The sequence below is a fragment of the Orcinus orca genome, chromosome 3 (genome assembly GCF_937001465.1).
Source record: "Orcinus orca chromosome 3, mOrcOrc1.1, whole genome shotgun sequence".
NCBI lineage: Eukaryota > Metazoa > Chordata > Mammalia > Artiodactyla > Delphinidae > Orcinus > Orcinus orca.
The window spans coordinates 84236678-84380856 of NC_064561.1; the positions used below are offsets into that span (position 1 = coordinate 84236678).

A 144179-nucleotide genomic window follows, 5' to 3' on the forward strand; every position below is an offset into this window, starting at 1 on the left:
GGAGAACAGTATGGAGGTTCCTTAAAAAACTACAAATAGAACTACCATATGACCCAGCAATCCCACTACTGGGCATATACCCTGAGAAAACCATAATTCAAAAAGAGTCATGTACCAAAATGTTCATTGCAGCTCTATTTACAATAGCCCAGAGATGGAAATAACCTAAGTGTCCATCATCAGATGAATGGATAAAGAAGATGTGCACATATATACAATGGAATATTACTCAGCCATAAAAAGAAACGAAATTGAGTTATTTGTAATGAGGTGGATAGACCTAGAGTCTGTCATACAGAGTGAAGTAAGTCAGAAAGAGAAAGACAAATACCGTATGCTAACACACATATATGGAATTTAAGAAAAAAAAATGTCATGAAGAACCTAGGGGTAAGACAGGAATAAAGACACAGACCTACTAGAGAATGGACTTGAGGATATGGGGAGGGGGAAGGGTAAGCTGTGACAAAGCGAGAGAGAGGCATGGACATATATACACTAACAAACGTAAGGTAGATAGCTAGTGGGAAGCAGCCGCATAGCACAGGGAGATCAGCTCGGTGCTTTGTGACTGCCTGGATGGGTGGAATAGGGAGGGTGGGAGGGAGGGAGACGCAAGAGGGAAGAGATATGGGAACATATGTATATGTATAACTGATTCACTTTGTTATAAAGCAGAAACTAACACACCATTGTAAAGCAATTATACTCCAATAAAGATGTAAAAAAAAAAAAGAGAGAATGAAATCTTGTCAAGTGAGACAACATGGATGGACCTCGAGGGCATTATGAAATAAGACAGAGAAAGACAAATACCATATAATCTCACTTATATGTGGAATCTAAAGCAAACAAACAAAAACCAAGCTCACAGATACAGAAAACAAATTAGTGGTTGCTGGACATGGGGGCAAAATGGGTTAGGGAAGTCAAAAGGTACAAACTTCCAGTTACAAAATAAATGTTATGCAGACGTATAATTGTTAACAATATAGTTAATAATACTGTATTGCAAATTTGAAAGTTGCTTAGAGAATAGATCTTAAAAGTTCTCATTGGAAGAAAAAAAAGTTTTGTAACTATATATGGTGACTGATGGTGATAATCATTTCACAATATATACAAATGTAGAATCATTATATTGTAGATGTGAAACTAATACAATCTTATATGTCAATTATACCTCAATAAAAAAAATTTTTAAAAAAATGAAAAATAGAACTGCCATATGACCGAGCAATCCCACATCTGGGTATATATCTGAGTAAAAATTTTAAAAAGCCCATTAATTTGAAAAGATACATGCATTCCTATGTTCATTGTAGCATTACTACAATAGTCAAGGTATGGAAGCAACCTAAGTGTCTATCAATAGATTAATGAATAAAGATGTCATATATGTATATATATGTGTGTGTATATATGTATACATATACATACATACGATGCAATAATACTCAGCCATAAAAAGCAATGAAATCTTGACATTTGTGACAACATGTATGACCCTGGTGGGCATTATGCTAAGTGAAAATAAAGTAAGACAGAGAAAGACAAACACTGTATGATATCACTTATATGTGGAATCTAAAAAAGAAAACAAATGAACAAATATAACAATACAATAAAAGACTCACAGGTACAGAGAACAAACTCATGGTTACCAGAGGGGATGGGGATGCGGAGATGAAAAAAAAAAGGTAACTATGTGAGGTAATAAATGCTAATTAGTTTGATTGTGGTGATCATTTCACAATGTATATTTATATGAAACCATCACATTCACCTTTAATGTATATAATTTTTGTCAATTAGACCTCAACAAAGCTGGACATTTTTTTTTAGTTTGACAGAGCTTCCAATCAGCTTTCAGTTCCCACTGCTAATGTTGAGAAGATATCCAAGGAGTAACAAATAGCTGAGCAAAGCATCTAACATGGGAGAGAAATAAAAATAGAAAAATAATTTTGAGAAAACAGAAACAAGGAGTAAAAAACTTTAAAAAAGTAAACTATCACTAATATCCTCAGAGAGATACAGGAAGACATTGCATCTATGAAACAAGAACAGAAAGCTACTTAATAGGATCAGAAAATAAGAGTACACTCAGAGAGTAGAACAAAGTTCAGAGAGTAGAACAAAATAACAGATGCAAAATAAGAAAGAACAATAACATCATCAGTCAAGGACATCCAATATTCAAATAATGAGTCTTCCAGAATGAGAAGAGAGAATATAGAAGGGAGGAAATCATGAGTGAAATAACTCAAGAAAACGTCCAGAACTGAATATCGTGTTTGCAGACTGAAAGCACCCACACATGATGAAAACAGATATATACTATAGCAAATCAGTATGAGATTTAGAACATTGGAGATAAAAGAGATCCTATATTCTGGAAAGGGGTGGTGGTGAGGGGACAATTCATATACAAAAGATCAGAAAACAGAATGGCTTTGGAATTCTCAACAGCAACACTGGAAGGTACAAGACAATGGAGCAATGTCTTCAAAATTCTAAAGAAAATGATTTCAAACATATAATGAGTTAATTTTCCTTAATCCTTGATAATTTAAGTCTTGAGTATAGTTTCTATGCATCATTTTCAGGAACCTACTCTGTATATCTACCAAAATGAAAGAATAAATCAAGAAGGAGGAAAATGTGGGGTATACAGAACAGGAAATACAACCCTGGGGAGAAGCAAAGGGAATCTTCAGGATTGTCTGTGCAACAGGCATAAAAAGGTAACCAGTCCAGACCGGAGCAAACTGACTCAAGAGGCAGACATTCTGAGGGCTACTTTCACAATGCTTTCTGCCATATCTTCTTTTTAACCTAAGAAACTACTAGAGAATATACTATTCCAACACAAGAGAATAAACCAAGAAGGAGGAAGGCATGAAACCCAGGATATAGGGAATGGATCCCAGGAGAAATGTAAGGTCAATTCCACAGCTGAGAGCAAGGCAAATCCAGAGACACAACAGACCCAGAGCACCAGTTCAGAGAAAGCAGAAGTCCTCAGTAGAGAGAGTCCTAAGGAAAGCAATTGGAATTGTTAAATTACCTGATCTGAGTGATCTTGTGGGAAATGTACTAAGAGACTGTAGGAAGACATGGAAAAACTTAGCAAGATTAAAAAAAAAAAGCACCAACCAAATGAAAAAAATCAAGGCATGTTCTACCTCAGGGAAAAAAAATAGGAAAGTCATTGAAAAAAAGGAAACTCTGAGAAACTGTTACAACCAAGAGGAGCAGGAGACATGACAACTAAATATAATGTGGTCTTTTGGATGGAATCCTGGAAGAGAAAAAGGACATTAGGCAAAAACAAAGGAAATCTGAATTAACTATGGACTCTAGCTAATAATAATGTAACCGTATTGGTTCATTAATTATATAACAAATGTACTATACTAATATGTTAATAATAAGGGAAACCAGGTATAGAGTATATGGTAACTCTGTATGTACTACCTTCACAATTTTTCTGTAAATTTAATATTGTTCTAAAAATAAAGTTTATTTTTTAAAAAAGGAAGAAAATCACAATTAAATATACTATCACTCTCAGCAGTGAACAATATTTGTAAAGGCATAAAAATGCAAATATTGATTTAACCAAAAATTTTGACTGCACTGAAGTGGGAGATGAGTGTATGAAGCAGATGGATGGCAGACTAAGAGAAATAAACTCTCATTTCCCATAAAAAAGATAAGTGGATGATGTCTAAAATTGGTGATTCAAATGATAGCAGGATATGTATTTTACTTAGAAATGTGAAGTATTTAAATGGCAGAAGAAACAGCTAAGAGTAGAAAGAGGTTATCTTTGAGGAAAAGGACTGGGGAAATTGCAGTTTGTGGGGCACAGAAACACTGTATTTTATTAATTAGCCTTTCCAATGCTAGTTCAGTTTTCAGACTATGTCCATGTAGTGATTTGATGAGATAAACAATCTAAAAATCAGAAGATTAAAGTCGAGTTTTATCTGCTAATATGCAAAAAGCTTTCAATACTTTAGCAAATCAAAAAGTAAATTAAAGGAATCCGCAGAAATTAGCTTCATTGCACTACAAAAGAGCTCTACGCAGTTGTCATATTGATAGTTATTCTTTTAAAAAAGTGGCAATACACTAAATATTAATGTCATTTCTGAAACTTAGGTTTCCTCCTTTGACCACTTTCTTCATTCTTATTTCCTCATTACCAGAAAAACGATTCTTTCACCTCACCACATCTACATTCCCCAATTTGTGCCTGTCACCTCATTTGCCTTCATCTCCTTTTAGTCATTTAAATTATTTCAAAATCCCTTCCCCCTTGACTTTTCTCACACACACCAACAATCCCTAATCTTGAATGAATCCAACAATCTGTTTTAAGTCCTGCTTTTTCATGGCTGAAAAAAAATGATACTTTGTTTGGCTTCATTTTATTTATTTTAAAGTATTTATTTATTTGGCTGTGCTGGGTCTTAGTTGTGGCACACAGGATCTTCATTGCCGCATGTGGGATCTTTTTTAGTTGTGGCATGTGGGATCTAGTTCCCTGATCAGGGATCGAACCCAGGCCCCTGCATTGGGAGTGTGGAGTCTTAACCACTGGACCACCACAGAAGTCCCTTGGTTGGCTTCATTTTATTATTTAAAATATTTATTTATTTTTGGCGGCACCAAGTCTTAGTTACAGCACATGGGATCTTTAGTTGTGGCATGCAGACTTCTTAGTTGTGGCATGCAGACTTCTTAGTTGTGGCATGTGGACTCTTAGTTGCAGCATGAGGGATCTAGCTCCCCAACCAGGGATCCAACCTGGACCCCCTGCATTGAGGGCGCAGTGTCTTACCCCTTGGACCACCAGGGAAATCCCTTGGCTTCATTTTAAATTCCTGATTTCCAAACTTATTTGAAAGTCAGTACTCATCCATAGCCCTCTTACCCTTCTCGATTTGTTTTCAAACATCTACCATTTTTCTTTGTGTTTTCTAAACATCTACCATTTTTCTTTGGCCCCCAATCTCTTCTTTGGCTTTTTTGCTGATATCATTCCCTGATGATGGCTTAATTTCCTATTTCACTAATAAATTAAAAGCATTCAGGCATTGTTTCCAAATATATCTTTCTTTCCCTTCCTTTTTGTTTGGAGGAAGAAACATCCATAGTTTTTTCCTGAGGCTCCTTCCATCTACCTGACTTCTTCACTTCCATTCTTCCCTTAGATGTTAGTTGTACGTGGAATTTTGTCCTCAGTAGGCTGATCACATTCTATTTGTTCTCTGAGAAGGCATTCATTAACAATCATGGTTTTAAGGGATCAAGCATGTTCACATTTCTAAGTTGATGGTGCAATACCTAGCCCTGCCTATGTTTTCATACATTTTCATCTTGAATGTCCAAAGGTACATCAAAAACAACATGGGGGGAGGCTGGGATTAGCAGATGCAAACTATTACATACGGAATTGATAAACAACAAGGTCCTACTGTATAGCACAAGGAACTATATTCCTGTGATATATCCTGTGATATATCCTGTGATAAACCATAATGGAAAAGAATACAAAAGACTATATATAACTGAATCACTTTGCTGTACAGCAGAAACTAACACAACATTGTAAATCAACTATACTTCAATTAAAACTACAACATGCCTGTATAACTTTCTGCAAATCTGTACCTCCTATATTATCTCAGTTAATCAAAGCAGCAGTACCCTAAGTCATCAAAGCCAGAAATCGGGGCATTACTGTTCTTTCCTGATACCCAATCCATTGCTTCAGTGCCTGACACAGTTGAGACTGAACAAATATCTACTGAATGAGTGAATGAAGGAATGACACTTGTCCATTCTTATTTCCATCTCCCTAAATATCTTTTCCTACTTCCACTGCAGTGTCAGGCCCTCACCATCAGTTGGCTGTATGATTGCTGTTCCATCAATTGCTGTCATGATCTTTTTATTCTCCATGTTTTTTCTTCATTGATTACTACTTCCCTTAGTCTGCAGCATATTCAAGCTTCTTACATGTGTTTGTGTGTGGAAAGAAACTTCCTTCCCTAAGCAATTGCTACATTTCTATCTCACCCTTCTTTCCTTTGTCCCCAGGCTTCTTTAAAGGTCTCTAGGTTTCTGACAAGGCTCATTTAACTAGAGTATCTTTGTAGTGGGGGGTAGTTCTAAACTTTTGCTGGCTGAATAAAAACGGATTTTGACTGCAAGCATTCTTCCTCTCCACCTCCGATCCTCAGCCTCAGGGCTCTAAGAGCAGGTCTCAGGGGCAGACTGTTCTTAGAAGGAACCCTTCTGGTAAGCCCAACTAGACCCCAGTCAAATATACACCCATTGCTTTGAAGAAGCCATAAAGACTGGTAAAATAATCAAAATGCAGGTACTTTGTTCAGACTAAGTATTCAGTAAACACTTACTGGATGCATAATAGCTAATATTTATTAAGCACATGCTACTGCTGAGAAATTCACATCAATCAGCTTAATCCCCTGAAGGAGCACCTGAACAGTACTATTATTACTTTCCATTTTACAAATAAGGAAACTAAGTTTTAGAGAAAAATAACTTGCTCAAAGTCAATGATGTAGATCCTTGAGCCAGGGTTCAAACTGTCAGGCAGATGCATAACTGTATTTTTAATCACCCCATTACACTCTCTTGGCTGTACCATACTAGGTTTTACAAGAAGTAACAAGGGCATAGTCATTCCTCAAGAAGCATACAGACTCCTCAAAGCAGAAAGACAGCTATAATGCAAGGTAGACATTGGTAAGCCCAATCTGAAAGGTGCCAAGTACTAGAGTCCAGCTGAGAAACCCACAGGTTCCTTGCTTCCTTCTAGTTAGGAGACTAAAAAGGATATATGGAAGATGTGGACTTTAAAGACTGGATAGGATTTAACCAATTGCTGGTAAAGGGGAAAAAGATAACTCAGACAAGGTAACATCAACAGCACTGAGCCAGAAAAGGACAGAGCATGCTCACAAGACAGGGGCATCATCTGATTAGAGCCAAGGGTGGGTGAAGGCAAGGGGGTAGGATCAAGACAGGAAAAGTGGTTTGAAACCAGATTCTGGATAATTTGGACTTTATCACGATCACAAGATCTTGTGGAGAGAAAAAGTAGAAATGAAAAGGGAACAGATTTCAGAAACATAACCAACTCAAGTTGGTCTTGGCAAAAAAATGACACCTAAGCAATGTAACTGAAAACATAAGCATTTTGCTTTGTCCCAGTTACAAGAGGCTGAGAAACATTTTTAACTGAAATTTAGAAAATAAGGTTGGTTAAAAAGCCTCCTGTCATGCATAAACATGCACATTTATGTACACACATAAATCCACACACACTTATACACACATATAGTGAGAAGAGTTGAAATAAAGATCTAGGAAATAAATACAGGTTAAAATCAAGATAACTCGAGACTTGACTATGGAAGCAATAAGGTAGCAATTTATTGTTCAGTTTTGTTAAACTTTGTCTGATTTTAGTTTATTAAACAGTTACATATATATAAATTTTAAATAGAACTTTTTCTCAAAGTAGTCCCTTAAGGCAGTTTATCCCATTAACTGGTCTTAAAAAAAATAGTTTTCTGTTTATTAACATGGGGGCAGCTTCACCTGAATTGTCCTTAATTACAAAGTTTCCATTTGACCCAGTTAAGAAAAATACTTTAAAATATTCAATTTTTTGAGAATTAAAAAAAGACTATGTGACAAGAGAAAGGAAGATGAGGATTTTTAATTTCTTCATGTGCATTAAAAGATGAGAGCAAGCCATAACTTTCCTGTTTTGTATAATCTTCTATTCTTAGCCACTTCTGAAGTAACAGTTTGAAGAAATAAATTCTCTGTATACCAAAGGACTTCCTAGAATTCTATGTTAATGATTAGAAGAGGAATCTCAAAAAGTTTATCATACATTTTCAAGGAAGAATGTTCACAGACGATTAACAGATTTAAGAGGAAAAATCAGATCATAATGACTTAAGCTCTGAATTTGCTTATCTGTAAAATAAGGAAGTTGTACTACAGTCTCTATGTTTCCATCAGGCAATAAAGCGCTACCACTTGTTCACAGTAGATACTGAGTGACCACTGCTTGCAGAGCACTGTGCTATAAAGTCTTGCACCTGAATTGTACTTGCTTTTGAGAGCAACACCTACTAGTCCCTTTTATTTAGTTTTGAATTCTTCACAGGATTTGGGATGGTAAATAACAAACAGCTGTTGGATTCACTCCCCATTTCCAGTTCCACGGCATTGTCTACATCTGCACTGTCCAAAATCATAGCCAGTAGCCACATGTGACAACTGATCACTTAAAATGTGGCTAGTCCGAACACATATATGATGAAAGTGTAAAATACACACTGGATATTGAAGACTTAGTACAAAAAAGACTAAAATATCACAGTAATTTTTAATATATTGGATTACATGTTAAAATATTTTGGAGCTACTGGGTTAAAAATTAAAATTAATTTTACCTGTTTCTTTTACTCTTTAAAATCTGGCTATAGAAAAATTTTATATTATGTATGTGGCTCATGTTATATTTCCATTGGTCTAAACTCTAAGGACCACATCCACAGATCGCCATAACATCTCTTCATGGCCTTGATTACAAAGGCAGAGTAAGCAACAACTTTAATACTACTCTTTTAATTCCCCTCTTCTTGCTGTTTCTGTGTCTGGCCAACCATTTACCTTCATTATTACTTGAAACTACATCCTTCACTATGAGGATTAGAAATGAAACTTATTTGATTCCGGATTTTGGATAAGTGATGGTGATTCTATTCTTTTTTTCAATACTTTGAAAGAGACTCCATCACAAAGAGAGATAGTGTAACGTATACATTTCCTGCTAGTGGATATGGAAATGCAACCAAAGATCTCAAGCTAGTGACTGCACTTCCTTTTTCGCAGCTGTTATCTTCTCTCCTACCAGCGACCTTCGACCTTCCTTCCTTTAAAACAGGATGAATTTTGCTCATCCTATATAGTTCTGACTCTTGTTAATCACATGACTATCCATGCAGGGAGCCATAACAAGAAAGTGAAGTAGACATTTAGCTTTATAACTAGTCACATGCTTTAGGGAAAAAAAAAGAGTCTTTATAATTCCCTTAGACATCAAGAAATATTTTTTAAAGGGATATAATCATCTTCTTTACTCATCTGATTTCCTTCCTTTAAAGAAACCTGATTTATTAAGAGGCTTATTTATTTTATATTTAAAAACCACTTATGAAACAATTTGTACAAGGAATTTGTAAAACTTTGCTATATCTGAATAATAAAATAAAAAGGCTTAAAGAATAGCAACAATGAAACCAGGGTATTTTGACACTAGTATAAATATATATATGTATAAAACAAGATGGATAGTTGAAAATACCTCATCAAAAAATACAATAAAAAAACTTACTTTACATTTTAGAAATCATCTTTTTACACACATTTATTTTGCTTTAGCCTTGTTTTACTTTATTAATAGAAGGTGGTTTTGATTAGGATTTGATTCTCTAATAGAATATTTATACTGAAGTTTGATATTTTAAACAACATATTTTAAAGTAGAAAGGCACTTCAGGAATCAGTTTTATATTGTTTTATAGATGTGTCACACAGCTACTGAGTGATAAGAGACTGAACACAAGTATGTTGACTCCAAGTTCAGCTTGTTCCACTGTACTATGCTGCCTTAGTCCTTCTTTAACTTTTATCCGGTTAAAGAAAAAAAAAAATTAAAATTCAGACCTTTGTAACTAAAAGATTATGTTATCAGCACTATTAATGCTCTTGTTGTTCTATTTATTTGGAATGAAAGTATTCTAGTAAGATGAATAAGAGATGTGAAGGTTGATGGGTGGAGATAGGTGTAGTGTTGAAGAAAGTAAATCCTGTTAAAATGTACATAGGTATCAGAAGTTCATATAATATACTTGAAATTTCCAACAGCCTCTTTATCTTTTAGTAAAGGTTGTTAAGGGGAATGAAATCTGGAATGGATTCAGGTCTGTTACTCTCTTCAGCTTGATCAAGTCTGAAAATATTTATTATTTTATTTGGAGGTACTGACTGTTATTACACATGTACCACAGCAGAATGCACGATTTGGGCTTGAATAACTAAATTATCCTATGTGTAAGCGTAACCTATGTACCTAATACTAGCTCATCTTCCCAGTAAGCCTATATTTTGCTCAGTATTAACAGGACAACAAGATAGGATCTGATACATATTAATAGGAATTACTCATTTCTTAAACGTATCTAAGTTACCTCCAACAGAAGCAACAACAGAAGACTATACTATTTCTGCTTCAATTTCTCCTTCTTCTCAAGACAGCAAACATTATTTTGCATCACCCAGGATTTTTTTTTTTCCTGTTCAATTCATCAAGTCTTTATTATTCCCTATTATGTATCAAGCATTTTTCTGGGTACCAGGATCATAAATATGAACAACACCTACAGTAGGCCTAAAATTTCAACTAAAATAAGTGGAAGCAAACATATCCTGAGGATACTCTGATATATTAATTGTATCCAGTGCGCTGCTAGAAAGGACTCTGTTACACATACAACATCCTACTCTTCTGGAAGGGAGATACAGTTGTTAAGCCTGAGAAGAGGGGCATCTTTAAGAATACTTTTTAAAAAATGGAAATAACTCTGATCCCAGTTACAACTAAACTTTCATCAACATTAAGGGTTATATAATTGCCATCTAAACAGGATACAGAAATAGGTGAGATGGCTGCCAAAGACAAATTTCATTTTACTTCAAATTTCCTTTGCACTATCCTTGGTTATTCATCAAATCACAGGGTATTTTAGCATGGCACTATTCTTTGTCAATGATGACCACAGATGATCTACTTTTAGTTTAAAACGAAAAACAAAGGAAAGGCAAGGAATAAATTAAATATATGCAAAGTCTTGGACTTTGAAGATAATAGAAAATGAGCAAAATCCACAGGACCTGTAACAGAAACACCTACTTTTTCCTAATTCTTAAGTTGGGCACTTATAATAGGAATGGATAAAAACAAGCAAACACAATTATTTACTCCCTTACTCAAGACAAGAGCACTCCCCAAAGTTGAACCAAGAGATAAAAAAACTTAATTAACCTTCCTTCATTGAGTCATTTAATAATGAAAGAGTTCAGTTTTTTTGTGAATTAAAAAAATTAGTGATCATAGCATCACCTATATACATCTAAAAGAAAAAGTTTCTTCCTATTAAAATGCTTTTAAAAGATCCCTAATATGTTTACATACCCAAATAATCTGTTACTAATACTTCACAAGGAATATCATTTTATTACTGTAATCACAAAATCATCATTTCCGTACAGGAATGTATAAGTGAACATTAATCAATGCACTGATAATTCACTTCATAAAGAGGGCGAACACACTACAGAACATATTGTAAAGAAAAAAATATTGTAAAATTTTCTGGCCTTGCAGTGCACTTTTTAGTGCAAGTATTTAAGACACAATAGTGTTCAATTCAGCAAAGTATTGCAGAACGTCATGCCACAGTCCACTTAATTCAAAGAGGGTCAGGACATGCAGCTTGTAATAAAATGTCAGAATATATATTTATAAAAAACCACATGTAATTCATAAAATATATAGTGGTTTATTTAGATGGTTTTAGATGATTTCACTATGGAATTCTGCATAACTGGAACAAGCATCCAAGATCTTCTTAACAGGAATAACCTTCTTGCTAGGCAATGGCTTTGGCCTCAGGTAGAAATGCCTCCCAGTATTTTATCAGCTGTGGATGATAACAGAAAATAAAAGACATTCTCATAATCTTTTTGTCGTTTATAATAATATATCCTGTGAAGCATTTAAAAAAAATCTATACAAATAGCTAACAATGATTAACATTTACTAAAGTCTGGTTCTTAAAGGGATCATCTAAATTCCCTTATATTACGTCTGTCAATATAATTCATATATAAATTATTTTAAAATATTAATTACTCCTGGGTAATTTTAGTTTTCGATGTAAGAAAAAAAATTTTTTAATACTGAAAAACTTAAAGATTTCTTTATGAATTGTATATATAGGAACAGTTTGTTAGTATAAGTTAAATAAGATTACCTTAAATAATAAAACTGCAATGAGCTTTTCCAATATAAAGTGATAACATCTCCTAATTCAGAGGATATTCACATTTTGTTATTGCTAGCCAAAAACAATGAGAAAAGGAGGAAGAAAAGAAAATATCCAAGCAAATGTAAAAGAGACTGGAAGGAATTAGCTGCCAGTCTTTCCTGGATAGTCCAGAGTCCAGAGAACAGAATAGAACAGAATAGACTGACATATAAACTAACATGAAGTTTAACATTAAGTTTAAAACAATTCCTTTAAAAACAAGCTTATATAACCTTTTTTTTTTTTTTTTTACAGATAGCTGCTTTATTTATTCATTTAAAAAATTTTTTTTAAATTTATTTTTGGATGAGTTGGGTCTTTGCTCTGTGCGTGGGCCGTCTCCAGTTGCAGCGAGTGGGGCCACTCTTTGTTGCAGTGCGTGGGCCTCTCATTGCCGTGGTTTCTCTTGTTGCGGAGCACGGGCTCTAGGTGCACAGGGTTCAGCAGCTGTGGCTCGCGGGCCCCAGAGCGCAGGCTCAGCAGCTGTGGTGCACAGGCCCAGTTGCTACCGCAGCATGTGGGATCTTTCCGGACCAGGGCTCGAACCCACGCCCCCTGCACTGGCAGGTGGATTCTTAACCACTGCATCACCAGGGAAGCCCCTGATTTCTTTTTATATTTAAAGAATCTGACTTTATGAACTAAGTATTTAAAATAAAAAACAAATATAATTTGAAGATATAATATTATCACCTAATTTAAAAATTTAATCTATTGATATTATATAGTTTAAAAAGAATTGGAGGAAGAAATCCTTCTATTCAAGATATTAAATAATTTGATCTATTACTCAAATTTATATTAAAATACACAGGAACAAACCTCTGATATTATCTTGTTACAGACTTTTCTTTAATATAACATTAAAATCCATGGTTTTCTCTATTTAAGGAGACAAATGCCACTTGCGGTATACAATCAACACCAAACCCACACAAACTAAAGGAAAAATCAAGACAACATTTTTTAAAAAACCTTTAAAATTTAGTTTTTAGTTTAAGTTCTAGCTGGTATGGAAGAGAAGAACTTACTACAAGAATGTACTCAAACAGCTATGATCAATAGGGAAGTAAAACTGGGACGACTGAGAAAAAGGGAAAAGTAGTCCAGAGTGTTTCTCATATTCTAAAACTGGGAAAAGTGTATCTTTCCTAGAGGTTAGCAGTAGGGGCAAAAAGGACCCGAGAATTTCCAATTACTTTTACTACCATTCTTCCTTTGCTGTCTTTGGTTTTCTCTACTCCATTTATTACTTCTTAAGTAAAGCTCATTTCATTGATTATCATCTTTAAAATAAAAAAGCATATCAAAAACAAATTCTAGAAGTTTTTAAGTTATAAAAAATTACCTTACCTGTTGCTGTGTTTGTACTAATGATTCTAAGTACTTGATAATAACAGTTTTAAAATCTTTCACTCGTTGTTTCTGTTAAAGTACAATACATGGGAAAAAAAAGGTCCATTAGTACAAAACCAAACTTGATTTTACCATGATATTGTGGCAAAATGTGACCAAGTTGTTAAGAAAAGTGTGAAATTATTATACTTGCCTCAAATCTTCCCACTTCTTTTCGAATTGTTTTAGAGATCTGTTCAAAATCTCTTTCTCCTTGTTGCACTTTTGCCTCCCACTGACAAAAACAAACAAAAAGGTACAAATTTTTTAATCTTGTCTGGGAAAAATTTATAGAACTAGCTGTCATGACCACTCATTTGATTTATAATGCAGTGCCTAAAAATCCTGAAAGCTCAATATTGGCAAAGCCCAGTTTGGCATCATTCAAACTTGTATGTAACTTTTCAGTAGTGGAAATGCATATCAGCTTAATTTCCATTAATATTTTACTGTCAGACTTACGATTAGGATATTCTAGTGCTTAATGAACTACAGTCTCCACACCTTAATTTAGATGAAAAGATTTTGAGTATAAAATTCACCATCAAATAATTTAGCAGTGTTAGAGTGTAATTTTCTCATTTCTTTATATGCCTTTAAATTATTTCAAAATATATCAATACTACTGGCTAATTTCAAGAATACATGTTCATCACAATTTATATGCCCATGGAAATAATTAATTAGAAAAATTATATGACAAACATTTAAAAAACATTTTTGTAATGGTGAAATGTACAGATTAAAAAAAAATTGTGCAATTATGGTCTACTGAACACCTATCGGTAAACATTAAATTCACTACAGAAACAATGAACGTTGTGATTAGTGACCAATGGAACAGCTAAAATAAAATAAATGAAGACTTAAGCAATGAAATGATATTTTCCCACTATGTAACCAAAACACTGGTACATACTCTTCAAAGAGCAGGTACATTTACTTTAAGTAATATAAAGGTTGTCCTACCTCTTCAATTTCCTTATTGAAGCATGGCAAAAAAAGTGTATAAATTATAATAAACTTATACAAATTTACTAAAATACCATATATAATACATATATATGGGGGATAATGTCGCCTGGACAGCTACATGTGGGACAAGTCTATCTCTAAAACCAGTTTTAGACACAAAATAAGTAATTATCTGAAATCAAATTAACCATCTCAAAAGAAATGTGTGATCATTAATTCAAAGTTAATTTAAATCTTTTCCTTGTATGTTTCTTTATCCATTCCATACTTATGTGAAAGTAACAAAGGGATCTGGAGATTTTAATGATGATCAAAATGTTAAAGTAATTATAAAACAGTTCATAAGTTATGAAAAAATAGCTAAGTGTTGAATGGTTCAGAAAAAAATTTATGAAAAATTATGCATATATGAATGAGTCATGGAAAATTTGGGTAAAGAGATAAATAAAGCATTTTGTATTAATCACCTCTCTTATTTCATTTTTAGCTTGCTGTATTTTATCTGGTTTGTTAGCAACCATCATTTTTGCTTCAGTTTCACGTTTTTTGAGCAAAGTAATTTGAGCGTCTTCCCATTTCTGCCAGCACTTCATTCGATGGTCAAATACACCCTATAAGTGAATGACATAATATTACTACTGGGAATTAACACTGAAATACTTCCAAAATACTAGAAGTGCTATAGTACGAAAAACAATAAAACCAAGTACTTATATACTACTCTAATATAATGAGATATTGAAAATAAACACGCCAATATCAAAGAAAATAGAGGTCCATATTCATTTGCTTAAAAACAAAAACCTGGTAATTGGATGAAATGTAAGAGCTCAGAATAAAAAAACAAAAAACAAAACTACATATAAAATCTATTTCACTAGCCTTTAGGGTTTTTTTCTTTTTCTTAGTTCCCATACCAGGGGGATCAAACCCATGCCCCCTGCACTGAGAGTGCAGAGTCTTAACCAATGGACCACCAGGGAAGTCCCACCTTTAGGGTTTAAAATGTGGCTTATAATAAGATTCCTAACAGAGTTTTATGCTTTGAAGAAAGATTTAATAGGAAAATGCTGGTGTCATATTTACAATTGAAAGTTTTCCTACTAAAATATCAAAAGCAGATTTAAGTGTTGGAAATACGCCAAAAAATTAAAAATAGGAAATGTGAAAAGCCATAAGATAACAGAAAGTAAAGTAAAAATGTGGTGGAAGAGATTACCAATAGCAAATAAAAGAAAAGGCAAAACAATGTAAAGATATAACAAAATGCCGGGGGCGGGGGTAGAGAGAGTCCTATACAAGGTAAAAAGCGCAAATGGATATATGTATCTAGTATGCAGAATTAAATGAAGAAATAGACAAAAAGATCGTAACAGAACAATTCAACCAACTCCATGACTTCTTTCAAGGGGTTTGGTAGAGCAAGAGCAAGTGAATGGAGGAAAAAAATGAAATATGAATGTAAGACACTAATTAGAAATTTCATTAAAAAAAAACTGATGGACAGACTGGAATACAACAATAATCCCTTTTCTAGCTTGATGTTGGGGATATATTCACTTTTTTTAGTATTTATTAATTGAACAAATGAAGCAAGCATTAATAACATGGGTGAAACAGTGTTATTTTCATTTATTCCAAATAGAGAGCTTTTGGATCAAGAAACAGTAAATTAATACATGCTGTTATAGGAACCTGATGAAGAAGAAAGCACGTAGATAGTGTATTTTCAAGGTGTAGGCTTTGGAACAAATCAAATTTGGATTCAAATACTAGTTTTGTCACTGTATGATCTTGGGGAAATTCATTTAATTTCTATAACCCACAGTTCTTCCAAATATAAAACAGTGAAATGAGATCTAGATTTATGGACTAGGAATAAAATGAAAAGTATATAGCATGCATGGTGACTTAACCTAGAGGATGTTTAATAATTAGTAAGTACTATTATGGATTACTTCTAGATAACATACACATATAAACGTAGTTGATTAACTCTTAGATTTCTACCAGAAGTGCAAATAATAATAACTTAAGTAATAGAAAAAAACCATAATCGGACTGTATTTACAGCATACAGCATATTTTGAAAATGTGGGCAAGAATATTAAAAACTCCAAATCCAGAGTTCTTAAAGACCGTACACATTTTAATTAGCCAGGACGAGACATCCCAGGCAAACTGGTAAGTTAAACGCACTCTATAGGCATTTAAATACATTTTACTAGATTTGTCATCTCATATAATTTCTCTTCTCTCAGTAGTCTTACTGTTCTCTGTTTGCTTTTTTTATGTTTAAAAGACTACATTCTCCTTAAAACATTTCTCATTATGAACTGATTTTGCTTCAGCCAAATTAATTTGGGCCAAAATCACAAAAGTAATACATCTAACACAAATACATTCAAAAAGTCACTATTATTTACAACAAACAAACAATCCCTGTGCCTCACCCCCTACACATACACAAATTTTAAAAGTAATTTAAGACTTTAGGCCTAGTTTTCCTTTAAAGGAACACGGCCATATCAGCTCTTCATTTATAAATTCCTCTGTTCAATAACAATTTGATTATTTAAAATATGTACCAATACAGTGCAACAGCGAACCAAAATGCCCTTTAATTTCAATATTTGCTTAAGTTCTTAGTATATATCAACTGGCCTTTTCAGTGATACACCAACTTAAACTAATTTGGTCTCTGCCCGGTTTATTATCTCATAATATTCCAAAAATCACATGTTCACTGTGGTATAGATATAGGAGCTATGGTAAAGGCAAAGCTACTAAAGTCAGGTTATTTTAGATAAAAAAATTAATCTCAACTCCATAAGAATTAACTTTTTCTTCACTTGGTTTCCTACCCTTGTAACACCAGAATATAAAAGAAAAAAAGAATCAGAACCATACCTGATCTTCTAAAAATGCTATCTTTTTTTCTTTCCCATTGGGGTATAGCTGTTTTACAATGTTGTGCTAGTTTCTACTGTACAGCGAAGTGGAGTTCCCTGAGCTATACAGCAGGTTCTCATTATTTATCTATTTTATACATATTAGTGTATATATGTCAATCCCCAAATATCAAATCATAACTTAATGTATGCCTCTGCATGTCAAGATACTAATCCACTGTGGTACAACCAGCTTCTTCTACAAGAGGGATACATTTACACTGATGATTGACTTTAGACATCCCCCACCCCCCGCCAATTTATGGTACGCAATTGTATGCAAGTTCATCTAGGTTAGACAAGGTTGCAGTTGTGGAGTTTTCCTGGCCAATCAGGAAATTTAAGGCTGCAATTTTAATTTAATTAATACCATATTCTAATTCAGTGAATCTGAAAGTATGCTGCCTAGATTCCTGGAGTCCTGAAAGGATGCTGATTACTTACAGCCAAACGATGAAGATGTTAACTCCTTGGGGAATCCATCTACTGGTTTTTAAAAAAATTATTTCATGTATTTTATAGATCTGCATTCCCTGTAAGAATTCCTTATGAAGATTCTAGTGCTAAAAACATTCAAAGCTATTACCCTCAATCCCTGACCCTCCTCTAGTGGCTCACAGAAGGCCAATACATGAAAATGCATCTAACGAGTTTACCACTTAATACACGTGAGCTAACTAACCGTATTATCCAAAATATAGAGTCCCAGATGTCAGAGCCTATACAAAAGAGGGAAACAGGAGTTCCCTGGCTACAAGGCCAGGCCTGGGCAGTATTCTGAGTGGATGAACTTCATCACTTTCTTTAAGGCCCCAATTTCTCATGTTCTCAGTACCCCTACTTTGGCCCTAAATTCTAATTCCCAAAGTACTCCTAGTTTCAAAATTACCATCATTTTAAAAAGTACTCTCAATACGGATAAAAGAAAGAGCTAAGTATTAAATAGTATTAAACAGGTATTAGAAATCAGTAAGACAAAAAATAAAACTGGGCATAAACATAAACAATTCGTAGAAGTGCAAATGGCTTATCATTTGTAAACATGCTTAAATTCACAATAACTAAAGAAATTAAAACTTACACACACACAAAAAAACCACCACTGGGTGGGAGAAGAAGCAACACATATATTGGTGTGAGAGTATAAAGAGGTATAACCTCTTCAGACAGTAATATGGCAACGTTTATTGAAATTTAAACTTCATATACCCTTTGGCCAAGTAATTCTACTTCTAGGAATTTTATGCCCAAAGAATTATTATCAAAATACTTAATATTTAATATTGGACTCATCAAATAATACAAGGTCCATCTATATACTAAATGATGGAATATGATACAACCATTTAAAAGAATGCAACATATATTTACGTAAGGTGATAAAGAGACCTTTTTAAAATAGAGTGGGTTAAAAAGCAGGCAAAGAATCATGATATAATATGTGCCTTTTTGAAGAAGGAAGGAAGAGATGAAGGGAAGGAGAAGGGGGCTGAGACAAAGAAACAGAAAGAAAGAAGGAAAGAAAAACAAAGAGAAAATTAGCTTCATAAATGTGCACAGCTAATTCTGTAAAGACATCTAACAGAATTTCACCAAGGGAAGAGAAACTAGAGGTTTTAGTAAAAAGAAATTTTCCCTTTTAGGGCTGTTAGAATTATTCTGTGCATGTATTACTCTTTCAAATACAAATGAATTAGTTTAAAATAAAAAACAAACAAAAAATAAAGACCATAAAAAATGCCTTGTCATCTTACTCCATAATTTCTCAACTCCTTTATGAAGTTGACCTGGGCTAGGTTTCAGTAGAAAATCAATCTGAAAGAGCTTAATTCATCTTAAGGTATAACTTGACCATAGCTCTTTAACTCTCCTTTTAGTCAATGAATCACTAATTCAGTATTTCCCAAAGTGTGTTGCATATATGTAAAAATATATTAAGTGGAAAAGAATTCCTGTTCATATGAATTTGGAAGCCTCTGGATTAAATAAAGTTAAATGTCTTTTTTTACTGCTAGACAGTCCTGAGCTTTTTAAATGCACTCTGAATCTGCAAGACAGGGATACTGCATACATTATCTCCAAAACTCAGCTGACTGTGGCACATCTTTCGGTGTCAGTGTTATGTAGAAAACATTCCGGGAAACACTGATATAACTGTAATTTCATGGAATGTAAAAAAACAGTAAGAAGGCAGAGGCAGTATGAGAAAAGCTGTTTTTGAGGGATAAGCATCCAACACACAGGGAGGCCAACCCTGTCAGGGAGTCTTGTCCCAGGTTAGCTCTTCTCAGCAGGTACTACTTCTCACAGACAGTGCCTAGTGTCCCTTTCTGAACCCACAGGTTTTTTGCAGGTGTTATACTTTTTAATAATAGCTCTCATGCTAGTGGGAGCTCTGGAATGAGGTGAGAGCAGGTGAGAAACAGGAACCATTATCTGTAAACTGAATTTCTGTATATCACAAGTTGCCTATATAAAATGAACTGATAACTATCTATATTAATATATTTAAATAGGTGAAAAGAAAAATTAACCGCCAGGAATATAAAGAGTAACATCTAACAACATAAATGTCCATCAACAGAGGAACAGATAAAGAAGATGTGGAATATTACTCAGCCATAAAATAATGCTATTTGCAGCAACATGGATGGACCTAGAGATTGTCATTCTGAGTGAAGTAAGTCAGACACAGAAAGACAAATATCATATGATATTGCTTATACGTGGAATCTAAAAAAAAGGGTACAAATGAACTTATTTACAAAACAGCAGTAGAGTCATGGATGTAGCAAACAAACTTACAGTTACCAGGGGATAAGGGAGTGGAGGGATAATCTGGGAGATTGGGACTGACATATACACACTACTATATATAAAATAGATAAGTAGTAAGACCTGCTGTATAGTACAGGGAACTCTACTCAATACTCTGTAATGGCCTATATGGGAAAAGAATCTAAAGAAGAAAAGAGTGGATATAAGTATATGTATAACGGATTCACTTTGCTGTTCACCTGAAACTAACACAACATTGTAAATCAACTACACTCCAATAAAAACTGAAAGAGTAACACCTAAGAATAAATACAAACAAAATTGGTAATGTAGACAAACCTAAACCTAAGAAAGTACCACTCTGAAATGCTAAGAACCCTCTAGTAATAACTGTCATCATTAGCCTGAGAACAGAATCGTCTATAATATGCAATGCATCAATGTTCTGATTATAAATACTAATTTAACTTTCTAGATGTTTGAATCCAATGTAAACTTCCAGTTCCCCCGGACGCCATGAGAACTAACGTTCCTAACAGTAATTCAAAGACACCGTAAGATCTTAAAAAGTATATTCCAAAACATGTAACATAAAATAAGTCAGTTCAGTTTCATTATCTGAATATTGGAGTTATCTATAAAATACTAATTTTCATTAGTTAATGGGATTACTTTCTTAACTATTCAGAAACTTAAGACTGTTCATCCTTAAACATTACCACTAGGTAACACAATTTTTTATCTAATCTAGTCCCATCTTGTCTATAATTAGATGGTGACATATACACAGAATGTCTGCTTATAGTCCAAATTCATGCCAAAGCCACCGTTAAACATATTCATGCAATAATCAGTTCTGGTTTTTTCCTGCTTCTTCTTATAACTTTACTAATGATAACAGAATCCACTGGGTAGTTTCAGCTTATGCTAGAAGGAGTAAACAAATGCTATCAGTTGGCTGCAAACTTCTATATATAAATACATAAGTAAGTGTGTAATGGTTTTATTTTATTTGGCATCCTTAGATCTCTTAAAAACATCAATTCTGCCTATTGTACTGTCTAAGTCATAGGGGAAGAGAATATTAAGCTATGAATAATCATCTTGAAGCCATTTTATACTTACTAGTATGTAATTTACACACTTAAATGCATGCCTAATAGGATACCATATTCTTCTTATAAGCAAAACACTGAAGTATGAAGAATTCAAGGAAGATTACAAAATAAGGCTTACTTTCACTGCAGCAATAAGACGAATGTAGTCACTAAGTAGTTCTGAAAACATATAAAAGTCAGCAAAAGCTTGTTCTTGATGTAACTGGTCTATCTTCTCCTCAACCTCTGCAAGCTGAGACAAAGCTCTAGACAGTGCAGTATGATCTTCAGAATTACCTAACATGGCAGCACTTTTAGCAAAGGCAGCTGTGTTGGCTGAAAGTTCTGAAATTAAAAAGTATGCACTTTTAGTGTTCACTAGTGAAATTTTTTAATATTGCATTGATTTTTTACTGTCGTTCTAAATTTTATCTATTCACAAACTGCTCAAATATTTTAAAATAATTAACATGCAACAATCAGTCATTAAAATGCCTTGGGCAGATAAATGTTAACTGCTCAGAGCTCTACTGAAAATTTAAAAGAACCACTGCCTATATTCCCAGGGGATGAACTATGTTTAATAATATAATAATCTCCCTTCCCTTTCTCCCCTAAAGTGCTCACTGTTTCTCTGTCTAGTCCTAAAAAAGACAAAAAATATATTTTTCATACGGAAAGCACTGGGAACGCTCACAATTGATTTATACTACATTATTTGGCCTTTAAACATTTATTGAAAATAATGTCTATAATTTTTGATAAGAATATTATTTAGCTCACAGGAGGAAAGCAAAGTAAAATTGTACATGCAATTCACATAAATCTTATTCTTTTCTTCTTTGTGTGCAACAACAATGCGTAGTGAAATATTAAGAATTTCTGAAAAGATTTTTCAATGTGATTATTTCAGATACATCAAATAAAGAAAAACAGATGTCAAGGACTAACTATTATATTGCTTGGATTGCTCTGTTGCTCTGCATTATGTAAAGTTCTCTTAAAGAACCATAAAATGTTCCCTAAGAGAGAGAATACAAATAGCAAAAACTGTTATAAGTTACTTTCAATAATAAATGTACCAGTAGATTTTCTGTAATTATTTTTTGCAATGTATTGCTGGGAATGGCACATACTAAATTATTTATTGTTTTAGAAAGATGATTGTAAAAGCCATGTATTCTTCAAAAATAAAACCAAAAACCTCACCATGGAATCAAAAAATTACAACTAAAATTTTCTATGAATTTTTAACACCCCCTCCAGGTTTTTAAATATGGTATTTGAAAAATGAAGAAAATACTCCAGAGTTCTCTATGAAATATAGGTACAAAACTAACATTTTAAAGAAAAATTTCATCATTCATTTTTGAATTTCATTCCTTAATTATATAAGAGTTATCAATAAGACATCTTCATTCATTCATTAAACATGTTTAACAAAGAGTTAATCAGTTTTAATCCAAAATTCAAAATATACTTTTACAAGTTCAAGATTTTTCTCCTTCTAAACTAGAAGTTACATAAAATGGAACAGAAAACATTAAATAACAAAGTTGAAACAGAAAACATCCTCTTTAAAATATTCATAACTTTAAAATGTTCATTTTTAATAAAATTTAAATAAAATATCTGAATTAACTTACAGCGTTAAACATATAAATAACAAGACAAACAAACCTTTTCTATGACAGACCAAGGCTTCAACACTGGCATGAAGTTTCCTAAGTTGCTGATCCAGATTTTCAAATTGCTGCTGCTTTTCTTCGAACCACTAAGAAAAAAATGAAAAATGGAGCTAATTTAGCCAGAACAAACCACTGTAAATTAGGTTACCAATAAATAGCAAGCTACATTCCTTGTTTTAAAGCAACAAATTAACCATGTATAACCATGGTGGTCAACTGATGTGCTGAGAACTAAACTCAATAAGCAAATTAATATCCTATTTTCTACTTGTACAGCTTTAAAATGCAACTGTTGGGCTCATTAATTCATCTCATTATTCAAGTCAAAAAATCAGCTCTTACGGCATCCGATTCATTCATCTTGATTGTCATTTTGTTGACAGCGTCGGCAGCCTTGTTCACCATCCTCAATATTCCTGCTCCACTCAGAGCCTGTGTATTAACTGCTCTAGGCAGCTGGAATTGAATGACAAATAAGGGCAAACAAACCGGTTAAAAGCCTGGAGGTTTAACTGGCCACAGAAGGGACTGCCCCCACACACAGCCCCGAAAAAAAAGAAAAAAGAAAAAAAGGAGGTTGTATTTTCTTCACTCTCATACATTTCAATAGTGAGATGTAATTTCTCAAATACACTACTTCTCAAAGGAAAACTTAAAAAATAGACTTTCCATTTGTTTTTCTTCTGCACGTTTACATTTAGATGGAACAACACTCTGTTTGTCAAAATATATTAAGAAATTGCCAAGCACTTTAACACTGGCCACCTGTTTGCTAGCAGAAATAAACTGTTTATAAGGAAAAAAGAAGAAAGTCTTGAGAAAAATCTCCTTATGTTTAGTTAGGACTGTGTGATTTTGAATTTTTTAACAATTCTGGGGTTCAAGTAAATTTAAAAACAAATCTCAAACGGTAACAATTAGAGGATAAAATGTGCCAAATATAAAGAGCAGCATGGTTATAATTAAAGCTCTTTCAAATCATAAATTTGCACCTCAAAACCTTAATAAGACGATTAGAATGTAGACACACAAACACACATTATTCAACTATCTCTAAAATGAGGTCTGAATAAACTTATTTCAACACAATGCCTAAGCAACAACTTAGGGAATTCAGAATTAGACTATTTATAAGCCATTCTTTTAAATCTGGTTTTAATTTTTCAAGAAAGGGAATGATCATTCTACAATTATCAACGCAAAGAAGATATTTTGTTAGTAATTTAAAGTAATTAAAGCTAATTAAAGCATTAAGCAAAAAAAAAATCTTTGCTTTATTCCATCTATTAATGCAACTGTTTACTGAACACCTATTCTTATACAAATTATTACACTGATAATCATAAATGAGAACATTTACATATAAAAATTTAAAGTAGAAATAATACCTCTGAACTTTCCAAGAACTGCCTTAAATCAGGATCCTGTAGTAAAGTCGGATGCTTTACTGTTCTTTGAAGATACCTAGATTTAAGAATAAAATGCTCCTTTATTTATCAGTACCACCTTATTTTAAATCTTATTTCAACAAAATAAAAATTAAAAAATAAAAAAAAAGATGTCCTCTGTTTGCCTCCTATCATATCAGTTTGCCTTCACTCTAATTATGTAGAATCTTATAGCAATTTAATGATTAAAAAGCTTTTCGTTCATCTTTTGAAAATTCATAATTATGTAAAAAGAGACATGGTGGGGGTGGGGGTAGGAATGGGGAGAGGTTAAATAACTTATCAAACTTCTCACTGCAAAGTATTAGAGTTATAAAAGGGTATATAGGTAAATTTATCAAATAATGCTATCTTTCGGTGGGTCATTATATTTCCAGTTATTACTATACATATTCTAGTAATATATATATTACTATGTAGTCCAGTTAAACTTTTTTTTTTAAATTGTCATCATTACCAAAATGGAGAGCAGCCTACCAATTTCTTTTTTCTTGGCAGCAGATTTTAATTATCAAGTAAGTTTTGGTCCTTATTTGACAAGGACTAAATTTTCTTCAATATTTTTATTTTTAAGGTTCTGCTATTTTTGATAAATGTCTTCCTTATATGACATCACATAAAATAAAAAGTAAAGAGAAACATCATTATTAAATCACTATTAGCCTAACTTTAGTAATTTTCCTTTACTAGAAAAGGTATAGCCCTGACATTCATAATAAATTACCAATCTTTCATAAAAAAAAAGGTTCACTATTTGATGATCATTGATTACTTAACTAATCCCATTTTTAAAAAATTGCTCTTTCCCCAGATTAGTAACATGCAATAATATTTCAATTATAATATTTTACCTAACAGTTAATATACCTTTATTTCTGCAGCATAAATGTAGTCAGTGATGACTTCTATCTCTTTACAAGATTATAAAGTATGCCTAAAATAGTTTCTAAAAAAAGTGATAATCTTTTCTAAAGTCAAACACTATATATAATGGTTAAAATGACTAATCGCTGCTTAAATGTTAACTTCTGTTTTTGTATATTTAAATAAAATACACACCATATTAAACTTCACTTTAAGTCAACAGCCCACACAAGAAGTCATTATAACAGAAACAGAGCATTTAATAGATATGTACAATGCAATCTACACTGTGGTTTTAAAAAGTATTTGAGGCTTACTTTATAAAGGTATAAAAGAGATGCAGTAGAACACTAATCCTGTAAGTTTAAGAAATGTTGGTATTTTCCCACTGGAATTTTACTTACAATTTTAACACTGAAGTTCTCCAGTACTACTCTAGGTGAGTTATTTAGTTACTTAGACTGTGCACTGCTTAAAGCAGTCTGTGTAAGTTGTTCATCTGAGTGCACACAACAGCTGATAAATAGCAAGCACTCAGATGTTTGTAAAATGAACAAGCAGGAAGACAAAACATCTAGTACCCAAACCTTTAAGAAATATTCTAATATTTCTACCTAAATGGAAATACCTAATACTATTTATATTCTAAAATAGCTTTTTAAAGTGAGTTCTGCAGAATACTAGTCTCATACAATATTCCATGAAAACGACTGGTTCTACAATCAAGAAATATATTACATACATATTCCTTTCTTTAAGACCTATAATGAACAGCAGCATATTAAATGCTGTGAGAAGTACTGCAGGAAAAAAACCTGGTTTAACTTTGCTACACTCTACATTTATAAACCTCAACTGACAACAGATTTCCTTTTTTCACCCTACCACATACTAGCAATCTGAGGAATCCATTTTGGAAAATGATATTCTAGAAAAAGAGATGGTAAAACTTTTCTTCTTAAGGGTTACATGAAAATAAAGAGCAATTAACCATTAAAAAAAGTATTTGTAAATAGTCATCAATTCAGAATTAAGGTCAGAGAGGGTTGTAGATATATAAAGGAAGGATACAGAACAAAAAGGAAAAGAATGTGAGAAAAGTACACGAAAAGAGGTATGGAGAGAAGCAGAGACACTGAAGGAAGACAGAAGTTGGAAGATGCAATGGAACTGATGAAAAATAAGTATCAGATTCAACAAGAGGTGGTCAGTAGTTGTTCTTGAGAATTGTGCTAAGGAAAAGTTATTGGTACATTTAGAATCACTTAGGGCTTTCAAATTCCTACTTACTTACCAAAACAAAATAAAGCAGGTTATACAAAATGCTTGAGAGGAACAGAGTTAAAGATATTTCTCTCGCTTAAGACTCAGACATGTGTGCTAAGAATGAGAGAATAGACAGGTAGAAAGAGCCTGGGTCTTTGATGACATTCATTTGTTCATTCAACATTTATTGAGCATTTACTACACATCAGTTACCGTTCTGAGTACTCAGAATGTACCAGTGAACAAGAGAACAGGATTCCTTCTCTAGTAGACCTTTAATTAATTTATTTTTTAAGTAATTTATTTACTATTTATTTATTTTTGGCTGCATCGGGTCTTAGTTGCGGCACGCAGGTTCTTTGTTGAGGCATGCAGGATCCTTCCCTGCGGCGCGTGGGCTTCTGTCTAGTTGTGGCGCGCAGGCTGCAGGGCACGTGGGCTTGGTAGTTGTGGCTTGTGGGTTCCAGAGCACGTGGGCTCTGTAGTTTGTGGCATGTGGGCTCTCTCTAGTTGAGGCGCATGAGCTCAGTAGTTGTGGCATGTGGGCTTAGTTGCCCTGTGGCATGTGGGACCTCAGTTCCCTGACCAGGGATTGAACTCACGTCCCCTGCATTATAAGGTGGATTCTTTACCACTGGACCACCAGGGAAGTCCCTGGAGCTTTAATTTTAGTTAACAGAAGACGGACAATAAATCATAAACATAAAAATTATGTAGTATGTGATAAGGTGGCAAATGCTGTGGAAAAATGAAAGGACAAGTGGAGAAAGGACAAGTAAATGGGATCAAGTGTGTAAGGTGTGGTTGATGGCGATGTAAACAGAATAGGTCAGAATGAAACCAATAATCAAAATAGGCTTCACTGGCAAGGTGACATCTGAATGTTTGAATCTGAAAGAGGTAAGGGAATTAGGTACACAGATACCTGGGAACAAAAGCTTTCTAGGCAGTGGGGACAGGGTAGGGGGTAGAACCCTAAGGTGGGAAGATGCCTGGGATCTTTGAGGAGCAGCAAAAAGGTGAGTGTGGCCTAGAGCAAAGTGATCAAGGAGGATAGGAGATCAAGTAGGTAACAGAGTGAGCAGTGCAAGTCATGTAAGAATTTATAGGTCATTATGAGGACTCTGGCTTTATTGACTGAAACTGGGTGGGTGGACGAACAGGAGTGGGAAGATGATCTGACTCATGTTTTAAAAGGATGACCCTGGCTGCTATATTAGAAAAAAGAGTAGAGGTACAAGGATGGAAACAAGGAGACCAATGAGGAGTCTACCGCAGTTAATTCAGACATTTGGACTAGTAGTGGATGGGTGAAAAAATGGTTGTCCAGATATCAGAAGGAAGCAATAGGATTTCCTGATGGATTTGATAATACTAAACATCTGCCTACCTCCAAACTTCCTGATATGAACGAATGGATTAATCAACCGACACTAACTGTTTAGGCTTTGCCAGTTGGGTTTTCAGGTGCTTGTTATGATACACTTACACTTTAGAGAAAAGGAACAATGAATTTAAGTTAAATAACTTGTCCAAGGCCTCACAGATAGTGTGTAGTGTGTAATGGAGTGCAGGCTTCAACAGAGAAAGGATTCTAAAACCCTACACACTGTATAATGCTACTTTACATTTTTTAGTTTATATTTACAGAAGTGTATCCTTACTATAAAATAAATTCAATATGCTTGTAGGTAAGATATGAAGCACTCTTAAGAAAATCAAGTGAGTGATCTTCGGGATACTTAGAAGTAATGCTTACTTTACTGAGTGTGGCACAGGGAAATTACTTGGGTTCTTAACCACTCCCTTTCTCTTCCCATATTTCAATACCAGATGTTTATCCTTTTGTTCAAGATAGTTATCTGGATTCTCTAAGTTGTACAAACAAATAAATATGTAAATGAATACCAGAGTGTAAACAAAGAAATACTTCCTTGACCCGCCAGATCCAACTAGGTTATATATCCACAAATATGCCTATTCTAATGTTTAAATTTTAAGAAATGCCACAGAAAAATCACTTGAGAAAAATCATTCCAGCTCCTTTCCTTCTGTATCTTTACACCTATATTTTCTTTAGTTATCTTTTCTAATACAAAATGAACTCACAGTACACTGTTTCCTTTCCCCCCCCACCCACTACTGCAAATTCCACTAAGGTAGTATTTAACAAGTAACGTTTATCAGTAAGAAACTATCTTCACATATGCACTAGGTCAAGCTTCAATATTTCCTTAAAACTCTCCTCAGTGTTACACAGTGAATGAAGATATGGTTTAAGTACTATGCAATGCATTCAAGTTAAAAGAAAGGTGAATGTAGAATCAAATTATATGCCCCTGGTACAATAAATCTTCATTAACTTCCTTATCAAGAATGCCATCCAAAATATTTCAAATTTACTCACAGAAAAATAGGACTGGAAAGGCTTCTCAAAAGGTCATGGTTATACTTTCAGGAAGGACTAAGCAAAAGCAAGGCAGCACATTATCTACCTTTACTCTTAAAAACACTCATTCTATGACCTCTTTCACAAGAGAATCAATTTTAATGCCTAAATTAAACTTCTTTCAATGCAATTTAAATCCTTTTCCTGAGTAACTGCTGAGTCTCATAGACATAATCTCATCTTTTAAGTCTTTAAGATTTTAAGCTGCACACTAGCTTTTCTTATTGCAAATTGTTCAAACCTGACTTTACTGTGGTATTTTCTTACAATTGAAACAATTTATTACTAAAACCCAGAAATACACTGCCTCAAAAAGAGTTTTACAAAATAATTTGTACCCTATAGATATATATACTATTTCCTAAAATCTGTCCTATCTATGCCAACCACTAATTTTAAGCCAAGAGAGAAAATAAGACAGAGAACAAATAAGCACATTCAATTAAAATAACAAACAAAAACTATGAAATTAGAAAATGTATTAAGTGCAGGTAATTACCAACTTATGTACTACAAATTGGGCTTTAAGATAGTTTTGAACTTGTTTTCTCACATTTTCAGCATAGCAAGGAAGAAATGTTAAGATTCTGGGAGTGGGATTCCTCCCATCCATTTCCCGTTTAGTCGGCCACAATGAACACAAGTCTTCAAAGCCATAGGAAATGTGTCAGGTCAAGAAGTCTAAAGCAAGGCACAGCATATATATCTATCAGCCTTTAACTATACAGTCAACTCGAGCAATGACTAATACTTCTGTACACTCAAGTCAAAATCAATTATAAAGAGTTGAAGGAGGGAGCACAAACCTAATTTTTCATTGTATTTAATAACATTTCAGTATTATTTGAAGTAATAATTCAAAGGAAATAATTCAGATGAAAATAGGTATTACTTTGTTAGACTATAATGAGAATAAAAATGGAACAAGTATACAGTACTGTGTTTCTGAATGAATCAATTTTCTTAATAAAAGCTTATAGCACTTAATAAGAGTAATCAAGTGGTACTTTGAGAATTTTAATACTTAAAATATACTTGTGCCATTTAATGGAATTAGACTTATACTACTGAAGTAAAAACATTAGAGTAATAAAACACAGCTGATTAGAATTACCTTTCAAGAGCTGCTCTTCGTTTTTCTACAAATTCTGTGGATGATGAATCTTCTTTACCCACTTTGACCTTGGTCATGCCTTTGAACAAATTGAAAGACTCATGATTTTCTATGACTGAGAAACATTCTTTTATAATCATTTCTGCATAATTTAAAATATATTTTAAATTTGAACTTGACAAAAAAGCTAAAATTATAACTAGTATCATAGTTTTGAGAAATTAACATCTGTACTTGGCAAGCACTTATAAGGTAAGTTTTAAAAGAGTACAGCTAAAGCAGAGGTTGAGCTGTGTCTGTAGTTTTCTAACCTATAACTGTTTGGACTCTATCTGATATACATTAAACTCTTGGTAAGTTAAAATGTGCTTGCATTTCAATATGCATAATGGAGTTCAAATTAGTAAATTTAAGCACATTTGATATGTTCATCTCATATGAGCAATAATTAACGTTCTTTACTTTGGGGACTAGAAAAATAAAAATAAGTGTAATCCATTAATATGCTAAGTATTTCCTCTGTTGCAGATTCTAAGAACATGTTTATTTATCATAGCTGGTTTTATAACAGTTTGAAATAATGAGCTCTTTCATAGAGATATTTAGAACTCTTCAAATTTAGAGAATAAAAATCATGCTAATCATTTCTGTATTAGCAATTTCAATTTTAACACTACTATCAGATTGCAGATTTTTCTTCTTTCCCTGTTCTTTTTACTCTCAAAATTCGATTCTGTAGAAATGAAGTAATGACATATGTACAACATGAATGAACCTTAAAAATATTATGCTACGTTGACAGAAGCTTGTCACAAAGGACCATGTATTATATGGTTCCCTGTTTTTTGAAATGTCCAGAATTGGAAAATCTATAGAGAAAGAAAGTAAATTAGTGATTGCCTAGGACTGGGGGTGGATGAGGAAATTAGAGGATGATGGCTAAGGGGTAATAGAAATATTCTAAAACTGACTGTGGTGAGGTATGCACAAGTCTGAATACATGAAAAGCTAATAATGAATTATACAATTTAAATGGATGAATTGTATGGCATGTGAATTATATCTCAATAAAGCCATTTAAAAATAGATCATGTAAAACCATGTAATTCTTATTCAGGTTGGTACACCTGGTGAAAAACGATATATCACCTATGAATGTTTTAACATAATTCCTCTGAAATACAATAGTTTGAAAAAGAAAACTCATTCAAACACTTAAAATTACCTACCTTGAGTGGACTACTAGGTGTGGGACATTATTTCACATATTATGTTTTTGTGAAAAAAAACCTTACCACTATATAATTTTTTGCTTTTTTAAATTCTGTGATCTTCTGCTCATGCTACTTCCTAGAGGTAAGTAACAATTATGCGCCACTGCGGTAAATAAAAACTAACTGTAAGCAGTTACTCCTTAATACTTTTCAACTTCTTTGTTGCTCTTTTTTAAAGGCTTCACAAAAATAGTGCTTTTTAGTCAACTAAGGTTCTATAAAAGCAGTAACAGTTATATGCTAATGAAAAGACCCCTCTTCCTTCAGTGGCAGTTACAGCTTCCCAGGAAAGAGAAGTTAGTATTCTTATTACACCACTGTGTTTGTTACTTGAAAACCACTGGGTATATAATTAAAAGGGCCTCTCATATTTAAAATTTTTCTTAGACAATATATTCATTTTTGTTTTTAAAAATTGATGGACAATATGAAATTTTTTTAATGACTGCTTCTCTACTTGATTTTCTGCCAGGAACTTCACAGAACAACTTGTTACCCACCTTCAATAACTGAAGTTCAGACTTTATGCACACGTTTAGAGGAAACTGTTTAACTTGGCTTCATCTTTTATTTAACTACAATTATTTTTCCTGCTAATTTCTTTATTTATGTCTTTTTTTTAAACTGCATTTTATGTGGTTGCCTCAAATTCTTTCAATCTCCTTTTAATTCAATAATTTGTGGAAGGCTGAAGATTATTAGGGCAAAATATTAGTTTGAAACAGAACAAACTTGGGCATAAAAATTTAGTTAAAAAAATTTTATTTTCTGGCTCAATGTTTAAGGCCTAAACTAGTGCATCTAGCCATCAAAATGAGAAAAACTATTTTTTGTTTTTTTCTCTTTTGATATATAAAAATAGCTGTACAACTTAAAGAAAAAAGGATATTAATAACAAATAATTTATGATAAATGAAACTCAAGCTCACTACATAGATAACGGGAGGCCAAAAGATACCACTGCAACAGTTTAGAGGACAGAGAAGTAACATTATTAACTAGACTAGCAGTTCTCAGAGTATGGGTAGCATATTCGTAAGGTTTCTGAGACCCTTTGGGCTGATGGGGGATATATACAAAAATCGACCTTCATAATACTAAGCTGCTATTTGTGTCTTTTTTGCTCCCATTCTTTCATGAGAGCTCAGTGGAGTTTTCCAAAAGTTATATGATGTGTTGTATCACAACAGGGAGAGTGTAGAAACAGATACGAAAATACAGCTATTTTCTATTAAACCACAATTTAAAGAGATTTTGCAAAAATGTAAAAAACAAAAGCAAGCCACTCAATAAATTTTTTTGTCTTATAAAAATTATTTTTCACAAAAATTTTTTAATTTGTTAACAGGTAATGAGTTTATTATTATTATTATTTTTTTTTTTTTGCAGTACACGGGCCTCTCACTGTTGTGGCCTCTCCCGTTGCAGAGCACAGGCTCTGGACACACAGGCTCAGTGGCCATGGCTCATGGGCCCAGCCGCTCCGCGGCATGTGGGATCTTCCCGGACCGGGGCACGAACCTGTGTCCCCTGCATTGGCAGGCAGACTCTCAACCACTGCGCCACCAGGGAAGCCCCGAGTTTATTATTTTTAAGTGCATTAATAAATACAATTTTAAAATTCTCATATAATAGGGACTTCCCTGGTGGTGCAGTGGTTAAGAATCCGCCTGCCAATGCAGGGGACACGGGTTCGAGCCCTGGTCTGGGAAGATCCCACATGCCGTGGAGCAACTAAGCCTGTGCGCCACAACTACTGAGGCTGCGCTCTAGAGCCCACAAGCCACAACTACTGAGCCCACATGTCACAACTACTGAAGCCTGAGTGCCTAGAGCCTGTGCTCTACAACTAGAAGCCACCACAATGAGAAGCCAACGCACTGCAATGAAGAGTAACCCCTGCTCGCTGCAACTAGAGAAAGCCCACGCACAGCAACAGAGACCCAAAGCTGTCAGAAATAAATAAATAAAATAAATTTATAAAAAAAAAAAATTAAAAAAGAGAAAGAATATAATAAATACATTTAAATATATCAGGTTTCAAAAATCATAAAAGATATGGATAAAACTGCTTTTCAAATCAAATGTTTAAAAAAGTAAAAACAATAACTTAAAGATAAGTAAAATTCATTTTGAATACTTTTCAGAATAATAATCATGTATATAAAAAAATAGAGATAAATAAAAACCTATGACTGAAAAGCTTGGAAAATATACTACAAAATTTTAAGACATGACAGATGTTTTTTAATGGTGGGAAAATGGAGGTTCTCCTCCTCTTTTGTAATATTCTGCATATTCTTAACTAAGTAAGCCTTTATTACCTGTAAAAGTAGAAATGTTTTTAAATGTTAAATTGAAGTACGTAATAAACTAAGATGAGTTTAAATAGCTCCTGTGTGAGCAAGGCTAGATCAAATCTTTTTGTACAATGTATAGCTAAGCACAAAACACCTCCAAACCCTTAGAAAAATGTTAATATACTAATAATATTGAATATTCTCTAAGTGTTACTCAATAATAAGATACTCTAATGACTCTAAAAGGGTTTTTAGTTGCTTTCACCTTGTCAAATATTTAACAACATTATATAAATCAAATCCTCAAATGTTAGAAAATAAAACTTAGCTATACATTCTTCAGTTGATGAATGACTATCAAAAACAATACTTAAATCCAGTATTTCTAGATATTGAGATGTCATGATAGTGAATGATCATGGAATAGACACATCTATACAGTTAAAACTGAACTAGTAAGAGTAACAACAATAAATTTTTAAAAATTCATACTTACCTACTATACTTTTTTCTGGAGCTGGTGGCACAATGTAACCAACATGTAAATACTTGCTTGCTAACTTGCTATGCAAACCGAGAAAGTCACTAAATCTTCTTTTAACTGAAAATTCACTCTTACTGAACATGGAAAGAGAAGTCTACAAGTGAAGAAGAGGTATTTCAAATTTTGAAAACTAAACAATTTTTTAGAAGTTAATGTAATACATAATTGTGAACATGCATATATACATATCACACACACTGATCTACTCTGAAAAAAATGCAGAGTAGCTAACTAATGTGATGTAAAGATTTCTAACAACTGAAAAACACCCAAATCATAGAATTTTTTTTTTTTTTTTTTACAGAAACTTAAGAGGACAGAAAATGTTTGCTTTATTCTACCCTTAACTCATCTCATTGACTCTACCTGTATTTATGCTAATGATTCTTAAATCTTTACCTCTGGCCCAGATCTCCTCTGAGCTTCAGTCCAATAATACATAGCCCAAGGGAAACCTCCACTTAAATCTCACTGCCACCTCAATTTCACCATATTTTCCCCTGCTCCAACATAAGTTCCATGAGTGAAGGGCATTTCTACTATACTGTAGTCCTTGGAAAAGAGCCTGACCCCAAGGTATTTAATAAATAAGTATCTGTTCAATGAATTAACAAATCTGACTCCATACTGTGCTCCTCTCCTTGTGTTGCCTCTTCTCCAGGATCACTCCAACAACCACAAGGTTCCTCTAGACAAAATCTCAGGGGCTTCCCTGGTGGCGCAGTGGTTGGGAGTCTGCCTGCCGATGCAGGGGACACGGGTTTGTGCCCCGGTCCGGGAAGATCCCACATGCCGCGGAGCGGCTGGGCCCGTGAGCCATGGCCGCTGAGCCTGCGCGTCCGGAGCCTGTGCTCCGCAACGGGAGAGGCCACGACAGTGAGAGGTCCGCGTACCGCGGGGGGGGGGGGGGGGGGGGGGGGGGACGGGGACAAAAAAACTCAGGCATGGGAGGGAGGCTCAAGAGGGAGGGAATATGGGGATATATGTATACTTACAGCTGATTCACTTTGTTGTACAACAGAAACTAACACAACATTGTAAAGCAATTATACTCCAATAAAGATTAAAAAAAAAACACACACACTTAGGCATCCCCCCTTCCTCACTCCTTACATCCAAGCTCTACTGATTCTACCTCCTATACATCACAAGAAGCCATTTATTTCACTCATCCCTAGAACTAATTCCTTAGTATTAAGAATCGCTTCTCACAGCTAGGACTGTTTCAGATCCTCTCTCTTTAAGATTTGAAGGCCTACAATCCCTTTAAGGATTGCAACCGCCTCTTAACTCGAAATCCTGACCTTTACTTTGATCCTCCCAATCCATACTGAGTCAGAGAAAGCTTTCTAGAACAAAGATCAATTGTACCACATTCTTGTTTGAACCTCTTCAATGGCTCTCCATTATATATACTAAGGATGAAGGCTGAATTCCTAATGTGGCTGTTCATAATATAGGAAGGCTTACTGCCAAACAATTTAATCTGGCATCACTTCCTGCAGATCCTAGAAAGAACAATGCTTTCTTGATTTCTGGCTTTTACGCAAGCAAATCCCTTTGTCCCTCTCCCACCCAAATCACTTCTCCTACCTTTGCCTAGATTAGATCCCTTCCCGCATACTCTCCCGGAATACTTTACCTACCAAACCACTCAGAACTCATTGTAGCTATTTATATGCAACTTTTACTGGATGATAACCTTTGTAAAGACAGTGATCACTTACACCTTAATCACTGTAGTATCCTCATACTACACATGGTGAAGGCTCAATATTTTTTTAAAGGAGCAAAAGACTTACCTTTGTTGTTACTCTATAAGCCATGTAAGCATTCATGCCATCACCTACAAGAAAAGTCAAACTATTAAAAATCATAAGCTTAACCACATGCACACACACAAGGTAACTATATGAGGTAATACATTAACTTGATTGTAGTAATCATTTTATAACATATATTAAATCATCACACTGTACATCCTAAATACACACAATTTTTATTTGTCAATTATACCTCAATAAAGCTGGGGAAAAAAACAAAACAAGCTGCCACGAGTTTAAAAATAAAAGCACCATTTTAATATTGTAATAATGCATTTAGTTAAGAAAAATAGCACATTAACAACCAAGCTAATTATCAAAAAGAAGCAAGTACAAAATATAATAAATATTAACTTACCAACTTTCTCTGGATCTGATACACCAATTTCTATATCAAAAACATCTCCATTTGCTTCTTCTTCAATCTAGAAAAATTTTTTTTGTTATTAAAGATTCCAGTTTATATTACTGTCATAATACTAATAACTATAATTTTTACCATCTATCTTTTATTAGGGTCACTGTCACATCAATTTGAAAAGTCACTCAGCACTCCATTTATGAAAAACAATAAAAGCTTTCACATTTCCTGACTATGTAAAAGATACACACACACACAAAGACAACAGGAAAAGCATCACTGGGAGAAGGAACAGAAAATCTTGTTTTCCTCCAACTCCTCAGATATATAGAAAACATTGTAGTCTTCTGTAGGAATATTGTGGAATGTTTTTGTTCTATATACTCAATCTTCAGATTCAGATTATGAAAATAATTAATTCCTTGATTTTTTTTAACATTAGTATTTTTCAAGGTTGTATCTCTCCTCTTTAAAAACCAGGAGGTAGCCATTACTTTTGCCAGTAGAATCCTATATACTTGCAGGAATTATAAGCAACTTGAGCACCATGATTTCACCAATTACCTAGTAAACACATGTTCTTCTTGAAGCCAATGAAAGCACTATAAAGCTCACTGAAAAAAGAAGTAGGAAAAATGATAAACCTACGGGACTACAGAGAAGCACTTTTCATCCATTGTAAATAAGCAATCCTTATTAATAGCAGTTCTGAGGGAAATTTTTGTTACTTTCAAGAAGAAAACACAGAAACTTAAATCTTACAAATTTTAAAAGCAATATTAATAGTCTAAAGCTACCAAAAATAAAGGGATGTTTTTCTAATGATAATTTTTTTCAAAGTTGCCCTCCTGTACAGATTTTTTAAAAGTAAGACTTATTTGAACTGTAACACACATAAAGTATATAAATCCTAGGTAAAGAGCTCAATGATTTTTACAAAGTAAACACATCTTCGTAACCAGAATGTAGATTAAGAAAAAACACCATCATTACACCTTAGAAGGTCCTCATGCTTCCTCTCCACTCACAACACATCTCTTACTCTGCCGACATCACCCATTAACATTTATTATACTTTTATCAAATAAAATTACTCAAGATACCACTTTATTGTGATTAAGTTTTCAAAGCACTTTCAGACATTACCTTATTTGACCAAGAGAGGAACACTGAGAGGCACACATTACCATCATGAGATCACAAATGACAAACTGCTTGACTTGAGAAGGACAGTGATGTGCCCAAGTTACTGGATGAAAAAGGGGTGGGATAAAATTAGAAGCCAAATCACCTGACCTCTTTAGTTCAGTGTTCTTTTCCAAACATTACTAAAAGGCTTTGATTACAAATGACTAACAGTAAAGAAATGTTGGGTGGGGGACAAAAAATGTATTATTTACATATTAACTTAGAATATAAACATTTTTCCATACCTCCTCCCTGGATCTGTCAAAGATCACAGGAGCAGACATACTCTTTGATTCAATTCTGGGAGCAATGAGTGTCGTGGGGGTCACAGGTGTGACTGCAGGAGAAGGTTCTGAGGAGAGTATAGGTTCCCTTTCTGGACTGTCCAGAGAAACTTCTTCTGTAGCTTCTAGATAAAAATTAAACAAGTTAGTTGAGGACACTGGTAACAAACTCCCAATAGTCTACAGAGCAGTCAATAAATTATGAAAAATATTTTTATATGATCCACAATATCAAAATATTATTTTAAAATAACTGTTATAAATAATTTATGAATCCTTCCTTAATTGTTTATCAAAACTTTAAAACCAACAGTGACTTTGTTGATTTTAGGAAGAATCCCAGTAAGTCAGCATAACTGTCTATACTAGTGGTAGGGATAAAGCCAGTAGGAAAGCAATGACGTGGATAATTCCACATTCATTTGTGTTTGGATCTGTAATATATCTAATACTTGTGGTAACTTACCTTCCAAAATCTTGTATTCAGGCTAACATTACTATTCTTTTATACATATGAACACAAATTTCATGGCAGAAAACTGCCCAGAACTATCCCAACTGGGATTAAAACTTTGTTATGGAAAGTCCACAATGTTAGTAATCTAAAGCAATTAACCACTAAAGATTACTGGATATTAGCTGAATACACAAATACGACGCAAAACAAACAGGTGCTTAGGTTTTCATTTAAAGTGTTCGTTCATTTGAAAAATCTAAAATTAAATATATTTAAAAACAAATCAAATCGATAAACTGAATGTCTACAAGCTATGTAACATGTGCTAAATGCAATGGAGAACCATAAAGAAATGTAAAATATCATACCTGCCCTCAGGGAGTTTATAATCTAGTTGGGAAAACAAGACATAAGCATGTGGAATATTAAATAATAATAAAAGAAAAATAACAGCCAAGAGAAAAAGAAAATTACAAGACATTTAATTGCTGTATGAACTAAAGAATAAACGCTATAATTTGAGTTAAGTGGGACAGAATAATTTAGGCTGGGGAAAATGAGGAATATTTTATGAAACTGAATTGAGAAGATCTGAATGAGTTTAGAGAAAAAATGAGGGAAGCATTCCACGAAAATGAAATACAGTTGACCCTTGAACAACGCGGGAGTTAGGGCTGCCGACCCTCCACACAGTCAAAAATCTGAGTATAACGTATAGTTGGGCCCTCCATATATGTGGCTCCTCTGTATTCGAGGTTCCACATCCTTGGATTCAGTCAACCTCAGATCAAGCTGTACTGTAGTATCTGCTAATTTAAAAAAATGCACATTAGTGGACCCGAGCAGTTCAAACTCATACTGTTCAGGAGTCAACCATAACAGCATAAGCTAAAAGCAAAGCCAGAAAAGTGAAAATTACAATCAGGGGCCAAAATGATAATCTGTTGGTTTATAGAATGCTACCAGGAAAAGGCAGGCAGGAGTATAAAGGAAACAGGATCAGATCAGCCGTTTCTAACCTGAGTTTCCTACATTCCTTGAGGTTTGGGAAGGTAGTAATGATAGTGAGTCATTTTAATACCTCAAAAAGTATATCACTAGTAACATGTTATTTACCTGAAGTGGTATCTTACCTCTTGGATTAGGAGGTACAAACTACTATGCATAAAATAAATAAGCTACAAGGGTATATTTTACAGCACAAGGAATACAGCCAATATTTTATAACTATAAATGGAGTATAAACTTTAAAAATTGTGAATCACTATGTTGTAACCTGAAACTTACACAATATTGTACATCAACTATACCTCAATAAAAAAATAAGTAAAAATTTTTTTTAAAAAGAAAATAAAATGGATAGAAATTTAGTTTCAGCAGACCAATGTACAATTTGCTTTAAATTCTTCCCATGAAAAATTTTTTAGTAGAAGTGATCTAACATACTACAAATTAACAAAAATTAATTAAAACCAGACCTAAAGATTCCATAAAATGCCCCATATGTAAGTACAAAGATTAGCATTTCCTTGGAAGAGATACTTTGCAGATAAGTATAAACTGATTATGTCAATGTCAGCTAAGTAATATTTCACTCATACCACAGACACCAGAGAATTTTTTAAACAAAGGAATACTCATTAAACTTAGATTTGGTATCATTTGCTGAAAAGTGTAAGTGAAATAAGCTAAATACCCTGGCAGAAACAATTCTAAAAGTCTAGGACAATTTCAATATTGGCAATTTGCTCACCCTCCCTTATTCTTCTAGGACAGCTTCCTAGTATGTTCAGTGTAGCTTAGTGCAGGATGTAAGTAATGGTGGAAAGGGGCTCTGTAGTCACCCATATTTGGTGAACACTCTGTAAGTAAGCTAGTAACAGTAACAAAAGTCACACTTGAACTTTTTCTAATACCACTTCTGACATAATAGTATTTGAAATGCTACCCAAAATACATGAGCATACATACCAATTACCATCTAATCTTATGGTTTTAAAACCAAATGGCTAAATCACTAGAGCAATACCTATAGTTTCTCCTCTGATACATGTCTTAGAACACCTAATGATGTCATTATGAAATGCAGCTGAGTTTAAGATGAACGATAAAGCATAAACAAAAGAAACAAAAGAAACAAATAACTATTTTTACTGCTTAGTCCATGTCCCTCCTTAAAAACAAAGACAAACAAAACAAACACTGACATTGACCATATTTGTATCATTATATTTAGTATAGGCTGCACTAGGTAGACTAAAACACAAAAAAAGATTTTTCTAATCAAGCTTAGTGGGCAAATATCACTGTATAATCCGCATGTGGCAAACTGATCAGCTGGGCACACTGTAAACAAGAAAACCCTCTTTCCTTACACAAACACACACACACAGTTCTGTTTTTAGAGTTTCAGCACACTCATTAACAGAATTCTGAGACTTAAAGGTGAAAGATCCTTTAATAAAATGGATAATCTAAGTGTTCTATGTATGACCCTCTACTATTAGAGGAATAGGCACAATTTTAGATTAGCACCTACTTAGCAGAGAAAGAACTTGTGTCATCTTTCAGATTAAAACATAAATGCCATGAAAAAACTTTTAAGGACTGCCTGGAAAAAAGTCCATGAAAGCAAAGAAAAAGGAGTATTACAACTTTGGTTAACTGTCATTATACTCTAAGTTGTAAGGCACCTACAAAAAAAGGGGGGTGGGGGTAGGAAAATGATTGGAATTTGGTATCACATTTTTAACTTTCTGACGTGAATTCATAAAATACATGAATTTATCTGCAGTGAAAACTTTTCATATATCAAGCAGGAAATTATATGGACCTCTGTGATGGAGGATTGTATCTTTAAACATATTTGTAGGGGACTTCCCTGGTGGTGCAGTGCTTAAGAATCTGCCTGCCAGGACTTCCCTGGTGGCACAGTGTTTAAAAATCCGCCTGCCAATTCAGGGGACACGGGTTCGATCCCTGGTCCAGGAAGATCCCACATGCTGTGGAGCAACTAAGCCTGCTCACCACAACTACTGAGGCTGTGTGCTGCAACTACTGAAGCCCGTGCACTCTAGGGCCCGTGTGCAGCAACTACTGAAGCCCATGCGCCTAGAGCCCATGCTCCACAAGAAGAGAAGCCACAGCACCACAACAAGGAGTAGCCCCCGCTCGCCACAACTAGAGAAAGCCCTCGTGCGGCAATGAAGGCCCAACGCAGCCAAAAAAAATACAGGATGGTTTGAATATTCAACCACTATAAAAGCTGAGGATGTATTATTAAGTTTTAACTCATGAAAGCCAGTTTAGGTAAATTAAGCTCTTAAATACACAAAGATTTACTATTTTAATTATTTGTGTCACTAATTCTAAGGAAGATTTTGCTTTTTAATATCCAAACATTAATTTGTACCTAAATTTTAATCTTAAAACAGATAACTGTTTTAAAGAGTCCAATTTTTTAAAAGGTAGAATGGACTACACCAAATCCTGCCCCCATATCAAAAATAAATTCCTGAAATATCAATTTACTCACCTAAAATTCAATCAAAATGGAACATGTGGTAAATACTGAAGCATTTTATTAAAACAGATTTCAAATATATGTAGACTATAAATTAAGTGATTGTTTTAAATTATTTTTTTATTTAAAAAAATTTTATTTATTTTTGGCTGCATTGGGTCTTCATTGCTGCACACAGGCTTTCTCTAGTTGTAGAGAGCGGGGGCTACTCTCTCTTGCGGTGCACGGGCTTCTCATTGCGGTGGCTTCTCTTGTTGGAGAGCACGGGCTCTAGGCATGCAGGCTTCAGTAGTTGTGGCTTGCGGGCTCTACAGCGCAGGCTCAGTAGTTGTGGTGCACGGGCTTAGATGCTCCACAGCATATGGGATCCTCCCGGACCAGGGATCGAACCCATGTCCCCTGCACTGGCAGGCGGATTCTTAACCACTGCGCTACTAGGGAAGTCCCTAAATTAAGTGGTTTTTAAGTCCAGAGTTTAATTTTGCTTTGTGACAACTTGTAAGTAAAAAGAAAATATAATCACTTGCTATTTCTCAAAGTATGAATGCCACAACCGTTTGTTTGAGTCCAAGTACTGATCAAAATAATCAAATTATTAGTGTGACTTATTTTCACATGCTTAAAACCAGAAAGGATCACATTTGTGCTTCTTTCAACAGTCTTTATTTTTCACAAAGCAAATTAACTGAAATTTCCTATCCTCCTCAGTTGGTAACAAGAAGAGCTACCATTAATACTTTACACAAAATGTCAGTTCTGCTTTAGAGAATATTTTCTAACAGAATATATGCTATAATTGACAATTATTTTTTTTTTAAATAAAGGTACTTATAATTACCTGCAAAAAGGTCTTCTCTGTCATCATCCAGCACAACTTCTGCAGGTTTTGGACCATTGGAGTTCGTACTAATATCTTCTGTAATAAGACTAGCTGGATCTGGAGATGATGGACTTGACTGTTAAAAAAACAATAATTGACAATGGATTGCCATGTTTGTCTGTTATATCTCTATACACTACAGAAATAGAATATTCTCTTGATAAGAAAAGAAGACTAACAGCTATTTATAGTTCCTCCTTTGAGGGTAAGAATGAATCAAAAACATACTTTTACTCACTTTCTCCTTTCTTAACAAGAAGTCACTTAAGATTTAAAAATAAAATCTTCTCTAGTCACCCAGTTAGATACACTAATTTGCCATGTTGACTTATAATTAACAAAAACAAATTTTAATGATTTACATAGTATATAATATTATGACATAATAATAAATATCATATCTTGAAAACATGTTGCATGAGTAAGAAGTTCCAACTACTTACTTTACTGTAAGAGGAAGCTTTAACAGTAGTTAAATTGAGACTACAATTATTCTAAAATTTCTATAGTTTCAAACTAAAAATATGCCCTCCCCCAAATATTTACATTTCAACTAAGCTAAGGGACTATTTTTGTACTTTTTAAAGTACAAAGGTCAGCAAAATGGAATGAAGATTGTAAAGCTTTTAGTTTTATCACAGTTTTCTTATAGTAATAATTAAAACCAATACTATTTTTTTTTTAAAAATAACAAAAAGGAAGTTGAATATGTCAAAAGTGCACAGCTAGATATTTTTACAAACCCAACATCCCTGTGTAATCAGCACCCAGATCAAGAAAGAGAACATTATCATCAACTCTAGAAGCTCCACTCATGCTCCCTCCCATTCTTTACCCTCTCTCCACCCAGGCTTCTACCAACATGGATTTGTTTTTCCTGTTTTCACTCTTCATGGAACTGGAATCATACAAAATATATTGTTGTGTATTTGGTTTTTTATCTTAATGTTATATATATGAGATTCTTCTATATTATTGTATGTAATAATAGGACACTCATTTTCGTTTCTGTAAATATTTCACTGTGTAAATACATCATAATTGATCCATTCTACTGTTGATGGGCATTTGGATTTTCAAATTTCATTATCAGTTTTATACCACTACCAATAGCACTGTATAAACTTTCTAGTACATATATCTTTTAGCAAACAGTGAACAAATGTCTGTTTGGTATGTACCTAGTAGTGAAATACCTGGATCATAGGGTAGGTGAATGTTCTTTAGAAGATATCACTAAACATTCTTCTAAAGTGGTTATTTAATTTATACTCCCACCGGTAATATATGAAAATTTCAGTTGCTCCACACCCTTGTTAACACTTTACTATATTCCATCTTTTTCGTTTTAGCGATTATGGAGGGTGTAGAGTGTATCTTTTGTGGTTTGAATTTGCATTTCCCAGATGAATAATGATGCTGAGCAATTTTTCATATGATTAACGGACACTTGGATATCTTCTTTCGGGAAGGGTCTCTTCAAATATTTTCCCTATTTTTTTCTATTGTTCCTATTGATTTGTAATTCTTTACATGTTCTAGATACAAATTCTTTGTGAGATATGTATCACAAATATTTTTCTCCCAGTCCGTACTTAATGCCTTTCCACTTACTTAATGGTAGGTATTGATGAATAGAAGTTCTTAATTTTAGTAAGGGTAAATTATCAACTTTGTTTTAAGATTAGTAAATTTTTTGTAGGATGAATAATTTTTCTTTTTTAAACACTGTCCAGGGAACACTGAGACATGTCTCTTCTTCTTTTTTTTTTTTAATATTTACTTATTTATTTGGTTGCACCAGGTCTTAGTTGCAGCATGCCTGTGGGATCTAGTTCCCTGACCAGGGATCAAATCTGGGGCCCCTGCACTGGGAGTGTGGAGTCTTATCCATTGTGCCGCCAGGGAAGTCCCCAAGGATGAATAATCTTTTAAGGCCACTCCTAATTCATAAGATTTTCTGATCAGCTTTTTGAGTAAACTATCCTCTTCAGCATGAGGACATTTCTTAAGAGCTTTCAAAAACAGTTTAAATTCCTTATGGGAAAATTTTAAAAAGCGTTTTTTTTTCTCTCAGGAGCTCATAGCTCATGCTTATAGACCAAACTCTCACAAAGGTATGCCTCTATTTACCTTAGCATTTTTTCTTGAAGAAATTTGGAAACAAATAAGCTTTTATTATAAGCTTCGTCTAGAAGATGTTCCTGACCACCTCAATCTCATCTCTAGCTGAGTCTGGTTAGGTGAGTGATATATATGCTTCCACAGCATATCTATTTCTTTTGCCATAATTTCTCTTACCATACTATATTATAATTATTATCTGTTTATAGACTACAAATTCTATAAGGAAAGAAGAATGTCTTATTTTGCTTATTACTTTTTATCAGGTTCCTGGCCGCAAACACTCAATGACTATCTATTAACTGAATTCTAAGAAAATAATTACAAATATGTGTAAGAATTGGCCACAAGTTTGTCAACCAGATTGCCTATAATACTGAAAGGTTTGAAATACCCTAAAGCACAGCTACATAAAAATGTAGCAGAGTGGCTCCAACACCCATTCATGATAAAAGCTCTCAGTAAACTAGGAATACAAGGGAACCTCCTCAATTTGAGAAATAGCTACAAAAAACCTAGAGCTAACATCACACTTAATGAGAAACTCAGAGCTATCTCACTAAGATCAGGAACAAGGCAAGGATCCCCCCTGTCACTACTGCTTTTCAACATCATATTGCAAGTCCAAGCTAATGCAGTAAGACAAAACAAGGAAATAAAAGGTATATAGATCGGGAAGAAATAAAACTGTGTTCACAGATGACATGATCCTCTAAGTAGAAAATCCAGAAGAACTGACAAAAAAGGCTCCCAGAACTAATAAGCAATTATAGCAAAGCTGTAGGATACAGGTTAACATACAAAAGTTAATCACTTCTATATACCAGCAACAAACAAACAGAATTTGAAATTAAAAAAAAAAAAACATTTACATCAGCACCCAAAACAACTAAATACTTAGGAATAAATCTAACAAAATACGTATCAATACAATATCCATATGAGAAAAACTAAAAACCTCTAATGAACAAAATTAAAGAATTAAATAAATGAAGAGATATTCTATATTCATGAATAGGAAGATTCAATATTGTCAAGATGTCAGTTCTTCCTGACTTGATCCACAGATTCAATGCAATACCAATCAAAATCCCAGCAAGTTATTTTGTGACTATCGATAAAATGATGCTAAAGTTTACACGGAGAAGCAAAAAACCCAGAAGAGACATTACTGAAGGAGAAGAACAAAATGGGAGGACTGAAGCTACCTGACTTCAAGACTTACCATAGGCTACAATAATCAACACAGTGTGGTACTGGTAAAAGAACAGATTAATGGGACAGAATAGAGAGCCCAGATATAGATCCACATAATATGGCCAGTTGATTTTTTGACAAATGATCAAAGGCAATACAATGGAGAAAAATTAGTCTCTTCAACAAATAGTGTTGGAACAACTGGAAATCTACATGTGAAAAAAGAATCTAGACACAGACCTTACACCCTTCACAAAAATCAACTCAGAATGGATCACAGACCTAAACGTAAAGCACAAAAGTATAAAGTTTCTAGAAGATAACATAGGAGAAAATCCAGATGACCCTGGGTTTCATAATGAGTTTTTAGATACAACAGAGGCACAATCCATGAAAGAAAGACTTGATAAGACAGACTCCACTAAAATTAAAATGAAAACTTCTGCTCTGCAAAAGATAGTGTCAAGAAAATGGAAAAACAAGCTGTAGACTGGGAGAAAATATCTGCAAAACACACAGCTGATAAAGCACTGTGATCCAAAATATACAAAGAACTCTTAAAATTAAACAATTAGAAAATGAACAACTCGGTTTAAAAACAGGACAAAAACCTTCAAGATACTTCACCAAAGATAAACGCATGGCAAATAAGCATATGAAAATATGCCCCACATCATATATCATTAGAGAAATGCAAATTAAAACAACAATGAGACACCATTATACCTCATAGTGGTACATTCTATATACCTATTAAAGTCAAAATTTGGAACACTGACAACACCAAATGCTGATGAGGATGTGGGGCAACAAGAATTCTCATTCACTGCTGGTGGGAATGCAAAGTGGTACAGCCACTATGGAAGACAATTTGGCAGTACTTTTATAAGATGAGCATACTCTTATCATACATTCCAGCAACCGTGAACTTTAGTATTCATCCAGAGGAGCTGAAAACTTATACCCATACAAAAACATGCACATAATGTTTACAACAGCTTTATTCATAATTGCAAAAACTTGGAAGCAATGAAGATGTTCTTCAGTAGGTGAATGGGTAAATAAACTACAGTACATCCAGACAATGGAATATTATTCAAACTAAAAGGAAATGAGCTTTCTAACCATGAAAAAATACAGAAGAAACTTAAATATTACTAAGTGAAAGAAGCCAGTCTGAAAAAGCCACATATTGTATAATTACAACTATATGACACTGTGGAAAAGGCAAAACTATGGAGATAGTAAAAAGGTCAGTGGGTTGGGGGAAGGAAGGGATGAACAGGCAGAGCAGAGAGGATTTTTAGGACAGTGAAACTACTCTGTATGATATTGTAACAGTGAACATATATCATTATACGTTCGTCCAAACCCAGAGAATGTACAATACTAAGTGAACCTTAATGTAAACTATGGATCTTGGGTGATTATGATGTGTCAAAGTGGTTTCACCAATTGTAGCAAAAGTACCACTATGGTGGAGGATGTTGATAATGAAGGAAAATGCATGTGTAGGGGCATTATATGGGAAATCTCTATACCTTCCATTCAATTTTGCTGTGAACTTAAAACTGCTCTAAAAAGTAGTCTATTTTTCAAACCATGTAGTAGCAGAGTGGCATTTACTGACACAGAAAGATGCTTTTAATATGCCATTATATAAGAGAAATAGTTACACATGTGACCCGGTTTCCTGACACTACTCATTAAAAATAAATGTTTTCAGCAGTTGGCCCTCTGTTTCTGGGGTTCCAACAGATTCAACCAACTGAAGATTAAAAATATTAAAAAAGTAAATTCCAAAAAGTTCCAAAAAGCAAAACTGGAATTTGCCACACACCAGCAACCACTTACACAGCATTTACCTTGTACTTACAACTATTTACAAACATTTACATTGACATAGGTATTATAAATAATCTAGAAATGATTTTAAATATATGGGAGAGATTGTATATAGATTATATGCAAATACTATGGCATTTTATATAAGAGACTTCCATAAAAGGGATTTTTGGTATCTGTGGGATGTCCTGGAACCAATCCCCTGTGGATACTGAGGGAGAACTGTACTTGTTTTGAATAAGATACAGGCATTAAGGACCTACATATAATATACCTGTACCCTCAACTTCATTTTGAACAAAGATTTTATTTTTGAATACCAAAATTTCCTGGAGATCAAAGCTCTGGATTGTAGTTCTGCCTGCACACTAACTTGTCTATGGTTACATAAATTTCCTTAAGTACCATTTTTTTGTCTATTTAATGAGAAGTATATCAAAATTGCTATAACAGTCTTTTTTTTTTACCTACACATTTTACTATTTCACAATTTCTAAATCTAAAATCACCTGATTCGATTTCTTTTTGCATTTCTTAACCTTGCTTGATAATAACTTTGAAAAAACAAAACACCAAAATTTGTAAAAACTAAACGCAACTTTAAAAATAGTCAGTCTCAACTCACTGCTATAATTTAATGCCTGTGTAATGAACCTGTGACCAAATCTCAAGAGAAAAGACAATCAACAGATCCCAACCCAAAACAGCTCAGATGTTCGAAGTATTAATCAAACAAACTTTTAAAAGCTTTTCTAACTATGCTCCATGAGATAAAGGTAAATACATATGAAGTGAATGAAAAGAAAGATGTTCACAGCAAAGAAACAGAAACTACCAAAAAAAAAAAGGAAAATTTCAGAACTGAAAAAAATTATCTAAAGTAAAAAGTTCAGTCTCCCTGGTGGCGCAGTGGTTGAGAGTCCGCCTGCCGATGCGGGGGACGTCGGTTTGTGCCCCGGTCTGGGAGGATGCCACATGCCGTGGAGCGGCTGGGCCCGTAAGCCATGGCCGCTGAGCCTGTGTGTCCAGAGCCTGTGCTCTGCAATGGGAGGGGCCACAGCGGTGAGAGGTCCGCGTACCACACACACACACACAAAAAAAAAAGTTCTCATGATGGGTTCAATAAAAGACTGAAGATGACAGAAAAAAGTGTCAGTGAACTTGAAAATAAATCCACATAAAGTATCCAATCTGAATAACAGTGAAACAAAAGTTGAATAAAATGAACAAGGGGGACTTCCCTGGTGGTCCAGTGGTTAAGAATCCGCCTTCCAATGCAGGGGACACAGGTTCGATCCCTGGTTGGGGAACTAAGACCCCACATGCTGCAGGGCAACTAAGCCCACGTGCTCTAGAGCCTGTGTGCCACAAGTAGAGAGCCCTTGTGCCGCAACTACTGAGCCCGTGCACCACAACAAAATATCCTGCATGCCGCAACTAAGACCCGATGCAGCCAAATAAATAAAAAAGTAAATATTAAAAAAAAAATGAACAAGGCCTCAGGAGTCTGTAAGATAATATCAAAAAGTCTAACACTCATGTCACTGAAGTTCCTGGACAGATGAAAAATTTTTGCACAAATATTTACAGAAGAAATGGTTGAAAATTCCTGAAGTTGAAGGACATAAATTTATAGGAGCAAACCTCAAAGAGGATAAAACCAGAGAAAACTATGTTTACACACATCATCACACAGCTAAAAATAAAAGTATTAGAGAAACAAATGAAAGTAGTGAGAGAAAAAACCCATTTTTACAGGGGGACACCAATTAAAATGACCAGAGATTTCTCATCAGAAATCACAAAGACTAAGAAAACAGTCTAAGAATACTTTCAAAGTGATGGAAGAAAGAACTGTCTACCCACAAATCTATAAACAGCAAAAATACCGTTCAGGAATAAAGGTAAAACAGTTTTCAGATGAAGCACAAACAAGATAATTCTCCATCAATAAACCAGGTCTAAAAAAACAGTAAAGGAAATTCTTTACGCTTAAGAAAAATGATACAAGAGGAAACAATGAATGAAGGAAAAGCAACAGAAATGCTAAATATCTGAATAACAAAAAGAAACTACGTTTTCCCTCTTCAATTCTCTAAAATAGATACGTCTATTCAAAGTAAAAATTGTAATGCAGGCCATAGCTATAATATATGTAGACTATTAACAACCTATAACGTATTCTTATCATAACTGAATGTTTATACTACTCTAATATCTTGGATATTCATTTTTCTCTGACATCAAAGTCAGAGAATGAAAAACTGGCATGTTGATGTAACAAAAAGGACTCTTTTATATCATAGTTCAGTGCCTGAGAGTGGAGAACAAGATGGGAATGGTGTGGACGGGTGAGCAACTCCAGTAATGGCTGTGGTGGCAGCAGTCACCCCACTGTGGGGAGACTATGAGGCATGCACTTTCTATTGGTGCCCATCCATCAGCAGCATGGAGTGCCCTGCTCCACTGCTCACAGAGCAGTCATGGAGCAGTCACTCATTAAAGGCTCTCAGGACTCACTTATCTCTGCCCCTGCCTCTCCATGTCTCCTTCAGTTTCCTAGTGAGTTCAGGAAGAGTTGTTCTCCACTGGATGGAAAGGAGTAAGGAGAGAGTGGTCCATCAAACAAGAAAGTGATGGTGGAAGGGTACAGTAACAGCTTCTGGGTGATCAGAATTATAGTTGTCTGAGACAGGCAATGAGGAGACATCAGTGTTTTTAATAAATATATATTCTTTTCTTCCCCTGTATCATCATTTAGTAGTTTTCTAGAGATTATTTTTATTAAAAGTTTCAAGGTTGCTAATATCTCTTCAAAAAAAAACAAAAACAAAAACAAAACAAAACAATTAGTGCTTTGGATTGCAACGAAGACTAAAGAAGCCCACCTAATCCTCTTTCTCCCACTGATTAACACTAAAAGCTCTGGATAGAATACAGAAACAATGATCTAAAAGTAAAAAATAGGCAGGGCTTCCCTGGTGGCGCAGTGGTTGAGAGTCCGCCTGCCGATGCAGGGCACATGGGTTCGTGCCCCGGTCTGGGAAGATCCCATATGCCACGGAGCGGCTGGGCCCATGAGCCATGGCCGCTGAGCCTGTGTGTCCGGAGTCTGTGCTCCGCAACGGGAGAGGCCACAACAGTGAGATGCCCGCGTACCACAAAAAAAAAAAAAAAAAAAAAAAAAAAAAAGCATCTAGAACAATTCTTTGCTCAAAAAGACAAAAAGTTTTGGGAAGATGGAATTATGAAGTTGCCTGGAAAATGGCAGAAGGTAGTGGAACAAAAGGTTGAATACGTTGCTCAATAAAGTTCTTGGTGAAAATGAAAAGTGTGTCTTTTATTTTTACTTAAAAACCGAAGGCACTTTTTGGCTAACCCAATACTTGCTATGCTTTAAGAAAGTCCTTTACCACGTCAACTTCCAGCAACCATAAAACAAGTTAATCTGTTACCTTACCAGGAGGGTAAAGTTTACCCTTTACAGTTCTTGAAAGAAAAAATTAGTGACCTTGAAGATAAATCACTAGGAAATCTCCAATCTGAGTAATAGAGAGGAAAAGAGAAATGAAGAAAATGAACAGAACCCCAAGGATCTGTGAAACAGTATAAAAAGGTCTAACATTCATGTTACTGAAGTCCTAGAAAAAGAGCAATGCAGAACAATATTTAAAGAAATGATGCCTAAACACTCTCCAAATTTGGTGCAAGACATTAATTTACAGATCCAAAAAAATGAAAACTCCAAACAGGACAACTTCAGAGAAAACTAGATGCAGCCTCATTATTAAAAATGGCTGCAATGTGGGACTTCCCTGGTGGTCCCGTGGTTAAGAATCCACCTTTCAATGCAGGGGACATGGGTTCAATCCCTGGTCAGAGAACTAAGATCCCACATGCTGTGGGGCAACTAAACCCGGGGGCTCTAGACCCCGCATGCCACAACTAGAGAGCCTTTGTGCCCACGTGCCACAACTAGAGAGTCCATGTGCTGCAACTACTGAGCCCAGGCTCTGGAGCCCATGCACCAAAACTAGAGAGCCAGCATGCCACAACAATTGAGCCTGTGCTCTGGAGCCTGCGTACCACAACTACAGAGCCCACGTGCTACAATTACTGAGCCCACACGCTCTGGAGCTCACACATTGCATCTAGAGAGAAGCTCGCATGCCACAACAAAGAGCCCACATGATGCAACTAAGACCCTATGCAGGCAAATAAATACATAAATAAAAATGTTTAAAAAAAAAGAACCAAAGAAATGGTAACTGTGGAAATAAAATAGACCATTTTTCTTTTCTTAAAAGTTATTTAAAATGTGTGTAACTATGAGAGCAAAAATTATAACAATGGTAAAGTTTTCAATGAATGGAAATGTAATACACATGAGAAATACAACATGAAAGAAGGAAGATAAATGGACCTATATGGTTGTAAGGCTCTGAATTTTGTTTGTCAAAGTACAATATTAACTCTAATTGGACTGTAAATGTTTAGGTATATATTTCCCTCTGTTTTCAGAGGGAAAAACAGAAGAGAAAAACAGTAATCAAATAAAATGCTAGATCTAATGCAATCACACCAATAATCACATTAAATGTAAATATTCTAAACACCCCAATTAAAAGACAGAAGTGACCATATTGTGTACAAAAATAACAATGCACAACAATATGCTGCCTATAAAACCCTACTTTAAAGACATAGGTAAGTTAAAAGTAAAAGAATGGAAAAAACATGTCATGCTACCAAAGAAGAGCTGGAGTGTTACATTAACATCAGATAAAATAAACTTAAGAATAAGGAGTATTATCAGCAATTAAGAGGGGTATCATGTGATAAAAGGATCAATTTACCAAGAAATTACAATAATACTAAATTACAGTAATTGATACAATAAATAGATAATAAGGGAAGATAGAGAAGACCTGGAAAATACTATCAATCAACTTGACTTAACATTTAGAGAACACTTCAACAATAACATTAGACTATATACATGTTTTTCAAGTGTACACAAACTGTTCACCATAACAGATCACATTCTGGGCCATCAGACAAACCTTAACAAATGTAAAAGAACTGGAGTCATAAAACATTCTCTGACACTAATAAAATAAACCTGTATCAGCAACAGAAAACTATCTGGAAAATCCTCAAATTTTGGAAATTAGCACATTCTAAATAACCTATAAGTCAAACAGGAAATCACAAGGGAAACTTGTGACTAGAAAATAGTTTAAATTGAATAAAAACAAAAACACAGTATCAAAATTTGTGGGATGCAGCTAAAGCGGTGCTTACAGCGAAATACATAGCTAAATACTAGCACTCAAAAAAAAAAAGTCTTAAACCAATGATCAAAGCTTGACAAAACAGAAGAGCAAACTAAACAGACAGCAAGCAGAAGGAAATTAATGAAACTAAAACACAAAACAAAAAATAAACAAGAAACCAAGAGACCAAAAATGGATTCTTTGGAAAGATTCCAATAAAATGACAAACCTTTAGCATGATTAAAATGAATGAATAAATAAGCAAACAAAGAGATGACATAAATTACCAATATAAGCAATGAAAAAGGAGGGGCATTACCCAGACTACACAGATACAGTAATAGGATAATGGAGTATTATGAAAAACCTATGCCCATGAATTTCACAGCTTACACTGAACAGACAAATTCCTTGAAAGTCACATACCACCAAAGCTCAACAAGAAGAAATACTTCTGTATCTATCAGATACACTGAATTTGAAGTTAAAAATCGCCCAGCAAACAAAACATGTTCAGATGATTTTACTAGCAAGTTCTGTCAACACTTAAGGCAGACATATGACTAATTCCACACAACCTCTTCAAGAATATAGAAGAGGAGGAAACACTCTCCAACTCATTTAATGAGGTAAGCATTTCTGATACCAAAATCAGACATAACTAGTAAAAGAAAATGACACACAAATATCTCTCACAAACACAGACACAATAACAGAAAAACACTAGCAAACTGGATGTAGCAATATATAAAAAGTATAAACACATTATGACTGTGTGGGGTTTATGCCAGGAATTCAAGGTTTAGTCAACATTTGAAAATCAATCAATATAATCCAGTTTATCAATAAACTAAAGAGAATTATATGAACATCTTATTAGATGCAGAAAACTCATTCACCAACATCAACATCATTCAGAGATACAAAAGTCAGAAAACTAGAAATAGAAGGAAACTTCTTTAACCCAATAAAGGTCATCTACCAAAAAAAAATCATATTTAAGGGAGAAAAAAATGAATATTTTCCTCCTATTAGCACGAAAGGGGAAAAGATACCCACTCTCACCATTTCTGTTCAGTATTACAATATTGGTTCTAACTAGTGCATTAAGACAAGAAAAAGAAAGACATACAGATTGGAAAGAAATAAAACTCTAATCAGAGACATGACTGTTTACATAGAAAATCCCAAAGGTTCTATAAAAAAACCCACTAGAACTAGAATGTTTAGCAACAGTTGCAGAAAGCAGGGTAAATATGCCACCAATGAGCAAACGTGAAAGATATAAAGGCACCAAAAAACTATAAAATAGGTAAAACTAATAAAATATGTACTAGATCTGTATGCTAAGAACTATGAACACTGATGAAAAAGATCAAGACAGACCTAAAAGAAAAAAAAAAAGAGAGAAATAGTATACTTATGGCTTAAAGGCTCAATATTGTTAATATGTTAATTCTCCCCCAAACTAATTAATGGATTCATTACAATCTCAATTAAAATCTCAGCAGGAATTTTTGATAGAAATCAATAAATAGATTCTAAAATTATATGGATAGGCAAAAGAACTAGAATAGTCAAAACTATTTTGAAAAGAACAAAGTCACTGGATTCACACTACCTGATTTCAAAACTCAGTTAATCAAGGTAATCAAGACAGCACAGAACTGGCAAAAAGATAGCCAAAAGATCAATGAAACAGAGTCCAGAAATATATATGCTCTACTGATTTTTGACAAAGATGCAAAGACAACCCAATGAAGAAACTTTTAAAGTCTAGCTTCTCTAACTTAATATAAAACATCTGAAATTCACTGATGTTTGTTGCATGTACTGAAAAATACTATCAACTAACAATATTTATAGAACATTCCACCCAATATCAGACTAAATACATTCTTTTCAAGTGCACACATAATATTTACCACAGAAGACCATATTCTGAGCCATAAAACAAACTGTAAAATGATTATCTTTCAGTAAATGGTGGTTGAACAACAAGATATTTATATTCAAAAACATGAACCTCAGGCTTCCCTGGTGGCACAGTGATTGAGAGTCTGCCTGCCGATGCGGGGGACACGGGTTCATGCCCCGGTCCAGGAAGAACCCACATGCTGTGGAGCGGCTAGATCCGTGAGCCATGGCCGCTGAGCCTGCGTGTCCAGAGCCTGTGCTCCGCAACGGGAGAGGACACAACAGTGAGAGGCCCATGTACCGCAAAAAAAAAAAAAAAAAAAAAAAAAAGAACCTCAACTCATAAGAAAATTAACTCAAAATCAATCTGAAGTCCAAATATAAAAGCTAAAACTATAAAACTTATAGAAAAAACATAAGCAAAACCTTTGTGACCTTGTGTTAATGTTAGCCAAGGATTTCATATGTAACATATGAAGTACTATCAATTAAAAAAGGATAAAACAAGGCACAGATTGGGAAAAAATATCTTCAAAACACACATCTGGCAAAGGATGTGTATTCAGAATACATGAAGAATTCTCAAAACTCAATAAGGAAACCCATTTTAAAATGGCTAAAAGATACAAAAGAACACTTCACCAAAGAAGACAATTTTCAGATAGTGAACACGTATGTGAAAAGATACACACCTTCATTAACTGTTAAGGAATGTATATTAAAACCACAATTAGATAACACTACATACCTTTTAGACTGGCTAAAAATCACTGGTATGCTGGTATATGTTTAGCAATCAGGTCTTTGGGAGAGAAGACCCTGAATTTTAGCTTTTGCTTATTTCTGTGACATAAACATACCCTCTGTGGCTGATTTCTCCCGACTGAATGTGGAGCTAGGAAGATATGTTACTTTCCACCATACGGATACAACAGACATAATACAGAAACTAGTAAAACATAGTAATTAGGAAGCGACAAGTTTTATATATTCATTACCTTTGTTTTTTTAATATAATTTATGTTTATATAATTTAATTTTTAACAATGGCTGTTTACTAAACAGTTTACAAAATTCCTGAAAATTTAAACATCAGTTCTTTCAAGTCAGTATAAGCCAGCCCCAAGCATGCCACTGCCTGAAATAAAACTGACACTAACAAGTGCTGACAAGGATGTGGAACAACTGAATTCTCCATCATGGAAGAAAACAGTCTGGCAGTTATCTTTTTCTTCTTTCTCTTTCTTTCTTAGAATCTTTTACAATTTTTTTATATTTCAGAGATAAAATGAATGAAAACCTGACCAGAGACTAAAACAGGCAAATCCAGAGGCACTTAGTTTCCTTCAGACTAGCCTTCAGGATTCAAACACTCAATAATACATACAAAGTGTGACTCTTTGAATAGGAATAAAGTGTCAATATATATTTTTAAAGAAATGTATTTATTTATTTTATTTTTGGCTGCAATGGGTCTTTATTGTCGCAGGCAGGCTTTCTCTAGTTATGGTGAGTGGGGGCTACCCTTCGTTGCAGTGCGTGGACTTCCCATTGCGGTGGCTTCTCTTGTTGCGGAGCACAGGCTCTAGGCATGCAGCTTCAGCAGTTGTGGCATGCCAGCTCAGCAGTTGTGTCTTGCAGGCTCTAGAGTGCAGGCTCAGTAGTTGTGGTGTGTGGGCTTAGTTGCTCCATGGCATGTGGGATCTTCCTGGACCAGGGCTCGAACCTGTGTCCCCAGCATTGGTAGGTGGATTCTTAACCACTGCGCCACCAGGAAAGTCCCTAAAACTTCAATATTAAAATAACTTTTATGATGGGAGGAAATACCATAACATACTTTTGTCTTGAAACATCATGCTTTCATTTTAATGAAACCATATATTATCAATTCTCAGACTTGGAGAACACTGTCCTAATGGACATGGTCTTGGGTTATATTACTAGTTATTATTATAACTTGAGTTATATCATTACTAGAGCCATTAACTTGCAAGACTAAAAGTAATTAACTTCATCTCCCTATGCTCTATCTCCCTTGAACCTTTCTGGCAAAAAGTTTGGCAGTCTCTTAGAAAGTTAAACATGTATTTACCATACAACCAGCAATCCTACTTCTAAGTATTTTCCCAAAGGAAATGAAAATCGTTCATACAAAAATCTGTACGTAAGGCTTCCCTGGTGGTGCAGTGGTTGAGAGTCCGCCTGCCGATGTAGGGGACACGGGTTCATCCCCCGGTCTGGGAAGATCCCACATGCCACGGAGCGGCTGGGCCCGTGAGCCATGGCCGCTGAGCCTGCGCGTCTGGAGCCTGTGCTCTGCAACGGGAGAGGCCACAACAGTGAGAGGCCCACGTATCACAAAAAAAAAAAAAAAAAAAAAATCTGTACATAAGATGTTTATGTCGTTTCTAGTCATTAATGCCCGAAACTGTAAACAACATAAACATTCAACAACAAACAACTGTGATACACAATACAATGGAATACTAAATTCAGCAACAAAAAGGAATGAATTACTGATACATGCAACAACATCAATAAATATTAGATACTTTAGGTTAAGTTAAAGAAGCTACATTCAGGAAATTTCATACTGTTTTATTTATAAAAAATATAATTCCATTTATATGAGTCCATTTATATGAAATTCTGGAAAAGACAAAACTATAGGCAAAAAACAGATCAGTGGGTGCCAGAGGCTGCGAGTGGGAGGCGTTAACTACATGAGAGAATTTTTAGGAGGTGATGGAAGTGTCCTATATCTTGATTGAGGTGGTAGTGAACTTTACTGAGGTAAATTTTATCACAACTAAAAACCATCATCACAGGAAAAAAACACCAGAGTTCAATTTTATAGGAAAGTGGGCATTTGAAAAGTAACATTAAGGACAAATCTGGGGAGTTCCCTGGCAGTCCAGTGGTTAGGACTCTGAGCTTTCACCGCTGAGGGCCTGGGTTCAATCCCCGGTCAGGAAACTAAGACCCCACAAGCCGTGCAGCATGGCAAAAAAAATAAATAAATAAAATTATTCTTTTTAAGAAAAAACTGAAAAAAACTGAGCACCTCTGCCTCAAGCAACTACATAGAATAACATTTTTTACAGGCACTAAAAATAGTTCATTCCAAAACCCTTATATTTAATGGCTTCCAGGGAAAGTAGTCAATTAGACTTATACCTCGTCATAAATCTCTTTCTAGTATTTTCCATGCTGTTGCCTTTAAATACCTGGTCACGAAATGTCTTTCCTCTTAAACATAGGTAATTCATAATGAAATTTTCAAAAAAATTAAAACATTTAAAGTTGGATGCCAACCCAAAGAAGACAGAATTAGGAAAACAAGATACGCTGTTACTACCTGTTGTGTTAGAACAATAGATACTAACTTCAGTTCTTTATCCAAAGACTCTTTAGTCTTACTCTACTTGCTCTCTTGATAATGTCACCCACTTTTCAGGGTTTCAAAGATCATCTCTATGCAATTAAGTCACTCCAGTTTTCTATACTATTTCTGTACCATGTGCATATTTCAATTACACATATATCACCTGGTATTGCAGATGCTTGTTCACACAGGTGTGTTTATTATGTTGACTCCTGTTGGTTCATATACTCCGTAAGGGCAAGGACTAGATTTCTACTAAACTAGTTTGGTTTAGTGTCACCATTCAATAAATTGTATTGAATCTGTATCTCTAGCCACCCAGTATTTCTAGCTGTCTGATAGTATCTGCATTGGTGTAACTTATTCCCAAATGAAATAAACTTATAATTCCTTCCCCTAGACATTGTAAGTCTTAAGATGTCTACCTTTTAATCTGCTATTGCATCAACTTCTTTCTCTCCTTTATTATTTGCACTTTTCTTCTTGAGGCTTTTAACCTCAGATTTAAAATAACCTCTGGCTCATCAACCTACCAATGATACCTCGCACTCAAATTTATCCCTCAGACCACTAGCACATTAAGCTTCCTAGGTGATCATGTTACTGCCCTGAAAATCTTCCAGAGCTCTCACGCGCCTACAAAACAAATTTCAAAGCTGTTCACAATCTCACCACGTTAACCTGTAACATCCTATATTCAGCCACTCAGAATTATTTATGGTTCCCTAAAATATGGACTGAACCTTAAATGACACGTGCCATTCTCCCACACTGAAATTTCATTCCACCCTTCGAAGTCTCTCTTAAATATTATCATCTCAATGGCTTTTCCTAGCCAAAAGAAACACTTACTGTTCATCTACTATGTGTCAGGAATGCTGATAGGAGTTAGAATCGCTCCCATTTCACTGGTACTTTCAGTGTTTTCAGATCATATAGTCACAGTCTGTCTGTATCAGAGCTTTCTGTATATCCTCTCCACTGGAGATTTTCTGTCCTCAAAGATTTGCATTATCTTGCTAGTATCTGCACTCCTGTTATCATCTAAAAAGTATGGTAGAGAGTAAATACTCAAGTATTTACTGAAGTCAACTAAGTACAGTATCTTCTGAGCAATTATGGCATAGGGTTACATGGTGGGAAAGGAATTCTAAGACCTGTGAACCTCCCATCTGGAAATTTCATTTGAAATGCACTATAAACTATCATGTGACAGTGTTGGTGAAACTGTGGTTCTCAACTTAACTTCAGCTGACCTTAAGATTTGAGGTTAGTACAAGAACCAGGTGTAAACATCTACAGTCAACCAATTTTCAGAAAGGATGCCAAGACCATTCAATGGAGAAACAGTCTTTTCATCAAATGGTGCTGTGACAACTGGATTGCCACATGCAAAACAATGAAGTTGGACTTTACCTCATACCATATACAAAAGTTAACTCAAAACGAATCAAACCCCTAAATGTTAAGAGCCAAAACTATAAAACTCTTAGAAGAAAACAGATATTCATGGAATTCATGGAAAAGACTCTGACAAGTACAGGTTTCTGGTAACTGACTATACTGCTGAACTGAATGAATAAGCATTTTCAGAATTCTAATGGAAAACTGATGAATTCATAAAAGTGCTAACAAAAGATCAAGATGAAAAAAAAATTAATTACATGGGACTGAGTGAACTGATGAGGATGATTATAATTTTTGTGACTTTCTTTTTGAATAAAAAAATGTGACGTAAATTTATGTAAAAAGAACTTAATGTAAAACAATGCCACTCCTCACATATTTTCTCTTGTTTTGGAAAATATATTTTCTGTTAAAAATGTGATTTATGCTGACACGTAATAGGTTGATTATTGTTAATATGAATGAATTAATAAATTTAAAAAAAACAGATATAAATCTTCATGACCTCGGATTGGGTAGGGGATTCTTATATATGATGTTGAAAGCATGACCAACAAAATAAAAAACAGATAAACTGGACTTCATCAAATTTTTAAAACATTTGTGCTTCAGAGAACACTGTCAAGAACATGAAAAGACAATCTACAGAGTGGGAAAAAATTTTTGCAAATCATGTATCTGGTAAAGAACTTGTATCTACGATATACAAAAAAATTCTTATAAATAAAAAGACAGGGCTTCCCTGGTGGCGCAGTGGTTAAGAATCCGCCTGCCTATGCAGGGGACACCGGTTCGAGCCCTGGTCCGGGAAGATCCCACATGCCACAGAGCAACTAAGCCCTTGCGCCACAACTACTGAGCCCGCACGCCACAACTACTGAAGCCTGTGCACCTAGAGCCCATGCTCCGCAACAAGAGAAGCCACCGCAATGAGAAGCCTGTGTCCCGCAACACAGAGTAGCCCCCGCTCGCTGCAACTAGAGAAAGCCTGCACACAGCAACGAAGACCCAATGCAGCCAAAAGTAAAATAAATAAATAAATTTATAAAAATAAAAAATAAAAAGATAACCCAACTGAAAAATGAGCAAAGGCTCTGAACAGACATTTCTCCAAAGATGTACAAACGGCCAACAAGCATATGCAAAGATGTCTTCAAGAAAATATAATCAAAACCACACTTAGAAACCATTTCACATGCATTATGATGGATAGAATAAAAAAGTCGAATAATAACAAGTGTTGGTGAGGATGTGGAAAAACTGGTTCCCTCACACATGGCTGGTGGGAATGTAAAATGGTGTGGCCATTTTGGGAAACCACTCCAGCAATTCTTCAAATGATTAAATGTAGAGTCACCATATAACCCAGCAATTCCACTTGTACACAAATGTTTATTGCAGCATTATTTATAATAGTCAAAATGGGGAAACAATGCAAATGTCCAATGAATGACAAAATGGATAAACAAAATGTGGTATAGCCATACAATGGATTATTACTCAGGCATAAAAAAGAATTAAGTATAGACTTTGAAAACATTATGCCAAGTGAAAGAAGTCAGTCACAAAAGACCACATGTTACATGATTTCATTCATATAAAGTCTAGAATAGGGACGTCTATAGAGACAGAAAGTGAATTAGTAGTTGCCTAAGGTTGGGAGCAGAGGAGTTTAGGGAATGGGGACGGAGGTGAGAGGGTACGAGGTTTCTTTCTGAGGCGATGAAAATGTTGTAGTATCTGTGAATATACTAAAACCCATAAAATTGTACATATTAAATGCGTGAGTTATATGGTACATGAATTATAACTCAATAAAGCTGTTTAAAAAAAGAACAGGTGAAACTAACACAACACTGTAAATCAACTATAATCCAATAAAGAAAAAAAAAAAGAACAGGCATATAATAGAAATTTCCTGACCTTTTTAAGGTGTTGTCTTACTACTTCATGCTGCCTTAGGGCAAGCATCTTTTAAGCTTAGGACTATATCATTAAAAAAAAAAAAAAAGGCAGTAAAAGTGGTATTCCTAAACAATGTAAAGCCTCTCAGGTACAAAAGAAGAACAAGCTTTTGCCAGATATTTTCCCTTTTCAGTCCCTTCCCTGCCCCCATGCCAGCCCTTCTCCACTCTGTTTCATAGTCACAACAGAAACATACAGTAGGGGTTTTAAATATGCTTTAGCTACTGAACATAGCTTTATGTGACTGTTCTTAATTTTGAAAGGAAAGTTTAATATTGGGATAAAAACATACTCATAGCATACATATACACTAAGTTGTATAGTCATTACAAGCTTAACAATTATGACATGGAAGCTGTGTATAATTTGATTTTCACTTATATGGATTTCAACTGATTTTTTTCCTCCAAATGCCCTCAAATGAAAAAGTTTCTACATGCATAATATTTTTAAAACTCTGACTTACTTTTTTTTTAAATAGAAAGACATTAATTTTTATGCCTTTCTTACAATTTACGGCTTAGGTAAGAACTATTCAAAGCAGATGACCTGTATCAGAATCACCTGGGGCTTTGCAACTCATTGTTGTCCTTGGGACTAGAAGCAATGTCATGAGGAGTTTGTTAAAAATGCAGAATTTGGCTTATCCGAGACCTACAGAATCAGAATTTGCTTTAACAAGATCTCTAGGTAACTTATATATAATGTTTGAAAAATAATGATCTAGAACACTTATAAAACATGCAGATTCTAGTGAGGCAAAGGCATCTGCATTTTAAACAAGAATCCTATGGTTTCCCCTACACACTGAAGTTTGAGAAGCACTATTCAAAAGAAAAGGGGCATACTGAAAAAACATTCCTTTAGAGCAGCTTTGGTATACTAATAAATGCTGCTACCTATCCTTCCCCAAATAGTTTGAAAAGCAAAAAAAAAATTTCTGAATTTTTAAGTCTCACAGTTATACTACCTTAAAATTAATACCCTGAGTCTCACGAAATAAGGGGTTTAGATGAACAATCAGAACCAACTTTTTTAAAAGTTTTCATAATGCAGTAACCAAAATAAATTTATTCATACTCAAAATTCTGTAGACTTCTACTGAGAAGTCAAATACCTTATTAAAAAGTCCCATCCAAATGGGAAATATAAGTTATAGTTCCGTTTACTCAACTTTAAAAGACTTCAATTAAACAGAATGCTTAGTGTTCACAATATTCTAGTTTAAACTATGTTAATTAAGTTTATTCTGATCCTTGCTGGTGGAAAACCTTTGTAGCTCTCACAAGGAATACAGGTCTTAGGATTATGCATAGACACTAACTTTCAGTACGTGTTAAGGTAGCTGTAGAGTATACATAAAGGACTACAAGGATATTGGCCCCAAAATGTAATTTGCTGTGCAAGATAATTTTTACTAATTCTTAGGGGATGCTGGTTTTGACAATTAATTCAGCAAACATTTGCTAAATACAATCAATGGTCAAGATTTTGTGAGGAAACAAAGATGATCAAGGCACTATCCCTAGGCCCAAGCAGCATATAATCCTGAGGACAGGTGGGGTTTGGGCAGGAACCTGCATATACAATTAGCAGAATGTGGTCAGTACCGAAAACGGGTGCCGGAAGTTCCAGTTTCAGCTAAGTGAATGCCAAATAATGGATATTTTACAGTAATTTCCAATTGATTTGCTGCAGAGTTCAACAAGCTAGGAAAGCTTACTGAAAAGCAGTTTATAAAGAAGTACAGCCCAAGATAATTCTCTGGGAAATGTGCTTATATTTTAATACACATACACACACTTAAAGTTGGGCTATGAGGTGTGTGTGCGCTCATCAAAGGCAAAGCAATTCAAATATGAACTGGATACAGGAGGCCCAATACAGTTAAGTTCATAGAGGGCGTTTCCTTTGACAAAAACAGGAAGACTTAGCTTCAGAGATCGCTGATCATGCGAGAAAAGAGGAAAAAGGAGTGAGGATCTGTTTTTATTTCTCCCCTGGTAACTTAAAAAAAAAAAAAACCTCCCCCACCGCCCAGCAGTTTCCTGAACTATTCCCTCCCTTCAACTGTATATTTTATCAACACTATGTTCCTTAAAAAGCTTAAGAACTAAAGAAGACAAGCAAGACCGGTCAAATGCATTTACCTATTTAACAGTCCAAAACAGGTACCTCCCTCAAGGGGAACTAGCAGTCCATGAAGGGCCAGGACCGGGAAAAGTGCATCCACACGTTCCCTCCAGCGCCTCGGCCACTGAGCACTCTCTTCACTGCTCTCCCCTTTCGGAGGCACACCCTTCCTTGGGAAGGGAAAAGCAAGCACCTCTTAAAAGGGGCTGCGGAGGTCGCCCGGCAGCGCGGTGAGGTTTGCGGGGACCCAGGGCAAAACCTTCTCTGCACTGGAAGAAGAGGTGCAAGTGACACTGACGAGGGCCAGCTGAACGGGGAAAGGGCACTGCGATGCTCTGTCCGGTCCCGGCCCCTCAGGGGTTCAGGTCGGCCCCCCGGCCCGCAGTTTGCTCTCTTAAGCAGGCCTAGCCGCCCAGGCCAACTCCAGCCCAATGACAGGTCCCCGAGGTGGGGCCCGCGTCACAGGTGTCGCCCCAACCAGGTCCTTGCAAATCCCAGGGGGTGGGGAGGGACAAGTCGGGGCACGGCAAAGGCACCGAAAGGTGAGACGCGCGGCAGCGACGGAGCGCAGCACCCACGGCGACGCGGTCTCACCTCTAAGGTGGAGACAGTGCTGGTGAACAGGTCCTCTCCGTCCTCCAGTTCCTCAAAGTCGGTGGGTTTCCCGACCCCCAGCGGAGGAGGCTCCCTCTCGGCCGCCATCTTCGCTCGCCCAGACTACTGCGCGAGCGGGACCTCGCGGACCTGTCACGTGAGCACGCACGGCTAGGCTGGCGCGCGGGCCGCTGTGCTCCCCCTCCTCCCCGGCCCGCCGCGCGCGGCCCCGCCCCCGGCCTCGAGACTGCGCCCGCCCGGCGCGCGCCGCGTTCAGCCCCGCCCGTTTGCCTCTCCTTCCACCTCCACGTCTGGGTCGCGGCCACCTTTTCACCGCCCACTTGCTGTACTGACTTTTGTGGAAGAATCTTGGACTTTTATTGCCACGTCCCTTTCTTAGCAGGACTAGGCCAAACGATTTCTGTTGTCGTTACCAGTTTTAAAATCTCCTTTAGGAAGTGGGAGAGCTTGGGGACCAGTCTTTGGGCTTGGATTATGCGCAGAGGGCAAGATTGAGTATTGGTGGAAGAGAGACGTGTCTCTTAGAGCTCTAGGCTGTCCCATAGAACTTTCTGACATGACGGAAATGTTCTATATCAGTAGCGTCCAGTAGAGTAGCCGGTGGCCGAGCACTTGAAATGAGACTAGTGTGACTGAGAACTGAGTTTTAAATTGTACTTAATTTTAATTAATTTAAATCTAAATAGTCCGCATGTGGATAGAGGCTACCTATTGGACAATGCAGGTCCAAATAACAAAAACCACCCTGAATAACTTGTTGTCTGAGGTTTACTCCAGTTTCATCACAAGGCAGCACACAATATTTTTCCTCAATAAAGTAAGAGTCAGAAAGGCTGGAAAAATGACAATTAGGAAAATTAGTGGATGATTAGTAAGAGCATCATACGCAACTCCCTTTGCCGATTAATAGATCTTCATTGTCGGAGGGTCTCTTGAAGACTTTCAGCTTCAATTCCCTCACCTCACCGCATAGGATTATTGTCAGGATCAAATGAGAAAAAATGTGAAATTATTCTGAAAGCTAAAGATTGCTATGCCAATGCAAGGTCTGTTCAAGGAAAAATAAAAAGGCATTGCAGGTAGCAACCTGAAGTTACAATTTTGCTGGAGAAGAAATCTTCACAGGGATTCTTTACAAATTAAGTATATAGAAGCCCTCAGCCCTCACTGACCTGGGAGTTAGAAGGCCTGGGTTCTACTGGCTATGTGCCAGACTTACTTAGCATCACTGTAATTATTATTTTTTTAAGGGTATTGGAGCAGAAGATTTTCTAGTCGCTAGGATTTCTTCCACCCCTAAATTTCTGAATTTCTATGATTATTGTCAAGAAGTATCAACCCAAACCAGAACTAATTTAAGTAAGTATACCAAATCATTGCTTGGTATCAAATGTTGCCTGGGTGAGTTGGATGCATGGGCCAGTTGTCACTGTCATGCTCCAATCACCATTGCCACTGCCGTCAGCCCGTCTGGAATCAGATGTTGAGGCACATTCCCTGGCCTGCATTCCACCACCTATGGACAGTCTGTGGCCTGTCACTGATCAGAAACTTTAATCTCTTTTGAAAGCTCACATTGTGGCTTGAGGTGATTCTTCTCTGTATCCTTTTTACCTGTGCCTCTGTTTATTGCTTACTACTTTCTGTCTTATGTTATGGTCATTTATATTCCCAGCATGTCTTTTTTATTAGACATTTGAATTAGTTGAAATACAGGTCCAGCTGCTTGTAACACAGAACCACATTCCAAGTGGCTTTAGAAAAATGCAGTGTAATTATCCCTCATGTGGGAAGATGAAGACTCCATGAGCTCATCCAGGGATTGCAGGCTCCTTCTGTGGTCCTCTTCTCCCTAGGGTGTAATCTCTTCCTCATGGTCCACGTTGGCTAAGCTCCACAAACCACATTCCAGCAGGCACAAAAGGAGTAAAGGGAAACGCAATGACATCCCCTTTACTTTAAGGGCATAGTCCAGAAAGTGCACGCACCACTTCTCTCCACATCCCTTTGATCAGGTCCTTACTTACGTGGCCATCCTAGCTACAGGAGACTAGAAAATGCCATCATTATGCCACCCCCTAAAAACTAGGGGTTCCCTTACTCTGGAAGAAATGAAGACTATTGTAGGAAACCAGCAGTCTCTGTTATAAAGCATCTATTCACTCTTTTTATGGTAGCATATCTGAATTTCCTTCTGGGTAACCATTCTTTCCTACTCTAGCCTGGAAGTCTCCTCCAGCTCAGGAATGGAGTGTATGACCTAGGCTTGAGCCAAACCTAGCATTGACTCCCTTGGCCCTATTGATCGGTGGGAGGTCAGATTCAGCCTCATTTCCCCAAACTCTTAGCAGCTTTGATTGTCTTTCTTTCCCTATTCAACCTAAATTCTACCAGGACTTTAAGAATTGTCTTGCTCTTTTTCTTGCCTCTATTTCTTCCTCGGTCCTTTGCTTTTCTGTTATATCTTTTCTGAAATCCCAAATTCAGTCATCAGCTTCTCTAATCTTATATCCATATTGCTAAGAAAAGTAAACCCCAACCTCAACTGGAGAGCCTGTAAGTCCGTGATTTCTAACAGCAACTCCCCACTGCTTAGATACCACCATTTGTTTCTTTTCCAAATCCTTCAACTATTCTTTCCAGTAAAGGTTCTCTTTTATCATGAAGTATCCCATCACCTTTTCTCCTCATTTTCATCAAATGACTTAGCCTGCTCATTCAATGACAAAATAAAATCTGCCAGTTGAATCCTTCAGCCTTCAAGTAGGATGGAAATTCTCTTCTTTCTGTGCTCCCATCACTTACTGTGTATGTTTCTATAACACCTATTATATTGTACTGTGATCATGGCCACTTTTCTATCACCCCTGATAGCCTGCAGGATCGTTGCATTCCAGGGCTACTTCTTATTTGACTTTGGATCCTGGGTAGCCCTCATCTAGTGATCTATAACTGTAAAACAAATTGTAGCAAACTTAGCAGCTTAAAAACACAAATATTTATTTTCTCATGATTTCGGTGAGTCAGAAATCCAGGTGCAACTTAGCTGAGTGCCTCTGACTCAGAGTCTCTCACAAGGCTGCAGTAAAGGTATCTAGCAGAGCTGCAGTCAGTTCAAGCAAGACTCACCTGGGAGAGGATCTGCTTCCATGCTCACTCACGTGACTGGTGGCAGGTCTCAGGTCCTTGCTGGCTGTTGCCTGGAGATTGAGTTCCTTGGCACACAGCCCTCTCCATAAGGCTTTTCATACAACATGCCACTTGCTTCCCCTAGAGTAAGAACTCTAAGAAAGACAGAGTGAGCCAAGAAAGGACAGAGAGGGTGAAGAAGACAGAAGCCAGAGTCCTTCCGTAACCTAATCTCAGAAGTGGCATCTCATCACTTTTGCTGTATTCTGTTCATTAGAAGCTCACACTCAAGGAGAGGGATAAAACGGGGGTGCGGCTAACAGGAGGCAGGGATCTTGGGGGCCATTTTAGAGGTTGCCACAAACCACAATAGTATTTATTGCTCAATAAAATAGTATGCGATGAACACCTTCAATGAATAGATGAGTGAATATGAAACTCAAAAGAGAGGGCTAAGTGGAAGATACAGATTTGGTAGTTTAAGCCACTAGTATATGATAGGGCCCAGGTAGTCTGGGAAGCACAACCCTTAGGATCATTAAAAAAGCAGGTAAAGGAAGAGGTGCCATAAAGAAAACTAAAAAGCAACAAAGAGATAGGAAGCAATGTAGGAGAGAGGGCAAAAGGAAGCAAAAGGACAAAGAAGAGAGCGTTTAGCAGTATCCATTGCCTTGGGTATGTTAATAAGATGGTAACTGAAAAGGTGAATGATTAATGAGTACAAAAAAATGAATACAACAAGTTGTGATGGTTAATTTTATGTGTTGCCTTGGCTGGACCATGGTGCCCAGATATTTGGTCAAGTATTATACTGGATGTTTCTGTGAAAGTGTTTTTGGGATGAGATCAACATGTAGATCAGTGGCATTTTAGTAACACAGATCACGCACCATAATGTGGGTGGGCCTCATCCAATCAGTTGAAGGCCTTAATAGAACAAAGACTGACCTCCCCACAAGCAGGAAGGAATTTTAGCAGACTACTGCCTTTGGACTTGAGCTGCAACCCTTTGCTGAGTCTCCAGCCTGCTGGCCTACCTCATCAGATTTTGGACTCACTAAGCCTCTACAGTTGCATGAGCCAATTCCTTAAAATAAATCTCTCTCTATATATGTAACACACCCTGTTGGTTCTGTCTCTATGGCAGATCCAGACAAATATACACGTATAGACTATTCTTTTAAAATATATAAATGGAAGCAACACAGAATAGGTCAGTAACTTGCTGAAGATGCAGGTTTATTTTTTTTGCATGTTTTAATTAGATTTAAACATGTTTATATATTAGGGAAAGAGGTGAACAGAGAACAGTAGGTTGAGAATATAATATAGAGAAATAATCAGAATGGATGAGGTCTGAAAGCATACAGGCAGGAATGGGATAAACAGCAAGCAGAGGAATGTGTCTTAAAAAAGAGAAGGTATACTTCTTCCTATGTGAATAGAGAAAGGGCCATTTAGAGCCTGTTCTAGCTATTGTGCATAACAAACCATTCCCAAACTTAGTCATTGAAAATGACAACCATTTCTTATCTCTCATGAGTCAGCAGGTCGGCAGGGTAGTTCTGCTGGACCGGATTTGGCAAATCTTCTTGTAGGGTTTGTTCATGTATCTGTGGTCAGCTGAGGGGTTGACTGAGGGCTGACTAGACAAGGCTGGTTTGGGGTAGGACAGTTTCGCTCTGCTCCATGTGCTTTCCTTCTCCTAGACTGGGCTTCCTTTCAAGGCTATGGCAGGGTTCCAAAAAAGAAGGTAGACACATACAAGTACGTTTTCAAGCTTTCACAATAGAAAGTCACATAACCAAGCCCAGGATCAGAATGGGAAGGGGCTGTAAAATTGTAGGGCAAAGGGTGTATGAAAAGGAAGCCATTAATGTGGGCCATGAGTGCAGTCAGTTTACCACAGGGGGATGCATTTACAGACTTGTTTATAAATATAGGCACGGGAAATGCAAAAGTCCACACCCAAGATATCTATATATTTATATATACATATAGGTACATAGATATTTATACATATATTTAGATTCATAGTTTATTTATTTATTTATTGGGGCAGGAAAGGTTAATTTCTAAGAGAAAAGCAGTCAGTACCAGCACAGGTGGCAATTCGAAGTATTTTCAGTAGATCTTTTGAAGATTTAGCGAGGACATTCACCAGGGACATGTAAGGAACTGGCAGACGGTACTGGAAGCCTATTGAGAGAGAAGCCATATGTTTCTGGCAGCAATAATCCCAACACTTGTGTGATTTTCTCCTGTAGTGTGGAATTGGAGGTGTAGGAGTGCAAGAGGATGATAGGATTGATTCAAGGCTAGATATTTTGAGGATGAGCTTGGTGGAGGGAAAAGGCAGCTAAGAATTTTGGGGCCCCCTCAACAGGGAGGAGTGACCAAAAATAGATGCTTTCCAATGACAAGGAGGGATAGCAGGTGGCGTGTATTCCAAAGAAGACTTTTTTTTCCGAGGGGATTAAAAAGTGATAGTATTAAAGTGATACTTAGAACCCAGTATGAGCTATATTTTTGGTGAAAAGTGACATATTAGTCAAGGTAAGGAGGTTGAAGGAACTTTCTGGGCAGAAATTCACAATGTAAGAACATTTGGATGGGAATTGGGCATCTAGGAGGCATAGTGAGAGTGAAGACAGCAGTCAGGCATAGATGGAAGGATGTGTGTGAGGTGAGGAGAACAAGTCGAGAAGACCCTGGAGAGACCTTGTCCTTGAACATAGCTTCTGGTGAGTGATGTGACATACAGGGTAGCAGCTATGATAAAATAAGATTCATTATGATCTTCTTTGCAATTATATTGGGAGAGTAATCATTTGGTTGCTTAATTTTAACAATAGTTAAGTGAAGATATTTAAGCTTCTTTTTGAAAGATAATGAAAGACTTCACATTTGTTGAAGGAAGGAAGGAAGGAAGGAAGGAAGGAAGGAAGGAAGGAAGGAAGTCAAGCATAGTGTTTTCTTTCTCACAGGTCATACATGCCAACAAACTACCATTACTCTGAAAGTATCAGTGATTCCCTAAACAGTGACATTACTACTAGCTGTAAAATGATTATATAGTTACGACCCCTATATCTCAGTCCTTGAATGTCACAGAGTCCTACGGAATAAAATATCCTTTCAAAATTGTTTCTTCACTTCTATTTCTTTTCAAAAATAATTAATTTTTAATTTAAGTATAGTTGATTTACAATGTTTCATGTGCACAGCAAAGTTATACGTATATACATATATATGTATTCTTTTTCAGATTCTGTTCCATTATAGGTTATTACAAGATATTGAATATAGTTCCCTATGCTATACAGTTGGTCTTGTTGTTTATCTATTTTGTATATAGTAGTGTATATATGTTAATCCCAAATTCCAAATTTATCCCTCCCCTCCTTTCCCCTTTGGTAACGATAAATTTTTCTATGTCTGTGAGTCTATTTCTAGTTTGTAAATAAGTTCATTTGTATCATTATTTTAGATTTCACATATAAGTGATATCATGATATTTGTCTTTGTCTGACTTACTTTACTTAGTATGATAATCTCTAGGTCCATCCTCTTCACCTATATTTCTTCTTTTTTTTCTTTTTTTTTCAGTTCTATTTCTTGAACACCCTAAAGGGAGACATCCAAATCATAACACTCCAAACAAACAAAAAGCCTTTATCCTTTTCCCTCCCTCCCTTTTCTCATACTGTAAACAACCCTCTCTCACCCCAAAATGCCCCTGAAAAAACCCTCACCCTATGTTTCTGGGCCGTGTTTTCCTGCTACACACCTGCCACCCACTTCCCTGGCTCCAAGTGTCCACAGGTGCACTACCACAGTCATGGCCAGCTTCATGGCCATGAGAGCTATGTAGCCAACATGGCACCTTGCACTCAGAAGCACCTCATGTTTAGTTTAATGCTTTGCTGTCACTGGTCTTGAAATTCTTAACAAGTTCATTTTGCACTGGGCCCTGCAGATTATATAGCTGTTCCTGGCACCAGTCTGCCAGTTATGACAGCGCCAGAGGACAGCAGGGGGATTGGGTGTCCCAGGTCCCCCAGGGCAGGGGAAAACTCTCAAGTCAAGAGAATTGCCTGAGTGGCTTTGGTGGCTTCACCCAGGCCTCTCATCTCTCTACTGCTGGGAGGAGCAGTAGTGAATGTTGTAGACACTTACATATTAATAATTTTTGTCCCATCATACGTTCTTCTGAGGATAAGAAGTCAAGTTCAGACATAAGTTATGTCATGTAGGTGTATATGGTTAACTTTACAAGAACTAGAGCATATGAAGAAAGGCTTAAAGCAATTTTTCAGTACAATAAAACATTGGCAACAAAATAAGGAGGATAATATTTGATATTTCTAAGAGATACATTTATGAATACAGACTTCGAGGGACAGAGTTATTTACCTGGTTGAGCTGAAATGGGGACGGAAACTATTAAACGTGGAGAAAAGATCAAAGGAAATAAGATACAGCATTGGGGATCAGGTAAAGAAACTGGGCCAAAACCAAAACGAAATAAAACAAAACCAAAAAAGAGTTACTGCAACCTCTTTTTTTTTTTTCCAATTCTAGTCATGAACCTTGTCTCCTACATCAGACATTTTCTTGTGCCAATGAAAGATTATATCTTTTTGTCTTTCATCGTCCTTCACGTGGTACCTTCCACATTGTACTCCTCAATCAATATTTGTTGTTTAATTAAAAATAAATCTACAAAAGAAACAAAGCCAATTCTTTTAGATCAAAGGAAGCAGACTTTCAGCCTGCAGCCTTGACACAGATGGGTTTTATTTGGCCCACACTGTTTTTTATATTTTAATCAACTGGTAAGATTTAAAATTCAGAAGATTTCACATAAAAATCCAGATTTCTGGATTCTCTTTAAAAAATCTGGCTACATATGGTCGAGACCTCTATGGGCATAAGCTATCCTGTTCTTCACAGTCCCCAGTTCACCCTGCTATCCTCCAAACGTGGATGAATCCCCCCCACCCCTCTGTGGCAGAGACTGTGGGTTGATCCCCCAAATTCAAATCCAACCATACCCCATTCTTCCTTAATAATAAGCTTCAGGTTTCAGCAGGCATCATGGTAACTCAGAATAAAGAGAACTTTTCCTCCTCTTACAGCCAAGGGTGGCCATATAAGTTCTGGCCATCCTATATAATGTAAACAGTTGTAATATATCCAACATCTTTAAAAAAAAAAAAGTGCCCTTTCCCCCACTTCCTCCTTCTGCAGGCTGGAATTTAAATGTAATTGCTGGCACTCCGACAGCCATTTGGGACCATAAAGTAAACTTGGGACTGGTAGAGCAATCAATTAGAGGGGGCCTGAGTCCCTGGCTCTGAGAATCTGCTGTATCAACTCAGGGCGGCCTACCTCCAGGCTTTTATATCAGACAGAAACACACTTCTATTTGGTTTAAGCCATCATTGTTTGGGAATTTCTGTCACATACAGCCAAAACTAATCCCAAATAATACAACTACAGATCATCTCTGATAAGCAGGATTTTTCTTCTTTATCATGACTACTATTATTAAAAAGTAAACACTATGAAAAATCATAGTCTTTGGAAAGAAGGATGTGTGCAGTAGGTCCCATAATTTGGGAGGGATTCTTGATTGGTTGAGGCTCCTCTGTCTTTGCTAATATTGTGTGGTGGTGAAGCACACAGGCTTTGGAGTTTCTGAATATCTCTATGCTTCGAGTCTCTCATCTATAAGAGCAGGAGAATAAAAATAGGAACTTCCTTAATGGTTTTTTGGAAAGATTAGATGAGATAATGTACACAGCCAGACAGAAAAGTCTCATTCCTTAAATTCTAGGCAGATGAGGCAGAATGATGGCCTGGAGATGGCAAAGATATGGAGACACACATTTCACTTCCTGCGCACACTGCTCTTTTCACATTAAGAAGTATTAAAGACGGTGGGAGCGATAGTGAAAAGTTTTCATCAGACCGCAGAAGAGCTCAGTGTGTTGTTATTTCAAGACAGTGTACGATCTATATAAAGTTAAGACTAATGAGGAAATCTCAAATATTATTGTTTTTATATCACACTTAAATCATCCCTAAAAGCGGTGAATCTGATGACATTTGAATGGGAATTATATTTTCTCGATCAAAGCACCATTATTAGACAAGTAAATCCTCAAAAGAGCTCTGAGTTTACCAAGAAACTTAATTCCTGCTGTTGGAGTGAGCTCCTGGTCAGAAAAGTTCTCATGAACTAGAAAAATGTACGTACAAAAAGTAGATATTTCTCCTTCAATCAATAGAGCAATTTCCATATATTTCCATAATATCTCTGTATTTTTGGAAACCAGTGTGCCAGTAAACTAGAATCAGAAGAAATTCCATCCATTTGGTAGTTTTTATGAAATAAAAAAAATTTTCCTTAAGCCAATATCTAACCCTTTTCTAAAATAATCTCCAGTGAAGCCTGAAACTTTAAAAATATCTTTAGTTGAAAGTAAACATAGGGCTTAGAAGAAATAAAGGAGGTGGTGCCACTTTAAGGAAGCAATTGAAAAGTGGTTTTATCTCGGCAAATGAGTATAAGTGGAAAATATTTGCATCATGGAAAAAAAATATTATACATAGAGTCAGTGTGTAATTTACACAGAGTTAGACTGGGACATTTTTGTTCATTACTCAGTGTCCACAGTGAAAATATCTTATTCTTCAGTGTGTTTTATATGAAAGTTGTCATTTTACCAGTGAAAGAGCAGTCTTTACATATCATTTCCTTGTCCTCTATGTTTAAAGGAATATTCTAATTAAATAAAAAACCTAAATCTTCTCTATATTTGTGATATAATGATTCATGAATAAGTTATATAAAATGGCCCTGAAAAGGATCTGAGAAACCATATTTTAACTGGTAGAGATTATACTAATAATTTTTTTTCCAACAATTTTTTTAAACTCCCTGAAAATGTGATTGTGGGGACATTTTTAAAAATTATAGTTGTCAGTTTGTTTTTGTGAGAATTCCCTAGGATAATCTCTTGGTATGGGGCCAAGACCCTCCAGGTAAATACGATTTATAATGAGGCTTTCTATCTTTGAGGCCAGATTCTCAAAGTATTTGAAGCCATAGACTTTAGATATAAAATAGGCTGATGGTATGGGATTAAATACAGCTGTTTAAGTACCAAAGTTCTATCTAAATTTTAGTGTGTGATTGACTTTTGGATATATGTTTTCAAAGGCTTGAAGAGTCCCTTTTGCCTGGCAGCCCCTTCCCTGAATGCCTGGCTTCCCTTGATGTGATGGGCAGTCCTGTCCCTGTTTCCTGCCTCTGTCAATAAGAGAACTACAGCCAGCCAGCACAGTGGGAGGGAGGGAACAATGACCATCTCTTGGGATAGCATAATGCAACAGAGCACACACCCAGTTCATGCTGCCAGTGTCACAGTTACTTGCTAATTTAAATTGACCTCGTTTTTTGGGGCAAAGTCAGACTCAATTCCCCTGAAGACTTGTTGGCTGTCTGAATGTCTCCACCCACCTACCTCCTCCACTTGCCTAAGTGGCTAGAGAAACTAACTCTTGGCTAAAGATCACTAAAGATCATTTTCTTTCTCCCTCATTTGGTCATGAGAGCATGGTGAGATAACAATCTATTTATACTTTTTCCACACTCTGTGGGACTATGTCCTTGTGTAAAAGTTGACTTATGGAAAGCAGTTATTCTCAAGTTCCACTGAGTACCAGAATCCCCTGGAGGGCTTAACAAAACACAGATTTCTGGGCTTTACCCTCAGTATTTCTGATTCAAAGAATCTGAGGTGGGGACAAGAATTTGCTTTTCTAAACAGTTGTCCATTATATTGGTGCTATTGTTGGAGTATCAGACTTTGAGAACCACTGATCTAGAGGATAAAAGCCTTTGGATCTGCCTCTGGAACTAGAAAGTTATTTCTTTAACCAACTGATACGTAGTTTTATGTCTATCAGATCTTTCGGTATTTAAGTGTGTTGTCATAATATACATCTTAGGGATTCTTATTGTGTTAATCAAATAAGTGCTCTTTGATGATGTTCAAAACCTAAGGCTGTGGATAGAGACCTGAGTTTATGTGCAGGGGCAGCAAACAGCCTCCCTCATGATTTGCCTCCTTTTCCACTTGATTCTCATTTGGTTCTTCAGCCAGTGTCATCTAAAATTTCTACAGTCACTTTCCAGTTTAAATAACAAAGGCCAGGGACTTCCCTGGTGGCGCAGTGGTTAAGAATTCGCCTGCCAATGCAGGGGACATGGGAACCCTGGTCCAGGAAGATCCCACATGCCGTGGAGCAACTAAGCCTGTGGGCCACAACTACTGAGCCTGAGCTCTAGAGCCCACGAGCCACAACTACTTAGCCTGAGTGCTGCAACTACTGAAGCCCGTGCACCTATAGCCCATGCTCTGCAACAAGAGAGGCCACCGTGATGAGAAGCCCGCACACCACAACGAAGAGTAGCCCCTGCTCAATGCGACTAGAGAAAGTCCACGCGCAGCAACAAAGACCCAACGCAGCCAAAAATAAAGAAATTAATTAATTAATTAATCAAAATAAAGAAATAAAGTAAAAATGATACTTTAGTCATTTTTAAAAACATGTTTTTAGACTTGCCTGAAAGTAATTTAAGGAGTGCCTCTTTAAGAAGGGCATTAAGAAGCTCCATGAGGCCAGCTGTCTGTGGGCCTAACATGGATGGAAGATGCAAAGAATATTAGGTTGGAGAGGCTGCTGTGGAGTCTCCTGAGAGCCGTGTGGCTGACAGGGTCTTGGTGCATCGGCCAGGTGTCAGGCTTGTGCCTCTGAGGTGGGAGAGCTGAGTTCAGGACATTGGTTGACCAGAGACCTCCCGGTCCACGTAATATCAAACAGCGCAAGCTCTCCCAGAGAGCTCAGTCTCAACACTAAGACCCAGCTCCACTCAACAACCAGCAAGCTACAGTGCTGGACACCCTATGCCAAACAACCAGCAAGACAGGAACACAACCCCACCCATTACCAGAGAGGCTGCCTACAATCATAATAAGGTCACAGACACCCCAAAACACACCACAGGATGTGGTCCTGCCCACCAGAAAGACAAGACCCAGCCTGATCCACCAGAACACAGGCACCAGTCCCCTCCACCAGGAAGCCTACACAACCCACTGAACCAACCTTAGCCACTGGGGACAGACACCAGAAAAAACGGGAACAACGAACCTGCAGCCTGTGAAAAGGAGACCCCGAATACAGTAAGTTAAGCAAAATGAAAAGACAGAGAAACACATAACAGATGAAGAAGCAAGGTAAAAACCCACCAGACCTAAAAAATGAATAGGAAATAGGCAGTCTACCTGAAAAAGAATTCAGAATAATGATAGTAAAGATGATCCAAAGTCTTGGAAATAGAATGGAGAAAACACAAGAAACGTTTAACAAGGACCTAGAAGAACGAAAGAGCAAACGAACAATGAGGAACAATGCGATAAATAAAATTAAGAATACTCGAGAAGGAATCAAAAGCAGAATAACTGAGGCAGAAAAACGGATAAGTAACCTGGAAGATAAAATAGTGGAAATAACTACCACAGAGTAGAATAAAAAAAAAGAATGAAAAGAATTGAGGACAATCTTAGAGACCTCTGGGACAACATTAAATGCACCAACATTCGAATTATAGGGATCCCAGAAGAAGAATAGAAAAAGAAAGGGACTGAGAAAATATTTGAAGAGATTATAGTTGAAAACTTCCCTAATATGGGAAAGGAAATAGTCAATCAAGTCCAGGAAGCACAGAGAGTCCCATACAGGATAAATCCAAGGAGAAACATGCCAAGACACATATTAATCAAACTATCAAAAATTAAATACAAAGAAAATATATTAAAAGCAGCAAGGGAAAAACAACAAATAACATACAACGGAATCCCCATAAGGTTAACAGCTGATCTTTCAGCAGAAACTCTGCAAGCCAGAAGGGAGTGGCGGGACATAATTAAAGTGATGAAAGATAATATCCAGCATATTAAAGTGATGAAAGATTATATATTAAATATCCACCATATTAAAGTGATGAAAGATAATATCCACCATATTAAAAAATTGAAGGATAAAAATCATATGATCATCTCAATAGATGCAGAAAAAGCTTTCAACAAAATTCAACACGGATTTTTGATAAAAACCCTCCAGAAAGTACGCATAGAGGGAACTTACCTCAACATAATAAAGGCCATATATGACAAACCCACAGCCAACATCATTCTCAATGGTGAAAAACTAAAACCATTTCCTCTAAGATCAGGAACAAGACAAGGTTGTCCATTCTCACCCTATTATTCAACATAGGTTTGGAAGTTTTAGCCAAAGCAATCAGAGAAGCAAAAGAAACAAAAGGAATCCAAATGGGAAAAGAAGAAGTAAAGCTGTCACTGTTTGCAGATGACATGACACTATACATAGAGAATCCTAAAGAATCTACCAGAAAACTACTAGAGCTAATCAATGAATTTGGTAAAGTAGCAGGATACAAAATTAATGCACAGATATCTCTTGCATTACTATACACTAATGATGAAAAATCTGAAATAGAAATTAAGGAAACACTCCCATTTACGATTGCTACAAAAAGAATAAAATACCTAGGAATAAACCTACCTAAGGAGACAGAAGACCTGTATGCAGAAAAGTATAAGACACTGATGAAAGAAATTAAAGTTGATACAAACAGATGGAGAGAGATACCATGTTCTTGGATTGGAAGACTCAACATTGTGAAAATGACTACACCAACCAAAGCAATCTACAGATTAAATGCAATCTCTATCAAACTATCAATGGCATTTTTCACAGAACTAGAACAAAAAATTGCACAGTTTGTATGGAAAGACAAAAGACCCCGAATAGCCAAAGCAATCTTGAGAAAGAAAAACAGAGCTGGAGGAATCAGGCTCTCGGACTTCGGAATATACTACAAAGCTACAGTAATCAAGACAGTATGGTACTGGCACTAAAACAGGAATATAGATCAATGGAACAGGCGAGAAAGCCCAGAGATAAACCCACGTACCTATGGTCACCTTATTTTTGATAAAGGAGGTAAGAACATACAGTGGAGAAAAGACAGCCTCTTCAATAAGTGGTGCTGGGAAAACTGGACAGCTACATGTAAAAGAATGAAATTAGAACACTCCCTAACACCATACACAAACATAAACTCAAAATGGATTAAAGACCTAAATGTAAGGCCAGACACTATCAAAATCTTAGAGGAAAACATAGGCAGAACACTCTATGACATAAATCACAGAAAGATCCTTTTTGACCTACCTCCTAGAGAAATGGAAATAAAAACAAAAATAAACAAATGGAATCTAATGAAACTTAAAAGCTTTTGCACAGCAAAGGAAACCATAAGCAAGACGAAAAGACAACCCTCAGAATGCGAGAAAATATTTGCAAATGAAGCAACTGACAAAGGATTAATATCCAAAATTTACAAGCAGCTCATTCAGCTCAATATCAAAAAAATAAACAACCCAATCTAAAAATGGGCAGAAGACCTAAATAGACATTTCTCCAAAGAAGATATACAGATTGCCAACAAACGTGAAAGGATGCTCACCATCACTAATCATTAGAGAAATGCAAATCAAAACTACAATGAGGTAGCACCTCACACCAGTCAGAATGCCATCATCAAAATATCTACAAACAATAAATGCTGGAGAGGGTGTGGAGAAAAGGGAACCCTCTTGCACTGTTGGTGGGAACGTAAGTTGATACAGCCACTATGGAGAACAGTATGGAGGTTCATTAAAAAACTAAAAATAGAACCTACCATATGACCTAGCAATCCCATTACTGGGCATATACCCTGAGAAAACCATAATTCAAAAAGAGACATGTACCACAATGTTCATTGCAGCTCTATTTATAATAGCCAGGACATGGAAGCAACCTAAGTGTCCATTGACAGATGAATGGGTAAAGAAGATGTGGCATATATATATACAATGGAATATTACTCAGCCAGAAAGAGAAACAAAATTGAGTTATTTGTAGTGAGGTGGATGGTCCTAGAGTCTGTCATACAGAGTGAAGTCAGAAAGAGAAAAACAAATACCGTATGTTAACATATATATATATATGGAATCTAAAAAAAAAACAAATGGTTCTGAAGAACCTAGGGGCAGGACAGGAATAAAGACGCAGATGTAGAGAATGGACCTGAGGACACGGGGAGGGGGAAGAGTAAGCTGGGACGAAGTGAGAGAGTGGGATGGACTAATATATACTACCAATTGTAAAATAGATAGCTAGTGGGAAGCAGCCACATAGCACAGGGAGATCAGCTCAGTGCTTTGTGACCACTTAGAGGGGAGGGGTAGGGAGCCTGGGAGAGAGATACAAGAGGGAGGAGATATAGGGATATATATATATGTATAGCTTATTCACTTTGTTATAAAGCAGAAACTAACACACCGTTGTAAAGCAATTATACTCCAATAAAGGTGTTAAAAAAAAAGAAAATGAAAAAACAAACAAACATGTTTTTAAGATGATGCATTTAGAGAATGCCTGGAAGGATCTATATTGACTTAATAATAATTAAAATAATAATAACCACTAAAATTTTTATTGAGTGCTTACTCATGCTAAATATTTCATATGTTATATCAAGTAAATGCTAAATATTTTATATGTTATATTTCATCTTCACAAAATTCCTGTGAAGACTGCTATTTGCATTGAAAATGTTTTTATAGATGTTGAATCACATTCGGAACCAGATTTTAATAAAAAATATTTAATATATTAAATCACAGGGTAAGGAAGGTTTACATTTCACATAAGCTGGATACCCAGAACCATAACTCTAAACAAATAGCCTCTTGTTTCCTGATCTTGCTTTTCTACTGCTGCATTTTCACTCCTGCTTCAAACGTCTTTTCTATTCCTTTCCCCCATAGTTGAAATTCTGCTCGTTATCCTGGTCAAATTCAAATGACACCTCCTCCATGTTTTCTGTTCTCACTTCATCTTCTTTTTAACAGTCATATATAATGAAGAGGTGAATGTGTTTGGATATGGAATAGCAGGTGTTCATTCTGATTTTTGCCACATATTGGCTATGGAACTTTGAGCAATTAGTATCTCTGTTTCTGTGCTTGAAAAATGGGACTAATAACATACTAGTATACTGACCTGTTTTTATCTTATGAATTTATGAATCAGTAACTAACTGAATGTCCTCTGTGTTGTCTTCTAGAAAGCTCAGAGATTAATTGGCTGGCCCTCTCTAGGAAATGTACCGGATCTCATGGCATTTCACCTCTGTACTACTTCCTTGTAACATTTTCCTCTAGACTTACCTGAAAATAATAACTTAAAAAAATTAATTTACAGGGCTTCCCTGGTGGTGCAGTCGTTGAGAATCTGCCTGCTAATGCAGGGGACACGGGTTCAAGCCCTGGTCTGGGAGGATCCCACATGCCGCGGAGGAACTAGGCCTGTGAGCCACAACTTCTGAGCCTGCGCGTCTGGAGCCTGTGCTCCGCAACAAGAGAGGCCGCGATAGTGAGAGGCCCGTGCACCGCGATGAAGAGTGGCCCCCTGCTTGCCACAACTAGAGAAAGCCCTTGCACAGAAACGAAGACCCAACACAGCAAAAATAAATAAATTAATTAATAAACTCCTACCCCAACATCTTCTTAAAAAAACCCATTAATTTACAAACATAATTCAACTCTGTGCGTACATATTAGAAAATACAAAGCCCCTACCTCCAGCCCCACTCACCCACTGAAGAATAATCACTTCTAATATACACATTTTCTCATTCGTATCTATCTATCACCTACCTATCAATCTACCAATTTAAAATGGTGTTCTACTATTCGTATTGTTGTGTAACCTGATTTTTTTTCATTTAGGAATATATTGTGAACATTTTCCCATGTCAATAGTTTCCTAGAAATGAATATTTATCACCTGTGGAGTTTTCCACTCTAAGGCTCCACCATGATTACTTAAAATCTGAGCAGGTGGAAGTAGATGGAACTCAGCACAGAGGGGAAGGTCTGATTTCAGGTAGGGGGAGAAATGTTCCTTCCACTTTAACAGGAAGAAATGGTATATGCAGATAGAGGTAGACTGTAAATATATATTATATATAAATATATAATATATGTATATACACGCATATATGTGTGTATATATATATATTTTTCCCCCCCTTAGACCATAAGGTAAGATAAGAAGAAGCATGGGGTTGGTGACCTGAAAGCAGAAAGCAGTCAAATCTCCACTGCCAGAGTTAAGTTCAAAGGAAAAAATGGCAGCAGCTTGAATGGAACTTTGTGAATAAACGTAATCAGTTGCCTGGGAATCATTGTTTAAAAATAAAAAAGTGTGTCTTACTCAAACCTGGAAGTTAAACTGGATTTAAAGTAAGCAGTTATTTAGGACAGTTACAGTGAGTGAAGCATCTGATGGTGTATAGGACTTTTCTTATTGCTGTATTCATGTATAGTATTTAAAAATATTACTTCATACTTTTAATGAATTTTTGTTAAAGTCTTACTGAGTGGAAAGGTATGCTATGCATTTTTACTCAGGTAAGCACTAGTATGAGAAGTACCAGTTCTCTTTCCTACTTCTAACTTTAACCTAGCTGTTTGCTCTAAGTACTCTGTGTTAAAGAGAAAAACCACAGGCATCAAATGGCGTCACTGGTGCCAAACCATGATACCAAACCTATTTAATACCTAACCTATTGCAGTTTTGAATTTCACCAGAAAGGTAATCTTAATCAACCAGTCTGGAATTTTCTGGTCAGCACCTATAAGGTAATCTGCTCTGTGGGTCCTCTTTATTCCCTGGAGGAAGAAGAGGCAGTATGCACGATAAAACCCGGTCCACCATGTTCTTCCCCACCCCCCCACCAAAATATGTCCTGGCCCAAAATAATCCTTTCTTTTCTTTTGCTAATAACTTCCTTGCCCCACACTCCTTTTGCCTTTATAATAACCTTCCATTTTGTATAACTCCTTGGAGCACCCTTCTGGTTGCTAGATGGGATGCTACCTGATTCATAAATACTTGAATGAAGTCAATTAGATCTTCAAATGTACTCAGTTAAATTTTGTTTTTTTAACACCTGTCATTTTCAGATTGCTCTGTTCCTCTGCAGTAAACAAGGGTGATTAGACACTAGATTTTTCCTTGCTAATAAGGAATGAAAAATTGCTCTAGCTTTTACTGAAGTTTTGAAGCCCTGAGTACTATGGCTGTGCTATTCTTGGCTATCAGTCCTGTTGTCAGGCCCCCTTAATTACTTCTAGAGAGATGGCAGAAGGATTGCTTGGTGTCCTTATGCTCAGGTCTCCAGGGCTCATGTTTGTCCCTTACTTTTCCACAAAGGGGAAACTCACCTCGAACCTCTGCTAGCCAGGTTTCTGTGTCATTCTTTTCAGCCGTTTCCTGGGAACTGGGCCCTTCCCTACCTCTTTCATGGGGTGTATTTTTCCACTGACTTCCCTGGCTCTCTGTGACCTTCCAGCACTCTGACTGCAACCCCTGAAGGTATGCCTCTTATCTGATCCTAGATCAGATCCTTTGCTCCTACCCTTCCATTAGCTTCCCAATTATCTGCCTACCTTGAGGTCTCTACAGCCACTCCCAAACCACTGCAGGACATTTTGCTAAAGGAATTATGAGTCTGTGCCTAACTTGCTGGCAAAAATACCCATTAGGAAATAATCCCTGGAGCATAAGTCTAGAAACTCAAAAGAACAAAAACATGATACACATTAGATCAGTGAAGTTCACACAACAAACAGAAGCCCTATGATCAATTTTTCACCAGGGAATCTATTCAGAAGTATTGAGAATAGTGCAGTGATGTATGAAAAACTATGTCCTTGAGTTGATTCAGAGATGAAGATGAACATGTTTACATTTATGCAAAATGCAGTCTGTTCAAGTTAACCTTTAAATGACCAAAAAAAAATATTTCTGGCTGAGTGACTGAAGTCTACAACAATAAAAATGTACTCACCTTCTGCTTCTATAACAGCCTGTGTTCTTCTCTTATAGAAGAAAGGTGAATTCTTTCTGTAGATAACATCTACATTACTTGCTTATTTGACTTTACAATTACTAGCTCTCAAGTGTAAACATGTGAGATAAGCAGTCACATGGTTAAAAGACCTGAACAATATAATCCTCTAATGCCATTAGGTTTGTTAAATGTTACAATAAAAAAATCAAAATCAACTACCAGATATTGACACAAAAGGTCAATGTTTCTATGTGTGTATATGCCAGTCCTTAACTAAATGAGTTTATTTCCTTACAAAAGGTTTATTTTTGACATGTAGAAATGTGGAAAGTATCATGGTAAGCATGATACTGGGATACTCAGCTTAATGAGATAAAGGCTTGTCCAGGGAGGTTTGGGGAGAAGAAATGATGGGAGGGGGGATGGAGGGAGTAGTCAGCAAAAGCCTTAAGGGTGACAGAAGGAGAAATGATAGTCATAAACTCACATTAGCAGTAAAGGCTACTAGATAAGTAGGCAAAAGCAAGTTAATATATATTCATCTGAGTCACAAGACCCAGGGGTTTACAACTAAGTGAGAATGAGAATTTTGAAAGAGCCGAAAGTTCAAGTTGCAAGACCAAAGAATGTCACTACTTCATTAAATTCAGTAACCAAGTAGATGTTGGAAATATAACTATGACTGATAAGATTATTCAATCAAAGTTTTATAATGATTATGTTGATGGTATAATTTTGGAGTAAAAAAGGGAAGTACAAATTTCACTTAGTAGCCATTATCCCATACCATTTCTAGTGAGAAAGAGGAGTGGGCAAAAGACAAATGGACAATTTAGCCATCAGTATATGTACTGTGTGGTTCTGAGCGGACCCCTTATAGGGAATGAATGAAGAAAGGGTAGCAAATTCTTCCTAGATGTTCTCAGGTAAGGAACAATTTCTACCTACCACCCATTACTTACTGTGTGCCGTTCACAGATGAAGTTGGGAATTTGACCCTATGTCATGTTTTTCCTGTTCCTCCAGATTGTGGAGAGGAGGTTGGAACTGTGCACCCTGATTATCTTAATGCAAGGCAACTTTCTCTCCCTGTCTCTTTTCTCATTCTTTTCTATGGTCAGGGTCAGGGAGAAGTATCCTATATGTGAATAGCTTGTAATTTTCTTCATACTCCAGGTCCTTACCCTTGTCAAATTAAATCTGATCTCTTAAAATGGCAAGGTCGGGCTTCCCTAGTGGTGCAGTGGTTGAAGGTCAACCTGCCGATGCAGGGGACACGGGTTCGTGCCCCGGTCCGGGAAGATCCCACATGCCGCGGAGCGGCTGGGCCCGTAAGCCACGGCCGCTGAGCCTGCGCGTCCAGAGCCTGTGCTCCGCAACGGGAGAGGCCACAACAGTAAGAGGCCCGCGTACCGCAAAAAAAAAAAAAAAAAAATGGCAAGGTCTGTCAGTCTGTACCACCAAAGTTGTTCTGGAAGGGGATGCATCCCAGATATTTGCCAATCTCGACATTGAGACAGGCTAGGACCTGGGACCTGGGACCCTTTACTGGAGTACTTGCACCTGGACTAATATCTCCCCAAGCAACAGAATACAAAGAAACTGCAAGGGACTAAAAATAACTGCACGCATGCTCAGTCAGTGCAATTATGAACAATGAGATACAAAAAGGCCACAAACCAACTGCCATTCCTGAGGTACCTGGAGGGTACTGCACATGATCCTGCATACAGCACCACCAAGGGGGTGGACAGACCCCCTAAGCCACCCCCCAACCTCACCCCATGTAAGGAACCAGCCGCCCTCCTCAGAGAGCGAGCAAGAGCACCTGTTTCTTATTTTTGCTCCCTTGTATTGTAGCAATAAAGTCCCAATAAAAACTTGCTTGAATTTTTCTTCTGGCCTCTTATCAATTTCTATTGATTAAAGAGTCCAAGGACCCAAGTTGGCAACAGCATAGCAGCGACATTTCCATTGGTCAGAACTTGTTACTCGGCCCCAGTTACACGCACAGAGGCTTTGAAATGGGGTCCTTGGCTGAAATGAAGTCTCTGACTCTTTCCTCTCAGACTCTGGGAGCATCCTGTGTAATCTCTCCTTAAAATTCCATTAGGTTCTTGGCTGAAGTGGTCCTCGCACAAATTTTATGTGGCCCATAGATTGTTGGTCAGTACAATATAGAAATCTTTTCAGTTAGTTGTCAATATTTAAAAATATGGAGATTTCAACATTTAAAAAGTCTACATTTTGGGTTTCTCTTAAAAAAGTCAGATTCTCTGGCAAAGCTAGGCCTATATTTATGCATGGTAACAAATGACTATAGCTGGATCCTGTGTAATTTCCAGTCTGCTTCAATCCCCTTTAGCAATCCCAGTTAGTCCATCCAGCTAGTTTCACTGTTTTGGATTATTTGCTTTGGCACTGCTGGCATTTGAGCTTGTGTTTCTGGAGCAGAAAGCCAAATTATGGTGTGGTGTGGCTGGAGGTGGAGGAGAGCTTCTTGCTTTGCCCTATGTATTAATTTGTCAGCACTATTGTAACAAAGTACCACAAACTGGATGATTTAAACAACAAACATCTAATGTCTCAGTTCTAGAGGCTAGAAGTTTCATATCAAGGTGTTGGCAGTGTTTGTTCTTTCTGAGGGCTGTGAGGGAAAGTTCTGTTCCAGGCCTCTCTCCCTGGCTTGTAGATGGCCATCTTCATGTTCACATGGCATTTTCTCTGTATGTGTATCTCTGTGTCCAAATTTCCTCTTTTTATAAGGACATCAGTCATATTGAATTACGGCCTGCCTACCTTAATGAGCTCACTTTAACTTGAATACCTCTGCAAGGATCCTATCTCCACACAAGGCCACATTCTGAGGAGATGGGAGTTAGGGCTTCAACATATGGATTTGGATGGCACACAGTTCAACTCGTAATACCCTATTTACTCACTTGGTTTCATGTGCATTTCACGATTACATAGAGGAAAAAAAAAAACCTCAAAATAATCTCAACTAGGAAATGGATCATCCTGTACCACTGTGTTGAAAAAAAAATCCTGGCATATTTTACAGGAGAGTTGAGATGCAATATTGAAATGAATCTCTTTTCTTTGCAAGGAATGCCACATTTTTGGTTTTCACTGTGCAGCTCACATGGTCTATTCTGAGGCCCAGAAGAATCTCTCCATTGCATGGGGAAAGGCTTTTTCATATGGGAAGGGGCAGTGCAAAGGATGCTGTTGTGGATGAAGAAGGTCGCCTGTCACATCAGTAAACAAAAGATGTTGGGGCCATCATGCCGGCAGCCACTGCAGCCATCCCCAACTGTGCACCCTGAGGGATTCAGGATGGAGAAAAGCAGGACACTGGCCCCTGATAGTTAAGGTGCCTATTAAAGGAATTATTTCAATGAGCCCAGACTCTTGCATCTCCCCATAGATAGAAAAGCACTAAATTCATTAACTCGAGATGTCTGGTTTTCTTTAACGAACAGTAATCTTTTGATGTTCCAACTACCTGGTTTCTGTTGCAAAAACTCCTCTATATCCTGGTTCCTCCCTTACCTCTTTGGAGCAGTCCCTCAGAGCTAGCTGAGAGGCTGCCTTCCAAGCTTCAGTCCTCAGAAAGTCTGCCAAATAAAACGTAATTCTCAACTTTTATGTTGTGCATTTTTTTTTCAGTTGACACTGTGTTCCTTGACAAAAGAAAGAAGCAAACTTATTACTATAGCTCTGCTCAATCTTGCATGAACTTTTCTTCTTTCTCAGGCAGAAAAATATGTTCCTTTTCATGTAATCGTCTACCCACACCTCCTATCCCCAAAGCAGTTGTGAAGCTACCACACATATCCAGTGGGCTGTCAAGTCTTTCAGTAACAGGACTTCCCCCACAGAGCAAGCTATAAAATGTCGCCGAAGTTCAGTTGTGGTAAATTGAACTGTTTACTGACGTTAAGTGGAAGCGTTCTTTAACTGCCGTTCTCATTTTTTCAACTTCTCTCACCAAAGCATTCACTGACTTCTCTGAGGGGGCATGGGGGCCTTTCTGGGTGGAGACATGGGCCTGGGACAGCCAGGACAGGCCACAGTGGCTTAAATGAAAGAGCGCACAGCAGCCGGGCATGATGGAACAAACCAAGGTACACCCTTCCTCTCTTGCATCCCTTCGCTAATAAAACACAGTGAAAGGAGGTACAGTAACACCGAACTCTCAAAACTCTGTTGATAATACGCTTGGGAGCTCAAAGAGCCAAACCCCGGTGGACTGATTTAGATACAAAGGGCTATTGAATCGTTATTAGGAGTGGGAAAAAAGGCCCAGTGTTTGAGCGTTCATGAAGGCAAGTTGTCAGTTTAACTGTTGTGTGTTTTCTATTAGCCCATGGTTTGACTCGCTTCAAACAGATCAGTTGTTTGGAGACACATAAGCATAGTCCCACATAAAAGACTATTTAAACATCTTTAAAGTCAAATCAGAGGGTTATGAAGATAGACAAACAACCCGAACGAAAATATTACAAAACATTCTGCTTACTTAGAAAGATCAAAATTCAAACTTCTTGGAGGTATTGAGACAATTCAAGAGCACTTGGTGCCACAGAAGTCACATGATTCATTTCCTTCCTCATGATATGAGAATATGAGAGGCTGACACCTTCTTCCATTAGCGTTGGTTGAAAAAGAGGATCCGGGAAGTACTCTCTGGCTGCAGAGGTGCTGAGTAGCTGAATGTAACTGTAGAATTCTGTAACTCTGCACAAATGAGATAGTCTGTGATTTGGTCTTAGAACAATGATAGGAAATAACCCATCATCTCTTCTCCAGAAAAGAGTTTTCCTTAGAAAACCATGTGACTATATGTCCATGCCACTCTCTCACTTTGTCACAGCTTACCCTTCCCCCTCCCCATATCCTCAAGTCCATTCTCTAGTAGGTCTGTGTCTTTATTCCCGTCTTACTCCTAGGTTCTTCTGAACCATTGTTTTTTAGATTCCATATATATGTGTTAGCATACGGTATTTGTTTTTCTCTTTCTGACTTACTTCACTCTGTATGACAGACTCTAGGTCCATCCACCTCACTGCAAATAACTCAATTTCTTTTCTTTTTATGGCTGAGTAATATTCCATTGTATATATGTGCCACATCTTCTTTATCCATTCATCTGTTGATGGACACTTAGGTTGTTTCCATGTCCTGGCTATTGTAAATACGTAAAATAGATAGCTAGTGGGAAGCAGCCGCATAGCACAGGGAGATCAGCTCGGTGTTTTGTGACCACCTAGAGGGGTGGGATAGGGAGGGTTGGAGGGATACAAGAGGGAAGAGATATGGGAACATATGTATATGTATAACTGATTCACTCTGTTATAAAGCAGAAAGTAACACACCATTATAAAGCAATTATACTCCAATAAAGATGTTAAAAAAACCCAAAAAACATGTGACTACATCCTCCTTTAACCCAAGCCTCTGCTGCCTGGTAATTCCCTAACCTTCTGTCCTTCTGGAATCACCCTTTTCTTTCATAACCAAAGAACACTCCCAAGCTTCCATCCCATTTGCTGCAGTCTGGAGACACCTTAATAAATCCTCCTGAAGAGAGGAATGCCCAGGTCACTTCTGCATCCACTCCCACTGCTGTCTGTTCCTACAGACTACTGGTTCCTTACATTACTCTTAGCTCGTTGTTCTCCTACCTCTATGTTTCAAATATAGGACTATCAGACTTCTACTGAAGGCTGGGAGACAACAGAGGATAATTGCAGTTCTGGGTATTAGACATTCTTGTCCTAAAACTTCTCAGCTGTCTTCAACATATAACAATCTCTTCTCAAACAACTTTCTTTCCAGCCTCTGCCTACCATCATATTGCTTGGGTCCCTCTCTCTTTTAGGTTATCCTGAACTCCCTTCCTTCAGCTGCCACTAAGGCAACAATACCCAAGTCTCTTGATATAGTGTCTATGACAGTAGGCTTAGCTTGTCTGCTAGGTTATGAAAAAAGTTGCTTTGAGTGTGTCTTGTTCTAGCTCTCAAACCCTGGCCAAAATCTCTTATTGATATGCAACTTCATCTAGCTGAGAAAATATTTCCCCAAACTTGCTCTAAGGAGCAAATTGCAAATTATGTTTATACTACAATTTTTCTTTAGTGGGCAGGAGTATTTTTATCTCGGGGAAAATTTGGAATTAAATATGGAAGTGATGAAGTAGATAATCCATATTGTTAATATATATATATTTTGTGGTATGTGGGCCTTTCACTGTTGCGGCCTCTCCCGTTGCGGAGCACAGGTTCCGGAGCGCAGGCTCAGCGGCCGTGGCTCACGGGGCTAGCCGCTCCACGGCATGTGGGATCTTCCCGGACCAGGCACGAAACCGTGTCCCCTGCATCGGCAGGTGGACTCCCAACCACTGCATCACCAGGGAAGCCCTTGTTAATATATTTTTGTTAAGGAATAATCTATATTTAGATATTTAAAACATTTTAGATAATTTGGCCTGTTAGAAGGACCCTATCATTCCAATTTAAAGTGAGTAATTGAATAACAGTTTTACATTTGTGATGTTAAGTTAAAATTTAAGTTTAGAAAGAGTACAATTAGAACATTTAAGAGAATTTAAGATTCATCTTACTTATAAATGTAACTTATTTGATTCTTTTATAAGAATCACTTAAGGAGTGTGGGGTCTCTTTATGGGGTGATGCAAATGTTCTAAGGTTGACTGCGATGGTGGTTGCACAACTCTGTGAATACCCTGAGTTATGCACTTTAAATTGCACACTTTAATTGTACTCTTTAAATGGGTGAACTGTGTGGTATGACTCATATCTAATAAAGCTGTGAAGAAAAGAATCACTTGACTTCTTGAGAAGGTTTGTTTGTGAGTCCATTGTAATACTGAAAAACAAAATATAATACGTTTATAAATTCAGTGTCAGAATATTTTTTTCCCGTTTCTGTGTCAGAATATTTAAAAGCATTAGATTAACTAAGTTATAAAAGCTTCCTTAAAACTGATTGTTAAAATTTGCCAAATAGAATAACAGGATTTATAAATTATAATTAAAGTTTAAGGCAAAAGTAGGTTTTTAAAATTTAATGTTAATAAATTGAATAATAATAAAAAACAGAATATCTTATGCATGCTTAGAACTTCCCTATGGAGTGAAGAGGATGAAATTTATAGGATCCTTTAGTCATTACAACATAAATTAGCAGTACTGAGATCTCTGTATGATGGATTAACAAAAATTCCAGCAAAATTGGGGTTGAAAATCTAGTAATTCTGAAATTAGAGTCAACAACTTTAACTGGTACCAACTCAGGCCGGTTATATTTCACAGAATCGAAGCTGACAAAATGCTAACTTTATCTGTTTTCTTCACTGTACCAGAAAGAAAATGACCTAACTCCTACGACTGCTGTGACAATTAAATAAGGCAGTACATGTAAATGGCTTTGTTATTGGCACAGAGAAGGTGCTGCATAAATATTATCTATTATTATTAGCCGGTCAATGTCAGAACATCCTAGGTATATGCACAGCGTGGACAACAGATGTCTTCGTTATTTTTGGGGGGCATTTAGTGTCCATTCTCCCTTCCCAAGTCTTGATTTCCTTTTTGAGAAGTTACCCATTTCCCAATGTGCAGTATCCTTGGTGGAACTATATAGGTGCTTGTCCTCATGGGCAGGCAAGTAATCCAAGCTAGACTGACTGGATCCCCAACCTTTACCTCTGGGGAATGTGATTCTTGAGTGAGGTGGTACAAGAAAGGAAAATGTGGAGCTTTCCTGGTGGCGCAGTGGTTGAGAGTCCGCCTGCCGATGCAGGGGACACGGGTTCGTGCCCTGGTCCAGGAAGATCCCACATGCCGCGGAGCAGCTGCGCCCGTGAGCCATGGCCACTGAGCCTGCGCGTCCGGAGCCTGTGCTCCGCAACGGGAGAGGCCACAACAGGGAGAGGCCCATGTACCGCAAAAAAAAAAAACCAAAAAAAAAAAAAAAGAAAGGAAAATGTTTTCTCATCCAAGGTATGCGTAGTATTAGTCCACAGTCACGCATTTTGTGGTGAGCCTGGGTCCACAGGTGGTCAGCAGGGCCAACGGTCAGACAGCTGAGCAGGACGCGGCACAGAGGACAGCGAGGACAAGCTGGGACCCGCCAGGCGCCTCTGCATCTGTCTGTTACTGTATCTGACAACCTCCCAAGAGGTTCTTCTTTGCTCAGCTTTAACTTGGAACAATACAGAGAAGGGGATTCTGAGAAAGAAAGCTCCTAAATAAATCAAGTTGACAACTACATATTCCAGTATAGTTTTTAAGAAAATAAATGGAGATGATATACATGAACATGTCAGGGCAGGACCCGGCCCACAGTTAGTGTTTACTAAAATCTCATTTATTTATCACTGTGTTTGTAAATCAAGTGACCTGCGCTAATAGTATTGAGACTTGAAGTCACTGTTTATGATCATTTTAAACATGTGAAGAGCTGACACACATTTTTTTAGAGTGAATAGCATTGCTGGTCCCCTGTACCTCCTCCTATGAACATATTTGGAAACTGTTTATATGGATAAGATAACTTAATTTGGTTAAATATCAAAAACAATAAATACAAGTTGTGCATTTCTTGTATTTAGATTTATTTTCACTAGCCTTGTAATTGTATCTTTAGTTTTACAAATAAGAATGGTCTTTTTCTCATTTTCCTATCAAACTTGTGGTTTGTATATGTTAGAGCAAGACCTTTTCCTTCTGCTATGCTTTCTTCATCCTGTTTTCTTTCTTTCAGCTTTCCAGCATAGACTTCATTATTTATTAAATTACGCCAATTTACTGCCTGTGTTCTTCTTGCCTGTACTTTTCTTACAAAAGAGGTAGCTAATTAGCTCTTAGGTAAGACTCTCAGTAAGCATAATTGTATCAGAAGGGTTCTAGTAGGAAACAGAAGGCACGCCCAGCTGGGATTTTGAAGATAATTTATTGAAGGGGCCATTTACAGAGGTGAAGATAGGGCTACGGGAACCAACAAGAAATGCTGAAGCACTCAGGGACCAGCCACAATTGAAAGTAATTACTGCCCTAGGCTTGAAGGGAACAGGGGAGGAAATGGCCTGGTAGGTGCTGGAACCAAGCAAGAGGAGTCGCCCAACAGGAGCTGTAGCTGTAAAGGGACGAAGCCTCCTCCAGAACTTTCTACTGAAGCAGGGCAGGCGTGAAGGAAGAAAAGTCCACCTTTTTCTCCTGCTCACTGATCTCCTGCCAATGCCCCCTCATTGGCTAAGCCCCATTAGCAGCGAGAGGACAATGGGGTGTAGGTGATGCAGTCTACAGAGGGCGGCTCTGCTGGGGAGCAGAGGACTCACTCATGTGCAATTGTGTATGTGTGAGCACTAAGTGGGTTCTGTGGGCGCCCCTGGGACAGTGTCCGAGAAGCCCCAGAATAGGGAGCAAGAGATACTTGGAACAGACTGAGGTGAGGTGCTGTTCCTAACAGGCTGAACGGGAAGCTGGTGGAACTGTCACTGGTCACCATAGCTGCGCAAGGATTAGGAGGTGGGGCTAAGAGGCTGAGCAGTGGTGCACAGGAGGTGTCTGGTACAATTCTGTAACAGCACTGAGCATAAGCTCTGGTCTTTCTTCCCAACTAGACTATGGTAGATGGTGTGAGTGGAAGGGTCACGTCTGCTTTACTTATCAGTGTATACACCCCATTTGTCTTTTCATGATTTCTTGCATTGAGTGAAAACCACAAGTAATCTCAAAAAAACACTTTATTAGGATAGTTTTAACCTTCACCTCATAAAACCATTACAGTAGAACAGAAGTTAATTAGCAGAACACATAAATAAATTTATTGTGCTTCATCTTCAGTTATTAAAGAGTTAACCTCAGCAGTAGACAGGAAGAAATAAAGCAGCAATGGATAGGATTTCTCTACAGGGGGATAATACGCTGAAAAATTGGTTATCTTTTTTATAATTTTTAGACACACCAGTTCTGTTTCAGGTATTAATTAATCCAATAAATTTTTATGGAACAGCTTTTAGGTTTTTTGTTTGTCATTGTTGTTATTATTATTATTTTGAAGCAGCTTTTAGGTTGGAGGTAATGTACTAGCTATTTGGGGGATAAAAGAATAAAAAGAACCAGACATATTTGTGTTTTGTTTGGCAGAAAAAAAAGTCTTATTGTTTTAATTTGTTATCTTTAATTACTAGTGGGTTAAAATTTTCCCATATACATGTATTTTGTATGAGTTGTGTATATATGTCACTAGCTCATATTCTCCATGTTTGTTTGTAAAGTCTCTTTATATATTAAGAATACAAATCCCCTGTCTGGCATATTTCTTTTTGCAAACTTTTAATCTTGGTTTGTTTCAGTTGAATTTTGATATAGCATAGGGAGTTTAATTTTTACAAAAGGTTTTTCTCCTTTTTTTTCCCTTTTTTATTGTAGTATAATTGATTTACAATGTTGTGTCAATTTCTGCTGTACAGCAAAATGATTCAGTTAAACATATATATATATACATATATACATTTTTTTCAATATATTCTTTTCTATTATGGTTTATCATAGGATATTGAAGAAATACAAATGGTCAATAGGCACGTGAAAAGATGCTCAACATCACTAATTATTAGAGAAAGGCAAATCAAAACTACAATGAGGTACTACCTCACACTGATCAGAATGGCCATCATTAAAAACTCTACAAATAACAAATGCTGGAGAGGATGTGGTGAAAAGGGAACACTTCTACACTATTGGTGGGAATGTAAGTTGGTACAGCCCCTGTGGAAAACAGTATGGAGGTTCTTCAGAAAACTAAAGATAGAATTGCCATATGATCTAGCAATCCCACTCCTGGGCATGTATCCAGAAAAAACTCTCATTCAAAAAGATACATGCACCCCTATGTTCATACCAGCGCAATTCACAATAGCCACAACATGGAAGCAAATTAAGTGTCCATCAACAGATGAATGGATAAAGAAGATGTAGTACATATATACAATGGAATACTACTCAGCTACAAAAAAGAACAAAATAATGTCATTTTCAGCAACATGGATGCAACTAGAGATTATCATACTAAGTGAAGTAATTCAGAAAGAGAAAGACAAATACCATATCATATCACTACACGTGGAATCTAAAATATGACATAAATGAAACTATCTACAAAAAAGGAACAGACTCACATAGATAACAGACTTGTGGTTGCTAAGGGGGAGGGGGTTGGGGGAGGAGTGGGGTGGGAGGTTAGGTTTCCCAGATGAAAACTATTATATAGAGAATGGATAACAATAAGACCTTACTGTATAGCACAGAGAACTATATTCAGTATCCTATGATAAACCAGACTTGGTTCTTGACTGAAGCTGTGTATAGTTTTGTAAGAGAATTAGCTAGCAGGACCTCATGAATGACCAGTAAAGGGTGATAAATGAGAGGGATCCCAGTCTTGCAAACATCCCTGCTTGGGCACCAGACATGTGACTGAATCATCTTGCATGTTCCAGCCCCAGCTACCATCTGACTGCAGATTCCAAACAAGATCATCAGGAGAACCGCCTGACTGAGCCCAGTCAAACCAAAGAATCATGCTTAAGCTGTTAAATTTTGGGGTGGTTTGTTAGAGAGTGTTAGGAAATGGAAACATCCAGGTGCAACAGCAGTTGTCTTCTGGATGAGGAGGTCCTCCTGGGTATCCCCAGGGGCCCAGGGCCCTGCATCTGAGTATCTGCTACTCTGGAATGGGGGGAAATACCTCAAAGTATTTTGAAGAATGCTGGTCTCCAGCCACTTACTCTGGTGGTTATCTAGTAGCTAATGCTTCTCCTTTAATTTTATATTCTTTGCCTATGGGGTTAGTGTGATTGAGATCCATACTCACTCTTCTGAGTAGTCCTCTTTGGTACATATTTCAGGATGGACATACTTTGAATTGTATACTGTCTGCTCTCCTTTTTACAGGGAATCATAAATATTTCGCTGCTAGCAATTAATTTTGTTTTCCAGTTTTCCTAAAAATATACTACTACTTCTTGTGTATACAATTCTGTTCTTATTCTGTTCTTTTCCAAGATATTCTTTTGGAGAAGGAAATAGTTTCTTGCAGTTAATCTGCCTTCTTGATACAGTTCTGTTTATCCTTTTTTATTTCCCCCTAAGTTTTGTGATCTAATTCATTGATTTTCTGCCATATTCAACTTGAGTTTTTAAATTAATTAAAATATTTTGGCTCTGTTGGGTCTTCGCTGCTGCACGCGGGCTTTCTCTAGTTGCAGCGACCGGGGGCTACTCTCTGTTGCCATGCGTGGGCTTCTCACTGTGGTGGCTTCTCCTGTTGTGGAGCACAGGCTGTAGGCACAAAGGCTTCAGTAGTGTGGCTTGCCATCTCTAGAGTGCAGGCTCAGTAGTTGTGGTGCACGGGCTTAGTTGCTCCATGGCATGTTAGAGTTTCTTCCCAGACCAGGGCTCATACCTGTGTCTCCTGCATTGGCAGGTGAGTTCTTAACCACTGTGCCACCAGGGAAGTCCCTTAACTTGCTTTTAACTGCCTATATTCGTAGACAGAAGAACACCAATGGTTAAAAGACTGGACTCTGAGTTAGACTACTTTGAATTGAATTCAGGGTGAACCACTTACTAGTGTATGTCTTAGCCAAGATATTTAACTTCCTTCAAGCCCTTTTACAGCCTGAGGAGAAAATGGAGAAAGTAGCCATGCCTAACTTACAGAGTTGTTGAAAGCATTAAGTGAGAGCACACATGTAGAGTTCTGAGTACATTGGCTAGCACATGGGAGGCACTTGATAAACGGTTGATGCTATTACAGGAGACTTTAAAATCAGCACTGATAACTAATTTCTCCCTTTTTATTTATCAAGTCAGAGCACATTCAAAAATGAAAACCTCCCTCTAAATCATATCACCCAGAGAAAATTACTGTTAACACTTTGGTGTTATTCATATTCATGTGTAACAAAACATTATTATAGTTTCCATACTGCTATGTGGCTCACTTCTTCATTTCGTGCTCTATCATGAACAGTTTTACAGATAAATATTATTCCACACAATTATGTTTACTGGCTACCTACTATTCTAAATAATAAACAGCATAATTATTTTTAATGATTACCTCTATAGACGCACAATAATTCCTTCCTAACAAGTTCTCTGATTTTGGACATTTAGGCTATCTCCAATTTTCTTGTTTTGTAGACTATTGTGAACTCAGTAGTTCACTTAATAAACGTGTTTGTACCCATGTTTGACTTTTTTCAGGATAAATTTTGAGAAACTGGGTTGTTCTGTAAAAGAGTATCAAAAACTAATGTTAATTATTTTAAAATAGTTACCTAATGTTAAAATGCCTCTCATATGAGGTGTATCTCACTAGTAACGGCATGTAAGCTCCGGAGGACAGGAATTTTGGTCTGTATTGTTCACAATTGTATCCTAGGTCTATAGAGCAGTGTGAACAAAAACACCCTGCTTTTCAGTGAAGGAAACAAAATAATATTGTGAATACATATTAGTATGAACCAAGAGCAGTGAGATGATTTTGAAGACCTCTGCTAACAATACAGAAATTTATTGAGAAAAAAAGGAACAAGTGTTGTTTGTTTTTAAGATATTGTTTTACAATATCTTAACTACTTCAGAAAAGGACATCTGGACAAAATGAGGATTTTTATAAAAATGGAGAAAAGGGAATGGCTGTTGGGTAGGCAGTCAACAATGTCTGCTGCACAAGTAAAATCATAGTTTTCTTAAATTTTGAATTATAATAAACATGCTATTTACAATTAAGTTTTAGCTATATTCTTGATTGCTCTATTAATCTGTAGGAGGAAAATTATTTTTGAAAGAATTAAGATGTTGTAGTCTCCTTAAAACACACACACACACACACTTCTGGCCCATGAGATTTGAGGAGAAGCTTGCTAGGTGTGTAAGGGGTGGATTCTGGGAAACTTTTTCTTGATCTTAAAAAGAGACTCAGGGGAGAAAAAGGTCTTTTCTTTTCTTTTCTCTTTCCTCTTCTTTTCTGTCTCTGAATACTGTATTCATTTCTAGAATGATCCGTGGAGGGACTTAGTGTAAGGATGAGGCTGATGTGCTGAGAACGCAAAATAGAAAGATGGAAAGAATAAGGGTCCTTGGAAATGTATGTGGGCTGCTAACTTTACCAATCCTGAGCCCATCCTATCTCATGACTTCCTATCACGTGAGAATAAGTTTTCCAATTTTCCTATTGTTCAGACCATTAAGACAAGGCCTTCTGTTCCCAGAAGTGGAAAGTGTTCTAATTAATTCCAAATAGTTTGGAGTAAGTCGTGTGTGGTACAATTACAGCCATTTGATAATTCTTAGAGCATGAGTTTTAATGACAATAGATGTATACAGCTATATATTTAGCAGATATGGTTTACAGTTGGTTAAAACGTTTATAAAACACTTATAATATGATAGGCATTAGCCTCAGCTTTGGGAACCCAAAGGAAAGTAAAACAGGGCCCTTTCCCTCTGGGAGGAAAAACATGATTGTTTCCCAGTATTTTTTATTTTTAGTATATGTCTCCAGGAATGAAAAAATGAGCTTTGCTTAATATTTGTTAATGCAGTTTATTTCTTTTTTAAAGATATTTAATGTGATCATAAAGAAATTATGCTATTTTAAAACCCTAGAAAGAGAACTAAGAACATATGTGAAAGGCTCAAAGACAAATTCTTATTTATGAAAATTGCTATATATATATATATATGTACTTTCTGAAGTTCTGTACAAGAATGTTACCTTTGAAAAGACCAAAGGAAGCATATTATTTTGGATTCATAGCACATCCCACTCAAGAGGTAAATTTGTATATTAATGTCCAAGTAAATTTTTTAGCATATATTTTATGAGAAAGGTGAAATATTATACTATTTTTGACAGCTAATCAATAAGGTAGGCATTTAGTTTTACTACTTTCTGAGTTATTAGGCTGCTGAGTGAAAGCAATATAGCTAGTTAAAAGAGGTATCCATTTAATGAAAGGCATGTAGAATATTAATTGGTCGTTAAGATATATACTATGTTCCTAGTTGCCTTCTCTGATTTCCTTAGCTTGACATTTAAAAAATTAAGTTCCAATGTTCTAAGGCACCTTTCTCCTTCCCTTATTGATCTTCCTTTATATCTGTCACTGACCAAGATTTAAACACGACACATAAATCATACATATAAAGTTACAAGGCTAAAAGAGTAATAGAACAAGTAATAAGATAAACCTGCGAGACTCTGGTTAAAAACCTCTTTGTGTGAGGGAGTTGCTTTCCAGTGACTGATGTTGTATTGTGAGCCCAGTCCATGAATTCATACCCTCTTGCATTAGACCATAAGGCATGCTATGGAAGGAACTGAGTTTTTTATTGCTCTTAGAGTTCATTGCAACATTTCCATGACTCCCACCTAGAGAGCAGTGTTGGCACCTCCAGGTCACCATACCAACTAACTTAACCAATAATATTTTTGAAGGTGTTTCAGGGCCTTACTCTTCAATCCTGCTTCTGATCATGTCACAAATGCCTCTTAGTGGAAGATTCTTGCCTTTCAGGCTGTTTCTGATCCTTCAGAGGTAATGTCAGGACTCACTGCAGTCTTTAAAATAAAACTATGATCCTTCTACAGATATGGAAGTTCTGCCCAACTGTTCTGAGATAGGTTAGTGGACTCCACCGGTATCTGTTGTGCATATACAATGTACAGACCAAGTGATTTGTGAAAGGTGCTCTGGGGGATAAAAAGAGAAGCAGGAGACCCAGTCCCCGCTTTCACTGGGTGAAAGCTGAATAGCTTCCACGTGCCATTCTAGGTTCGTTCCACACTCTTCTCCAACCCGCTGTCTGTCCCAGGAAGCTGACTGGTAGGGATTCCATCAGTGAGTTCCTGTGATTCCTGGCTCCTGGTTGGGGTTAGCCAATGGGTTGTCCCGACAAGAAATTAGAGGAAGGGAGGAGAAGAGGTCAGGATATGACCCTGGTGACCTCCCTGTGAAGTCACCTTAGGTTGGCTGTAACAGAAAGTCTCAGCTCCTCCCAAAGAGGCTCCCTGTTTATAACTCTCTCTCCTTCTGGTAACCACTTCTCCCTGTGAGCCTATGGTGTGACAGCACCCTTTAGCTAGCCCAGGTTTCTAGGCTATCTCTTGTGGTTCCTCTATACGGTGCCCTGACCCATGTAACAAGTTCATTGTGAATTATCCCAGCGTGTGTGTGTGCCATCAGTGTAGTATTGGGGTCCTGACTGTTATAGTGGGCTTGTGAGACATACAGACAGAGATTCATAAAGAGATAAAAGGTGCAGGTGAACCAATATAATAGGATTCTATAAAAAGGAGAAATTCATGCTACCATTGGGTGATGGAGGAGTTTTCCTTGAGGAGGGGCGTTTGTAAAATGTGCAGGGGAAAATGAAGCACTGATCTCTGTTTCTCATGATCATGTTTGAGCACGGGTCTCCATCTACTGTGCACATTTTGAAAAAAGAGTGGAAGACAAGGCAAGATGTTAAAGAAAGTCGTCAGTAGCAGCCAAGTACATTTATCAAGTGCCTAATTTAACGTGAGAAATCTGGTGATAAGCATTCTTTTTTTACATTAACAAACTCTTATCTTCACTATTCCTCATATTACCTGAAAGATGTTGAAAAGCATCTTTTTGCTCCTTCACTATTTTCTATAAATTTGTTCCTTGTTCCTAAGGGATAGAGAATGGAAATAAGTTATAGCCCACAGGTTGTGAATTTATCATCTATACCTCTAATTCTCATTTGCTCAGTTAGAAAAATCTGTCTGTGACCGTCTGATAGACAATCATAATTACAGCTCTATTAAAAATGTTCATCAGAATGCTTACATAATTCATTTAGTCAGCAAATATTTACAGAGGGCCTATTACGTGCCAGCCACTCTTCTGGGCTGTAGGCAGAGAACAGCGAACAAACAAACGAAATCCCTGTCCTCACGAAGCTCACATTTAAGTGGGGCAAGACTGACAGTAAACCAAACATAAAGTAAAATATATAGAATGTTAGTGCCATAGAGAAAAATATTGCAGAGGAGAAGGACAGTAAGTGCTGAAGGCTAGATTGTGATTTTGTACTAATTTTGTAATGTGAGTCAGCTAGGCTGAATTTTCCCCTTCCCTGTATGTTTCCTGTGTAATATTCAGAGGGAAGACGTGAAACAGCTACCATACTGTTTTTTTACGCTTGAAAGGTCTGTACAGGTGTTATTGTAGCTCACGTGTGTTACAGCTTATCTGGGGGCTCACTTCATTAATAGGGGGCAGTGGCCAGGACTGCATTCTGCTTCAGCTTCTGTCTCCTGGGCCAGGTGTGTGTTTAGTTCTGTGATGAAGGGGACCAGTTTCTCATGTAGGACACCCACGTCAACAGGTTGGAGGCAGTGAGAACTGATATGGGTTCCAACGCGTCCTGTTGGATTCCAGTTGGTCCTTGTTCTCCCCAGTTTTATATCTGTCTTTTCTTCCCATTCTCTGATCTGTGGACATCAAGCCCCAACACCAGATGCAAAGAAAACAGCCTTAGAGAGACCCCTTAACAAGCTCCCACAATTGTATAAAGTCAAATCCCTACAAGAAATCAATCTCTCTCTCCCCCCTCCTACATGTGTCTATCTATCTATCATCTATCTAGTTTCAAGTGATTATGCTCATTTAATTGAACCCTGTCTGAAACAGATGGCCTAACTGAAAAGCTGGTATCTTAGCAAAGATCTAAAAGAGGTGAGAGAGCAAGCTGTGCATACTGGTATTTGGCATAGGAGCACTTTCATGCAGAGAGAGGAGCAAAGCAAAGGCCCTAAAGCAGGAGCAGCTGTGACTGGTGTGACTGAGAAACAGCAAGGAAGCCAGCGAGGCAGGATCACAATAAGGGTAGGGAGAGGAGCTGGGATGAGTTCAGAGAGGTAAAGGGGAGGGAGAGGGGCAACACTTGGTTGTGTAGAGCCTTGTAGGCCACTGAATGCATTAGCTTTTACTTTGAGGGAGATGGGGAGCTATTGGAGGTTTTTGGAGCAGAAGAGTGACCTGATTTGCCTGAAATTTTAGCAGGATGCCCCTGGCAGCTGTGGGGAGAATTAACTGTAAGGGAGAAAGAGTGGGAAGCAGCGAGACCAGTTAAGAGGCTATTGCAAGATTCTGGCAAGAGATAATGATGATTTGGAGCAGGGTGAGCATTAGTGGTGATGAGAAACATTGGATTTTGGATATTATTTGCAGGTGGAGTCAACGGGATTTGTTGGTGATTTTTTTTTTTTTTTTTTCGCGGTACGCGGGCCTCTCACTGTTGTGGCCCCTCCCGTTGCGGAGCACAGGCTCCGGACGCGCAGGCTCAGCGGCCATGGCTCACGGGCCCAGCCGCTCCGCGGCATGTGGGATCTTCCCGGACCGGGGCACGAACCCGTGTTCCCTGCATCGGCAGGCGGACTCTCAACCACTGCGCCACCAGGGAAGCCCTTGTTGGTGATTTTTTAATGAAGAATGTAAGGTAAAGAGAAGAATTAAGGATAATTCTAGGGTTTTGGGCCTGAGCACCTAGGTAAATAGGAAGATGGGGGAATGGTCAGGGAAGAGGGTTTGCGGGAGAAAATTGAGGATTTGGTTTTAGATATGATAATTTTGAAACATCTATTTCACATTCAAGTGGATGGTCTAGAGTTCAGATGAGGAGAGATCCAGGCTGGAGAAATAAATCTGTGAGGTGTTATAGTGGAATTTAAACCATGGGGCAGACTGAGATTACCTAGGGAGTTGGTGACCTTGATAAGGCTTATTTCAGTGGAGTCGTGGTGATCAAAGCTTAGTTAGCATGTATATAAGAGAAAATAGGAGCCGAGGAATTGAACACAGAAAACTTAGGGAACCCTCCTACATTGCTGGTGGCAGTGTTAATTGGTGCAGTGTTAACTGGTGCAGCCACTATGGAAAACAGTACGGAGGTTCCTTAAAAAATGAAAAATAGAACTACCATATGATCCAGCAATCCCACTCCTGGGCATATACCCAGAGAAGATGAAAATTCAAAAAGATACATTCACCCCGGTGTTCACAGCAGCACTATTTATAATAGCCAAGACATGGAAGCAACTTAAGTGTCCATCAACAGATGAATGGATAAAGAAAATGTGGTATGTATATACAATGGAATATTACTCAGCCATAAAAAGAATGAGATATTGACATTTGCAACAACATGGATGGACCTAGAGATTACCATACTAAATGAAGTAAGTCAGAAACAGAAAGATGAATATCATATGATATCACCTATATGTGGAATCTAAAAAATAATACAAATGAACTTATTTATAAAACAGAAACAGACATAGAAAACAAACTTATGGTTACCAAACAGGAAATGAGGGGAGGGATAAATTAGAAATTTGGCATTAGCAGGTACATATTACCATATATAAAATAGATGACAAGGACCTACTGTATAGTCCAGGGAACTATATTCAATATCTTGTAATACCATATATGGGAAAAGAATCTGAAAAAGAATGTATATATATTTATGTATATACATATTTATGTATATATATATATATTTATGTATATAGGTATATGTATAGCTGAATCATTTTGCTGTACACCTGAAAGTAACACAGTATTGTAAATCAGCTATACTTCAATTAAAAAAAAAATGAAGTCTACCTTCTCTAGGAAAGCTTCCCTTAGAGACGAATTCAGGTAAGCTCTCTTCCCCTACACATTCTTTTTCAGACCATCATTGTGGCAGGTAACCCACAGTGCCTTGGGTTGTGAATATTTGGACACACTTTTTTATCTCCTTATCCTTCAGAGATAAGACTGCTGTTACTCACCATTGTACATCCCATAATCAGCACACACTGCTTTGCTTCAAGTATTGAATAAATGTGTGGTAAAATAGGAAAAAAAAGATAGCAAACCTTGACAATGCTCTTGAGGAGTTTTCCTTTCATTAATATTGATTTATAACCACAGTCAATGTATACTTAAAACACCATGAATCATTTGTATCTTATAGACATTTTCATTAAAGAATCAAGGATGACATTTTATTTAATTTTTGTTTATATGTATGCCTTTCCTACTAGCCAACCAGCTCCCAGAGAGAAGAACCTGTTTTTCTTATCTTTCTTTTCTTGCCAAGCACAATGCATGAAATAGAGGTTTATTGACTAATAACCATCTTTCATTAAGTGTTTCTCTGAGTTTTATCTATTTCTATGCAGTTTTGGGGAATATTTAAGAGTTCAACTGGGAATGGTTTTCATATGATCACAGCAGTTATAGAACACATCAGTATTTAGAGATTAGGTGAAAAGCTTGTCCGTTTGAAAAATAAATGTTGCCAGTTACAGATGGATAGTAGCTCTTTTTAAAGAATTTTATGATTTTTTAGATCAGAATAGGGAGCAGAAGAATAGTCAGAGATGAATTCAAAAATTAAAGGAGGAATGCTAGTTTGTATATTCTTTATGAAAGTAAAATTTTAGAATGTCTTAATTACATATTTAAACTTTTTATCTTGATGTAGGATAGGAAAATGTGTATAATATTACTTGCACTTCTGACATCTTATTACTTAATCCAAGATTTAAAGTTTTAAGAAGCATAAATAGCTGAATTGTGTTATTAGAACTCTGAGGAACCTAGCAGAAAGAGTAATTATTAGAGAAGAGATCCAAATAACACTAAGTAAACACAAAAATTAGAATGAGGGAAACATTAAAACATTATAGAGCCAAAGAAACAGAAATCATGTTGCCATAATCAATGTAGATATACCTAACATGGAAAATATTTGTTATGAATACTGCAATGCTATGTATTGGGGATGCTATGGACTGAACTATGTCCCTCCAGAATTTGTATGTTGAAACCCTAAACCTCAATGTGACTGTATTTGGAGATGGGAGCCTTTTAGAGGTAATTAAGGTTAAATGAGGTCAGAAGTGTGCATTCCTTACCTGATGGGATTCTTATTCTCATAAAAGGAGGAAGAGATACCAGAGAGCTCTCTCTCTACCATGTGAGGACACAGTGAGAAGGTGGCTGTCCCCAGGTCAGGAAAGGAGTCTTCACCAGAAACCAAACCCTGCTGGAATGTTGATCTTGGACTTCCGGCCTCCAGAACTGTGAGAAAATAAGTTTCTGTTGTTTAAGTCACCTAGCCTACAGCATTTTCTATGGTAGCCCAAGCTGACTAAGACAGAGGACAATACTTAAAAATGGAAAAGATACAGTATTATTTTTATTAGTACATTAAAAAGCCCCAGAGCCCTTATAACGGAATGCATACATAATGCCAGGTACATTTAATTTCATTTAATCTTCAAAATAATTCTTTGAGATAGGGATTGTGATTCCTTTTTAGTGCAGCTAGTAAGTGGAGGAGTCAAGCTTCATACTTCCTTCATTTGATATCAAAAGACAGATTTTTACCCATCCATTTTATTCATTTTCCAAAAAGTACTAGAGTCCTTACTATGTGGCAAGAATTAAAGTGGATATAGACATGATTTTGGACCTGTTTCCTGCCCTTGAGGGACTTACAGTTTTGAGGTGCTAGGGTCTGTGCCAGGATGCTATATCTGACATCCTGAAAGCCTAGGTCAGATATGGAGAGGAAAACATCCAGTGGTAAGATTTGACGTGAAAGATGAGAATAGGAATCTGAAGCATTCTCATGAATTCTAGAGCAGTGGTTCTCAAAATATACTGTTCAGGGATTTCCCTACACACACACACACACACACACACACACACACACACACACACACGCACGCACGCACACACGCACGCACGCACACACACACACACACACACACACACACACACACACACACTTCATATCAATCACCTGGGAATCCTGTTAAAATATAGTTTCTGATTCAGTAGGTATTGGGTAGGGCCTGAAAGTCTGCATATGTGACAAGCTGCCAGTCAGTATAGAAGGTGCTGGGGGCCATATTGGGAGTATCAAGAGACAGATGCAATCCTTGTTGCAGCCTAGAAAGAAGCCAGCCATTGGTCTTACATGAACACACATATTTGAGCTCACTAATGGGTTAGGAAACAGGGCCCCTTTGGTAAGAAAACATGTGTTCTTTTACTTAATTATTCCTTATTGAACACCACGTTTTAATTAAATCAGGTTATATGGTTCTACATAACCCCAAGTGATCAGTTTGACAGAATTTTAAGTTTCACAATTAATGTGTTTTTTTTTTTTCATTAGAGGTGCAGGTTTTGACTTCTTCATTTGAAATCACTGTGACATCCCTATGTAGAGGGTATAGAAAGAAATTAAAGAAATTCCCCAAACAAAAGCATTATATACATAATGAAGTGTTTTTCTATGTTCTGAATAGTTGGCTATGTGATTAACTTTATTTCAGTTATGGAGACTGAAGCTTGCTACCTTTTTCCTTCCTTCCTTCCTTCCTTCCTTCCTTCCTTCCTTCCTTCCTTCCTTCCTTCCTTCCTCCCTCCCTCCCTCCCTCCCTCCCTCCCTCCCTTCCTTCCTTTCCATAACCCCAACAGTTAGTATCAGCAATTTTCAACTTTTTCACCAATGTTGCTTTATCTATCCCCCCAACTTTTGGTTACTTTTGTTAGATTATTTATGCACACTACCATATTTAAAAGAGATAACCAACAAGGACCTACTGTATAGCACAGGGAACTCTGCTCAATATTCTGTATTAACTTAAATGAGAAAAGAATTTGAAAAAGAATAGATATATGTATATGTATAACTGAACCACTTTACTGTACAAACTAACACAACATTGTAAATCAACTATAGTCCAATAAAAAATAAAAATTTAAAAAAGCAAAACAAAAAAATTAAAAAATAAAAACAAATCCCAGATACCATAGCATTTCAACTGTAAATACTTTAACATGTAACTGTAAGAAATAAGGGCATACATATACTCACCCACAATGCCATTGTCCCACTGAATGTGCCTAACAACGATTCTTTAATATCACCTAATACCCAGTCCTTGAAATTTTCACAGCTGTGGAAAAAGTCTTTTTACAATTGATATGTTGGAATCATTATCATTTAGTTGTTAACATCTCTCTAATCTCTTTTTTAAACATCTTTATTGCAGTATAATTGCTTTACAATGGTATGTTAGTTTCTGCTTTATAACAAAGTGAATCAGTTATACATATACATATGTTCCCATATCTCTTCCCTCTTGCATCTCCCTCTCTCCCACCCTCCCTATCCCACCCCTCTAGGTGGTCACAAAGCACTGAGCTGATCTCCCTGTGCTATGCAGCTGCTTCCCACTAGCTATCTGTTTTACGTTTGGTAGTGTATATATGTCCATGCCACTCTCTCACTTTGTCACAGCTTACCCTTTCCCCTCCCCATATCCTCAAGTCCATTCTCTAGTAGGTCTGTGTCTTTAATCCCATCTTGCCCCTAGGTTCTTCATGACCTTTTTTTTTTCTTAGATTCCATATATATGTGTTAGCATTCGGTATTTGTTTTTCTCTTTCTGACTTACTTCACTCTGTATGACAGTCTCTAGGTCCATCCACCTCACTACAAATAACTCAATTTCATTTATTTTTATGGCTGAGTAATATTCCATTGTATATATGTGCCACATCTTCTTTATCCATTCATCTGTTGATGGACACTTAGGTTGCTTTCATGTCCTGGTTATTGTAAATAGAGCTGCAATGAACATTTTGGTACATGACTCTTTTTGAATTATGGTTTTTTCAGGGTATATGCCCAGTAGTGGGATTGCTGGGTCATATGGTAGTTCTATTTTTAGTTTTTTAAGGAACCTCCATACTGTTTTCCGTAGTGGCTGTATCAATTTACATTCCCACCAACAGTGCAAGAGTGTTCCTTTTTCTCCACACCCTCTCCAGCATTTATTGTTTCTAGATTTTTTGATGATGGCCATTCTGACTGGTGTGAGATGATATCTCATCTCTTTTAATCTGTAACTCTACCCCTACACCATTTATTGACTGAAGAAATCAAATCTTGTTCTTTAGATTGTCCCACATTCTGGAATTGACTGATTGTTCCCTTGTTGTGTTGTTTAATTTGTTCCTCTGTCCATTCCTCACCCCTCCCTAATTTCCTATAAATTAGTTGTTAGACCTAGATATTTGATTAGATTCTAGAATGGTTTTACAGGGGAGGTGGCAAGAATACTTTAGAGGATTGCTTCACATTTGTGGTAGCTGACCACAAAGATGGCCCCCATTGACCCCTACTTTCTCATATTAATGTCCTTGTGTAGTCAGTTCTCTCCCACACTGAATAGAAGAACTGACTTGTGAATCAATGGGACACAGCAGAAGTGATGCTATGTGACATAAAAGATTTTGTAGAGTCTTCTTCTCTTCCTTTTGGATGACTCAATCAATCTGGGGGCAGCCAGATGTTAAGGCAGATGCACACACTCCAGTGGCCCTAACAGCCAACAGCCATGTGAGTGAGGCATCATGGAAGTGGACCCTCCAGCCCCAGGCGGGCACTCAGATGACTGTTACCTTAGCTAATGTCTTGACTACAACCTCAAGATTCCTTGAGCTAGAACTTCCCAGCTAAACCACTGCTGAATTCTCGATCAGAGAAACTGTGTGAGATGATAAATGTTTACCGTTGTTTTAAGCCACTAAGCTTTACAGTAATATGTTATACAGTAATAGAAAAAAAAATCACCAATGTGTCACAGTTTGCTTGACATACCTTTAATGATGCTAAGATTGATCAGTGGTTTCAGGTGTTGTCAACCTGACCTATCCATTATAAAGTTCTCCATGAATATTTCACCTAATGGTATTAATGGTCATTGATGTTCACTGACTAGATTTATTATTTTATTGAGGGTTGCATATAATTTCTTCCATATATATTAGTTGAGATCCTTAAAAACTTGGAAGTTTTATGCAGGCTAAATTAAGAGACATTTAAATTTTTAAAATATTTATGTTGTTTTTATATCTCCTTCATAGTTGGTCTAAATGAATTAGAAATTAGTGCCTTCAAACTAGAACATTTAAAATTAAAATGACATGGGGGTAATGTGAGGGGATATTTATGAAATGATGCTAAATAATCTGTTCTGTTTTTCAAGGATGCAACTGGCTGCTTTGATGTTCAGTGGTGAATGAGATGTGAGATTCAGAGAAAATAGTGCTGGATTGTAGTTGCCAGTGAGTGCTGTTGTTTACTGGATGAATAGGTCTAATATGACTACCAGCGCTTTCTGTTCCATTCAGCTTTAAAGAGTCTCCTGGGCTAAGTGTTTTGCAAAGCAGCAAACATTACTGCCTATGTAGTTCTTATTGTAATCACTTTAATACAATTTTATGTAATCACTTCTGGGCTATAAAATGGTGCATTTCCCAAAGCTATAAGGTCATCTAAAATTATGGCTAAAAATATACACAATAACTTTCCACAACTCCAGAAATTATTCCCAGCAAGCTCTAGTTATGAGAATGGATTTCCCCCGCTCTTTAAAAGCATCACCTGCCACATATTATATTTTCTAAATAAGCAAATCTATTACAATATTTTATTTCTTAGGATTGGGAATAGTTAAATGCCAGTATTTTGCTTTAAATGGTTTTCAACCATTTCCTCCGGGAAAACTTTTCTATATAGTAAGATTTTATTTCACATTTTGTGAAAACACACTTTTTGGAGAAAGGAGACTGAGTTCTCACATTTTAAATGTTCATGTTAGAAGTGTGTATTCTTAACTCATATTAGCTTTGACCAGTTACCGCTGTCAACTTGCTTTTAGGGTTTGCCCTCGATTCAGTTAAGTTCTATTTCCCAAACATTTATTGAATATTTTCTAGAGGCAAAGCTTTATGCTCATAAGATATGAGTTGGTAGAGTTACAAATGTGAAAGAGTGACGATATAGTAACCAGTGTTCAATCAAAATAGCCAATTAGTTTCATTTTATGACAAACTTGGATTGGTTATTTAGGACTTCCAGGAGTACTATATGGAAAAGAAATCTAGGGCCACATTAAAGGTCAGCAGACAGAGCTGCCACCATCAAAGTGATATCTTCCATAGTCTGGAGAGTGGAAATTGGTGGTAAAATAGCAAATTTTAATATAAAAATTACGAGAAAATTTAGGAGAAAGGATCATTATTTCTCAACTGTTTCACAGAAGAAATAACTATGAATTAGCCTTGGAAAAGGAGAATTTAGATCCAAAGAATGAAGAGGGAAGGGACATTCCAGGTAGTAGGAATCTGGAAGATCACGGAATAGAGATAAGCAATCTGGAAGAGCCAATTTGTGAGGCTGGAGCAAAGTTTGCCTGGACAGATGTGGGAGACAAGGTTGGAAAGAACATAAACTGACTTACAGAGGACTGAAATCATTATCTCATTAGGTATCCAAATGGCTGGGCTTGATATTTTATATACTTGTATATCAGACCATAAATGCTTATGAGCCTAAATGATTCTATGTTTAAAAAAATATAAACAATATTCAAAATGTCTCTTACTAACATGTTATGCCAGTACTATCATAGTGAACACAATGCTGCCCAATGTACGTTCCCGCCCTACCTAGGGCCTCTCCCCTCTGCTCAGCCTTATTTTATTGGAAAGACCATTTCCCCTGTTCCATTATATCCTGGGAGATAACCTCAGGATGGAGCCAAAACACAGAGGAGGACAGAATTAACATTTGGAGATGAACTGAGCATACAGAACATTGCATAACCCCTTGGAGCAAGTTATCCCTGAAGCTAGACAGTCCCTGAGCCTGCAAACAAATGAACCAACAAATTCCTTTTCTTAATTAAGTTTGAGTTAGATTTTCCATCATATGCAATGGAAAGAGTCCTAACTTATAGAATGATTTTAAATCATGACTGTTGTAAATTCTTTTTGGGTTACAATGGAAGTTCTTCCTGTGACTTAAATGTGTCCTTATTAACTTGCTCCTGAAGCTATTTTGATGGGCAGCCTCTAGGGAAACAAAGACCAGTCACTCTGTCACCCAGTGAATTTTACATCTTTGTATAATGATAGTTTTCCCGAACTGTTCTTGGAATGGGGTGTTTCCATTGACTTTCTTTTTTTTTTTTTTTTACAATGGTGTGTTAGTTTCTGCTTTATAACAAAGTGAATCAGTTATACATATACATATGTTCCCATATCTCTTCCCTCTTGCGTCTCATCTCCACCTGAAAAACTTAACTCTTCTTATCTGGTACTATAATGATCAGTAAAGAGTGTTATTTAAACTGATTAAAAGAGCTTTATTGTAAAACCTAATCACTAGATATAATTATCTCCAGGATAACTATCTTCACTGTCACTAATTTAAAAGGGCATTTACGACCACATTGAAAAAAGATACTTAAACATAGAAAATTAAATCTATAAACCATCTTCAAACAGGTTAAAAAAAAGGCCTGGGCATCCATAAAAATGTTCAATAGCCTACTAAAGAGTCTTTAGTTGCTCTCTTATGCACTATTAACTGTTAAAATAGTCATCATTTTAAAGAAATTATATGTTTAGATTTAAACATTATTTTGTTCACAAAGGTGCAGTTTGGGAGGGGGGTCTGTATTAGTTTTCTATGGCTGCCATAACAAGTTATCACACATTTGATGGCTTAAAACAACACAAATTTACTATCTCACAGTTCTGGAGGTTAGATGCAACACAGTTCTCACTAGGGTAAGATCAAGTGTTGCAGGGCTGTATTCCCTTCTGGAGTCCCTAAGAGGGAATCCGTTTCTTTGCCTTTTCCAGCTTCTAGAGACCGCCTGCCCTCCTTGGCTCAAGACCCTTCCTCCATCTTCAAAGCCAGCAACAGCAGGTCAAGTCATTCTCCCAGTGAATCACTCTGACCTTCTCTGCTTCTCTCTTTCAAGGATCCTTGTGATTACACTGGACCCATCTAAAAAAATCCAGGATGAATCTCTCTAGTTTAAGGTCAGCTGATTAGAAATCTGAATTCCATCTGCAACCTTAATTCCTCTTTGCCACGTAAGACAACATACTCATAAGTTCTGAAGATTAGGAAGTAAATACTTCTCCATCATTCTGCTTACTACAGGCTCAATGGAGATGATGGCCCATCTCTGCTCCACACAGCATTAGCTGGGTCAGATGGACTGGGTCTGGAGGGTCCACTTCATGACAGCTCACTCATGTGGCCGGCAGGTTGGTGCTGAGTGTCAACTGGGAGCTCAGTTCCTCTCCATGTGGGCTTCCCTATGGAGCGGCATTGGCTTCCTTACAACATGGTGGCTGGCTTATAAGGACTATTATTCCAAAGGACAAGAAATGGAAGCTGCTGTCTCTTAAGACACAGTATCATTTCCATCATATTCAATTAGTCAACATAGAGTGCCCATCTAGATTCAAGGGGAAGGGGCATAGACCCCCAACTCTCAATGGCAGGAATATAAAAAAATGTGATCACCTTTTAGTCTCCATATTCCTCACTGGGAAAACAGGGATAATCTTTACTTACAGTATTGTTGTGAGAGTAAGAAATGAGCCATGTAATTTGGGTAATAACATTTCTACTACATGTATAACAAATGGAAGGGAAAACTCTCAATGTCTGTTGAATATTTGGATATGTATGAATAGATAAATGCTGTGGTTAATATTTGTGGGTGTGAAAAAAATGTAAAAAGATTACTTTGCAAAACTGGTGAAGGTTACAGTCCTTCTCCACAGAAAAATGTATACATGCATTTATGTACACTCTTTGGACGACCATTTCAAGGGATTTCCAGATGAGCTAAAGAGCCTTAGCACTAAGACACAGAATAACAGTAGATGAAAACACTGCGGGGCAGCTGTGCGTGTGCTGTGGGGCATAATTTGGGTTTATTTCCTTTTTAGATCTGGGGCCAGAGAGAGTTTTCATATCTGCTTCCAAGATAGCCTGCTTTGCTTTTTTTTTGTTAAATCAGAGATATGGGGAAAAGATGTTCCACTAGAAGTATTAAATGTGCTTCGTCTGTTGTTTAATTTTCTCTCATATAAAGGAAATGCTATTAGATAGCAATCATCTTTAAGAAAGGAAGGGGCTGAATATTTCTATTTTTCTTAAAGCTCTAATCTTTCATTGTACTTTTTAATTTCATTTCCATTCTGGCTTAGTGTAAATATGGATAATTGCACTTTTATGCAATTAATCATTAATTTGTTTCAATAGCATTTTAAAATTTTAAATAAAAGCTTTATTTTTCCCTAATGATCAAAGTCATAGATACTCCTGAGAATTTAAACAATACAGAGATAAAATAAAAGGGGAAAAGTCTTTAAAATGTGGAAGGATAACCACTACTAATGGTCTGGAAGATGTCCTTCCAGACTTATTACCATGTTTATATACACATAAAACAAAAATAGGACCAGGATTGTGGATACTATGCAGCTGTTTTCTTTTTTCCCTAAATATATTAGGCACAGCTTTCTATGCTAGTGCTGGTTGAGCTAGCTCTTTTTTCTTTCTTTTTCTTTTTTTATTGCGGTATAGTTGATGTATAATATTTCATAAGTTTCAGGTGTACAACATAGTTATTCACAATTTTTACACTCCATTTATAGTTATAATAAGGCATTGCCTATATTCCCTGTGCTGTACAATATATACTTGAGGCTTATTTATGTTATTTTTAGTAGTTTGTGCCTCTTAATCCCCTATTCCTGTCTTGCCTCTCCCTCCTTCTTTCTCCCCACTGGTAACCACTAGTTTGTTCTCTATATCTGTAAATGTGTTTCTTTTTTGTTATATTCACTAGCTTGTTTTATTTTTTAGATTTCACATATAAGTGATATCATGTAGTACTTGTATCTGTCTGACTTATCTCATTAAGCATAATACCCTCCAAGTCTACCCATATTGTTGCAAATGACAAAATTTCATTCTTTTTTTATGGCTGAGTAGTATTCTATTGGCTATATATACTGCATCTTCTTTATTCATTCATCTGCTAAGGGATGCTTAGGTTGCTTCCATATCTTGGCTGTTGTAAACAATGCTGCCATAAACGTTGGGGTGCATGTATCTTTTCAAATTAATGTCTTCATTTTCTTCAGATATATATACAGGAGTGGAATTATTGGATAATGTTGTAGTTCAATTTTTAGTATTTTGAGGAACCTCCATTCCACAGTGGCTGAATCAATTTATATGCCCACCAACAGTGTACAAGGGTTCCCTTTTGTCCACATTCTCGCCAACATTTTTATTTGTGATACCTCATTGTGGTTTTTTTTTTTGCGGTACGTGGGCCTATACTGTTGTGGCCTTTCCCGTTGCGGAGCACAGGCTCCGGATGCGCAGGCTCAGCGGCCATGGCTGACGGGCCTAGCCGCTCCGCAGCATGTGGGATCTTCCCGGACCGGGGCACGAACCCGTGTCCCCTGCATCGGCAGGCGGACTCTCAACCACTGCGCCACGAGGGAAGCCCTCACTGTGGTTTTGATTTGCATTTCTCTGATGATTTACAATGTTGAGCATCTTTACTTGTGCCTGTTGGTCATCTGCATGTCTTCTTTGGAAAAATGTCAATTCAGGTCTTCTGCCCATCCTTTAATTGGGTTGTTTGTTTCTTTGATGTTGGGTTGTATGAGCTGTTTATATATTTTGGATATTAACCCCTTGTTGGTCATATCATTTGTAAATATTTTTCCCATTCAGTTCTACCTCATTCTTTTTGGTGGTTGCATACTTTTCTGTTATGCGAATGTATCAGAATATATTTTACCAAAAAATAAAACCCTTAATTAAAAGACTTGGGCAGGAGGGGACCTATAATATATCACTGAATACATGGGTAAAGGAGATTATTTTATGTCTCTTCTTCCCCCCCCCTCTAATTTATCCTCATACTAGTTTCACTGGAAGACTCCAGTAGGATACGTTCCTTGATGATTGCCCCTTGTCATGCATTTGTTTTTACGCTGCCACAGTCTGCAGGTGCTTTCGGCTGTGGAAAGAGCTCTGAGACTCCAGAGACCTGGGATCGAATCTAAATCCACAGCTCAATGTATAACTCTGGGCAATTTCCTTACTTCTCTGGACTTCACTTTCCAGAAGTGAATGCAAAAAGAGGTAAGTGCAAAAGAGGTAAGTGGATTACATGGTCTCTGAGGCTCCTGGCCATCTCTAGTTGAGTTTCTTGAGTCTACCATGTGCTAAGCACTGCACGAGGGACTTTCCAGGTTGTCTTTATACTAATTCCAAAAGGTAGATAATAGAATCCCCATTTTTCACACAGAGTTGAGGGAGATAGAATGTAAGAACCCAGAAGGCAAAAGGGAGCCTGGCATTATTGGAACAGGACTGAGCAAGGAAAAGAATTGGAGATCGCAAGCTCTTAGAAGCAGCTTTACCTAAACTGAAACCCTGGAGCTCACAAGTACTTGACAATTTATAGTCCAGTTTCACAAATATTCTCTCAGTTCTGCTTCCGCAAATTCTGTGGGTAGGTAAAAATGATATTTTTATTCTCATTTTAAAAGTGATAAAACAGAGAAGTTAAGTGGCTTGTGCAAGGTCATATAGAGAGGAAGTGGTCTTAGAATTAATTTCTGGTGAGCAAATCACAAAGCCAGGCTTTCTGACCTAATTATGGTGATCATTTTCAAAATTCATATGGCAATACGTAAATTGACTATGCTAATTCCCCAGTTACTATAGAGAAAAGGACGCTGAAACTTAAAACTGAGAAGCATACATTGGTAAGAAAATATTTTTAGAAATCAATATACAAAATTTACCTAGACTACTCCATTTTATATTCTTAAAATTCAGTTAAGAAAATAACTGAAAATAATAAAATAATTCAATTTTATTTTATAACCATTGTTTTAATTACTGCCTCTTTTCATTTTTAAATAATATTGCATTTAGGATATTGGCAATAAGTATTGTTTAAAATGAGTAACGGACTCTGCTCAGCAGGTGAAGAGTTTCAAGGGAATAAGAAGAACGAAATATTTACCAATATGGTGAATATCTAGTTTTAGTTCAGTTTGTGAACAGATGACAGGCCCGTAAGTCCATGAAGGGACCATATTGCTTCATGTGTTTGTTTTTGTTTGTTTGTTTTTTGCGGTACGCGGGCCTCTCACTGCTGTGGCCTCTCCTGTTGTGGAGCACAGGCTCCGGACGCGCAGGGCCAGCGGCCATGGCTCACAGGCCTAGCCGCTCCGCGGCATGTGGGATCCTCCTGGACCGGGGCACAAACCCCTGTCCTCTGCATCGGCAGGTGGACTCTCAACCACTGCGCCACCAGGGAAGCCCCATGTGTTTTTAAGGTAAGTACAAATCACATTATTTAAACAAACTCCCTAATCAAGTAGAACTTAATGTTTCTATTGCAGGAGCTTTAATAGCTGCTTTTCATCCTAATTTCATTTACATTGTTGCATTTTAAAAGAAAGCTTCCCATATATAAAGCACACAGGAATTTCCCATCTAAGAGGACTGTGAAATGGGAATGTGCTTACTTGTTGCCCTGAAGTCTCCCTTCTGGGCATTATATCTCAAGTCCTGCTTAGAAAACAGGCAAGAGACCTCTGAAGTCTCTTAGGACACATTCCATCTCTATGTATAAACACTGTGCCTACTTGGGATTGGTTTTATGATCTCACTTTTTAAACCTCTACTTTTATCCCAACCAGTTCTGGTTTCAATTATGTAGCTGGCTCGGCTCTCTTAATGAGCTTCCACCACGACTCCCTCTTAGGAACAGCCTTGCTCTCCTTTTCTTCCTTCCCCTTCCCCAATCACCAGTCATTTTAGAGACTCTTCCTTGCCATGGGCTTCCCACTATTTTCTCTAATCTTAGTAAGTACTTTTCTTATTTCCAAGTAGGTTTTTTACTACCTCTATGCTCTTCCATCAGAATTTTTTTTTGTCTCCTCAAAGGGAAAATTTGTTGTTTGCCCAAGTAATTCTTTTTTAATTTCAGCTTTATTGAGATAGCTGATCATATAGTAGCTATTCTTAATTTTTTGAGGAAACTCCATACTGTTTTCCACAGTGGCTGCACCAATTTACATTCCCACCAACAGTGCCCAAGGGTTCCCTTTTTTCCACACCCTCCCCAGCACTCGTTATATCTTGTTTTTTTTGATTCTAACAGGTGTGAGGTGATATTTCATTGTGGTTATGAGTTGCATTTCCTTGACGATTAGTGATGTTGAGCACTGTTTCATGTACTTGTTGGCCATTTGTATGTCTTCTTTTGAAAAATGTCTATTCAAGCCCTCTGCCCATTTTTAATTAGATTTTTTATTGAGTGGCATGAGTTCTTTATAATTTTTGGATATTAACCCCTTATCAGATGGATGGTTTGCAAATATTTACTTTGATTCCATAGGTGCCTTTTCATTCTGTTTCTTTTGTTGTTCAGAAGTTTTCTGTTTGAATTAGTCCGAGTTGTTGATTTTGTTGCTTGTGTACTAAGACCAATGTCAAGGAGCTTTCGCCACATGCTTTCTTGTACGAGTTTATAGTTTTAGGTCTAATGTTTAAGTACTTAATCTACTTTGAGTTAATTTCTGTGAGTGGTGTAAGACTGGGTTCCAGTTTCATTCTCTTACATGTGGTTATACAGTTTTCCTAACACCATTTATTGAAGAAACTATCCTTTCCGCATTGACTCTTATTGGTTCCCTTATCAAATATTAGTTAACCATGTATGCATGGGTTTATTCCTGGGCTCTTGATTCTCTTCCATTGGTCTATGTTTCTATGCCAGTACCATACTGTTTTCTTTTTTTTTTTTTTAACATCTTTATTGGAGTATAATTGCTTTACAATGGTGTGTTAGTTTCTGCTTTATAACAAAGTGAATCAGCTATACATATACATATATCCCCATATCTCCTCCCTCTTGCATCTCTCTCCCACCCTCCCTATCCCACCCCTCTAGGTGGTCACAAAGCACTGAGCTGATCTCCCTGTGCTATGCAGCTGCTTCCACTAGCTATCTATTTCACATTTGGTAGTATATATATGTCCATGTCACTCTCTCACTTCGTCCCAGCTTACACTTCCCACTGCCCATGTCCTCAAGTCCATTCTCTACATCTGTGTCCTTATTCCTGTCCTGTCCCTAGGTTCTTCAGAAGCACTTTTTCTTTTTTTTAGATTCCATATATATGTGTTAGCATACAGTATTTGTTTTTCTTCTTCTGACTTACTTCACGCTGTATGACAGACTCTAGGTCTCACTACAAATAACTGAATTTCATTTCTTTTTATGGCTGAGTAATATTCCATTTATATATGTGCCACATCTTCTTTATCCGTTCATCTGTTGATGGACACTTAGGTTGCTTCCATGTCCTGGCTATTGTAAATAGAGCTGCAATGAACATTGAGGTACATGACTCTTCTTGAATTATGGTTTTCTTAGGATATATGCCCAGTAGTGGGATTGCTGGGTCATATGGTAGTTCTATTTTTAGTTTTATAAGGAAGCTCCATACTGTTCTCCATAGTGGCTGTATCAATTTACATTCCCACCAACAGTGCAACAGGGTTCCCTTTACTCCACACCCTCTCCAGCATTTATAGTGTGTAGATTTTTTGATGATGGCCATGCTGACCGGTGTGAGGTGATACCTCATTGTAGTTTTGAGTTGCATTTCTCTAATGATTAGTGATGGTGAGGATTCTTTCATGTGTTTGTTGGCAATCTGTATGTCTTCTTTGGAGAAATGTCTATTTAGGTCTTCTGCCCAGTTTTGGATTGGGTTGTTTCTTTTTTTGATATTGAGCTGCATGAGCTGCTTATAAATATGGGAGATTAAACCTTTGTCAGTTGCTTCATTTGCAAATATTTTCCCCCATTCTGAGGGTTGTCTTTTCATCTTGTTTATGGTTTCCTTTGCTGTGCAAAAGCTTTTAAGTTTCATTAGGTCCCACTTGTTTATTTTTGTTTCCATTTCTCTAAGAGGTGGGTCAAAAAGGATCTTGCTGTGATTTATGTCAAAGAGTGCTCTGCCTATGTTTTCCTCTAAGAGTTTGATAGTGTCTCATCTTACATTTAGGTTTTTAATCATTTTGAGTTTATTTTTGTGTATAGTGTTGGGGACTGTTCTAATTTCATTCTTTTACATGTAGCTGTCCAGTTTTCCCAGCACCACTTATTGAAGAGGCTGTTTATTCTCCACTGTATATTCTTGCCTCCTTTATCAAAAATAAGGTGACCATATGTGCATGGTTTATCCTTGGGCTTTCTATCCTGTTCCATTGATCTATATTTCTGTTTTTGTGCCAGTACCATACTGTCTTGATTACTGTAGCTTTGTAGTAGAGTCTGAAGTCTGGGAACCTGATTCCTCCAGCTCCATTTTTCTTTCTCAAGATTGCTTTGGCTATTCAGGGTCTTTTGTGTTTACATACAAATTGTGAAATTTTTAGTTTTAGTTCTGTGAAAAATGCCATTGGTAGTTTGATGGGGATTGCATTGAATCTGTAGATTGCTTTGGGTAGGATAGTCATTTTCACAATGTTGATTCTTCCAATCCAAGAGCACGGTATATCTCTCCATCTGTTTGTATCATCTTTAATTTCTTTCATCAGTGTCTTATAGTTTTCTGCATACAGGTCTTCTGTCTCCTCAGGTAGGTTTATGCCTAGGTATTTTATTCTTTTTGTTGCGATGGTAAATGGGATTAGTTCCTTAATTTCTCTTTCACACTTTTTATCATTAGTGTATAGGAATGCAAGAGATTTCTGTGCATTAATTTTGTATCCTGCTAATTTAACAAATTCATTGATTAGCTCTAGTAGTTTGCTGGTAGCATCTTTAGGTTCTTCTATGCATAGTATCATGTATCTGCAAACAGTGACAGTTTTACTTCTTCTTTTCTGATTTGGATTCCTTTTATTTCTTTTTCTTCTCTGATTGCTATGCCTACAACTTCCAAAACTATGTTGAATAATAGTGGTGAGAATGGGCAACCTTGTCTTGTTCCTGATATTAGAGGAAATGGTTCAGTTTTTCACCATTGAGAATGATGTTGGCTGTGGGTTTGTCATGTATGGCCTTTATTATGTTGAGGTAAGTTCCCTCTATGCCTACTTTCTGGAGGGTTTTTATCAGAAATGGGTGTTGAATTTTGTCAAAAGCTTTTTCTGCATCTATTGAGATGATCATATGGTTTTGCTCCTTCAATTTGTTAATATAGTGTATCACGTTGATTGATTTGCATATATTGAAGAATCCTTGCATTCCTGGAATAAACCCCACTTGATCATGGTGTATGATCCTTTTAATGTGCTGTTGAATTCTGTCTGCTAGTATTTTGTTGAGGATTTTTGCATTTATGTTCAACAGAGATATTGTCCTGTAGTTTTCTTTTTTGTGACATATTTGTGTGGTTTTTGTATCAGGGTGATGGTGGCCTTGTAGAATGAGTTTGGGAGTATTCCTCCCTCTGCTATATTTTGGAAGAGTTTGAGAAGGATAGGTCTTAGCTCTTCTCTAAATGTTTGATAGAATTCACCTGTGAAATGATCTGCTGCTGGACTTTTGTTTGTTGGAAGATATTTAATCACAGTTTCCATTTCAGTGCTTGTGATTGGTCTGTTTATATTTTCTTTTTCTTCCTGGTTCAGTTTCGGAAGGTTGTGCTTTTCTAAGAGTTTGCCCATTTCTTCCAGGTTGTCCATTTTATTGGCATATAGTTGCTCGTAGTAATCTCTCATAATCCTTTGTATTTCTTCAATGTCAGTTGTTAGTTCTCTTTTTAAATTAAAATTCTGTTGATTTTGAGTCTTTTCCCTTTTTTCTTGATGAGTCTGGCTAATGGTTTATCAATATTGTTTATCTTCTCAACGAAGCAGCTTTTAGTTTTCTTGATCTCTGCTATTGTTCCCTTCGTTTCTTTTTCATCTATTTCTGATCTGATCCTTATGATTTCTTTCCTTCTGCTAACTTTGGGGGTTTTTTGTTCTTCTTTCTCTAATTGCTTTAGGTGCAAGGTTAGGTGTTTTTTTCGAGATGTTTCCTGTTTCTTAAGGTAGGATTGTATTGCTATTAACTTCACTCTTGGAACTGCTTTTGCAGCATCCCATAGGTTTTGGGTTGTCGTGTTTTCATTGTCATCTGTTTCTAGGTATTTTTTGATTTCCTCTTTGATTTCTTCAGTGATCTCTTGGTTATTTAGTAGTGTATTGTTTAGCCTCCATGTGTTTGTATTTTTTACTAATTTTTTCCTGTAATTGATATCTAGTCTCATAGCATTGTGGTCCAAAATGATACTTGATATGATTTCAATTTTCTTAAATTTACCAAGGCTTGATTTGTGACCCACGATATGATATATCCTTGAGAATGTTCCACGTGCACTTGAGAAGAAAGTGTATTCTGTTGTTTTTGGATGGAAAGTCCTATAAATATCAATTAAGTCCATCTTGTTTAATGTATTATTTAAGGTTTGTGTTTCCTTATTTATTTTCATTTTGGATGATGTGTCCATTGGTGTAAGTGGGGTGTTAAAGTCCCTTACTATGATTGTGTTAATATTGATTTCCCCTTTTTTGGCTGTTAGCATTTGCCTTATGTATTGAGGTGCTCCTATGTTGGGTGCATAAATATTTACAATTGTTATATCTTCTCCTTGGATTGATCCCTTGATCATTACGTAGTGTCCTTCTTTGTCTCTTGTAATAGTCTTTATTTTAAAGTCTATTTTGTCTGATATGAGCATTGCTACTCCAGCTTTCTTTAGATTTTCATTTACATGGAATATTTTTTTCCATCTCTTCACTTTCAGTCTGTATGTGTCCCTAGGTCTGAAGTGAGTCTCTTGTAGACAGCATATATACGGGTCTTGTTTTTGTATCCATTCAGCCAGTCTGTGTCTTTTGGTTGGAGCATTTAATCCATTTACGTTTAAGGTAATTATCGATTTGTGTGTTCATATTACCATTTTCTTAATTGTTTTGGGTCTGTTATTGTTGGTGCCTAGAGAAGTTCCCTTAGCATTTGTTGTAAAGCTAGTTTGGTGGTGCTGAATTCCCTTAGCTTTTGCTTGTCTGTAAAGGTTGTAATTTCTGTCTCCAATCTGAATGAGATCCTTGCTGAGTAGAGTAATCTTGGTTGTAGCTTCTTCCCTTTCATCACTTTAATTATGTCCTGCCAGTCCCTTCTGGCTTGCAGAGTTTCTGCTTAAAGATCAGCTGTTAACCTTATGGGGATTCACTTGTATGTTATTTGTTGCTTTTCCCTTGCTGCTTTTAATAATTTTTCTTTGTATTTAATTTTTGATAGTTTGACGAATATGTGTCTTAGCGTGTTTCTCCTTGGATTTATTTATGGACTCTCTGTGCTTCCTGGAGTTGATTGACTATTTCCTTCCCCATGTTAGGGAAGTTTTCAACTATAATCTCCTCAAATATTTTCTGGGTCCCTGTTTTTTCTCTTCTTCTTCTGGGACCCCTATAATTTGAATGTTGGTGCTTTTAATGTTGTCCCAGAGGTCCTGAGACTGTCCTTAAATCTTTTCATTCTTTTTTCTTTATTCTGCTCTGCAGTAGTTATTTCCACTATATTATCTTCCAGGTCACTTATCTGTTCTTCTGCCTCAGTTACTCTGCTATTGAGTCCATGTAGAGAATTTTTAATTCCATTTATTGTGTTGTTCATCATTGTTTGTTTGCTCTTTACTTCTTCTAGGTCCTTGTTAAACGTTTCTTGTATTTTCTCCATTCTATTTAGAAGATTTTGGATGATCTTTACTAACATTACTCTGAATTCTTTTTCAGGTAGACTGCCTATTTCCTCTTCATTTGTTTGGTCTGATGGGTTTTTATCTTGCTCCTTCATCTGCTGAGTATTTCTCTGTCTTCTCATTTTGCTTAACTTACTGTGTTTGGGGCCTCCTTTCACAGGCTGCAGGTTTGTAGTTCCCATTATTTTTGGTGTTTGCCCCCACTGGCTAAGGTTTGTTAAGTGGGTTGTGTAGGCTTCTTGGTGGAGGGGACTGGTGCCTGTGTTCTGATGGATGAGGCTGGATCTTGTCTTTCTGGTGGGCAGGACCACATCTGGTGGTGTGTTTGGGGTGTCTGTGAGCCTATTATGATTTTAGGCAGCCCCTCTGCTAATGGGTGGGGTTGTGTCCCTGTCTTGCTAGTTGTTTGGCATAGGGTGTCCAGCACTGTAGCTTGCTGGTCGTTGAGTGGAGCTGGGTTTTAGCATTGAGATGGAGGTCTCTGGGAGAGCTTTTGCCATTTGATATTATGTGTAACCAGGAGGTCTCTGGTGGACCAATGTCCTGAACTTGGCTCTCCCACCTCAGAGGCTCAGGTTTTACCCCTAGCCAGAGCACCAAGGTCCTGTCAGCCACACAGCTCAGGATAAAAGGGAGAAAACAAGAAAGAAAAAAAGAAAAAGAAAGAAAATAAAAATAAATTATTAAAAATAAAAAAATTAAAAAGTAATAAAAGGAAGAAAGAAGAGAGCAACCAAACCGAAAAACAAATTCAGTAAGATAACAAGACCTAAAACCTACACAGAAAAATAAAACAAAACAACAACAAAAAACAGACAGACAGAACCCATAGGACAAATGGTAAAAGCAGTGCTATACAGACAAAATCACACAAAGAAGCATACACATACACAGTCAAAAGAGAGAAAAAGGAAAAAAAAAATATTTATATATAAAAAAATAAAGGAAGAGCACAAACAAATTAATAAACAAAACTACCAGTGATAATAAACTCTAAATACTCAACTACGATAAACATAAAACCAGAAACAAATTAGATGCAGAAAGCAAACCCCGAGACCACAGTTGCTCCCAAAGTCTACCACCTCAATTTTGGGATGACCTGTTGTCTATTCAGGTATTCCAGAGATTCAGGGAACATCAAGTTGATTGTGGAGATTTAATCTGCTGCTCCTGAGGCTGCTGGGAGAGATTTCCCTTTCTCTTCTTTGTTTGCACAGCTCCTGGGGTTCAGCTTTTGATTTGGCCCCGCCTCTGTGTGTACATTGCCTGGAGGTGTCTGTTCTTCATTCAGACAGGACGGGGTTAAAGTAGCAGCTGATTAGGGGGCTCTGGCTCACTCAGGCCACGGGGAGGGAGGGGTACAGAATGTGGGGCGAGCCTGTGGCGGCAGAGGCCAGCATGACTTCGCAACAGCCTGAGACATGCCATGTGTTCTCCCTGGGAAGTTGTCCCTGGATCATGTGACCCTGACAGTGGCAGGCTGCACAGGCTCTCAGGAGGGGAGGTGTGGATGGTGACCTGTGCTTGCACACAGGCTTCTTGGTGGCTGTAGCAGCAGCCTTAGCATTTCATGCCCACCTCTGGTGTCTGTGCTGATAGCCACGGCTCGCGCTGGTCTCTGGAGCTCATTTAGGTGGTGCTCTGGACCCCCTCTCCTCGCGCACCCTGAAACAATGGTCTCTTGCCTCTTAGGCAGTTCCAGACATTTTCCCGGACTCCCTCCTGGCTAGCTGTGGCACGTTAGCCTCCTTCAGGCTGTGTTCATACAGACAACCTCAGTCCTCTCCCTGGGATCTGACCTCCAAGCCAGAGCCTCAGCTCCCAGCCCCCACCCACCCTGGTGGGTGAGCAGACAAGCTTCTCAGGCTGCTGAGTGCTGGTAATCACCGTCCCTCTGTGTGTGGATCTCTCCACTTTGCCCTCTGCACCCCCCCGGTTGTTGTGCTCTCCTCCGTGTTTCCGAAGCTTCCCCCCCGGCTACCCCGTTTCCGCCAGTGAAGGGGCTTCCTAGTGTGTGGAAACTTTTCCTCCTTCACAGCTCCCTCCCAGAGGTACAGGTCCTGTCCCTATTCTTTTGTCTCTGTCTTTTCTTTATTCTTTTGCCCTACCCAGGTACGTGGGGAGTTTCTTGGTTTGGGGAAATCTGAGGTCTTCTGCCAGCATTCAGTATGTGTTCTGTAGGAGTTGTTCCACATGTAGATGTATTTCTGATGTATTTGTGTGGAGGAAGGTGATCTCCACATCTTACTCCTCCTCCATCTTGAAGGTCTCCTACCATCCTGTTTTGACAACTATTACTTTGTGATATAAGGAAGTGTGATGCTTCTAGCTTCATTCTTTCTCAAGATTGTTTTAGATATTAGGGGTCTTTTGTGGTTCCATACAATTTGAGAATTGAAAAATGCCATTGGAATTTTGATAGGGATTGCATTCAATCTATAGATGGCTTTGGGTAGTATGGACATTTTAACAATATTAACTCTTCTGACCCATGAACATGAATAGCTTTCCACTTATTTATGTCTTCTTTAATTTCTTTTATCAGTGTCTCATAATCTTCAGTGTATAGATCTTTCACTTCTTTGGTTAAATTTACCCATATTTCATTGTTTTTGATGCTATTGTAAATAGTGTCGTTTTCTCTATTTTTCAGATAGTTCATTGTTACTGTGTAGAAACTCAACTGATTTTTGCATGCTGATTTTGTATGCTGAAATTTTACTGAATTTATTAGTTCTAACAATTTTTTTGGTGACACCTTTAGGATTTTCTACGTACAAGATCATATCATCAGTAAAGGGAAACAATTTTACTTCTTTTCTGATTTGGAGGCCTATGATTTCTTTTTGGTGCCTAACTGATCTGGCTAGGACTTCCAATACTATGTTGAATAAGAGTGGTGAAAGTGGGCCTCCATGTTTTGTTCCTGATCTTAGAGGAAAGTCTTTCAATCTTTCACAATGAGTATGATGTAAGCTGTGGGTTTGCCGTATATGGCTTTTACTATGTTGAAGTATGTTACTTCTTTTTTCTTGGCTGCACCGTGTGGCTTGCAGGATCTTAGTTCTCCAACCAGGGATCAAACCCAGGCCCCTGGCAGTGAGAGTGCAGAGTCCTAACCACTGAACCACCAGGGAATTCCCAAGTATGTTTCTTCTATACTCAATTTGTTGAGAGCTTTTATCACAAAAAGATGTTGATTTTGTCAAATGCTTTTTCTGCATCTATTGAGATGATCAGATAAGTTTTGTCTTTCATTCTGTTAACAGGTGTATCACATTTATTGATTTATGTATGTTGAGCCATCCTTGCATCCCAGGGATAAATCCTACTTGACCATGGTGTATGGTCCTTTTAATATGCTGTTGAATGTGGTATGTTAGTATTTTATAGAGAATTTTTGCATCTATATTTATCAGGGATATTGGCCTGTAGTTTTCTTTTCTTGTAGTGTGCTTTGCTGGCTTTGGTATCAGGGTAATGCTGGCCTTGTAAAATGAGTTTGGGAATGTTGTCTCCTCTTCTATTTTGGGGGAGAGTTTGAGAAGAATTGGCATTCATTCTTCTTTAAGTGTTTGGTAGAATTCACCAGTGAAGCCATCTGGTCCTGCACTTTTCTTTTTTGGGAGGTTTTTGATTACTGATTCAATCTCCTTACTTGTTATTGGTCTGTTTAGATGTTCTATTTCTTCATGATTCAGATTTGGTAGATTGGGTGTATGTTTCTAATAATTTTTCCATTTTTTCCCTAGGTTGTCCAATTTGTTGATGTATACTTCATTGCAGTCTCTTATGATCTTTTGTACTTCTATGGTATCGGCTGCAATGTTTCATTTTCCATTTATAATTTTATTTTGAGTTCTTGTTCTTTTTTTCTTGGTAAGTCTAGCTGAAGGTTTGTCCGTTTTATTAACTTTTTCAAAAAATCAACTCCTGGCTTCGCTGATATTTTCTATCTTTTCTGGTCTCTATTTCATTTATTTCGGATCTGATCTTTATCTCCTCCCTTCTGCTAACTTTGGGCTGTGTTTGTTCTTGTTTTACTAGTTCCTTGATGTATAAAGGCTGTTTATTTGAGATCTTTTTTTCTTAACAGAGCCTATAAACTTTCCTCATAGAACTTCTTTTGCTTCAGCCCATATGTTTTCATTTTTGTTTATATCAAGATATTTTTTGATTTCCCATTTAATTTTATCTTTGACTTGTCTGTTGCTCAGGAGTGTGTTGTTAAATTTCCTCATATTTGAAAACTTTCCAGTTTTTCTCCTCTTATTGATTGTGGTCAAAAGAGATGCTTGGTATGATTTCAATCTTTTAAAATTTGCTAAGACTTATTTTGTGATCTAATGTATGATCTATTTTGGAGAAAGTTCCATGTATGCTTTAGAAGAATGTGCATTCTGCTGCTGTTGGGTGGAATGTTCTATGTATCTCTATTAGATCTGTTTGGTCAATTTGGTCTAAAGTATCCTTTAGGTCCAATGTTTCCTTATTGATTTTCTGTCTGGATGATCTATCCATTACTGAAAGTAGAGTATTGAACTTCCTTACAATTACTGTATTGCTGTCTATTAATTCCTTCAGATCTGTTAATATTTACTTAATATATTTAAGTGTTCTGATGCTGGGTGCATATATATTTACAATTGTTATATCCTCCTGATAAATTGACCCTCTTATCATTATATAATGACCTTCTTTGCCTTGTGTTACAGTTTTTGACTTAAATTCTATTTTGTCTGATATAGTTATAGCTACACCTGCTTTCTTTTGTTTTCCATGTGTGGGGAATATCTCTCCCCATACCTTCACTTTGACATAATGTTTGTCCTTCTTTTTTTTTTGGCTTGTGGGATGTTAGTTCCCCGACCAAGGAAAGAACCTGCACCCTTGGCAGTGAAAGCATGAAGTACTAATCACTGGACTGCCAGGGAATTCCCCCAATGTGTGTCCTTGAAGCTGAAGTGAATCTCTTGTAGGCAGCATATAGCTGGGTTTTTTTTTTTCCACTCTGCCACTGTATGTCTTTTGATTGGAAAATTTAATCCATTTACATTTAAAATAATTATTGGTAGGTATGGACTTACTATGGCCATCTTGTCAATTTCAGGCCTTTTAGTAGTTCCTCTGTTCCTTTTTTTCCACACCATCTTCCTTTGTGAATTTATAATTTTCTGTAGTGATATACTTTGTTTCTTTCTCTTTATCTTGTGTGTATCTAGTATAGGTTTTTGTTTTGTGGTTAACATGAGGCTTACTTGAAACATCTTATAGATACAAGTCTATTTTCAACTGATAACAACTTAACTATGATCATATACACAAACTCTACATTTTTACTAACAACCCCTCAACCATGTTATGTTTTTGATGCCACAATTTACATATTTTTATATTGTGCATCTGCTAACAAATTATTGTAGCTATAGTTATTTGTAAAACATTTGTTATTTAACCTTTATACTTAAGTGGTTAACACATCACCATATTATAATATTAGAGTATTTTGAATCTGACTATATGCTTACCTTTACCAGTGTGTTGTATATTTTCATATGTTTTCATGTTATTACTTAGCATCCTTTCCTTTCAGCTTGAAGAACTCCTTTCTGCATTTCCTGTAAGGCAGGTCTAATGGTGGTGAATTCCCTCAACTTTCATTTGTCTGGGAAAATCTTTATCTTGCTTTCGTTTCTGAAGGAAAACTTTACTAGGTAAAGTGTTCTTGGTTGGCAGTTTCTTTCACAAACAGCTATGGGAGACCTAGCTGTTGGTGTGCACTACCAGCTGCAGGGAATCACCATAGGTGCACAGCAGTGGAAGCCACTGTTGGAAGTTTGGCTGAGAGCATGCAGGTGCATAGATGGAGGGGCCAGCTGTAGGCGAGCCCAGTGGTTCAGGCTAGTCACTGGAGACAGGGATGAATCTGGGCTCAGAAGTAGCTGTGGGGGCCTTGGTTTTGGGTGTGCAGTCCTATGCTTAAGAAAGTTGGGGACCACATTCTAACTTCCTCTTACAGCTGTTCTTTAGAGCTAACTCTTATTATTGTTTCAGTGTTTGGTACAGAAGAGTTAGCTTTTCCAACCATTTGAGGGCCCACTTACCATACTCTACTCAACTTAGAATTCAGACAAAACAGAGAAGGCCTCTTTTAAAAAATTAATTATTTTTAATTTTTGGCTATGTTGGGTCTTCGTTGCTGTGCATGGGCTTTCTCTAGTTGTGGTGAACAGGGGCTCCTCTTCATTGTGGTGCGTGGGCTTCTCATTGTGGTGGCTTCTCTTGTTGCAGTGCATGGGCTCTAGGCATGCAGGCTTCAGTAGTTGTGGCTCATGGCCTCTGGAGCGCAGGCTCAGTAGTTGTGGTGCACGGGCTTAGTTGCTCCGCGGCATGTGGGATCTTCCCGGACAAGGTCTTGAACCCATGTCCCCTGCATTGGCAGGCGGATTCTTAACCCCTGTGCCACCAGGGAAGTCCCGAGAAGGGCTCTTTTAATGAAACTGATTTCTTCTTTCTGATGGGAAACCATCTCTGACTTCATCATCTCTTTTTTAAAACTTTCCTTAATGTGGCAAGGAGTAGCCAATACACAGAAAGATTCTCAGTTTTTCTAACTAATTCTCTTAAAGGTATAGGCTCTAAGAGTTTGTGGCTTATCTCCCAAAGTATGGCAGGCCACAGTTTAACCAAATATTTGTCCCAGCATAACAAGAGTCACCAACTTTCCACCCTGGATTATCTGAGTTTTTACTGCTTTATACCCAAGTGATAAGTTAATATCACATATATCTTTTGTTATAGCAGTACCACTTTTAGATAGTAACTCTATATTAAATATAGGTTTAACTGCTGAAACAAAGGTCACCAAATACCAGTGGCTTAAGAAAGAAGAAGTTTATTTCTTTCTCATGTTGCAGCCTGTGTAAGCTGATCATACCTAATATGGCATCTCTATGATGTTAAGGCCTAGGTTCCTTCTATCATGTTGACTTTAATATGTGACTTCTTTAACATATGACTTTCATGTTTTTGCCCAAGATGGCTTCTCTAGCTCTTGCTGGAATGTACATGTCCCAGCCATCAGGAAGAAGAAAAAGGGGACATGAAGAGCATGACCCATTTCTTTTTGAATATAACCAGGGAGCTGTAAGTGTGCCTTTTACTCATAACCCATTGGCCAGAACTTGGTCACACTGTCACACCTAAATTTAAAGGAGCTTAGAAAGTATTAGCTTTATTCTGGGTGGCTATGTGCCCAGTTAACATATTGGGGGCTCCACCAATTAAGAAAGAAGAGTAGAATGGATGTTGGAAAGAGCTAGCAATTTTTGCCACATTACTTGAATCTAAATCATATTTCTTTAAAAATCTGAAGTCTGTAACCCTACAGTAATGAGTTATGTTGGCTCCTCAGTTTTCTTCATTGGGTCTGAAATATGTTATCCTCCAAAATACTCAGACTAGAGATTTAGCTAACTCTTTGGAACTCTCTGAATGTTGAAAATAATCCCTTAAAAAGAGAGCTTTTGTTACTCTCTACCAAGAATCACATAATTCAATATTTTGTTGAAATGGTAGATGGAAACTGCTGGTCTCCAAGGAAACCTTATTTCTTGATGTATGAGGAAATATAATAACAAGGAGGCCAGAAGTTAGCTGGGGAAATTGCAACAAAGTTTGCCTCAGCCAAAGTTTAAAATGGTCCTGTAAGACTTAAAAAAATTTTTGTTTTCAAATAACTTACTTGGTATCCTTGCCAGAAAGTAAGGGTTCTCCAGAGAAATAGAACCAATATTTTATATATGTATACACACACCTGTGTGTGTGTGTTTGTGTGTGTGTATATACATATTATATATATTTAATAAGGAATTGGCTCAAATAATTATAAAGATGGAGAAGTCCTACAATATGCCATCTGTGAGTTGGAGAACCAGGAGAGCCATGGTGTAATTCCATCCAAGTCTGAAGGCTCAAGAACCAGAAGCACTGATGTCCCAGCTCAAGCAGAGGCAGCAAATTCACTCTTCCTCTACTGGGGCCCTCAATGAATTAGATGATGCCTACCCACACTGGTGAGGGGGATCTTCTTTACTTAGTCTACTGATTCAAATGTTAATCTTTTCCAGAAACATCCTCCCAGACACACCCAGAAGAATGTTTTTTCAGCTATTTGGTCATCCCTTAGTCCAGTCAAGTTGACACATAAAATTAATCAACACAATCTGCAAGTATTACAATCAGAAAGAAGCTTAAACATAAGAAAAACTCAGGACTAACTCTACAGTTAGAAATATTCTGTTTAACTCTCTCCCTTTCTGTACAGAGAATGGTTATTTGGAGAAGTGGTTGATTCTAGGGCAGGAGCAGGAAAAGCACAAGATCAGCTTGAAATATCTTGTGGTGCCAGAAAGTAAGGAGGTGCTCAGAAAGTGATGTGCAGTCATGTCAAAAGGACACAGGAATATTGTAAATCAACTATGCTTCAATTAAAAAAAAATTTTTAAATGCAAAAAAAAAAGACACAGGAAACGACTAGAAGGAGTAACTTAATGGTAAAATCTGAAACAGTTGAGCAAAAAAATTTAAAGTAATTAATTATAACCCATAAGATAAAATAAATATTCATGAGTCCATATTGATATAAATAATCAAATAGGGACTTCCCTAGCCATCCAGCCGTTGAGACTCCGTGCTTCCACTGCAGGGGGTGCGGGTTCCATCCCTGGTCAGGGAACTAAGATCCCGCATGCCGTGTGGTGCGGCCAAAAAGTTAAAAAAAAAAAAATCAAATATAAGTTCTTCCTTATAGTACAATTCTAATGACTGAATGTAGAAGCACTGAAGGAAATAGAGAATCACCATTTGACAGACACCTCAGTAATAGCCATTTTAGGCAAGGATCATTAATGGATGCTAAAATTAGTGAGTGAAAATTTGATGAGAAACAGGATATTTGCAGAGGCTCAGAAGTATCTCTCCATGAAATACTGATTAGTTACAGTGAGGAATTAATGCAGTGGGGGAACTTGGTAGACCTGACCTTAACAAAGAGATCAAAGTGAACATCATCAGGAATGAGCCTTATTACATCAAGTTCCTCCTGATAAGGGGCTCTGAGAAGGTCACAACATAAATTCTGTGCTATTCTTGCCAAAAATTGCATAACCTGAATTTCATCATGAAGAAATATCAGACAAACCAAAATTAAGAAACATGCTACAAACTAGCCAATACTCTTCAAAAATGTCAAGGTTAAGAAAGATAAGAAAAGAGTACAGAACTGTCCAGATTGGAGGAGAAAATGGGATGTGACATCTAAATGCAATGTGAGCTACTGGATGGGACCCAGAAAAAAGTATTAGTGGGACAACTGGTGAAATTTGAATAAGTACCATAGATGAGTTAATTGTATAATATTAATGTTAACTTTCTGGTTTTTATAATTATACTATGGTTATGTAAGATATTAACATTTGGGGAAGCTGGGTGAGGGTATACTGGAAGTCTTTTGCAACTTTTTCCCTAAGTCTAAAATTATTTCAAAATAAACATTTTTAAAAAGGAAGAAAATGGTAATAGGACTTAAGAGGTGATCATAGGCATTGCCTAGGTACTTCCTCCCATTAAAGGTGATTGAGTTGAACTTCGAAAGCATTCTGATATGTATACTTTTTAATCAAAACTTGTATGTCACAAACTTCTTATATATCCTTCTCTGGATTTTTATTTTTCTTGACTCTATATTATAGTTTAGTTTAGCAATCAGAACTCTATGCATTATTCCATATAAGGCAGTTCTGAGATGAGATACTCTTCTGTATCCAATATCCTTTCCTGACAAGGCCTGGGGTTTTATTTAACTTTTGGCTACAACACCATACTGGATCTACGCTCTTGGAGGTCTGCAAATATGACTTAAAGATCAAACCTCCAGATCACTACAGAATAGAGATTTAAAATTTTGTCAGAGAGGGCTTGGACTATTTTTCCCTCTCCTCCTCCTCCCCAATGGATTATCCTAATTTACATGATTTTTTACTTACTTTTTTTTTCATTACCGTAAGATCTGACTTCAAAACAGTTTGTGAATGAGAATTTTGATGTCTCCCTCAGCAGCTTTTGTTATGTCCTTTTTCCCATTCATATACAGTACAGTGGCCACCACACGCTATGCATTTTAAATATATTATCTCTAATCTTTTGAGGCTTTAGTATATCCCTTTTGGGGATGAGTAAAGTGAGGTTCAAAGATTACACAACACCTAGAAAAATATCACTTTAAACTTTGTTTACAAAATTTAGAGTTCGTGATTGCTCTAGAATGCCATGATCCCCAAATCGTCAGGTAATCTTGGGAAATCTCTAACAGATTCTATCTGGCTTTTACTCTTTGATGCATTTACTCTTTGATGCATTTAATAGCATAAATCACATAGGTGGCAAATCACATAGGTGTCCTGCTACTTCTAGGATCAGATTTCTTTGAAAACTAAAAACAAAAACAAAAAAAACACCAAACAATAAAGTATACTCAGCCCCATAAACAAAAAAACATAATTGATTAATTTCTATTAGGTCTCTGGACTGATTCTTAGGCCTTTTGGAATTATTTTGGCCTTGAGTACATGTTTGTCTTCATGTTTCTAAAATAGTTCTATGGAGCTACGTAAAAAAAGTTCTATGTAACAAATATACATCCTCACTGGCATTCAATAGGTAGTACTATTTCAACGTCTACATAATGCCTGAAAATGGCAAAATTTTAACCTATTAGAAACCAAACTTCAAAACAGTTATTTTAAATTACAAATGCACAATTGTTGCTTGTCATAGACCTAATTTTAACAGAAGCTTTGGCATCTATTAAGTCACCCTGAAAATGTGAGTAAAGAATTAGGGACTTAAGTAAACTGCATTTGCAGGGGTAAAACATCTTCTATCAAGAAATAGGGCTCTCCGCAGGAACAGATGGTTTCACAGGCGAATTCTATCAAACATTTAGAGAAGAGCTAACCCCAAACCCTCTCAAACTCTTCCAAAATATAGCAGAGGGAGGAACACTCCCAAACTGATTGTATGAGACCACCATCACCCTGATACCACAACCAGACAAGGATGTCACAAAAAAAGAAAACTACAGGTCAATATCACTGATGAACATAGATGCAAAAATCCTCAACAAAGTATTAGCAGACAGAATTCAAAATTCAACAGCACATTAAAAGGATCATACACCATTATCAGGTGGGGTTTACCCCAGGAATGCAAGGATTCTTCAATATATGCAAATCAATCAATGTGATACACCATATTAACAAACTGAAGGAGAAAAACCATATGATCATCTCAGTAGATGCAGAAAAAGCTTTCGACAAAATTCAACACCCATTTATGATAAAAACCCTCCAGAAAGTAGGCATAGAGGGAACTACCTCAACATAATAAAGGCCATATATGACAAACCCACAGCCAACGTTCTCAATGGTGAAAAACTGAAACCATTTACACTAAGATCAGGAACAAGACAAGGTTGCCCACTCTCACCACTATCATTCAACATAGTTTTGGAAATTTTAGCCACAGCAACCAGAGAAGGAAAAGAAATAAAAGGAATCCAAATTCGAAAAGAAAAAGTAAAACTGTCACTGTTTGCAGATGACATGATACTGCACATAGAGAATCCTAAAGATGCTACCAGAAAACTACTACAGCTAATCAATGAATATGGTACAGTAGCAAGATACAAAATTAATGAAAAGAAATCTCTTGCATTCCTATACACTAATGATGAAAAATATGAAAGAGAAATTAAGGAAACACTCCCATTTACCATTGCAACAACAACAACAAAATACCTAGGAATAAACCTACCTAAGGAGACAAAAGACCTGTATACAGAAAACTATAAGACACTGATGAAAGAAATTAAAGATGATACAAACAGATGGAGAGATATACCATGTTCTTAGATTGGAAGAATCAACATTGTGAAAATGACTATCCTACCAAGAGCAATCTACAGATTCAATGCAATCCCTATCAAACTACCAATGGCATTTTTCATAGAACTAGAACAAAAAATTTCACAATTTGTATGGAAACACAAAAGGCCACGAATAGCAAAAGCAATCTTGAGAAAGAAAAATGGAGCTGGAGGAATCAGGTTCCCAGACTTCAGACTCTACTACAAAGCTACAGTAATCAAGACAGAATGGTACTGGCACAAAAACAGAAATATAGATCAATGGAACAGGATAGAAAGCCAGAGATAAACCCATGCACATATGGTCACCTTTTCTTTGACAAAGGAGGCAAGAATATACAATGGAGAAAAGACAGCCTCTTCAATAAGTGGTGCTGGGAAAACTGGACAGCTACATGTAAAAGAATGAAATTAGAACACTCCCTAACACCGTACACAAAAATACACCCAAAATGGATTAAAGACCTAAATGTAAGGCTAGACACTATCAAACTCTTAGAGGAAAACATAGGCAGAGCACTCTTTGGCATAAATCACAGCAAGATCCTTTTTGACCCACCTCCTGGAGTAATGGAAATAAAAACAAAAATAAACAAATGGGACCTAATGAAACTTCAAAGCTTTTGTAGAGCAAAGGAAACTATAAACAAGACGAAGAGACAACCCTCAGAATGGGAGAAAATATTTGCTAAAGAAGCACCTGGCAAAGGATTAATCTCCAAAATATAAAAGCAGCTCATGCTGCTCAATATCAAATAAAGAAACAACCCAATCCAAAAATGGGCAGAAGACCTAAATAGACGTTTCTCCAAAGAAGATATACAGATTGCCAACAAACACATGAAAGGACACTCACCATCGCTAATCATTTGAGAAATGCAACTCAAAACTACAATGAGGTATCACCTCACACGGGTCAGAATGGCCATCATCAAAATATCTACAAACAATAAATGCTGGAGAGGGTGTGGAGAAAAGGGAACACTCTTTCACTGTTGGTGGGAATGTAAATTGATACAGCCACTATGGAGAACAGTATGGAGGTTTCTTAAAAAAGTAACAATAGAACTACCATACGACCCAGCAATCCCACTATTGGGCATATACCCTGAGAAAACCATAATTCAAAAAGCGACATGTACCACAATGTTCATTGCAGTTCTATTTACAATAGCCAGGACATGGAAGCAACCTAAGTGTTCATCAACAGATAAATGGATAAAGAAGATGTGGCACATATATACAATGGAATATTACTCAGCCATAAAAAGAAACAAAATTTAGTTATTTGTAGTGAGGTGGATGGACCTGGAGACTGTCATACGGAGTGAAGTAAGTCAGAAAGAGAAAGACAAATACAGTATGCTAACACATATATATGGAATCTAAAAAATAAAAAATTGTCCTGAAGAAACTAGGGGCAGGACAGGAATAAAGACGCAGAGGTAGAGAATGGACTTGAGGACACAGGGAGGGGGAAGGGTAAGCTGGGACGAAGTGAGAGAGTGGCATGGACATATGTACACTACCAAATGTAAAATAAATAGCTAGTGGGAAGCAACCGCATAGCACAGGGAGATCAGCTTGGTGCTTTGTGACCACCTAGAAGGGTGGGATAGGGAGGGTGGGGGGGAGATGCGAGAGGGAGGGGATATGGGGATATATGGATACATATAGCTGATTCACTTTGTTATGCACCAGCAACTAACACAACATTGTAAAGCAATTATACTCCAATAAAGATGTTAAAAAAAAAAAGATACGACATTATCTCTCTGAAGAAAAAAAAAATAAGAAATAGGGCTCTCCATTCATGTATTTTGAGTTGCTGTGCCATGGGACACATATTTATGGATTCATATTTTATTAAACGATTGTTTCACTCAGTTTGCATTTAGTATCTTTATGCTTTATTCAATCTCTGTGAATTCCAGAAGGGAAATGCTTATAGCATTTAAGGTAAAGAGGTATTTGAAAAATAATTTGAGGGAGAAAAACTAATTCTTGTCTATAAATTCAGTTATTAGCAACATAATCACTGTTTCACATTTTAAACAATATGATCATACAGTATAGAACATATACATTTTAAAAAAAAGTCTATTTTCTCTGTTCTTATTTTCTAATTCATGGTAAGAAGCTGGAACTACATACTTCGTCTAAGGGAAGAACTCTACAAGAAAGGGAAATTATGCCCATAAATTTGGTGAAATGTATCCAGCCAGGAGGTCTTTGGGAATTCATCCATGAGGTTTCTCACTCACTTTCCTCAACAATGCTTAGAGCCATTTAAGAAGTAAATAGTATTTGTATATGGTAGAAAATTCATGTTATCTCAAAACTATAGTATGGACTTTAAAAATTCAGATATTTTGTTTTTATCTACGTAAATTTGCTTTATTGGTTGGTAATGTGTTACCAAAAGGAAGGTTTTGTTAAATATTCCTACCATTATATTCATTACTCACCATTATTTATCATTATATTCATTGATTCTTTCTGCCCTTTCTTGGTTTCTAACATTTCTTAAAACCAAAAATGTTGTAATAAAATTTGACTGGATTATTAGAGGTTAGAGTTACAATGTTAGGCCATAGAGTATCTTAGGTGTTTGAGGAAAAAAATTAGTGCGGAACACTTTTTCTGTGCTCTATTTATTATTCACAGCCATAACTTAAACTTGGAAATATAAAGAGAGCATCTAAAGCGAAACAAACCAAAATATACTGAGTCCAAAAGAAAGAAATTTATATTGACCTTAAAATTTGCTAATTTCCTTTTAGGATTTCACCAGTTTTTATATTACTTAGATGATTTCAGCCATCCTTTAGAGAACTAGATAAAGCTGTTGGAGAAAAAAGACCAATTGGCTCCTCTCATATTTTTATTGCTAGAGGTTAATAATTAAGGCAATATGTTTCTTGTTAGAGATTATTCAGGTGCCTTAGCTACTGGGGCTCCTTTTTTATATACAGTTAGGATTTTATTTTAATACATGGAGTATTAATATTTTTGGATCAATAATTTTTTCATGATCCATTAGATAGAAATGATGGTGCTTTGCTGGTTTGATTACAATCAGTTCTATTATGATAATTTTTGTTATTCATGGAAACTTTATAGAGTCCTGTGCTACAACAGAGATCTTACTTTGCTTTCTGCCTGTAACTGAATCTTAGATTTGGAAAGGGTTTAAAGATTGCCCCACCTTTCTCCTCAGTGCACAATCTCTTTTGTGGAGTCCTAGGCAGATTACCATTGATGATTTCAGTGAATACCTCCTAAAAGGACTCTTTTTAGTTGTTGTTCCCTAGAAGCTCCTTGCTATTCCTGGAGAGCTCTAGCTGGTTTCAGAGGGAAAAATGGAACAATTCTGTTTACATACATTTTTCCAAATTTTGAAATTTAACATCCATGTGTGAAATTTGCTTTTATAGTTGCTATTATTATATATTTTTAAATATATAGTTCACAAGAATGCATCAATGGATCAAACACAAAGGCTCCAACTTCATGTCACTAAAAAACGTGACTCTCATGGTCTGAGACAAATGAATTAGCACTTTGAAGATTTCACACAGGCAGCTGAAATAGGAAAAGATGAATCAGGAGTAAAGAATTAAATATCTGAACATTGGATTTAATCGGACTGGCAGTCAACATGCCCCTAATTTTTGGTACAAGGTCAGTTATGAAACTTTTATACAGTGACATGAAACCATTGAAGCATTAGTGTAATTTTCAAGCAAAGCAGAGTGATTTCACTGGTAAACCAACAGAATTTTTCAAGAGCAAGTTTAAACCCTCCTACACTGTTGGTGGGAATGTAAGTTGGTGCAGCTACTATGGAAAACAGTATGGAGGTTCCTTAAAAAACTAAAAATAGACCTACCATATGATCCAGCAACTCCACTCCTAGACATATATCCAGAAAAGACAAAAACTCTAATTTGAAAAGATACATGTGCTTGATATTCATAGCATCACTGTTTACAATAGCCAGGACATAGAAGCAAACTAAATGTCCACTGACAAACTATTACATATAGAATGGATAAAAAACAGCACAGGGAACTATATTTAATATCCTGTGATAAACTATAATGGAAAAGAATGTGAACAAGAATGTATATATATATATATATATATATATATATGTAAAACTGAATCACTGTGCTGTACAGCAGAAATTAACACATTTTAAATCAACTATACTTTAATAAAATAAATTTTAAAAAATTTCAGTGAGATGAGTAGGAAGTAGCCAGGTGTCAGTCGTTCCTGTCACTTTCTCTAACTGAGAATCAAAGACTTGTAATTGTCTTGCTTACAGTGACCCAGAACACTAAGAATTATAAAGAGAAAATTACTTGGAGTTATATTGCTAAAAATAATTCTCTTTCATTCTACACACACACACACACACACACACACACACACACACACACACACACACACTTGTATTTCTATATAAGTAATATATTTTATACTCAATGTGTTTCCCTATGTTACTAAACAGTTTTCAGAATAATGACTTTTCATGGTTGTATAGAACGCCATCTTTTGGATGCACATTATGTATTTATTCCTTGATGGTTACACATTTATAAAGTTTCCATTACTTCATTATTATATAAAATGTGGCAATGACCATGACTGAATATAAATCTTTATGTGAATCTATGTTTCAAAATTTTAAATTCTTTCTGTTAAATTATATTCCAAAAAAATGTTACCAGTTTATACTTCTACCAAGATAAATGAGAAAAACCATGTCCCTGTATCTTTCCCAATATTGTATATTATCATTTTAAAAATTCCAATTCTCTTTTAGCTTGAGCGGTAAGGAATAAAATTATTATTTTATTTTGCATTTTCTGGATGCACTAAGTTCTAAGAAAACTTTGTTACTTGGGATCTTACATAGGAAATCTGCTGTGTAACTTTCCTTCTTGTTAAAATGTTCTATTCATTTAGACTCAAAGTTTTTAGTATGAGTTTATCCACTAGCTAGGTATGTGAACTTGGATAATTGATAACTACTCTGGACCTCTTTTTCTTCAACTGTAAAATGATCACTAAAGTTCCTTCTGCAATTTTGAAATGAGAGATGAGATTTAATATATAATTTTTGAATTGAATGTTTCTAAAATATAACATTAGGACTGGGAGTTAACTCATATTAAGTTTCTATTTAAGGCTGAATAGCATAGAGTGGCTATAAATTCCTACATTTCATATTTTAAAAAATTCAGTGTCTACATAAACTAGTGACTGAACTACACTTTTGTGTGATCTGAAATAAATATGTAGATATTCTACACACCCTCTAACTTTAAGTATTTACATTTTTTTTTCAATAATGGAGAGAGGATTGTTTCTGGCAACCATGCATTCATGGTTGCCAGTTAAACATCATAGTGCAATTTTTTATCCTATTTCAATCACACCTTTACACACTCCCTCTAGTGGTTTATTGAACATTCCAGACCAAATTAGTTTCTTAGCTGTACTGTACTGATGCTTAAATTTGTCCTCTCATAGCCTTTCTTCATCTATCCAGAACCAATATTGTTTTTTAATGTGTCATTTAAAGTGAAGGTGAAAAAAAAAATGGGGGGATGATTTCTGTGCCATTTTAATTTAAAACAAAAGGAAGCAAGGAAATGCATTAACTCAATTCAACACAAATTTGTTGATGATTGTGTGTACAGTACTAAGGTAAACAAAGAACTACAGGACAATTTCTGTGCTAGGGAGGCTGTGTTACTCCTTGTCTTTTCTCCTCTGTGTGGCATGTAGTCAATGGAGCACTGGGAGAGGTGTGTGGCTGGCCTAGTAGGGTTTTGCCCTAGCCTTGTGATCAAGGTTTTAGTTGCCAGCTTCCAAGCTCACTAGTGTCCTCTGAGATGTTTGTGATCCCACTGGGTTTCCAGTCCCACGGTCCATGCTGCCCTTCACAGCTGAGTCCTTTCAACATGACCATAAGACCACTTTGAATCTTATGGTCTTCCATTAGTACTTCCTCATCTCTCTGGGGAATGGGAATGTTGAGCACTGTTGTCTTATTGAGCCATTCAGGGGCCCAAAGGAAACTTTGGTGGGGGCTGTGTCAGCCTACTGTGGCTTCATTCGTACTCTATTGCTCCCTGTAGATTTAGCCTTGATGGCTGCAGGTGCGGGACATGTTCCATGTCTCCTTCCAAAGGGCTGCTGCACCTAGTCATCTTACATTTCTCTTTAGATCTCCTCCTCTCCCCAACTCTGAGAACCCAATCCAGGCAAGGGAGGGGGAGAATCACACAGCCTTTCTACCAACACTTTTGACTGAAGGGCAAAAAAACCCACAAAAAACAAAAAACCCTAGGGTGTCTGTCTTTACTTCCTTCCTCACACTTCCATTCTGCCCCCTGGGAGCAGAGCTACTTTCAAGTCTCATACCTGAATAGGAGAGAGTCATAGGAAAAGCATACAGTTAATTCCTCCCTTATCCCAAGACAAGGGATATCCCAGAGGAGGGTGGGATGAAACTGTACAAAGTTTAAGGAGAATGAGGGGCAAAATGAGAAATAATATTTCATTTGGAGATGAGGAGGCCATTAATACCTTTAAGAAATAAATTTCAAGCCTCTGGTAGTCTGGGGATGGAGGAAGCATGGCTGGAAGGCAAGGGGTGTATGTGGTTGGTGAGGAAGTTTAACGCCTCATATTTATTGAGCACTTACTATGTACCAAGCACTGTTTTAGGAGCTTTAGATGGTTTAACTCACTTATCTTCAAAACAACTCTATTTCCCCTCCACTTAGAGATAAAGAAACTGAGGTTCACACAGGTTAAGTTGGTTGTCTAAGGACAACCCACAGTTAGTAAGTGGAAGAGGCAGCCTGGCTCCTGAGTCCCTAAATGTTGCTACAGTGAGGACTTGGTAAAAGATCAGAGGGAGGACTATCTCAAGAAGAGAGCAGAGTTCAGGAATTTAATTTTTGAATTAGGATACCTGGACAACTGTAGAGAGAGAAGAAGGAACTGGTGGAGTAGGAAGAAAACCTACTTTTAATAAACATTTATTCAATCCCTAACACATGAGAGAGAAAGGGAATAAGAGGTGATAGAAAAAGCAAGTATGAGACAAGACCACAGTGAAGCAGTATGCCTGGGTAAGGGGTGGAGTTGCCTCTCCCTGTGAGACAGCCCGAAGGAAAGTCTGAGTGAAGTACTGAGAAACTCTGAGCTCGGTAGGGTGTTGGGACAGCTGGAGAGGGGGCCATGAACCATTGGCAGGATGGCTTTGATTTCCTTGTTGTATAGACATCAAGGTGGCCAAGAGTGAGATGGAGAGCTGGGAATCTTAGGGCTGTGGAAGCTGTCTAGAGTACCTCCTGTGAGGAATGCAATAAAGTCAAACAGAAAGAAAGGAAAAATTGCTGAGTCACAGTGAAGTATTATGATTATGACCCAGTTATGTACCAGACACTATACTATGGACATTATATACCTTTCCTCACAGTGGCTTTCCATGATAAAGATGATTACCCTGATTTAACTGAGGAGGAAAATGAGAAGCAGAGAATTCAAGTAATTTGCTCATGGTTATTCAGCTAGTCAGTGGTGGAACTTATACACAAATTCAGGTGTTGTGAAATCTGGGGAGCTTCCCAGTCCAGCACAGGTAGTGGTGACACAGGGCACCAAGAGATGACATTTCAGGCTGTGAGAAGGAATAAGACCACCAGAAAGAGACTCTAGATAGGGTGGAGATGAGGGCCTGTCTTTTGTCAAAGTCCATGTGTTTCTACACCCTGAAGGTATTAACAAAGAATGAACCTGTAGTAGTCAGCACACTTTATGCCTTTCTCATGTGAGTCTTGGCAACTTGAGAGCAGAAAAAATAGATGGTAAGAGGCATCCAGAGTGGGAAACTGATGTGGAGGTAACGGGTAGAAATGCTGGAGACTTCTGGTAACTTCAGATCCTCTTGAAGTGTAGTAATGTGTTATGTCACTTCAAGTTAGTTCACATTCAGCACCTTTGAAATTTAAATTTTTGGTCTAAATTTTTCCATTGTGCTAATTTTTGGCATTTCAGATATTTTTCTCTGAATTTTTTCATCTTTGAGATCACACTGTGTAGCAGGAGACCATAGGTTTAGTGGCCATGTACATCTTGTAGACAAGACTGCATCTTCAGAACTGGTTGGGAGTATGTTTTTCTAAAAATTCCGTTGTTGATGTCTGTTTTCTTCTCATGGCCATGTAGATGAATACATTTTCATCCTTTATTTTATCTTTCTAAGCAAAATAAAATATGATATCTCTTCAAAAACATTTAAGAAGGAAAAGGAAAAGCCAGTTTGAAAAAAAGGTCAGCAAGACACAAGGAAGTGCGATATTTGCTGAAAGTGCCTGTCAGAAGAGTCTGAATAATGTGGATGGGCCAACGGAAACAAGATAATTAAGGCGAAACTCATTCCCCCAAGATAGCTGAAATGTGAGTTTACTAATCCTGAGAGGTAGGGGGCCAAATGAGGTCTAATTGTATCTTATTTAACTTGGCCTTTTAGATGGATAACCCTTGGCTCTCTTTGCAAATATCACACTTTTGTCAAACTGACCTTATTCTAATATATTTTTCTTCTTTTTGCAAATGTGAAGTATTTTTGATCATACAATAGTAACTCAACTAATAAGGTTTTCAACTACAAATGTAGACTATGCTCTAACGGAAACCATGTTATCAGCAGAAAGAGTTCCATTCCTTATTAGCATATTCTAGCTTGAATAGTTTTCACAGCGGGACTTTTAAAAGGGCCCGGAAAAATAACTCAAGAAATACTACTTTTGCAAAGATTCACACACTCAGTTTGAATATACTGGAAAAATACGAGACTAGGTCATCCAGATAAATAGATGTTCATAATTAGGAAAGAAATTTTGAAATATTGTCAACCCCAGGTAGTCTTCTAGTTGCACTACAGAAAAACCCAAATTAGACATAGTTCTCAAGCTACTTGTCTTAGGGTTCATACTGAAGTATATAATATTTTCTGAAGGAGATTTAACTTATTTTTAATTGAAGTACAGTTGACTTACAATGTTGTGTTAGTTTCTGGTGTACAGCAAAGTGATTCAGTTTTACATATATATTATATATATATATATATATATACACACACATACACACACATATATATACTTACATATATATGCTTTTTCAGATTCTTTTTCATTAAGGTTATTATAAGATATTAAATATAGTTCTTAATTTTATTTTTCTGGTTAGGGTTTCCCTGGAAGTCTTAAGGTCTTGGGTCCAGGTGATCAGAGTTGGCCATCAACTCACAATGTGCATTTAGACAAATCACTCATTCTCTGTGGGACTCCATTTCCATTTCCCATTTACAAATGACTGTTCTGAATTA

The 144179-nt window shown here is 36.8% G+C and overlaps 1 protein-coding gene and 1 long non-coding RNA gene across 4 annotated transcripts in view; one reads left to right on the plus strand and one right to left on the minus strand.

Moving 5' to 3' along the window:
- Positions 1 to 11339: 11339 nt before the first annotated feature.
- SNX2 (sorting nexin 2) lies at positions 11340 to 64872 on the minus strand. Of its 2 annotated transcripts, none has more exons than XM_004267429.4 (15): positions 64715 to 64872; positions 42830 to 42947; positions 37973 to 38136; positions 36537 to 36603; positions 36158 to 36201; positions 34308 to 34449; positions 30238 to 30316; positions 24485 to 24560; positions 23439 to 23552; positions 23089 to 23182; positions 21548 to 21753; positions 15050 to 15193; positions 13762 to 13842; positions 13566 to 13637; positions 11340 to 11825 (listed from the first exon to the last, which is right to left on the minus strand). In XM_004267429.4, the coding sequence occupies exons 1-15, from the start codon at positions 64820 to 64822 to the stop codon at positions 11775 to 11777; spliced, it is 1560 nt and encodes a 519-aa protein (XP_004267477.1). In that variant the 5' UTR covers positions 64823 to 64872; the 3' UTR covers positions 11340 to 11774. The 2 variants fall into 2 exon arrangements, with proteins under 2 accessions (XP_004267477.1, XP_033279620.1); XM_033423729.2 differs by lacking the exon at positions 64715 to 64872 and adding an exon at positions 64138 to 64473.
- A 25293-nt stretch (positions 64873 to 90165) lies between these two features.
- LOC117200547 (uncharacterized) overlaps positions 90166 to 144179 on the plus strand; it is a 58051-nt gene continuing 4037 nt past the window's right edge. Inside the window, exons 1-5 of one of the 2 annotated variants that reach the window (XR_004482134.2) lie at positions 90166 to 94721; positions 105009 to 105149; positions 114988 to 116337; positions 130669 to 130850; positions 136902 to 137057. This is a non-coding gene — a long non-coding RNA (uncharacterized LOC117200547). Of the gene's footprint in view, positions 94722 to 105008; positions 105150 to 114987; positions 116338 to 130668; positions 130851 to 136898; positions 137058 to 144179 lie in introns of both variants that reach the window. The other variant, XR_004482133.2, reaches the window with a different exon arrangement.

Bases quoted from the DNA above. Each gene is read 5' to 3' on its own strand.
- SNX2 (XM_004267429.4), bottom strand. From the start codon at position 64,822: ATGGCGGCCGAGAGGGAGCCTCCTCCGCTGGGGGTCGGGAAACCCACC. The intron at 23,553-24,484 runs GTATTATTTCTA...ATTCAATTCCAG, and splicing joins AGTTCTTGGAAAGTTCAGAG to CTGCCTAGAGCAGTTAATAC. The intron at 15,194-21,547 runs GTAAGCCTTATT...ATTCACTTATAG, and splicing joins GTCTTATTGCTGCAGTGAAA to GGTGTATTTGACCATCGAAT.